Here is a 107,773-nt window from a genome sequence, read left to right as displayed (position 1 = left end):
ACAGCACTGAGCTCTAATTTTTAGAGATTCCTTCTTGGTTTACTTTTATACACTCACTAATCTGCACTTTTCCATAAGCATAAATTCTCAAGCTAAGATCATTAAGGCTTAGTGCTTTATAAAATATTGTCACCAAATGCTTTTCCTATTCTGAGATAAATCTAAACAGAAAAGGTAACAGATTCATATATTAATACCAGGCATTAATTTGACATTCTCAAGTATTACACTCATTACCTCAAATTCCAGATAAGTGGAATTATTTTCTTAAATTATCAGAATTAGTTTTTGCTTGACAGCAAATTCCTTGTCTGTGAAGCTCGTAGAATAAATCCTGATCTGATCTCTCACTTTTTAGGTTCCTGCCCATAAAACAATGAGATGGGAGGTTTTAAATATATATTTATATAGGAATTGTTGGAACTAGTTCCATGCAAATTTCAAGCACTTTTGAGTTCCAGCCAACTAACAATTCTTTGTAGCATGTAGTAGAATATCATGTTCCAAGTTCTCAAGAACATAAACTTCTTTAAAGAACAGGTTTTTTACACTGCACACATTTATGAGTAATTTAAATTTATTACCAAATGCAGTTATCCCAGTGGCTAAAATATTTCAAAGGAGGAAAAGGCAAAGCTAATAGAGCTGTTAGACTGGCACAATGGCCAGTCTGGATTGACAGGGGCAGCACAGTGAAGCACTTGATACGCCACTATTAGATTTCCTTTGGAAGCATCCACATTTTAAGTGATTTAAACTGAAAGGAACTGTTAAGCTCTGCATTTTCACTTTGACTGTAAGTATAAATATGCAAATAAAATAACTTTACCTTTATGATCAATTATATTGTTAGTGTTCACTACCCTGAACTGTATTAAATGACACATCAAACAAACTATCCTTCAGCATTTTGCAAAGACTGTGGTGTGCTAATTCAATCTGCTGCTTCCATAATCAGAAATTCTGACAGTATCACTTCTGGCATTGTCAATTTGACCAGGATTACTGCACAGTTCCTCCTCACCAGAACACGAGTGTATTACCTGAGGAGGTACTGACTGTGGGTTCCAAGAATAGCAGAGCACTTGTCTTACCTTTGCTTTCTGAACTACCTCACTTTCAGCTGTACACACACTGCTTTCAAATGACATAAATTCTATCAATATAAAATAAGCTAAACTAATTAACAGGGTTTCCTTCAATGCTATTCCTTAAGAGTGATTATGCACACAAAAGATACATTTAGTATTTGCATGTTTATCCCTATGCTCCTTTAGTCACTGCACATACTTGTCTCCATCAGCCATCCTCCTGTGGGTTGGAAGTTTAGTCTGGCAACTTATTAGCATCAATTAAAAAAAATCAAGCCTGTTGCCATGTGTGACCAGTGGAACAATCCTTACTACAGCATGCTCAAAGCCAAGTTCTGCAGGAGAGGTGGCAATCACAGACTATCCACATCTGTACAAAACAACCATCTGCAGCACAGCAACATCACTATTTGATTCCAGAGGACCCTATGCTGAACAAGCATGAGACTTAGACTTTTTTACATCTAACACTGCAAGAGCTGAGCCCATCATTATTTGCCTCCAAAAGTAACTGAGCCAAGGTGGCATATTGTGTTGTAATAACTCAATTATATCTACCTTCTAATGCTTTTCCTTTTTATATTTTTAAGGAGAGAGGCAAACCAGTATTCATATCATTTTAGCTCCATGTCTTTGTAGGGAAAGTTAAACCAATCTTACTCAAATGAGGTTCAGCCACATTTTTTGCAAAGTGTTAAACACTAAACCTCACAAGGTAGGTTTTTCTCTCTTCGTATTTAAAAAGCATGAAATAAAAAGCACTGTCAGTGCCTTCACTTGCTAGTAGAAAGATTCAGAGTGACTCCAGCAAAACCATTCCTTTTTGAAAGTGGAAAGCTAAGACTTCATGAGAAGTAACAGATAAATCCACACCCTCCTTTGACTTTATTACCACATAAAGGATTATGTACCTCTGGAAACACATATTTCATTTTCTGTGCTTTCAGACCATCTATTTTAAGCCATGGGTATTTAACATAGGTGGAAGTTTTAACTTAAAACTTTATGAAAATACAACTGCAGTTTATAAAGCTATGCAAAAAAATGGTCTTTTACATACATAATTTACACTAGTATGACTGTGGAGTAAGTGTCTCAGTAGGAACAGCCAGTGGGATATTATTATTTTTTGAACAATGCCAAGAAAACTACAGAAACTAAGGAAAAAGGAAATATTGAAAAGAAGCTCTTCCCTGTCTGAACTATGCAGACACCAAGAGAGACTGATCCTTTTTCTACTGCTTCCCTCTGCTGTGTTTTTTGCAAAGTTCTGTGGATTTCATTAAAGCTCACAAACAATCAGCTCAAAATGTAAAGGGGACTATTAAACTTCAGCAACAGATTTAGGTACGATATACATTTTTTGAAAACTGCAATTCTCTGCCATTCAGAAATGCTTGCAAATATAACAGCCTTTTCTTTAGGGACAAGTCATTGACTAGAGACCTATACAAGGGAAAGCTACTGAAATATTTCATGGCAATGGACTAGAGTGATGGATGAATGGCACACTATTACCTAGAAGGGGTTATTTCAGACCTGGAGAGTCTTTGGTTTAGAACTATGACATATTTTAAGCAGCAACCCACGTGACTTGGATTAGAACAGCTTGAAAATTGTATGGAAGTCAAATGGATCCACTCATTTCCCCACAAACACCTCTTTATGTAAATTTAGCAACAGTGTTGGCATATGACAGAATGTGAACATGTACCAATGTCTATGCCATAAATTTGGGTAACACGTAAGCTAACAAACTTCAGATTGTTCTACTGAGACCAAAACCACTCAAAATCTGTGAAAAGTTGTTATGTACATAATAAATCTATCTGGTAGTTACTAGCAGTCTTTCCTAAGTTCTGGTAAGGTTTATGTCTACACCACTAGAGAATGAGTGGTTTTATTCTGCATTTATTATTCTGCATTTATTAATATTTGCTTTGCTGTAGCACATCTTTGTTCAAACATTACTACCTGCATAAATTCCAGGAGACAGAAACCAATTCATTTGATGTATTGATCCAACTAAGCATAAAATTAACTCTACATGGATTTCAAAGAATTACTATAGTCATAGCTTTAGCATCTCACTTCATTTAAATGTGACTAGATCTATATGATCCATATAGCAATAAATAGTGATTTTTTTTCCTTAGAAGTTGCATTATGGGTAAGTTCATGAGAAGCATTGCAATTACAAGCTGTGTGGTCACAGGTGTCTGCGGGCTGCTTACCCTTACTGTGGGTGAGTCCCCAGATAATGATCCTCATGATAGTTTCAGCTTGAGCACAACTAACACTTTACCACCATGGATGCAAGCAGTCACTCTAACCTGGTTAAAATATGGAAGAAAAACATGCTCATATGATCTTCATGCAACCATCAGGTACTTTGCTTGAGATCAGAAGTCACAGGGCATGCATCAGTTGGCCACTTGTTAACATTTCCCCAAGCTCTGCTAGGTCACCACAGCTGCCAGGGAATATTCATTTACTCCATGTGTTGTTCTCACTAAGTACCATAGTTAACAGTAAGCTGTTCAATTGCTGTAAACCAAGAGTGGCTTGAAGTTCAAACAGAATGTTCCAAAGGCAGGCTGTGCCCTACCTTTAGAGAAGTGGATTTTAAACCACTTTTGCTGAGAGCATATGCGTGGTCAGAGCAAAATTAAAGAGTTACAATTTACCTTAACTGTCAAAATCATAAATGACTCCATATTCTCCACCTATTTCAATGATTTCCTACTTACAGTTTATTTCATCTATGGATGTTCTGGCCAACCTTATTTATCACACCTCTACACAAGGTAACTAACTCACACAGGTTTCTGTTGTTATTCTGGGACTAGTCTAGTTACTGTAGTAGCCACTCCCTTCCATGGGTGGAATGTCCTGCCAGAAGCCTGCTCCTGTGGGAGCTTTCCACAGCCTGCAGCTTCCCTCAAAGTAGATCCACCTGCACCCCACGTGGAGTCCTTCACTGGCTGCAGAGCTAATACCTGTTCCTCTGCAGTCCTCCATGGGGTAGAGGAATGAGCTGAGTTACCATGGTCTTTTCCACAGGTTGCAGGGGAATCTCTGTTCCCACATCTGGGACCTCCTGCCCCTAACCCTCTGTGTCTGCAGGGCTGTTTCTCTCACGTTTTTGTCACTCTTCTCTCACAGCTGCTACATAAGTGTTTTTCACAGTCTCTTAAATGTTCAGTCTCTCCTCACAGAGCTTCCTCCCTCTGGATGGTAAAATTAGCAAATCTGGGATCATTAAAGTTTCACCTGAAGATCAAAAGGACAGTAGATAAGTCAGATTGCCAATCATACAGCTTTTGTAAATGTGTTTTGTTTTGGTTTTCATTAAAAAGAAGCACTTGCTTATCTACATGCAGGAGATTTCATTTGAATGAAATATGGAAACTGAGTTTTCTATTTACTTCACAAGTTCTCCTAACAACCATTAATCAACACTGTTTATACATTAAAAAAACCCCTTATCACTGAGGATTTTTGCAGTTCTTGGTGTGGGTCTTTTTCTTGGTTGGTTTAGTTCTAACCTTTAATATAAAGACTTCTGTGTATACCCAAGAGGCCATCTGCTGAAAAATATGATTACAAGTTACAACTCAATTTAACTGATGTCAAAGATGCAGATCACTTTGATAGAGTCTGTTTTATCACAAAATATGGAAGCAATTTTTGTTGTATGCAATCCCATCTACTCAGTAGTCCTCCTGCATTGTTAATTCAAGAATATCCTACCCATCTGTATATTAAAAAACACATGCCCAGTGCTGTACCTTATAAGCATCTTGCTTGTAAGTCAAGCCACCTTGCTTAGGCAACACAGCATCCAGTCATCCCTTCCTCTTCAAATACACAATGACGTGGAACTCTGGACAGCTGATGCTCATAAACAGCTGTCACGGTTCATAGCACGAGTACTTTACCTTAACCAAGGTTCAAAGCTCTCTAAGCAGCACACATTTCCTGTTTGCTGCAAAGGCCTCCGGAATCACAGGTGGAACACAACTATATAATTAAAATACTAAAGAGAAAACAATATTCAGAAGATTACACACCACATAACAATCAAACATTAACACTTCTGAACAAAGTCCAGTGCAGGTTCATACCAGGTCATTGATTGTTCATTTGTTAACCAGTCACATAATCAGATTAGTTTTGTCCTGCAGCCTACCCCTGTGCTATGAATACTAATGCCAACCCAACTTTCGTTTTACTAGCACAATTGCCTCCATTTAAATCACAATAAACTTGAGAGTAGCTCTCCTGTTACATACTTGAAAACATAGGTTAGGTTAGAAAAAAGTAGAAAACATAGATTAGGTGAGAAAAAAGTCAAATGTTAAATGAAAAGCATATAGCAATCTATTTTTTCTGTTCCTTTCTTTAACATCTTGTAAAATTCTTGGCTCAATATGACATTATGATATTATGAAACTGAAACAACTTTGTGAAGTCATTTCATCTTTTCCTACTACTGTTTTCCTGCAGCTCATTCATTTTATGATTTAGATAATTATCTAAATGTCAGCCCAGTTTAGGATGAAACTAAGAACCAGAACACTGAAATATCCTCAAGGCAAAAATCACATTTTCCTGATCCACTGTACAAATCTAGCCCCAATGAAACTCTAGCTTTCCTGTATTTTGCAGTAAAACTCTGTATGTTTTTTTTTCCTACTACTTGAGGAGGCTGCAAGGAGGCTGTATATCTACTGCTGCATGTATCACAGAATTTAGTCTGTCAAAATGGCAGAGGTGTGGATTTTTGCCATCATAGTGCATCTTATGATGATTAATAATGTTGTCTTGACCACCAGGTTACTAGCAAGCTATACTGAATGCTAACAGTCTTACTCCTTGCATTTCCTAACACATTTTTGGTCTCTTTTTCTGGCAAATATCAATAAAAACAAAGCAGATGGATCCTCTGTCTCTGAAGGATCTTACTTCTCTATTATTCTTACCAAATACTGCCTCTAACACCACCAGCATGTAGAATCCACATCAAATACATACCTTGCATTCAGTAGTGAGGACTGCATTCAACTTAACTAATATTTGATTCAGGAATACAAGCAGTGCTTGGGGACAGTTTACAATTAAAGCACAAGTAGCAGCAGAATAACTCCTGCTATTATGGAAAAACTGATAAATGGCTCCTGAAACACAGCTGCAGTTAGTCAAGTCAAACTCCCAGCATTCTCACACAGTCTCTCAGAAGAGTCTGTATATGCTGGGACTCAATGCCCGAGTTATTCTTTCTCTTCATTCAGTTTTCCTCTCCAGTTTGGATTATTGCTTAAATATTCACTACATGCCAAAAAGTCACAGTGTGAGACTCCCATTCTTCAACTTCTGCTTTACATGCCATAACTTTTTATTAATCCTATCTGATTACTACTTTTTTCTCAGTGCAGTAAACAAAAAGGTTCTGCTCATCTGAAGATGATCAAAGCCGTCTGAACAGACATTCTGATGAAAGGAATTTAAATCTGATATTACAGCAGGCATTGAACTGTCCACTGAACTTAAATCTCCTTTTAGAAAATTACATGCAGCACAGAAGTTTAAGCACAGAAGTTTAGCAGTAGTAATGTCAGAAAAGCAACTTAAAACATACAGGCAAACCCCCTACAATACTTTAAGCATCAAGAAAGTTAAAGAAAAATATTTCCTTACACAGCAGAATATCTAATCCAGTTATGGAGAGAGAAAACCAAAATGTGGTCTGTCTAGAAAGTTAAATAGGCACAACTTTTAAGATTCATCTCAGTGCAGTATGGGTACCCCTTTTATTTGTAAAGACTATTAGTATGCCAGTATTAGCAAATGTCAGGGCAAAACATCAATTTCTGAGCAGTCTTCTATTTTAACAATGTTTTATATTTTGCCATTCCATAAGCAGTCTGAAATACAACCATTATCGAAACACCCTAAATTTTGTTTCTGTACTATTCTAACCAACAACTTTCTAGAAGAAGCTTTACTCACAAAATAACACACTGAACAATGTTCTTTGCAAACCAGCAGTACATCATGTTGATCAGATAATCTTTGCACTTTATTCAGAAAAATCAGTTAGAACAAACCTACAAGCTACAATGTGCCTTCGATGTCATGTAGTCAAATCTTTAACTATGGAAGGGAATCTATGCTGCATAATAGACCAAAGCAATGGAAATGGGCAGACAATCTGAAAATGAATGACCAATCTTCATATTGAAATGTGTATAAATATTAATAATTTCAAAATTATGCAATGCTTGAATGTTTGCAAATAGTTTACCGTATGTAACTTTAGTTTTGGAGTACTTACTGGATTCCTACAGGCAGACACTGAGCACCATGCTTGAACACCCAAAGGCTGGGGATGAGCTTTAAAGAAAATACACTCATACTAAAAGAGAAACTCCAAAAGTTTTATTAAGATTTCAACAGACATTGAAAAAAATATTGCATAATGATTGAAAACATAACATCTTAAACAAAGTAGCAATGTGGTATCAAGTAAAAGAAAGACTGGAACAGCTGTCTATATATGCTGTACGGAACATGTACCAGGAAAGGGATATGACATTTTTAAAATTCAAGGGCAAATGTGAACAGGTCACATTTTGATAGACTGACTATACACCATAGATGTTTTACAAACTGCATAGCAGTGTAAAAAAAAAGTTTTATCCTAAGTATACTGTATTTCTGCATTTGGAGCAGTTTACAAGGCAGATATGTCGTTTACAACATTGATATTTTAATAGCTCTGGATTCTCATAAAAAATAAACTAATTTAACAAAAAAGCCTGTATCTACATTTGAAAATAAAAGTGCATGTATTGAGAAATAGTGTTATTTCTTAAAAAGAGTACTTTAGAAATTCATTTTAATAGATCAACAACTGATGATACTTCAAATGCAGTTCTGCACTGTGCTACAAGCGAGTTCCTCTAACTCCTTTCCATAAGCACCAAGACACGTGCCTGCCTACTGTACTTATCAGGGTTCTGGAGAGTTACAAAGAATGCAGAGTACCAAGACCACCACACTGCTCACTAAAAAAATACCAGTAACCCAAGACAGATGTTTTGAAGTAAATTTAGCCATAAATGCGAGCATTATCTCCTCAACTTTCATGATCCTTCCAGTCACACAACTACTTTTAAACACTGGAGAGCAGCAGCAAGGAGCCATTAGAGCTGAAAGACAAGAACTGATGAAAGTCATCTCCTGCCTTGTACTGAAGAATTTGTGGGTAATGAGCATTTCAATATATTCAAGGAACCAGGCTGGGGGTGTAAGATTCCTACCTAAAACCCAGTTGGTATAGTCAGATCTTGACTTGAATCTAGATCCTCCTTTCCAGATAACTGTGGTAACAGCTAAGAATTACTGCAAATGTTGCTAACTTCTGTAGAGGGTTTACTCCTTTCTTCTCTTTACACAACAAAGAAGAGAAGTTGTGGAATGAGAACATGCAGTTTGAAGATACAGGCAAAGCTTCTATTTGAGTTCTTATAATTTCAACTCATGGCACTGTTTTTTTTGGGGTTTTTTTCTGAGCACCTGTAGCACTCTGAATAGAAAAAAAGGCAGTGAATGTTTAGCTGGACTGAATCCAGAATGGGAAATGCAGAGATCCCAAAGCTGTGAACTGCAGCCAGATTAGCCATAAACAAGTGTCCTGTACAGAAATTGCAAGTAATAAATTTAGCCATTTTTGTAAACATCTTCTCCTTACTAAACTCTTTTTTTTTTTCCTATAATGGAAATACACACTGTATTTCATTGTTCCGAGCTCTGGTCTGTTTCTGTTTTAGTTTTGTGGCACAGTTGCTAAGTGCAACAGGCTAGAGACACCGACAGTAATACAAACAAGTTGGAAAGTCAGTTCAAGTTATTAAAGTTTTGCTATACCAGGCCATTTTTCATAGCATGTATTCTCTGTTCACAAACACTTTGTAAGATCTTTTCTTATGGAAGACGGGGAGCAAATTTGACTTATTGGTTTAACAAATGTGGATTAACACAACATTTCTGATATGCCTTACACAATTAACAAATCATGTCTCATCTTATGAAGATGATACATTTGCTATACACACCAGTAATTTAAAATGCTCCTTATAAAAGTAGCATTTTTATAGACAAATTAACAGAAAAGGAGACAATACATGTCACAATACCACAGAACAAGTAAAGCCCTTTCATTAGCTGCACTATAAATTCATAACTGTTCATCACATACTTTGAATTTCTGACTGCTCAAGCAATTTAACCCTCAGCCAACTGCAGGACAAGGAAAAATTTTCTGAACATTTGACATTGATATCGTTGTAGGTGTGAGAGTAAAAACTAGTATTCCATGGCTTTAGCTCTAAAAGTTTTGCTCCCAGAAGTAAAACAACTTGTTAAGAGTTCAGAAGAAGAAATAGCAATTGTTGACATGTCAAAACAAAGTTGTACTAAAAATTAAGCTGCTGTAAATCTGAGTTCACTTACATCATTCCTAAAAAACCTTTAAAACCTTTCTTTAAAAAAAAAGCTGATCCTAGATCACCTGTTAACTAGGAAAAGCATTAGAACGCCAATTTAATGAGAAAAGATGTGCTTAAAAGCTGTGTTTGAGACATCTATTATAAAGTTTTGAATTCTTCCTTATCTTTCAAATATTTGGATTATAATTTGTTAAAAAAAAAAAAAAAAGACCAGACACAGAAGGTACAGGATTTGGAGAGGACTTTTCTCTCACTACAATTCAGTGTTTCCTATCCAAATGTGGATACCATTTAGAGGCCATTTTTGAAATGTTTTCAGTCAACAGACACATGGGCACCAGTGAATCAGAAAACACACCTTAGGATTTTGTTTTTAAATTACATAAGTTAGATAAAACTACCCTGTCCAGCAAGTTCCGAATTTTTCAAACGTTAAGGCAACTTTCATTACTTTCCAGCTAAACAGTATTATAAAAAATAAATGTCACTTCAAACCTTATATACACAGTGACAGAGTAGATTTAGCTAGAAAGTATCTTTAGTACATTAATAAAGTGTCTCGTAATATTACCGAGGTTATATCAGGTGCTTGAGTGTATGTGCAATTGGAGTGGCTGCAGTGCTTAAAGTACTGGCTTCAAAACAGAGCGCAGCGAGCGTCCCTCCTTGGTGAGCTCTCGCGTCACACACATGCATGGCAGCGGCACGGCCTCCTCTCTCCTCTCCACGGCGTTGTAGCTACACTTCTTCAAGTGGTCAGCCATGCTCACAATGTCAGCAAACTTCCACTCATTCACAGTACAAAAGGCTGTACTGAAGCGCCAGACCTAGGAAATAAACTGCACTTAGGCTCAGAGTGTTTCAAGATACCTGAACTCAGAGCAGCAAATCACATGCTTGTGCTACAGAACTTTCACGTAATGCTGCCAATAACTCATACTAAAAATCAACATGACAAAAATACACTATACAGAACTTAGTACTGTTTGTCCCAGGCTGATTGAGACTCCAAGACAACTCTGAACACTGGAAAGAAACAAAGGCAATATTTTTTGTGTCCATAAAATAGATACAATCGAAAGATAAATTACAAGGTATTTTAAGACCAGCCACAATAGTTCGTTTCTTATCAACTTGTGCAATTCCAAATGAGTGCTGCAAATATTTTGCAGTTTGGAGTGGGGAGAACGGTAAAAACTACATTACACAAAGGTCATCCAAAGGTTTTAAAGTATTTCAATATTTAAGGCATTCAGTACCAAGGCAATAGATATGATCTCAACAGGCTTGAAAATAGAAATTGCTGTAAACACTACACAGGCAAGGAAAGCAAACTTTTGTAGGCAGCTTTCCTACTTCTATGAAATACTGATCTTAAAGCAAATCAAGAAGTAATCTTTTAACATTTGAAAATATTGGGAAAAAAAAGAAGCTAATTTACTTACATCCAGCAAAAACTATACAGACTCTACTTCTGTTTCTCCAAGTGTGGAGAAGACTGACACAACCCACAGCAATTTTCACTTTTTCTATACAAAGATCTCTTTCCTGAAAGGTTATTATACCAAAATCCAGTAGTAACAGACATAATGTTAAGAAAAAAACCAGAAACAGAACCAATATAATACTTTCACCTTCAAAATAAAAAAACAGTAACTTACCTTTTCTTTTACCTGCCAAGAACTTCCTTCTGGGCACTTTCTCTTCTCCCAAAGCAGTATCACCATTCCACGTGCTTGAAGCAAGCTTCCACACACATCTCTCATTAAACGTGACACTCTTGAGAGCTGACATAAACTAAAGCCATCTAGAAAACTAGCAATGTGCTGCAGCACCTCAAAAGGTAGACTACTCAGATGGTCATTGTGTAGTCCAATTAAGCAGCTTTTTGCTGGTTCTACTAATACTGTGGATATACAAGGCTGAACTCCAAATGACCGTAAGTGGCGGTCATGAATAATTTTTGCCCCTTGCGTTGAAGGGCAAAACCTTCGTTGAGAATACGTGCACCCATAATATGCCAAAGGGCACCTCTGCTCCATCCAGCCATTAAGGCCAGCATGAATGTCTCCATGCACATTCTTAAAATGCGACGAAAATTCATTCCTTCTAAACAACTGTCCACAAACAAATGTAAACATTGAACGCTGTTTTGTTTGGTATCTAGCCACATATTCCAGTACCAAATCCAATCCAAGGGTTTGGAATGGACTTGGATTTGAGAGCTGTGGGTTGGCATGATCACATGCAGAAGCTGAAGCTATTTCCCCCACCATTGTATTTGTGGCCAATATAGCAGATGGGAGAGAAAATGTCTGGGTCCCAAAGTCAACGTGATATACATCAACAGCGCGACTTTCCGAAATCCCCCTACCTCCGGGAGAATCTCCTAGGCAAAACAACAGAGCTGCAGTGATTAGATCAATTCCCTGAAGACCCATAGGATCTTCTGTTATCTCCAAATCTGATGTATCAACAGCCTTGTCTTCTTTTGGTGTTGACCAATAATGGTTAACAAGGAATCTGTACGATCGATGCCGTAAAAGTGAAAACGCATCTATGTTTCTCAATCTTTCTTGCTCCACTTGTCTCTCTAATATTTCTTCTTCATTAGCATTATGGGGAAGTAGCACATGATTAGCATTGCCATTAACTAAGTGATCAGCTGGTATTACTTCAACTTGTGCTGTTACAGGGCAGGAGCTGCAAGACTCTAATGCTTCATCATCATGAGATGCAGTACATTCACCATTTGCTACACTGGACGGTTTTGAGTTAGATACACCAAGATCTTCACTGTGGTCCAACACCTTTGAACATTCATTTTCTACATTTTCTACATGAAAACCATTACACAAAAGTGAGGAGTTACTGAGGTTTAGATTTAAATCATGGTTTTGCACTACATCATAACAAATATCACAAGAACCATTTTGTTCCATTTGTGAATTTTGACTCAGGCTATCAAAGTTAATTCCCCCAACTGCTCCTACATTATCTTCATCTGGATTTTCAGAGTCAGACTTCTTATCCTGAATAATGCCACTAGAAGCTTGTTCTTTAATCTTGGGATCTTCTTTCATTTCATGTGGTGAAATGCAGAGGTTTGAACTTAACATGCCAATGTCCCTTGTAGCAGTGTTCAGGATATCCAGAGCAGCAGCTAAACTTCTCGTTGTTTCTACAGTAGCTTGATAAAGTGCACCATAGGACTCTTCATCTACAGGCATCAAACCGTTGGTATGCACTGTATCGGGGGCACTTGATTTGACAGAGGTTTGCTCTCTGGATTCTGCTATTTGATCACCTGCTTTTGACATCATAGTTGCTACTTTAAGTGATTCTAATAACATGCGCTGGTCTTGAAGAGCTAAAGCCATATCTAGCTGCTCCACTTCATCGACATCTTTACTCAGGTTTTCGTAAGATTTTCGGTCAGCGTAACTGACTGGCCATCTATTCCACTCCATGGTACAACACACCACGCTTGCAGGACAAACTTCTAGATGATCAGCAATTTTGTTTCGGGCTACTATGAAGGGACATCCAAAGCCACTATTCAAACAAGGCACTCTTTCAAGTGGACATAGCATGCGATGTTCCTCAGCTTTGCATGAGTGAAAAACTGCCCCACAAACCAAGGGGCAGCCAATGAGATCACAGGAAATGCCCGGCTCTGGTCTGGTCATACAACGACGGCTGACGCAGTTCACACAGTGTAAGTGCTGCTGATGTTCCTCCATGACTGTAAATCCAATTCTGAGGAAAGAGAAAGGAGACAACAGCACAGAATGTTAACTCAATATTGTTAATATTTACAAGCTGCTATTTGCAGTTTTGCATGCTTGATCAGCAGACATTTTAAGAAAACAAGTATATAACACCTTATTTCAAAGAACTGGTGCTTAAAAGTTAAGCTGAAAATTAAAAATAGACATTTGTATCAGAGCCCAGAACATAGTCTATGCATTTATTTACCAGGTCTAATATATGCAACTTCAGTAAAGATGTTGTGTAATCCTTCACTGTGGAGCACCCCCTTTTCCCCACTCATTGCAAAAAGATCATTCCATGAGAAACAAAGCATGACCTTTGACTATATAGCCAACAACAATTATAATTTATAACATTGCACAGAGTACAGAGACAAAATAAAGGAAACCAGATTCATCCTCATGTCCAATTCTCTAAATTAAACAGAGGCAACCTGTTCCCCAGGCTGCCTGCTACCACCTAAGCCGCTGACACTCTCTTCTTGCAATTCTGTTTAAAGCAATCTGCAGCCTTCAGCAAGCATCTCAATTCCATGCCATGTCCCATTCTCTCCCCACTCCCTGCTTCTGACAGACTGCAGTCCTTTACAACAGCTCTTCACTCTTTTTCTTCATCTAAAGCCTATAGCCCCTCCCTTTATTTTCTACAGTAGTTGTTGTACAAGGGTAGTAAATAATACTACATAATTACACTACATTTAAATAAGTCCTTTTATTTCACTGCAAACATTTACATAAAATTTTAGTTGCCTACATGGTCCTATCTATATGTCCACTTCAACCCACAAAAGGTAATTTTTAATGCATCCCATGGCCACCCTGATTATAATACCAGCAATTCAAAGTGTCAGGATATCAATAACTCTGCATAACAAGGCCAAACAGCAATAAAAACCAAAATACATATACATCCATGGTGCAATCTACAACAACACACTGACACCAACAAAAAATTCAATTCTTTGTTGTAGAAAAATAAACAAAAAACAAAGAAAAAAAATAAGAGTAAACTTTATGTCTTTGTTTCATACTTTGAGAAAGTCTGGAACTGCTCTCCCACTGGAGTGCAGGCCCACACAAGTTACCAAGCTCTTCCCTATGCTCTTACAAACTCCCTCTCACAAGTGGTATCAGTAGGGATTAAAGTTCAGAGGTATCAGTGAATGATTTGCACATAGCCAAATCTCAAAAATACATTGTTCATTCCGTCTTTTCCTTACTCCTCTCCCTCTAGCAATTTTCTTGGGAAATAAAATGCTCAAAGAATTTAAGATTAATAAAAATGGTTCCTTATTCTGCTAACAAGTGCTCTCATGCATTGTCTTTAGACTAAACACTTCAGGTTTAATGCATTAAACCTTCCTAAATTACAATTACTCTAAACTATAAAAGCAAAACTGCTTCCGTGGAAACTGAAGTCAAAAGGAAACAAAAGTGCCTTTTAGACACTCCACCTTAAATAATTTAAAGCATTTAAACAGAAATATATGTGACACCTCACTCACTTGTATTCTTTTATAATGCTTTGAAATTCATGCCAACTTTAAGTAGCTATCAGTCCTCAACCCCCCATGCTTCGTAATCTGGATAATTTAAATATTTTAGCCACCCACTCTCCTGAGCACTTTTAACAAAAAGGCATATGTGTTACACTTAGCAGCCAAAACACAGCTGAATTTCCCCCACCATACCTTAGCATTTATATACTTAGTAACACTAAGTTTCAAATAAATTGTCAAGCGTATCAGTCACTGGACTCAGTGACTGACTTGTTCAACATTTTTGCAAACATCTCCTGCACACAACCTGCTTTTGACTTGCAAATTAAATCAGATAGCACCTTCTACAAAGAGATTAAAAACATGCTCAGTAAAGAATGAAAAAATTGACTTCTCCAAAGATAATTTTAGTTCTTCCAGCAAAGCCCTCTCTGAGTAATTCTTGCCAAATACCGTGGCCTGTTGCTAGACCCAAGAAAATCTCAGAAATTTCCATCAATACTGAAACCAAACAACTTCTCCTCAAGTCAACAGGTGAACAGAGATCAAAAGGAAGCTCTCAGGTTATGTGTGTATTTTAAAGTGAGTAAGACAAAATGGAAATAGCACTGAAAAAGACAATTCCTAGTTTATAATGCCAGGGCCTTTAGAGAGCCCAGCCCCTACTTCATCTATTCTAAACAGGGTCCTGCTCCCACAAAGCAACAGCCTGCTCACTTCAAGCTGGCCAGAAGTGAGCCCCTGGGAGAGCAGCATGTGGGTGTGTTCAGGGCAGGAGTACCAATGACTCTTAGGATGGGACAGTGTATTGCTAACTGGGCTCAGCTGCACAGGTCTCACCTGCCCGTGAGGGCAGCCGAGATGACCCCTGCCTCACTGTGGGGGCTATGGGTGCTCTCACCCTACTGAGCAGCTTCACCATCCACTTGACAGCGCCCCAGGTGAAAAGAGGGCACTCGTGTCATGAGCTGCCAATGCCCTTTCCCACGGGGTGGAAAAGCTGGGTACAGTGTGACAACAGCCCAGGGGCAGTGCTGTCAAGACTCACAGGACACCCACAGGAGCAGGAATGTTCCCCCACAGCAGCGAGTGGGTGCTGCTGCCACATGGCTCCATGCTGGGCACATCCTGGCTCCATGCTGGGCACATCCTGGCGTGTGGGGCAGGGCAGGACACACGTTCTTTCCAGAGCCTCAGGGCTGCCTGCAGCCCATTCCACACTGACTGTGACACTTCAGTGGGAATTTCACATCAGCACCATCAGATCACGTCAGGATGTGTTCCATGACAGCAATTTGGGCCAAAATGTTACGGATTTTGGGCAAGGCAGATGAGCCACCTCCACTCAACCCAGAGAGGGGACATATATGAATTATGTTGGAAAAACAGCACACACTGCAAAGCCAGCACTATTGGCTTCTAGGCCAAAGCTGGCCCACATGCAGCAGCTCAGAACAGTCAAACTGAGCTCATGTTTGCCTGCACCGTTTCTGGAGACATACCCTAAATTAGTCAACCATCATTAAATAGTATCTTTAAATAGCCTGAGCTTACACAGAACATTCTATTAAGACAGTAAAACATCCTCCTCCCCAGCACACTATCTTGGTCTTTACAAGTCGGATTGTGAAACTTGAGTTGCACAATGATACAGGCTTTTCTCAGGCTCCTGAACTCCTTTCACTCATAAGCTAATATTCATCAAAACTTAATTATTTCATATAAGCAAAGGACCTTTCAAAGGAAGAAGGAAACAATCTGGTGAAAACATCAAATATCACTAACAGACAGTGTGTGAAAGCCAAAGCTGACACTAAAATCCCAAGTCTTATCAATAGCTAGATGCTAATTTGTTCTATTACAGATGCTTCAGATTGGTTTTATCAAGAAACAGTTATGCACAAAATCCATTAAATAGCTGAAGTAACTTATTCTCTCAGTTTCTATAAATCAGAATTTTACTGGTCACCAAGAAGCTTGATATTAATTATAATTTATCTTAAAATTCAAATCCTTTGGCTCATTTTCTAAACATATAATTTAAAATATCTTCAGACATCAGTAAACCATCAGAACATTTGCTAAAATTCTGCGTTCTGCTTACAAGCCTTAACTCCTCAGTACCTCCTGCAAAACTTCAATTTAGTCAGAATGCTGTATTTTATTTGTAAGTTACTACAAAGTCTCTTTAAATATATTAGATGTCCTTTTGTGCATTTTTAATACTTGAGCTTCAAACTTAACAGCTGTTTTGGGCAGTCATGAGTTCCTGGACTGCTTGAACTACTTTAGGCTTCTGATATAATTCAATTCTTAAATTGCAAATTAAGTCCAAGGGAAAAAAACAAATAACCCTATCAAACTGGTAAAATAAGTAGATAAAACCTCAAGAATTAGCACACTGATTAATCAGCAAATGGCCATGACTCACTCTATTTTGTAAGCTAACTTTGTAAATCGCAGAACTTAGCACCTCTTTCATTCATAGATTAGGAGTATTCACATATGAATAATTTCCTATTAAAGAACCAGGACCAATATATCATTAGTACTGTACTGAGAACAAGAACCACCCTCTTCCCAAATAATGCTTTGTAAAGAAAAGACCTCTTGGGTAAAGGGGAGATAAAGAAAATTCTTGCTGGAGGTAACAAGTCCTTTTATTTCCTCTAATACAGCAAATTGAAAGGGCTAACAAAGAATGTCATTACTGACATAAAAAAAATACCTGTTGTTAAAACACCAATAATATTGACAGAGTTTATATCCCACTGTGTTCCTTGTCACAATATGGTCAGAAGACAGTGTCAGATCAATGACTATAGCAAGAACGAACAGCTGTCCTTTTCTGATAGTGTAGTGTCAGCAACCAGCTTCAGTTCCTTCAGTTCAGGGTGCTGAAGTACATACACTTGACTGTTACTAGCAGAGAAACCTAAAAATACATCCCGTTCCAGTGAGGTGACCACTGCTCTCAGAATTTGTGCCATCACTTGATGTTATTGTACATACTACACAGTCAGCTGACTAAATCAGCCAGAACATGCTTTGAAAATCTGTCATAATTAAAAGGATTAAAATTCCAGCTGCTACAGCCACGTGATTTCCAGTTGCTGTTGTAACACAAACATTTAAATAGCATAATAAGGGTTTCAGACACGCACAATGCTTCAGCTGCAAGTGTGAGCTCTTACTTTCTTCTATACCACAAAAAATGTACTTAGCAGTATCAAGCCCAAAGCCTGCTTGCTCACTCACTCCTATATGAATACTTTGGGGCCAATAAGACAGGAAATCACAGCAACCATTACTGCTATTGGAGCCCTCCATTACACAGCCCCCTATTATTCATCAAACCTATAAAGCTCAACTACCTTTAAGACTCTTCTATCAGATTCAACTGAATAGACCAACAGGTTCTTAAATTACTGCTTCAAGGAAGTAGAAGACTAGAGACACACAAGCTGTACTACAGGTTTAAACTCCCAGGAGCATCCAAATCCACCCACAAGCAAATACATGCAAACCATACTAAAAAATTCCCTTTTGTTTTGGACACTGCAGAATAATGCCTTAAGTTTTAGCTTTTATATTTTTCACATCCTGTACTGCATTAGTGTATAACTCTGAACTCCACACAGAGTGTTAGTTAGTCCTCATCACAGTTTGGCCTGACAAAACAATCCTTCCAGGCCTGAGAACCAAGGTGATCATAACAGCCTCAGGCCGAAAAGTATAAACAAAAGTAAATTGTAGGGGAGCAAACTAGGGGAGTGTGACTTCATTACCTGAAGCTGCAATTGGACAATTAATCCCTGATATGGAAATAGACTACACTTGTATCTGCCCAAAAAACTCAGGACCATCATCCATCTTGGGTATAGCCTCTGTGAGGCTCCTGCACTGTCCAAGGTGTATCTGTTAAAGGCCTTTGACAAATGCTCACTTTATTCTCTAACTCTGTCTAGCCTCTGTTCAAGCTAGCTAGTCCAAGGCATCAGAAGAGACAGCTGTATATCTTCCATCTTTTTCCCAGGTTTCTGTTAGGAGCTTCTCTTTCAGATGCCAAACTTAAATTCTCAACCTTACACAATACTAATTATCACCCCCTACCCCTAAGTTCATCAGGACAACCCTGATTTCTGTTACAAAAAGGTAGACCAGGGAAGCTAAAACCATATTCAAAACAGTTGGATGGATGAGTGTTCATTGCATCCTCAAACATAAATTCATCCACAACAAAGACAAGAACATCTTCCCTGGCTGGTAGTGACTGCACATACTGAACATACTAGAACAAGTTTACATTAATTTATTGTTAATCACTGAAAACATGAAAAGAGCTCCTATTACTAAGCCCAAACTACTACGTAAGCAGGACACTACTTCAAGCATTACCATCATAGTCTACAGCTATTATTATGTATTACACAAAAGAGACAGAAAAAGGTTACACTAAAATAGAAAAAGGTTACACTAAAACATGGCTTTTTACTGCAAGAAAAAAAACCCTTGGGGGAACACATACTTCTGGAAAGATTCTAGTTCTCTCAGTGGTCTAACATCGAAGGAATATATACACTAGCTGCTTTTTTGAGCATAAATCAAAGTTACCTATCCACCTCACAAACAAACCAGACCAAAAAAGGGAAATCTGTAACTACAGCAGAAACAATGAGCACTATAGAATTATAAGGAATTGCAACCTTTTTTATGCCAACCTTATAAAGAAGACTTTTCCCTGTCTGCCCCTGCCCCAAATATCCTTTCTTCCTAGTGGCAAACCATCTTCCTACCATTCAGAGAATACAGTGCAATTATTTCCTCCCAAACTGTTGCAGCCAAAAAAAAAAAAAAAAAAAAAAATTCAAGGGGAAAAGAGACGCTTTGACTGAAATGGACTCTCCACTGATGCCCTCCTTGTCTGGCTTTGTTACATTTTAGAACAGAATCTCTGATGAAACGACAGAACACTTTCTATCATTGTTAAACTCAGTTAAAAGAGTGCTAAAAATCAAAAGCCAAACTACTAGGCTTTTCTTTAGAGTACTTTTGTGACAGATCTGCCATGCATTCTTGCTTTCCTGACAGATTTCCCTGAGAAGAAACCCAAAGAGCTCAATGTGCCTTGGGGCACACACGGACACAGGACAACTGCACGAGGAACAGCTACACTTGCTGCATGGCTCAGGCACAAAAGCACTCTACCTGTTGAGATGGTGACAGGGCAGAATCAGCTACAGAGCCAGTAGATTTCATGTGTAAAGCACTTCTGAACTTGAACATAGAGTGACTCCTCGATTGCTGCAGATTCTGCAAGAAATGAGATCAGAAGTAAGGTTTCATTTCAGGTGTAGACATTACTTTATGTATGTGCAATCCCCTGAAAAGGTATGCGCTTACACTGTCTGGGGCTACAAACACTGAAATTTTTTGTAGATTTTATGGGAATATAAACAAATTTTTAATAGACTTCCCAAGTACAACCTAAGTTCTGTCATTTTAGCTTATTGCTAGCTGTTAGTCACACTGGATGGTAACCTAATTATATTTAGGGCTGTAAGACATTATTAAAAGTTATTATTCTGAGCTACTGCACTTAATTCACTGTTCTGACCATTTCAGGAAAAAAACCCCTAAACTCATAGGAAAGAATGCAATAGCTAGAGAACTAAAAGAAATAAAGTTAGATTCTTTTACAAACTGCATTTTAGTCTAGTTAAAATTTGTCCATCTTCAGTCTTCATACACGGGAACTTATTGAGCAAGTTGCTTACTATTAAAAAGCTTTTTATTGTAACAAGATGCTTCTTCCATTGCTTCATTCCCAAGGATTACCACTAAAACTTGAGAGAGGTGAAACTGAGGGGATATGCCCAAAGGAACAATGATATTCTTATCCCCATACCAACTTGCAAATCCTCCAGAAAAGCAGGAAAGAAAATAAGCCATTTCTCAGTAACCAGAAACAGAACTCCTGGAAAAAATAATGCATTCTGTATTACAGTAGGTAGTTTGAACCATCCAAAAGAAACCAAAAATAAATCCTTCTTACGTAAGATTTTAATTCATACATGCTGCTGCCGAAGGATTCCTGACCTCTGCATACTTAGAGAAATCAGGCCAAACATCTCATTAATACATTGTTTCAGGTCTTACTACACAAGTTTAACCAGGTCCCATAGCAAAATGACAAAACAACTCTAAGTAAATAGACTACGAAAGCAAATTTTCTCCAACATCCTACGTTGAAGTGCAATGTCATGTATTCTGTCCACATTATGTTTTCTGTTAAAAATATACCCTTGGTAGTAGACAATGGCCTGGCTAATATGTAGCAAAACAAACAGTATGCAAAAAATTTAACAGACATACTCACAAGGATACCTTATCAGATTACACTGAAGTAGATATGATGGGAGTTTGTCTCGAAATATTTTGAAAAATTTGAAGTAAAACAAAAATATTCAATATTATAAGACAAAGTTTTGCCAACTTTATTCTATTTTCAGGTATTTCTTATCAAATGAAAGACACTTTTTTCAGCAACTGTCAGGCTTTTCCCCCTTCCAAGCTGCTTGGTTTTAAAACCAACAAAACAGTAAAAAAAAAAAAAAGATAGTTCTAAATAAAAACATTTTCTAAACCAAAGCTCACCTATCTCAAACATGATCACAGAAAGCTGGGAATATATCTCATAGTCAGCATGTCATACCAGCTCTTTCAATATGTTTCTAACATGAATGAAGAACTGGAAAACACAAACATCTTCACTACAAGTTCGTACAGGGTTTTAGGACATCTGATTATTCATCAATTTGTTATCTCTAATATCATTTAGACCACCTTTTCCAAATGTCAACAGGCTTGATGCTATTTCTTTTTGCCTAAGGACTCCAGCTGAACGATCCTATCCAAACACATTCCTTATCTGGTGACAACAGTGACTCAGACAAAACAAGGTTTTGTAAGAGCATTAAAACTTTGCCAATAAAGCACACTCCTATAAAGATCCTGTTTGCAATGAATCTATCAACAAATTTCTCTGTCAAACAGGACTTTTGGAAAACTACAGTTTGTACTAGAGATGTTTCTAAATAGACAAATAAAAGACTGAACTTCAACAAAACACCACCCATCTTCCAGCACCTCTGCAGCAAAGCCTGAACCAGGTATCACACTCAGCCTGAACCACTGCCTAAAGTTTTACATGAACAGCTGTAACTATATCACTCAGAAGCTCACCTCACCATGCCTCTCATTCTCAAGTCTTAAGTTTAGACCTATCATTTTTTCATTGTGATCTCACATTGAGAGCTCAGATCAATGCTGGACATTTGGTAAGAAACAGCACAATCTACTCAATCGGATATTGTATTGACTGTAGGGGTTTGCAGGCTCCTGAAGCTTCAAATAGCATTAAAAGATTACTGAAAGATTATAGTAAGACACCAAGTGTCGCACCAGAAACTTTTAAAAACAGTAGCTTGCAAAGTAAGTCAGAATATAGAGCTCCCCTGCCATTTTAACTCTCTTGGCCTGTTTCAGAGCAGTTTATATTACAAGACTTTTCAGTCTTTTTCCTTCATTCAATATTGAGACTAGAGAGTGCCCTGACACTTAGGACAGCTTACACAGATTTCTCAGTAACCATCAATAATGTAAATATTCGTTTCTTTGTGGTCTCTTCCGGAATACTTAACACCCCTTATACAATCTAACCATCTCACCAATAGATACATTATCTTTATTCTCATTATGCAGATACGGAAACTGAAGGGAAACTGTCACCAGTACAATGATGACTATACATCATTCCCTACTCCCGTCTTTATTCCACTGGATCTCATTGCCAGAGGCAAACAGCATATGCCTCCTTTTAGACAGAGCCCACCAAAGCAATAGGTCTATGGATATGAGGAAAATTTTGCTCCTTTTAGCTCAAATGGACTGAAGGCAAACCAGGGGTTTCTTACATAGCTGAATCCTGCAGCAGCCACAGGAATTCATTTGAAGACTAATAACCATATGCTTTCTTCTTCACAAAGTTGAGGACTACACCCTCTGCTGTAGACACTCCTCACGACCTAAAAACCTAGCTGTACAAAAAGAAGCAGAAATCTTGTCCAGAAGTTTTCCAACCAGATATTGCTTGTTAAACACAGCACTTATTTTGCCCATCAGACTTCTAACTTTGAAGTAGGAAGCAAGGGAAATATAACCCGAATTTAAGAAGTTAATTGTGTAAATGCAGAATTTAGTGCAAAAAGAAAGAATATTTAGGCAGCAGAGTAAGTAAAAACACTGTTTTTGCATAGCTTTTGCCCATTCTGCTGGGATTCTCCTGTTCTCCAACACCTTCCAACTTTGGAAGCAAATGAGAGAAGAGACCCCACAAAAAGTCTCAGCTTGCAATACAATCCCAATTCACCTTCTCTAATCTATTTCTTCTCTTGACGAAACTTGACCACCATGGAGAAAGTCCACATAGATATTTACATGCCTACAGAGTAAAGCTGCCAGTGCATTTTTCAGTATTCCAGGTACTCGACTTGCTTACCAACAAAGTTCTTCTAATATTTTCTGTACTTCTGGGAGAAGGGAGCAGGGAAGAAGGCCACAGATAACTGACATCCTCCTCAAACCGGATGCATGCACCTGAACCCCCCAAACCACAGCACCAGGGAAGGTGTAGCACACCAAGGTGAAGCAGAAGGCAGCAGGTTTCCAGGTGAAGGACTTAACCATCCACACCAATTCTAGGGAAAGCAGAGGAGATGTCTCGCCTAAAGTGCTAGCACAAGCAAGGTGAGGCTGTTACTTCAGGGGCACTGGGTTTGGACTAGTATGTTAACAAACACTTCTCTGGCATTATTAACAACACAATCAGGGAAAGGGAAACAAGGATTATGAAAAGCTCCTCAACCAAATCCGAGTAGAGTTTTACAGAACAAAAGAAAGCCACCTCTCCAGCCCACGGGTTATTTCCCTTAAGAATTTGGAAGACCTGCTGCGAACAACAGCGACGCTGGAACTTTTGGAAGTGAGGCCACACAACCGTTCCAAGACGCGAGCCGTTCAACAAGCCGCTGTCATCTCCCTGTATGCTTCTGATGGCCGACCCGCGGGGTTACAGGAGTACAAGCACACAGCCCTCGTTACCTTCTTCAAGGAGGGAAACAAAGGCTCCACCGCACGTCAAAAAACTGCCATTAAAAAAGGGACCGAGAGAAGAGAGAAAACACCACCTCTTGCACGGTCTGAGCACATCTACTCGAAATAACACACACACGGGAGATTAGAGAGAGATTTCAGCAATACCTCTGCACTATTTGCTCTCTTCTCCCTCCTTTCACGCCGAAAGGCGACTCTCCGACTGCGGTCTCACAGCCCCAGGCAGACCCCGGCCCTACGCCCTTCCCACGTGCAATCGCGACACCCCGACAGCGCTGGCAGCACGGCGGGGTCAGAGGGAGCGGCCGCGGCGCACCTCGGTCCGCCGCCACCCGCGGGCCCGGCGGCAGCGGCACCCGGCCCGGCCCGGCCGGCACACAGCCGGCGCTGCGGGCCCGCGGGGCAGGGGGGCGCGAGGAGGAGGCGACGCCGGCGGAGCCGCACACGGAGCCGCTCGCGGCCTCTGCCAACGGCGACCTGTCAGGGCTGGCGCCGGGGAGGCGCCCCCGGGCGCTCGGGCCCCCGCCGGGCCGCCATTTGTTTACCGCCCGGCTGCCGGGCAGCGGGCGCGGCCCCAGGCGGGCGCAGGGCCCGGCTCTCCCCGCCACTCGCGGACAGCAGCGGCGGCGGCTCACCCGTCCCCGTCGCTCCGCAGGCAGGCGAGCAGGCGCGGGAGCCTGCGTTGCGCCTCACGCTTTCCCCCCGCCGGGCTCCGACCGCCGCCGCACTCGGTCCGCTTCTCTTCTCTTCTTCTCGCTTCGCTTCGCTCCGCCTCTCCCGGCCCGGCCTCGCCGCCCGCGGGGCTCCCGGCGCGGCCCCGCTCCGGCCGCGCCCCCGCCGGCCGCGCGCGCGCGTGCTAGGGACAGGGACAGGGAGCGCGCGGGGCGGGGCGGGGCCGCCGGGGGGCGGGGCCGAAGCCCGGGAGCGCGCGGGCGCCGGCGCAGCCCCGTTCGCCCTCGGCGCAGGAGGCGGGGCGCCCGGGTGCCGCGCGCTCTCCCCTCTTCCCCCCGCGCGCGTGCGCGGTGGCGGCCGCGGTCGGGAGTGGTGTGAGGGGCCGGGAGCGCGCCGCCGCCCCGGGGCTGTGGGTCCGGCCCGGCCCGGCCCGGCCCGGCCCGGCGGGAGCCCCTGCCCTGCCCCTGGGGTCACTGCCCCGGCAGCGCTCCCGAGCCCTCCTGTGCAGGCGGTGGCGCAGGCTGAGGGCACGGTGAGCACGGCTGCTGCCTTGAGTCCAGACAGCCCCGCTCCGCTCTCGTGGGGCCAAATCACCAGCCTTGGTTCCAGCGTAGACCCACCACCAACACAATCCATCCCGTTAACCAAAGTCACCTTTTCGGGGCCTCTACCGGCACTGGGCCTTGCTAAAGCTGTCGCCTCAACAAAAACTTTCCTGGCAGCCATCAGTAGCACTGCAGTATGCCTTTCGGTGTTAACGACAATGCTTCTCTAACACCTTTCTTGGAGTGTGTTAGACTTCTGGTCCAGGTCTTTATTCCCAGAAACTTGGCCGTGCACCCACAGGTGCTGATTAGTGAGCCTTCCTTGGCAGGTGCTGCCCTTCGGCCTATGAAAGCCTGTCCTTTAAGAGGCTGTAGCTAGGTACGAATTATACAGGGTGTTACCCCTGTAAGGGTTCTTACTCTTCTTATGCATGCCGTGTTTTAAGGGGCTGCAGTGCGTCTTAAGAGTCCTGAGAAAAAAAAAAAAAAAACAGTTTAACTGGACCATACCCGTTTTTCAGAGGTAGAATATTAAATGTACAGCTAGATATGTGTGGCCGCAGAAGATACAGAGCAAGGAGATTAGTTAACTGACAAGAAAAAATATTTTTTCTATAGCTTCCAGGAAAACCTTGTTGGTCTGCACCCAGCTTTTGAAGACCTTGTTTCCATGCTATTTGTGTAGATTTTTGTTGGAGAGAGGTTATATGTGTTGAGGAGCTGGCCAAATAGATCCTCTCAATCTCTCAGCACCTAACCCAGGTGTGGGGAGTAAGTAAAAATGTGACTATTGACATTTATCATCTTAGAAGAGTCTTACTTAGAGAGCCCGACGGAAAGGCTCATTTCAATAAGAAATCATTTCCACATTACCTATGTAAGACAAAGTGTAAGATGACCTTAATATTGAGGCCTCATTGCTAACACTTCCTATAATAAGTACTCTCAGGGTTGCCCCACCCTTACATGACAGCCTTGATCTTCCTTGATCCTGAGGACAGGCCCTTTTTTCCCCTCATAGGTTTGATTATAGGATCTGTATATATTAATCTAGCCAAGTGAGCTCCAGAAGATGGTAGGGATTGGCATCATGACTCAGAGAAGCCAAGCAGAATCGTTTCATCTGCTCATCAGACAATTATATAAATTGCTGGGCAGAATCCATGCAGACAGTCACTGGTTTCCCAAATGCCTCTCGCTGGCAATGCCTGCTGTGGGACAGGTGAGGTTACTGAGCTGCTCACTCTCACCTCAGTGGAGTGTGCTCGCTGCCTGGCTGAGGTGTTCATTACACAGGCTGTGGCAGGGCTTTTGTGTCCAGCTAGCTCTGTGCTGGAGTGAGCTTCTATGACAGAAGTGAGGCTTTTTATTTTAATTGCTTCTTTTGAGTGAGGAGAATGAATTTCTGTGGCTTGGACTTCCTTTCTCATACTTCATCTGGGACTTGTCTGCTTGTTCAGTCATTCAGGGGACAACCTGTTTCTTCTCTAATGCTTTGGTGAATATGCTTGCTCATGGTCCCGTAGCCCGTAGTGCCCCCACCTGACAATCATCATCATTCTCATGAACTGCTTTTATAAGGTAAACAGGTGAGTTTTAATCATACAGTTTGGCTAGTACCACTGACCTACAAACCAGAGGTCTTTGAGAATTCACTGGGTGAACCACTGGAGGGGTTATTTTCTACTGGCTTAAATCCAAAATGACTGAAACTTCATTCTGGTTACTCATAAATGGAAAATGAATATCCATGTCTGGTCCACTATTGTTCTGTACATGACACCGTCACTGGGGCCAACAGGAGAGTGAAGTGTAAATTCTTGAGGCACTGTGATTTTTGTCTCTCCCTTCATCTGAAGTAAAGTCTGCATCAAATGCCAGGGCACTTGCTGAGATGTGCAAACAATCTCCTGTAAGCGAGTAGCTGTATGTGAAATAAACCACATTTATTCCTAAGGTTGTGGCTAGTGCAATTTGTTTGCTGTCACTTTCTACAAAATGTGAATTATTTAAGCCCTTTCTAATTTCAAATTTGAACTATCACAGTCGCTTTTTCCTGATGGGTATTAATGTCTGGAAATTCTTTCAACATGGAGATACAGAGCGGGAAAACAAATTTCAAGTGTTTCCGAAATGCATTTGCAAGTAGGTTTACTAATGCGCGAGCGTTCATATTTAGCAGTGTGTAAAAATAAACAGCTGAGATCTGCCCACAAAGCCACACATGCAATTTGCACTGCACAGCTTTGACAGCAGGATGTTTCCAAACAACAGAGACCTCAAAAGAAGTTTTTTGCAGCTCTTGAGCTTGTATTTTCAACCTAAGCCCATTAAAAGGTCTGATACTTACTTTAATGCCTTTATGGTTATACCTTTTCAAGCAAACCTCTTTAACAAGGTGTTTTGTCATTAAAAAAAAAGCTATTAAGTAGCCTAGAGACTTGAAGTAGCACAGTAATCATAGTAATACCTTTTTTAAAGCTTTTTGAGTTGATATTTTAAAACATCTGGAACATTGATTATAAAAGAAGCTGCCTGATAAGCTAATGAATTTAGGGATTTTCTGTTGTTTCATCCTGCTCTGTCTTTAGCATAAGAAGGGTTTTTTGGTAGAAAGATCTGCCCTGTGGGGGTCCGATGTTTCAATGTCAGCATAATTGCCCACCTACCTAGTTACAACCATTAAAGCTGCAGTGGGTGGTTGCTCCAGTTGTTTTGTGGGAATTCTTGGTCCTCTGGCTCAGGTTCTGGGATATAAATACCTTCATAATCACAGAAGGGTTGGGGTTGGAAGGGTCCTCTGGAGGCCATCTGGTCCAGCCCCCTGCCACAGGAGATTCACACAGAGTAGGTTACACTGGATTGCATCCAAGCAGGTTTTGAGTATTTCCAGAGAAGGAGATTCCACAACCTAAAAAAGTCAATGAAATTTTAATCCTGCCAAATTGGACTGCCTTGGTTGATTGTAGACCCAGGAGGAAGAGTGTGATACTAAGCATCACAGTGGTGGTCTTCTAAACAAATGGAACTCAAAATGATCCAGTGCCATACACATGTGCAGGATACGATTTTCTGGGATATGATATTGACTCTTCAACTCAGGGATTGCTTTCATGGGGAAGAGCTGTTTTCAGCCATGTGGGTCTCTCCTGGGGGTTCACAGGGGCTTCATCCTGTATGATCCATCCTCTATGAGAGGATGAATCAGACTCCAGTCTAAAGGGAAAACTGTCCATGATGTGGAGTTACATCTTCCATTATGGATGACAGCTAGGTTAGACAGGACTTAAGGACTGAATTGTTCCTAAAGTTGTCTGAGTACAGCACAAGCATAGATAACCTGATGGAGCTGTGTCTGATTTGGAGTAGTGGAAAGAGGGAAAGAGGGCCTCTGACACCACATTTGAGAGGAGCTGTGTGAGTGGCTGAGTTTTACACAGCAGCATCAGGAGACCTCTCTGAGTTCATGGCAGGTTTGACTTGGAAGCTGCAGTGCTCAGGAGGATCATTGCATCTCCTGAACTTAATGGCCCAAAACTGGGTTTTAGCAGAACTAGAGTGCCCCATTAAACAAATAAAAACCAGTGACATAACACCTTCACTGGATGTAATTCTCTTTGGCACTGGTAAGTTCTTTGTATAGCTACACTTCAGCAATTTTTATCTGTTAGTATTTTTATTTTTTCCATATGTTTGGGAATGTTCTTTCTAGCGAACCTTGCCACACTGTGACCTCTAGTTTTAGTGATTCCAAGCTACATCATTTGTTTTAGAAGTAATAGCAAAAAGCTAGCTAGCATTGTCGTGGGTGATTAATTCAGAAGGCTTAGAAAGATTCAGTCACTCACTAGTGCTTTTCATTTCTTTTCATTTTTCCCTTACAAAACTGAACTGGTGATGTGACAAATGTCACTTCAGTGTTTTATCTGGGGGGAAGAGGAGCTGAAGGTCAAGTCATGGAACCACTGAAATGTTTGAACTTGTCATTCAGGGCTGCAAGGGGAAGCAAGGGTGAAAATACCATATACATGCTACTGCCTGCTGCGCAACACCAAGGCTTATTTCTGGCATTGGCAGTATCATGATAGGTGAGAAGAAGAGTCAGGACTAACAGGAGTGCACTTAGAGCTCATTCATCAGCCAGCAAACTTGAAACCATTTGTGCCTCAAAATGTCTGGCTTTAGTTTTCACCACAGGTTACTGTCAAGGAGGCATGGTAGCTCCCAGCCCTTCGGACTGATCAGGAGCCAGTGTGTTCATCAGCCATACAGGAACATCTGCTTGGGTTGTGCACACATGTGCTCATCCAAAAGAGTACAGTGGCAAGGAAAGCAAGCTACATCATGATGTGTGCATGAAGATATTTCAGGTTTTTTGGGTTACAGAAGACTTCCGTTTTAATCTCAAGAGAGTGATAAGAATTCAACTTCAAACCAGCGTCACAGTTTTTACTTTAAAAGCATGATGATGATTTTCAGTAGGCTACATAGAATTTTCTTGTTTCTAGTGAACCCCTTAGTTGGAGTTGCTTCCCTGTTGGCTGTTAGCTGCTGCTTAATAGGACCATAAGAGACTGTGTGAGCGGGAAATGAATTTATTATTCTTGGTCATTCTGCCATAATTAGTACAATTCTGATAAAAAAATGGCAAATTATAAGGTGTGTGTATGCTTCTTAAAATGAAAAGTCAATTAATGCACAGAACTGCTTGCTGAGGAGCAAAAGCTGAACAAGAAGAGGAAGGAGCAGCACTACCAGCTCTATGAGGCCGTGTATAGGAGCTATCTCCTTTCAAGAGAGGGCTCTGACACCTATATATACAAACCAATATATCATGTATTCCAGAGGCACAGGACAGCTTGTCCTGCAGCCAAAGCAGGACTATCTGCTACTTAGAGGACTTGTTGTGGAACACTGACTTTTTTTGCAGACACTCATTTGAAGTCGTTTGAGGTCAGCAGTGGCCTGAACCTGCCCACAAAGACATGGGGCTACAGATGGCCCAGGGCAGCTTGCACAAGTGTGGCTGTACTGACCTCATTTTCCACCACTGCAAATCCATGCACTTCTTGCAATAGCTGTGGGGGTTTTTTGCAGAAGTATTGTTCACAAAGACATACTAACAGTCTCTGAGAATTCATTCCTAATCAAATATGATTTTAGTCATAGAAGGAATACACCCAGCAACAAGAACAATGAAAGTAAGTCAGTGGGGCTTTATTGACTCTCCCAATTGTCCTTATGGTTCAGAGCTGTTATCAGCAATGCTGTTCACATCCAAACTGGGGAAGTTTATTTGTTCATATTAGTGTGAATTACTAGGATGGTAAAGGACATACTGGAACATATGTTAGGATTTGAGCTCAGGTTGAAAGATGTATTTTTACTTAGTGAGCTTGAAAGATTTCTGTTTCTTTGTCCCTAGTATTTGCCCATTTGACAAAAAGAAATACCAATATTTACTTATATTTCTGTCTATAATATATAGACTAGTATATATTCACATGGAATACCTTTAAACATTATATTTCTCTATTATACATAATTATAGGTAATTTCTATATATTATATAAAAATAAATTATTTTCTTGCAAATAAGAAATTATTTTCCTACTCTTACATGGAACAAAATTCCGTGTATGCCAGAAAGTCTAAGTTTTAGTGACCAGATGCAAACCACTGGTCACTGTGGCTGTTTCAAATAGCTAATACACTGTTTACCTCTTCATGACAGAACTGACAGATGTATCACAAGGAGATAAATCAGAGGCATTTTTGGCATGACAATGAAAGACAGAGGGCTGTCAATGTGATCCTAAAAGGAAGAATTCTAGTAGAATTTAACCAAGAGAGCAATATTACAATGAATTCTCATATTTGAAAGTATATGAGCAAAATGATGCACAGTAGCCATTTATTTTTATCTTATTTGTACAATTTGCCTTTTACAGTAATGTCCTCGATTCAATTTTTTTTTCTACGGAGGCTGATTCAGCTGAGAATCTGCACAGAGAAGATAGGTTATTCCTTCATATTAATTGCCTGTGCCTGCAATGACAGGTTAAATCTGGCATCCTGCACACTCCCTTTTTCCAAGGACAAAGCCTTCCCTCTGCCTGGGCCCTATATATAGAGATCAAGGAATGATGCTGGGGAACTCCAGTGAGCAATGCTAGTGAATCTCTCAGCATCGTGGTTGGAATGGCAAAGGGAATTCCCCAAGTGCTCAGTCATCTGGGGAAAGATCTTGATATGCATGTCATTGTCTTGATTCAGTTCTGCAAAAATAGTCAATTTCAAAAACAAGACTGCAAATTAAGGAAGAACTTTCACCATCCATAATAAAACAGATCGGGATTCAGAAATTCTACCCCTTTCACACCCTTGCAACATACCCAGAACTGAACATACAGGTCAGCTGCACAGACGAAAATAAAACCTTGCTTCACTGATTGGGCTCTCAGCCCATAACTGCCTCCCATCACAGCTGTGCATAGAAGTTACTGGGGCTGTAGCTATCTCTCCTGCTTCATAAACACACGTGCTGGAGGCTTGCAGTGTCCCACTTAAAGATCTTCTGCAATACCAAAGAAAGAGGTCTGCAGAAAGATTAATTAGGCAGAACTTCAGTTTCTTGTCTAGAAGCTGGAGACTAAATCTTGTCAGGTTTATGAACCTTAGACCTCATAACAGCTAACAACTGCAAAAGGCTGAGGAAGGCCACTTGCTGTATGATAGGCTAAGAAATCATTGTCACTTTGTTCCAAAACGCAAAAAATTGCATGGCAAAGATCTACCCTATTCCACAAAGGGAAGATGAAGTCAGCCACTGCAAATAGATGCTGATGTTATAAGGATGCACATTTTGAAGATAAAAGGTCAGCAATACATTTTTAAGGGTTTCTTATCGTCCCCCATCAGTTTTATTTATATGGATTAATAAATGTAACCAGCTATAGTTTATAATAGTAGACACAAAAGGAAATTCAGGTCCCTTTAAGACAACCACTACTGGATAACCCCCTGTGATGAAGTCAAAACTCACTCTGCTGCTACATCTTGAGGAGTCTGTTTCTTACATGAGCAATAATCAATGTTGAATATGGCTTGCCCCTTATGGTACCATGATCCCCCTTTCTTCATAATTAGATGAGGCTATATTAGGTCCTCATAGGAAAAATAAAATAAATCAGATGCAATGGTAAATTACTTATTTATGCCCTTTAAAAGTATTTTGTGATGACATTGGTTTGCCAAGGTTTTGAATCACAAGGTGAACTAAGGACTGGTTTAACAGGATCACATGTTCCTAAAGTTTTGGGGATTTTGTCTTTTTAAAGGAAGTCATGCTGTTGTGTGGACAACTTACATAACAAGGTCTGAAGCAATAACTGACATTTATATCTGGAAGCAGAAGCAACCCTAGTACTGTTTTTCTCAGACTTTGTTTGTTGAGTGCATTTACAATCTTGTGACTTTCAGACTTAGCATCTGTTTTGGAATCCATTTCCAAATGTCACAGTGTCTTCTGCTTTGATTTCTTCACATGTTTAATGTCAGTGTGGTGAGTTTCAGATATATCTTTAAAGAGATAAACTAGTTCATAAAACCTTGTTGCCATGAGGCAGCTGCCATTAATGACTAAACCTCTACCACCTGACACCTATCAGGTAGATATTGTATTTTGTGTCATGGTATCTCATAAGCACTAGGAATACGATATAATATTTTCTCCTCTGATCTACAAGGTATTCTCCCTCTGGGCTTTGAATAATAAATCTTCTTGCTATTATCATCACTATAGGATGCCCCAGCATAAAACAATCTGTTCTTCTGGGATATTATAGTGCTCCCATTAGACAACTCCTGTTTCAAGACCCCATAATTCATCGGCTGAATGCTTGTAAATGTCACCTAGTTATAACTCCTGTAGGAGCAAGTACTGTCGTGTGCTTCTGGCTCTGCATACCTTGTCTGATGAGACAGAGACAGATTCTTTGCTGCTTGTTTTCCTTTGGGACTACAAGTGTGTCATTTAAGCTATAAACTACCATCACTACGGAACTTTTCTTTTTCTGTGCACATCACTGGACAGGCTGCTCTAGAAATAATAAAAAGTATCAGCCCAAATAATGTAGACAGAACAAATTGATTTTAATGGGATTTTTGCCTCTTTAATAATGGTTAAATAATTTGCCACCTAGCTGCAATAGTATAGCTAAAAACGTGTGTGCTGATTGCTCCTTACTTTCATTTTTGCCAAGTCATTGCACAGGCTTGCTGCAAGAGTTATTATTCTTGTAAAGGGGATGCTAAAACCCCATGGTTGAGCACTGCTCTGGGCTATGTATCAGCTAAATGATGGCAGCTGGGATTCGGAAACTGCCATGTAAGAAATTTGGCCCAGAGGTAATGTAATTTCATCTTTATCCTCACATCACACATGCAGAACTTACGGGCTTGCAAGCAGCTGCTGGGACACATCTGAATTCTGCAAAAATCTGAACAGCTGGATTGTAAACACTCCATTCTTCAGTATACACAGGGTTCCATCCTTGGCAACTTTTGGATAGCTATATAAAATAAAAGCTATGATGCAGTTTGATCCACTAAACTTTTAGACTATGGAACGGGTTTTATTGGACATTGAAGTGATTTAAATAAACAGCAGAATCCAGTGACTAGATTTGATATTCACGCATCCCACAAAATAACCTAACTGTGAACAGAAGGAATCAAAGTCAGATTGAGAAAAGAAGTGAGAATTTGCTAAATTTCAATAATAAAGTGGTTACTTATTCAGAAGGCTCTTTAGAAAAAGGTACTAGCTCCTATTAGAAGTCCCAATTTCCACTTCATTTTCAAATAAAAATTTTAAATTTTCACACTAGTTTTTAAACATTTTTAATTTTTCCAGATTTGCCAGAGGATAGAAAAAGTGAAAGATTGCAGGGGAAAAATAATTGTTCTTTTGTCTGCATTTTCTTCTGTGAGAGTCTGAACAAAATCAAAAATCCAAAGCCAAAAATTCCTCGGGCGGAGTCACAACAACTTTTTCTAAAACAAGGCGTTGTCTAAACAAGAGTGTTGGCCACTGTGTTGGATGCCATACAACCCCTTGTCTCAGGTATGTTTTTACAACATTTCTTGCCTCCCCTTGCCCATGCCTGTTGTTTGCCTGGTGCTCAGAGATCCCTCCCAGGCCTTCCCTTTGCGGCTGGGGCTGGCTCAGGGCTGGAGCAGGTCACCTCTCTGCTTCCATTCCTGAGATGGATGTGATTTAATGCTAGGAGTGAACAACGACCTCAAAATTGTTTCAATGCTTGTTCAAAAAGCAGGGAAATGCTGAGTTAATTTCATCTGCAGTCAGTCTTTGTGTGCGACTTCTTGCAAACATTTGACTGTAGAGGAAGGCATGTTTTACACCATTGCATATGTTTATTGTATTTTAGAGAAGAATCAATATTGTAAGTTGTCAATATTAATGAAAAAAGGGTTTTTTTCTTGTTGGGTCAATTTGATGGTTGCAAAAGAAAATGGATTCCTAATAGGAGGTGTTGATCCAGCACCTTATAATCTGGATATTCTGGAGACATTATAGATTTTATTATAATCTTCCATATTTTAAAAAATTAAATTAAAAAAAAAATCTTATCTAGGAAAGCTTTTCTGTAGAGGAGAATTGGATCAGAAAGTGAACTCGGACTTCAGGGAACATGGTGCCATCCTGAATCTACATGGTTTGGATTTGAGTTTTTAATGAAATATGCATCAGGTAATATCCTTGGAGTAGGACAGGGAAGAGTGACTCAGTTATTGTAAATAAATTTGCCTCAATGAAGGTTTTCACTGGCTGAAATGTTCAGTGACACTTATTTGTTTTATTTATTTCAAATCTTTACGCATGTTAGTTTGCACACTGTAAAATTTAAAATTGTCCCTTAGAGTGAAAGCTGTGATGATTTTATCAGAAGATTTAACTTGAAATTGCAAGACAGACTAAAATTACTGGCATGCCTGTTTTGGATTAATTCCAGAAATATTTGATTGCTTCCACCAAAAATTGCATGATGAGTTAGTTACATGCACCCAGCTGCGGGCCCTGAGGGAAGGGGCACACATTGTAAGGAATCCTGCTGGGGGGCAGCTCCTGCTAACTTGCCCCTTTGGCTCACAGTCAGTAACCTGCCTCTGCACAGTGGTCCACATTAACACCTGATGCTACAAGAAATACTTGCTTCCCTTGGTCAGCCAGAGCTCCTGGCTGAGCTGGTAAATGAGCAGAGATGAGGGTTTAGAGAGGAAGATGTGATGGGCAGCTGGGAGAGAGCAGTTCAGTGATGTCTTAGCCTGGGTCAAGAGCAGCTGATGGTTTGTCAGAGCAAAGCCCACGCACCTGTCCCTGCAGTCTGCAGCACCAGCTATTGCTCATCCCTGGCTTGTCATTCCATTTATTGCTGGCAGATAAACACATTAGCTTGGTGTTTCTGCTCAGATTATCATCAGCAGAAAGGTAATATATTGAAATTATTGTCAGTCTTCATTTTAGTAATGCACAGAGATGGACTGCAAACTCCTCACAGAAGGATGTGTTTTGTGCAGGTTTACAGAGGTACCACAATGCAAATCTACATTTACTTAACAAATTTTCTTTTCCACCTACATTGGCTAGTGACTATTTTAATGCTTTCTTAAATTCTGGAGTAAAATTACTTGGGAATGTGTACAAATATGAAAATATTTGTATTTCTTTATGGTTAGACTGTACATGTTGTTCAGCTAAAGATACTGCAATAGGATTGGTCAATATAGAGAATTTATACTCTGTGGTAGATTTCTGCTTTGACTTTTCCGTTTGACCTGAATTTAAAGGATGACTCAATTTTTTTTTTGTTGCCCATGAAGTAAGAATTCAAGAAATTATTATTTTAAAATGTCAAGCAGCTCTTTTTCAATTGTTTAATCTCATAAAGTAAAGATCTTTCTTTGGAATAACTTCAGCTTCATTCATAACCTATTAAGTCCAAATGAAGCACACTGATTTTCTTCAAAGCATTGATTCTTTTCAATATTTTCTTATAAAAGTCAATATATTCCTGTGGAAAACTATTCAATTCAAAAAAATTTCAGTCAATCCTAGATTCAGATTAATGTTTAATTATCACATAGGAATACAAACCTTTCCTCTATAAAGGAACACAGGGGCAGTGTTGGCACTCCATGTCCAGGAAGGGTGGATGAGTGCACCAGGGCAAATACACAGTGAGAAAGTACCAGGTATGGACACAGCAGAGCAAAGGTGAGGTATTCTGTGCAATCTCCTTCTCAAAAGTAGGACAGCCATGCAGAGAGCTCCAGAGACAAGAGAAAAGACAACCCAGAAGAAAATTAACCACAGAAGTACTAAAGGTGCTGTTTGGCCTGACTCTTGTACTGACTCATGGCAGCGAGGATGCCTGTTCCCTTGGTCAGCTACAGCAGGTGTGTCAGCTACAGAGGGTTTGTGTTGCTCAAGCCTCCCATTCTCTGTGATCTCCTCTCTTGACCAAAGCCATGAATTACCCACCAGCTAGGTGAGGACTCAACCTTTCTGGCAACATCCTTTGTGTGTAATGCCCATGAAATGCATTTTTCTTGTGAGTTGTTTACTTTCCATCCCCGTCTGACTGCCTCTGTCATTGTGGGGAAACAACAAAGGGTGCCTTTCCACCAGCTCGGGAAGGGAAAGTCAAAGGCTCAAAACCTGATGCAAGCCACTTCAGTCATCGCTCATTATGCTAATCTAAAGCATGGTCTAACTGCATAATGGAATTTTCTGTGAAAAGAGAAAACTTCAGGAACCCGAATGAAGCATGAAGAGAGAAGCATAAACTTGAGTCAGGAAAAGGACCTGGGGCTTACATCTCGGGGTGATCATAGTGGTGATTGTTACTGTGACAGAAAGGGCACAGAACCCCGTGGCAGAGCTTTGTGAGTCATTATCTTCTCTGCTATCTATTGCCATTTCAGCATTCTGGCCTCAGAGGAAATATGGTAGTCATTGTCCTTCAAAAGTTTGTTTATTTAATTAACTCTTAATGAGAATATTTATATTAAACCCCCCTGTGCTTAACAACTGAAATGATTCCTTTGTTACATAATTAAGCCTCTTCCCTGGATTAAATGTTGATGTTTATGAAGTGCCATGAGAGCTCTCTTCTGTTCACAGTTGGACTTGATGATCTTAAATGTCTTTCTCAACTTAAATGATTCTGTGATTCTGTGCTTGTGAGGCACAGTAGTGGTAGCAGCTTTTTGGCATCAGTCTGTTTTCTAGCCTTCACCTCAGAAGTATTTAGAAAAATAAAATCACTTTGATGGATTTGCCCTAGCTGACATCAGGTGCCCAACAAATCCACTCTATTACTCCCCTACTCAGATGGACAGGAAGAGAAACTGGAACACGAAGCTCATGGGTTGAGATAAGGACAGGCAGAACTTACCCATTACCATCACAAGCAAAACAGACTCAACTTGGGGGAGATTAATTTAATTCATTACCGATTAAAATCAGAATAGAATAGTGATAAATAAACCCAATTCTTAAAATCACCTTTCCCCCCACCCCTCAATGTTCAACTTCACATCTGACTTCCCTACCTCCTCCCCTGTGTTGTGCAGGGAAGAGTGGAGTGAGGGTTTGCAGTGAGTTCATCACAAATTGTCTCTGCCTCTCCTTCCTGCTCTTCTCCTGCTTCAGTGTGAGGTCACTCCCGTGAGAGTGAGTCTTCCATGGACTTCTCCAACCTGAGTTCTCCCCATGGGCTGCAGTTCTTCAGAAACTGTTCCAGCATAGATCCCTCTCTGTCTCTGCACACAGCCACACAGCCAAAATCCTGTTCCAGCATGGGCTTACCACAGGGTCACAGCTTCCTTTGGGCATCCACCTGCTCTGGCCTGGGGCTGCTCCACGGGCTGTGGGTGGATCTCTGCTCCACCGTGGACTTCCATGGGCTGCAGGGACACAGCTGCTTGCCCATGGTCTGCACCAGGGGCTGCAGGGGAATCTCAGTGCTGGTGCCTGGAGCACCTCCTGCCCCTCCTTCTGCACTGACTTTGGTGTCTGCAGAGCTGCTCCTCTCCATTTGCACGCCTCTCTCCAGGCGTGCTTTACAGAAGGGTTTTTCCCCCCTTCTTAAATACGTGATCCCAGATCGGGAGAGGCACAGTGACCAATGGACTTAGTCTTGGCTGCTGTGGGCTTGTCCTGGAGCCAGCTGGCATTGGCTCTGTCAGACATTGAGGAAGCTTCTGGCATCTTCTCACAGAATCCACCTCTGTAGCCCCCCACATAATCAAAAGCTTATCACACAACCAAAATATAAGCATACAACTTACCAAACTGATTTTAACAAAAATTCTGTCCTTCAGAGTTAAAAATGCTGTAACAGTTCATATATAATATATCCTCAAATTTGCATCTATAGAGAGATTATCACCTTCTGTATTTGGTGTAATTGTTCTGTGAACTATTCAGATCAATCACATAGTTACAGTGAAACAGTCCATGAACAGTTCATAAAAAGCATGTCTGAACTGAAAAATCACTCTTTGCATGCTTTGCATCTATCCATATTTTGGTGGTTTTGTTTTTATTTCCCTTCTTGTGTCTTTGAATAAACAGCCTCTTATTTTAAGAAACAAAATTACTGCTTTTGAAATAACATAGGCCAGTATATTTTCCAAACTTTGGTGGTGCCAGACACACCATGCTTCTGAAGCCACTCTCTTTCAGATGATAGATGAAACTGAGTTCAGCAAAGCCAGAAATTAAAACTCAAATCCTACTCAAGTCACTAGGGCACAGGCACAGGAACTGCAGCATGAGCTCAGTGCTCTGCTGAGTTGGGATCCATGGTGTGAAAGGCTACACTGAACTTTTCAGGAATGCTGAAGCTGGCCCAGAGCTGCCCATACTGTCGGGTCAGCCCGGGGTCCATGGAGGAGCGTGTCCCCTCCACGTTGTTGGTGCAGAGTGGTTCTGACATTAATCCAGTGTGAGCCAGAAATTCCTCACTCAAAACCACAGGACACTGGGTTCCCACAAAAAGGAGAATTGGCCAGTCCCATGAATGTTCTTTCCTCAGGGGAGAAGCTGTTTGTAGGTGTTGGTCACAACCCCTGTGGCAAACTAAGGCATTAGTTCAAGAGCTTTCTGACTCTGAGACTTTTATGTGTAGGATCCCAGTAAATGTACTGAAAATTTGCAGGGCTCTGTGGCCTGGGGAGAGGCAGAGCTACAGTTAGTCATTGTATGTATGTAAGTTAATCATGAGATCTTGCAGTTTGAAGCAGACCAGAACCCATTCTGCCAGCCTCATTCTTTATGACACAGGCCATGTGAAAAGGCACTCTTTTAAGGTGAGGAACATCCCTAGACTTTAATTTTTCTCTTACTGCATCTTTAAACAGGACAGTTTATTAGCTTCAGTTAAAGGGAAAAATAGAATTACCTGATGTCAACAGCAGTTTTATTCTACCTGTCAGGCCATTGTGACATATAACTAACAGGATGGGTGTTGGCAAGCAAACACAATTCTGATAAAGGTTCTTGCAGTTATCCTGGAGATGTTGCTCTGTATTGTATTCGTGAAGACAGCATGTGCACCAGCAGAAGTCTGAAGGTTAATGAAGAAATATCAGGAGACAAGGAGGCTTGTCAGCAGCTGCTGTTTGTACAAACCTTCATAAAGGGAACATTTCCATCTTCATGCACACACAGCTCCATTAAAAGCAATCACTGTTAAAAGCAATTATGTTTATTTCATTAGCACTGAGGCATGAGATTGCTCTGCTCCAGAATCTGGCTTTTGGAATAGGGTGGTTTGAGGGGAGCCTTAGGCACATGCTGCAGGCTTGCTTTTGCTGGCACCCTAATATTGCCCTAATATCACCCTAGTGCCTCTGAGGGGCACTTCAGTGCATTGCAGGGAGTTCCCTGAAGCACCACACCTTCTGTTTGCCAGCATGGTCCTGGCAGCTTCCGAGCCTACAGCCCACACTCAACCACATTGGATAGAGTGCAGTTACAGGGACAATGAAGGGCCACATGTGTCACATGCAAAGGAATGCCCAGGAGAGAAGGGAGCCTTTGACAGTACTGAGAGGGAGAAAGGCCACATCTCTCCTTCCCTTTCCTGGGAAGTGAGCTGCTGGCAGCCCCACTGACCCATTGGCTCAATGAACACATTGCTCAGTAGCCCCAGGCTGCCTTCCACCCAGGCACAGACCACTGTGGGGTGGGTGGTGAGCACTTGGAGGTGCTGGTGAGGGCCTAAAAGGGAGGTGAAGGAGAGCTAGAGGCATTAATGTGAAAATGTCTAGGGGAAGGAACACTCCAGGCTTGGGCTGATGAGGTCCTGGATGAACACCAGCTTTCAGCAGAAGATGGGACCACATGGTCCCTGGGTCCCTTCCAGCCCAGGGCTCTGGAACAGATTCTTTGAATGCTTGGCAGAAGTAGATGCTGTAGAAAACCTGAAAGGAAGCAAAACTTTGTGGTGGAGGGGTTGACAGAGGCTGGTGCCATGGCAGCAGGGTGGAGGTGGGAGGTGACATGCAAATTCATAAGGAGACAGCCTTTGTTAGCTCTCAAAGCAGAGCAGCTTAAGAGGAGAAAATGAACATTCATTAGTCTAATTTCAAACTAACAGCTGGTGCCAGACGTGATTAAACTCACACTGTGTAAGGCAGTGAAGGCAAAAGTACACATTTTCTGCAATAGGTGTTCAAAACCTGGAATTCAGGCAGTCTCACTCACATGTCCCCTCCTTCCACATGCAGAGTACCCTGGCTTCTGGGAAACTGCTGTTCTTCTCAGTTCCCCAAACTGCACATCTATTTGTCATGATTTTTTGCACATTTTAATAATTCACACTGCAAATTATAATTATGGCTATTAATCCAAGGAACGTAAATGTAGAAAGCTGCTGTGCCTTGTTGGATTTTTTCCTCTCAAATTATAATAGATATAAAAAAATCTTCTGCAACAGTAAATAGTAAACCTTAAATAGTAAATAGTAAATCTTCTGAATTTGACCTTTCTTTATAGTTGTAAGATTCTTTCTTTAATGTATGTTCTGAAACTGCACGCATAGCAGGTTTTTGTTCTTGTCTATCTAAAGATCTATTCCCATGGATTTTGAGCAACATCAGCTTCTTGCTTAGTGTCTGTCCATCTTTCAAAGAAAATTTACAGTTTTGCAGAATAGGCATACTTGCTCTCATTGCCTCATGTTACTCATATCTTACTACTGATATTAGTTATTCAAATGGTGCATTAAATTTACACAAGTTCTTCGCAGTCGTAAAATTTTCTGGAAACATCAGGAGGCTTCACAGATGTTCAAATGAATAAAAAGAAACCAGGAGAGGTCAATAGTGTGAAGAAAAGACAGAGAAGGCACAGAACTGTGTGCCGAATCCTCAAACATGTGCTATTCTACAGTTTATGCCATCCCATCTGCAGCACAAGAAGAAATAAACACAACATTTAGGGAAAAATAGGTTTCTTTCTGAGAGCAGACCGTGGCACATATTGCCACTCTTCTTCCTCATTTGGCCAAATTGTTTGTAATGCTGAACATAAACATTTCCCTTTTCAAAACCTTGACATTTGTCATTTAGGTGTAATCTGGATCTGGAATGAAATAAGAACTTTTAGCAGCTTGTTATGTATTAACATCAGGTGATTTTGTAGCTACATTATCTACACATACTCTAGACCCTGAAAGAGAAACATTTAATTTCTAAAGAATAAAATAAACAAGGAGCTATTAATTATAGCTGTGCTATACAGCAGAAAGACCATAGGTTCAAAATACTGAAATAGGGGCTTGGGTATTTTCTTAGAGTCAAGCTTTCAGCCATGGCATGGGGAACTCTGAACTGCACTCCCACAGGATGCCCAGTGGATATCCAGGAGCTACACTGATGGAAGATGCTGCGTTGCAGGAGATTTATATCCTCATTTACCCAGAATTTATTTGGCAGCTGAGTAGAGCTCCCATTTTGGCTCCATAGACAACCCTGAAATAATACAGGCAGAAGCACTGGGCTTTTTCTTGCAGAGTTTTGCTGTTAAATTGGAAGGGGCCAATCTCCTGTGTCTGATCTTCTGCCTGGATCATCTGAATTGGAAAGCAGCTATTATAAAATCCTCTGAGCTTGATTAAGGGAGCTCCAGTATAAGTCTTGTTCCACTTTTACTGCTTGATTTTTGCTGCAAAACATTTTCTTACTCTGATGGTTTTGGCTTGGATAGAATTAATTTTCTTCACAGAAGCTGGTGCAGGGTTTGGATTTTTGCTGTAAATGGTGTTGGTATCTCAGAGATGTTTTCATTACTGCTGAGCAGGGTTTGCACAGAGCCAAAGCCTTTTCTGCCTCTCACCCCCCTTCACCAGCCAGGGGCTGGGAGTGCACATGGAGCCAGGAGGGGACACAGCTGGGACAGCCGACCCCAGCTGACCCCAGGGATATTCCAAACCATATGGGGTCATGCTCAGCATGCAGAGCTGGAGGAAGAAGGAGCAGGGAGGGGACATCTGAAGTGATGGTTTTTGTTTTCTGAAGTAATCTACCCATGTGATGGAGCCCTGCTTTGCTGGGATGGCTGAACACCTGCCTGCCCAGGGGAAGCAGGGAATGAATTCCTTGTTTTGCTTTGCTCATGCACGCAGCTTTTGTTTTCCCCTTCAGCTGGGTGTGTCCCAAGCCAGGAGTTTTGTCACTGCCCTGATTCCTGATTCTGTCCCCCTGCTGTGTGGCAGCTGGGGTTAAACCACACACCTACATAACAGGTGACATTTCCCAGGGCTTCAATCTCAGCACATTTTATGAATCAGCTGCCAAACTCGAGAAAGAAAGCAACAACAAAAAAATTGTCTGGATGGAAATCAAATGGATGTTTATCTCTGATAAAACAAGCAGACCAACAAACAGGAACATTTTGAACCAATTCAAATGTTCAGCTTTTCCCAGAGGTTAATTGCAAAATGAGAAATTATTTTAAAGCCATATAAATATATTTCTTTCTGAAGGCACTGAAATAATTTATTTATTTTTCCGACATGAAACAATTAATTAAAATATCAAATATTTCAGTATTCTTATAATTCTGTCCTCTTTGGTTTAACTGGAGCATATTGCCAAATTCACCTTCAAATTATATGTTTCTGCCCCTAACCCTGCCTTCTTACCACACAAAAAGTAATTTTTCGACTAGGTTTGATTAATGGTCTGAGAGAATAATAAATTGCTCAGCATTCTGTAAGAAGTCAAAGCACAACAGTAAACACCATGTAGGTGCTTCCTATCCATTTCCAGCAGATGCAAGCAAAGAACAGCTGGATTCTCTTGTGTTCATGCTGTTTTCCACATTATCTGTTCACCTGAAATGCAAGTCACTGTGCACCACTGACTGTAGGCAGGAAACAAACAGGAATGCAAGTCTCTCACAGCTCAGCAAAATACATGGTAAAGTGAGAAAATAGAAGATTTTTAACCATCAACACATTTTAATTTGACTCAAATAGACAGGATCAAAAAAGGATTTTCACATGATAAACTGAGCCAAATGTAATTTTATGTCACTTGTGATAAGGGATGTAAAGATTGTAATTTGTTCATGTGAAAGTAAGAAAAAAGAGACAGATAAAATATTCCAGACTGGGAATTGCAAAGCAAACCTTTACTCTTGTAGAAATATTAATAGAATATTAATACAATAAGACCAAGGCTTCATTGCAAACTCTCTTGTACTTAAAGACTCCTGATATTTTTTTAACATGCTATCCATCAAAATTCACAGTGAATGAGGCAAGATTCCCAGCTGCTGCTGGAGGGGACAGTGACAGAGGCCTGATGATTCCTTGTCAATGCTTCAGAAGCCCATGACTGAGTGACAGGAATAACCTCTCATCATCTCAGGAAAGAGCCTTTAGGAAAGATCTTCCTCATCTGACTTCCCTGAGGCTCTGCTGATTTATGCCTGATGGGAAACAGGTCTTGTGTCATGTGAAGTCCTTGCAATGATCAGAAGAGGTTTGCAGATGCATTTACAAAAGGAATGGGATAGATGTTTTTGGGGTTTTTTTTCCCCTAGCATTCTGATCTTTCACTACAGTGATGGCCTGGAGTTGTCTCCTTGAGCTACCACCACTATTTCTAATTTCCAAAAAGAAAAATTCTATTTTCTTTAGTACTGAAAGAATTATAAAGAAATAAAGAGAAAATGGTTTGTCATTTCTGCTCTTTCCTCTGACACAAGGATGTCTAGTGAGTCATCTAAATTCAGATTAAAGTCTAGAGAGCTCAATGTACTGCAGGAGCTGTCTCTCCACAGCATTCACAGTCTAACATTATCTGGCTGTCCAAATTTGGTAAGTTTTACCTTATTCAGTGAGTCTCACTACAGGAATATGTAATTGTCACTGAGATAAAATGAAATTACACAGATTACAAGGGAAAAAGCCCATCAAATGAAGGCATAAAAATACTCTATTTATTTCATGTGGATGAATACTTCCAAGAATCTGAGGATTCATTTCAAAAGAAAGGTACTTGGAATCTCCACCTCAGTAAGGTCCTTGGCACAGACAAGGGTTTCAATGATTTCTATATAAACATTAAAGTTAAGCACTTGGGTTCATACAGCTGAGGCCAGTTTGATTCTTCATCCTATTCATCCTAATTCAGATTTACCATAACCTTCTTACCTAAAGATCTACAAAAGATTGCAGGATTGAAATTTATGTGGAAATACAGCTGTTCTGAGGCTCAGTCACAAAAAGTACGATGAAATAAGTACAGCAAAGGCAGAAAAGTTAGAATGTCTATTTAATTAATGTCTGTGTCTATTAATTTCCTATTACTTTGAGCATTATATACATCCTGAATAGAAAATATATTCTCCATGAAACAGATTTTTGAAAACGCTGATTCAAAAATGTAAAAAAAATTTAAATATTTTGACATTTTAGAATGAATAGTTCTTATTTTAAGTCAATAGGACAAAGAATTGTGAGATTCTTGCTCAAACCCTTCATGTTTCCACTCCATCTTGTAGGCTGTTTTCTTCCCTGTGACCTACCTCTTGCCACTCACTGCAGCTTTCCCATAAATCCCAACAGTGCACCTTGGACCCTGGGATATGTGAGGCATTTAGACTGGCAGTGTCCAAGGAACATGACTCAGGGAAAACTTTTACAGGAGCTGAATATTGTATTTAAGGTGTATTTTGTAGAAATCCCAGGTTAGCAGAGCAACCTGAGCAGAGTGACAACTTTGCACTCCACTTGCTGGCATTGCCTGCTGAGCCCATAATTAGTGTGATGCTGTCTGCAGTACAGAGCTAGTCCAGCTCATGAACAGGTCTAAGTTTTAGGAAAATATTTCTTCTCTTTGACTTGTGTTCAGATCAGTCTTTTACCCCAAGCATGGGCTTTAATGAAGAGCTCTGCACTGTTCTGCAGAGGCCGGAGGTAAATTTGTGTGTGCCTGGCTCTCAGTGCAACAGGCTCCCCTCGAGAGAGCCGTCAGCAGCTCTGAGGGACATTTCCCTGGGTCTGCTGGCCTGCCTGCCTGCTTGGCAGCCCTTTCCTTTAGGAAACTGATGCAGTGGGGATGGACATCTCAGGAGACAGAACTTAGTCTGGAAACTCATCCCTGATTGTGTGAGGGGATGACTCAGAGCCCCTTCATGAAATCTTATCATGCTCTAATCGAATTTAGCAGTTCCCTGACTCAGAGATTGCTGGAACAATATTTCAGAAAAACAGTAATTACTGCCCCACACCTTGTCACACAGGGTGGTTAATGATCACTGAAATTAGGAACCAGCCCAACACCTTTTCCACTGGTAGCAATAGAGACTCAATAAATCTTTCATGCATGATAGCAAACAACCTCCATCATTAAAACCATTCTGTTACTTTTTTTTTCTTTTTCTTAGGCCAATTCTTCAGTTGTGAAATACATTGCAATCTTTAAAAACTTCCTTTGGGAAATAATCTAAGCAACTATTTGGGCCTGACCCCTTCTTTTTTCTTACACAAGCCACCCACCCACAATTTTCTTAATAGAGGACAGCACATGAATTCATAGAAATACAAACATTTCCTATGCCAGTGTCTTCTTAAAAAGAGCAACAAAAGTCTTCTGAGTAAAAACTAAACAAGAAACCAAGCCTACCCTATGCTCCAGTATTAGTAATACCACAGGTTCCCCTTTTGGAGTTTTACCAAGGGGCCTTACAGCCATAGCATAGAGTTGAGACCAGCACTGGATCAAGGCATGGCTCAGTTGTCAAGTGGCTCTGGAATTCCAATTTGGAAACCAGTACAGCAACCTGGAGGATGGTTAAGGGATTAAGGAAAAAAACCCAAAAAACCAAAAAAAAACCCCACCCCAATTTCGTAAATGCAATCCAAGGTGTTTATTTTAAATTTCATTAATGCTGCTAAACATAGATTCTGGGGATTGGCTGGTGGAGATCCAGAATATTTATGTGTTGTGTGCAAGAGCTGAAGCACCTCTTCCCTCACCTCTGTGCCTAGCACACTGTGTCTCCAGAAAAAAAGGGCAGGAATGGAAAAGAACATCCTTTGTTTTTCCTGTCAGATGCTCAGACCTCAGCAATCAGTGCAAGGAACAAATCCTAATGTGGAGTTTGCATTACAGCATGTGTAGCTTGCTTTTCAGGTTCTTGTTTGCAATGACCCTCTTGGTGCTGCTTACACAGCAGCTTCCAAAGGCTGACCTGGGTACAATTATAGACACTCAGAGACTGGGAGGTACTGACACCTTTGGATGGGGTAGGGAAGAGTGGAATGTTTACCCCAGACTGTGTACCAAAGAGGCTTTCCTGTCCCTCAGTGTGAAAAGGGAATTTTGATGAACTGCCCAGTAAGGGTGCTGGAACCAGAAGGCTTTGGAGGTGCCTACTCTGACACCAAATGATGGCCTGACAGGACTCCACACCAGTGTGCATCAGGCCTGAACATTCCCTTTTTCCATGCACAGCTCACTCTGATTTACAGCTGCACTGGCAGCAGAGCAACCGCAGCTGAGTGCCAGAGGAGCTGATCTGAAAAACACCTGAAGCACCAGAGCAGTGACCCACAGACACTCCCACAGACGACTGCAGCAATCTCCTCCCATTGGCCGTGGAGAGAGCAGAGCTCAAGCTGAAAAATGATCTGATAGAGGAAGGTCCACATGTGTGTTTCCCTTTCCTTAGTGTATATATGAACTCTCTGGGAAAAGTAACAAGGAAATACTGGGTATTGCAGTAATAGTGGAGAGGCAATATTCAGCTTCATTTTGCTATAACAGCAAATCCAGTTGGTGATGTGGAAGAGAAGATCTCCAGCCACAAGAGCCGTTAATTCGAGTGTGACATCCTCTGGGGCTCAGCTCCTGACCAAGTGAAGCTGTGCTGGTAGAGTTGCTGAAAAAGCACCAACAAGAAGTACTGAACTTCCCCCTCTGGTAAATGAGGGACAGAAACCTAGCAACATCTCTGGTTCAAGGCTGGGGCTAAGATCCCAAGAAGGTGATCATGCCAGGCAGCATTTTCACAGTGAAAAAAACGTGACACCTTCTATCCAACCTTTCCAATTATTTGTACAACCTCTGGTATTTTGCACAATGAAGAGAAGATTATTTCTTGTGTTTGCAGAGTTTGCACAGGGAGAGCTCCAGCTCTCTGTTTACCACTGAGTCACCAGCTTAACATCAACTTGACCAATGCATGGGAAGCTGCAGCCAATTACTTCCACCTCAGTGGCAGCAGCAGCTCCCTCTCACTGCCAGCTAACCCCTGGCACAGAGCTCTGCAAATGCTCTTCCCACACTGCAGACAAAGTTCCTGCTGGTTTAGGACCAGCTCTTACTGTAATTGAAGCAGCTTATGATGGTTTTTATGCACAAATTGTGATCCAAATTGCCTCAGTGGCTATCTGTTTTAACTTTACTTGCTGGAGTGGCTTGTGAGCTGCAGGATGTAGGAAAAAAGGCTAAATCAATTTCTGCTTTGAATGGATGATTTGTATTTAAGAAGGGGTTCAACTGAGAAACAAAAATGCAACCATATGTTGTATCTAACTCAGAAAGTCGGATGCACAAGGGAAGTGCATCCAAAATACAGCTTTTCCATACTAAATATTCATCATCTTCATCCTCAATTTTCATAGTAGTTCACTTACTGTTCTCTTGGAGCAGAGGCTGAGCCTGTAATTATCAAATGATGCATACCCTGGCTCAGGGTAGACTGAGGCTGGAACTCCCAAGGGATGGGAGACAATTGCTCAGCACCCATTACAATTTCACTGACACTTAGAAGAATTAGTGCAATTAGAAATTGCAAGACACAAGAAATTCTCAAGCTGACTCCAGGAATCCATGGAGGCTAATTTTAATCTTCTTGAATGTAGGTTTTCCTGCAGAACAGAAACTGGGGAGCAGATGCTGCCCTAGAGAGCTCAAATATTTTTCTTGGAAGAAACCCTATGCTCCTGTGAAATAGTTAGCAGAGGTCTGATCTGTCTCTTCTTTCTGTAAACATTCTAGTGTTTACAGCAACATCACAATGTTAAGTATTTCTGTACCAAATCCACACGTCCCAAGTCATGAAAAACTTCTATGAAGGCAACAGGAATTCGTCTCTGGATAAGGCAAGCTGCAGCTTGTTCTAGATGGATGTAACCAGAGCCAAGTTTACTCTCAGTTGCACTGGCACGAGCACGACAAAACTCCATAAAGCTCCAGATTTACAGTGGACTGACTGACAGCAAGACATGTCCCTAGATACTGAAACATATCCAAAGGAACCAACTTGTTTGAACATCTCATTGGAAATGGTCAGTGGCACACCTTGCCTTTTGATCTTCCACTCCAGCTGTCACTTCTGTTTGGCTTTTAACTGTTGGAGGTCCAGATTTCCCCTTTCCCTTTGCCACATGCACGCCTAAAAATTTTTGTTCTATTAACACACTTGTCTTCCTTATTCAGAATACCATGGATAGTTAAGCAAAGGAAAACTAGATGTAGCAATAATTTCTTATTGTGTGTGCTAGAAAGAAAAAATTTCTCCCCCCAGGCATTACCCATGCACTCCCACTTTGCTTATTGCAGTTCTACTTCGCACATCCCCATTCCCATCCTTCCTGGATGAGGATTACAGGTCCCAGTCATCCACTCAGAGTTCCTTAAGACAGGGGATCTCTGCAGGGGCTTGTGGAATTGACACAGGGACCATCCTGTGCAACATCAGCCTGGAGGGATTCAGAAGCCAGATTCAGACTCAGCCTTCAGTCACATGCCAGGGGTAATAGATCCCCACCTGCCCAAAGCCAGAGGGGCTTTCCTGCTCCTTCCCAGCCAAACTTCAACATGAAATGGATGTTTTCAGGGTGATTCCACTGAAATCCCACCTTTCCTTTCTGACCCTGTACATCACATGACACTATTTGGAGCAGAAGGGATATCTCTCTCTCCAGCAAGGTGTAAGAGTGCTTCATTAGTGCGAGGGCTGGTACAGGTGATGCCATGAGGTGCTCCCCCCATAACACACTGTCATGGAAGCCTGCATCTCACCCACACCAGCTACTGAATCAACCAGACTCCACTGTGGACTTTCTGTGCAATCATCTTTTAACAACTGCACCCCAAAGAGCCTTGGTGCCTTCCTCTTACACTCTTCACACTTTGCAGTTTGTTCCAAAGTGTAACAGATGTATAAAAGCCTTGATCAATGGCTGCAGTGGTTTTGATGGATGCACTGCCTTTTTGATAGGAAAAATTTATCACCTGCCTATTTACACCTAAGTACTTCAGTATATCAGGTCATAACATGTTCTGTTAATAGCTGTGTTGGTGTTTTCCCCAAGGTCACACTTTTTTCCACATTATTGCTAGAACTGACACCTCTTGAAGAAGACTGCCTGGCTGCTCAGTGCAGGACAGCTGTCCAAAGCTGTCAGCTGAGTGTGGGGGACATGGAAGACAATCCTGCTCTGCCTGCACACAACACTCAGCAGCAGGGAGTGCTGCAAGGAGCCCAGCAATTCACAAGAGCCTCTGTGGAGCTGCAGCAATAGACAATAAACACCACAGAAAGAGCAGGAACAGGATCCCCTTGTATGCCAGCAGGCACCGTGTGTGACAGCTTGTGCTGCATGGCTCCAGGAGCAGCGTGCCAGCAGCCCTGGGTGTGCAGGCAGCCCAGGAGCAGCCTTGTGCCTGTGCTGGCTGCCCCTGGCCCAGGTGGGCAAGCCTGCTCCCCCCATGCATTGGGACAGGCTGCAGCTCCATCTCCACTCCGCGGCCATCTGGCTTTGAGCACGTCCCTTCACCACCCTCACGTCCTCTGCAGCTTCTGTGCAGTGTGGTGGCAGGTTGTCCCTCCCTGTATAACTGCTCCACAGACCATTTAACTCCACAGAAAATATCCTATCATCATTTGTACCTTGGGTTATATCCCACTTGTGCAGTGCCAGGAAAAATAAGGCCCTGCTGCAGCGCTGTCTTAGAACTCAGTTAAGATACCTTTTTTCAATATAATTTCTCATGCTTTGTCAAGAAGTTTGGTTTTATGAGATGTATCAGCTATTTTCTTCATTCTTTAGGTTCTATCTAGGTAAAAGTAAGTGCACATTTTTTATATTTTATTAAATTCTAAAAATATTAAAAGAAATTATAAACAGTAACACATGAACTGCAATATACCCAAGGGCCCAAGAGGTCTCCTAATTATACCACTCTTTTAAAAATAGTTTGTATATATTGGGATTGACCAGGACTGATTTACAGTTCTAGGAAGGAAAATATGATACAACTGATCCAACAGATAACTTTATCAAGGAGATGTCACAGGCTTGGTCTCCATGGAGCAGGAGACTGTAATGAAGAACTGCTGTAGGGAACAGTGAGCTGTTTCCAGAAGTCAGCAGTTTTGGAGCTGGCTTCAACCAACCACAGTGGAAAGAATAATTATGGACCCCTGTGCTTCTACACATATTGTAATTGCAGTTTTGAATAACCATTATTTACATATTTGCAGAGCATTCCTATCAACTGATACTATTTAACAGGTAACATCTATCAGACAACTCAGTCACGTACTGAAGAATAGGAACACAAATGATTAAGCCCTGTCTCTCAGAAGGGGCACCAGCTATTCTTTCACAAACCAGGAAGATGGAAAGAAAAGGTAATGAATATTACATCAGTCAGTAGCAGGTGATTATTATTTCAGTAGCAGGTTAATTTAAAACAAAAATTTATGTTCACAAAGGCTTTGAAATAGCTGCAAAGCTCAAGAGACACTATGATGTAATTTTGAGAGCAAACTCTGAGTGCAAAAGGAAGGCTATTGACAGGAATGTTAACTCAGAGACCAAGAGAACACAAACTTGTACATTTATCCATATCTGATAATTTTCAAATAAAAATTTAGCTTTGCTACTTTCTAAATAAATAATTTCATTGAAATTACAATAGCTGTATAAAGCAAGCAAACACAGAGGTAATCAAAATACTCTTTGCTTGGCTTATCATCCAGGAATTTCACTTTTGGAACATAACTGAACACTCTCCTGTGGGCTGATTTCTGAAAGTCACTAATTTGCTGCTGCAAAAGCTGATAAGTTTCAGTTACTTGAACAATTAAATTACAGGACATGAAATCACCTGCAAATTCCTGACAAAATATCTGTTAATATGTAGTTATATGAAAAAAACATTTTCTATCAAAATGTGTGTAATTATAGATTTAAGTCCAGGGTTGAGACTTTGGACTTTAAAACTTCTCCATAGAATCAAGGGCCCCAAAAAATGGCCAAAAGGTGTCCTGTGCCTGAAGAGTGGAGTGAGTGGAAACTTAAATACTCTTCAGAAAACCTTTCCTCTCTATTTTAGAATCAAATCCCCCAGGACAGGGCTGGACACCCCTCTCTACCATTCCCCCACTCTCACATTTGTCCTCTGTGTTACAGCAGCAGCAGCTGTAGGTAAGCAGAGGTACAACCTCCCTCACCTCATTTGCTTGGATGCTTCATGTCCTCTAATTCTATTCTAGAGGCTTTTAGTAAGAGCTGCAAATGATTCAGGGTCACTCACCTTTGTTAAGAACAAGTAATAGAAAAGAAATACACACTCCACAGGGAAAAAAGAAAAGCCCTACCGAACAGCAGTAGCTTGTTGATGAACGTAGCGTATGTTAAGAATTCTAGAAACTTTAGAGGAAATCTATGCTTACAAGATGTTTGAAGATTACAGTACACAAAAGGAGATTCCCCAGAAATATCCATGGCATGTCCTTCATTTGACACAGCTGGCTCAAACCTTTGGCAAGATTTCTCAGCCCTCGTTTCCCTGCACAAGAGGACTGGGCTGGGCTTACTGCCTCTCATCCCCACAGCAAACATTCTCAAGGGGCAGAATTTCCCAAGTGGCAATTACAAAGTTCATTGTCTTGCCCCTTCAGAGACACTTGGTAATTTACAGAGAAGTGATTAATTATCTTGCCTCTATTAAACAAAACTTGCCTGTTTGGTTCAGGAAGGGTAATCTATAAAAGTATATATTACAAGTTTGAACCACTATCCTTCACAAATCCATAGCAAACTTTTGACTGGGGAATCCTATGACTTAGGTGCACATTAAAACATGTATCCCAGGGGCTAAAACTTTTTAATACTAACATTTGTTCAAGCACTGCAAAGACCTGTGTGCTCAGAGCCCAACAACTTTCAGTAAGAAAGTGACTAATATCTCAAATCTGAAACACAGAAATGTGCCACTGCATTTAGATGAATATTTAGCTCCAATGAATAGGCTATACTTGCAATCTTTCACCCTTTGTTTATTCATTGCTCGTATCAGTGACTCATTCCTCCCACAGAAAAATCAGCAGAAGGGCACTCAGAGGAACATTTTACAACTATTCCTCATTTGTCCCCCTCAACCTCCTCCAGCTCCATCTAGTACAGATTCCACCTCCCCTGCAGCACGTGCAACAGCAGCAAATATGAATGGATCACCTGGTCTCAGAGATATCCCCTCCATCTCTTTTCTGGTTGGTGGTGAAGTGCTCTGAGCTTTCTACCTCTGTGGCAGGAATTGTAGGGTAGAATGTCTTTTAACCAGATCTGCTTACAAGATCTAACAACGGGGGCAGCAGTTACCTGGTATAATCATGTCCACAACTCCTACCTTACTGCATTAAGATTTTGTAGAAGGCTAGAAGAGAAACAACACATTTCAATAATACAGGTATAATGAATATAATTGAGGTTAGTCTAGAAGTCTGTAGTTTCCATGAGGGTCTTCCCTCATGTCCTTCTTGTAAACTGGAAGAACATTAGCTGGCTTCCAGTCAGCAGGGACCTCCCCAGACCCTTGGTAGATGATTAAAAAGAGTTCTTCCATATCATACACCAGCTGCTTCAGAATGCTGGGATGAATCCCATCAGGCTCCACACTTGTGAATACTCAGCCAGTACAGGTAGTCCCTTACAATTTCAGCATTCATAAACGGAAAGTCACTGTTCTCACACTTGTGAGCCTCCATCTCAGGAGACTCCAAGAGTGACGAGCCAAAATTCCATCAAGGTAACAAGAAAGGCAGTCTAGATTTTCTTCCTTAAACAAATGACATAGTCAAGAGAAAGTCTGACAAATGAAGATCATCTGTTAGCATAAAGAAGTGACAATTCATAGCAACAGAATATGAATCCCATTAGCTCACTTGCTCCCACAGGATAGAAGGAAAAGCAGCATAAAACTCCCCACAACTATCTAAGCCAGCCTACACCAACAATTTACATTTTGAGACACCCTACAAGCAGTCAGACCTTACACTTGGTAGAATTTGGAAAGGTAGTTTCTACCCGATGTGAAGGTTACTATCAAACCAAGAGACGTTATATCATGGAAACAATGACACCTGTTCCTCAACTGATAAAATTTGGTTGGTGTCCAGTTCAATGAATGGGGCTGGGCACTTGCTTGTGTAAGCTCTATAAATACACAAAGCAAGGAACTTGGAAGGGAGCCCTGGAAGGCTGATATCTTGTACACAGAAAAAAGCCAAAGCAGAGGTTTACAAGTATCTCACAATCCAATTGTCCAAGAATTACTCTAGTACTTAGAAACCCTATGTCATCTACACCAGGTGACTTAATTCCTTAACAATATTTGAAAGCTCCAATTTCAACTACCTGTCCTCTTTACACATTGTATGACTGTAGAATACAGAGTGCCTACTTGGGGTTTGAATCCAATACTACAGTGAATCAGTCATTGCCTATTCCTTCCTCCTTCTCTAAAGAAGGGAAGTCAGTGGATACACTGTAATTTGTGACAGTGGCTCAGGTGTACTTTATGAACTCCAAAACCATAGACTTGGCAAGTAAAAACTTGTAAGCCTCATTTCTTACTCAGCAAGTAGATTACTGGGGGGCTTTTTGTGTGCCAGTTGCACAATATAAAATCAGATATACAGAAGTTAAAAGACTGAAATTCAGTATCTGATTCTACAGTGGTGAAAAAGATGGGTAAATGAAAATATTATAAGTACAAAAAAGAACTTATACCAGGCCACTGCTGCAACATAAGCCACAGCACATATTGGAGTTGAGGTGGCTACAATACACAGAATACCATCATACAGTTCTAGAAGGCTTCCCCATACAGAGTAAGACCTTATCACGTCAGAAGCCTTCAAGCACCTGCTCATACAGAGGAACCCCACATCACTTCAGAAGGCTGCAAGCATTGACTCATCTTGTTGTTTAGCCCAACCTTTGATACCCTCATGTTGATGCACTGCACCTGTGTGCCTCTGTTCCCTTTGGTGGTTGGTCAGTGCCCCTGGGCACTCCAGCTCTCATTGCCTTCAGTGCTGCTCACCTGCTGCTCACAGCTGGGGCCCATTGGGGATGAGGCTCCGTGCAGCCCCACTCCCAGTCACCACAAACTCCGTGCCTGCAGGCTACAATTCTCTCTACCTCAGATACTTTTCCTGTGATACAGTAAACTAGTTTGACTGTAGCCATTTTATGGATTATAACTCTTTTACTCTACTTCCACTGACCAAACACAAACATTCTTTGTAACAAACTGAGCAAGCTGGGGGTGGGTGGAGGGTGGGATGAGATGACCAACACAGTAAAAAACACAGGCAGAGGGAGAGACAGATGTCTTGCGCCTTATTTTTTTCTCCATTATGAAATCCATTTAATCTACATTTATAGCATATAATCTTGTAAAGATCTCACTTGTTTCAGGCAACCAAAAAAGGAAGAAAAAAAGCACAGGCGCAGTGGCTTTGTAGCTCGCCTTTCAGTCTACAGAAAAGCACAGCATAAAGATTTTAAGCAGTAAGTCTTTAGATTATGCTTCAGAAATGGGCTTTATTTACAGCTAGACAAAGCCCTAGATTTCTAGGTTTTCCTTAGAAACTCATCTGATTGCTTACCTTGAGAGAGCAATAAATTTCAAGGTTAATTTTTTCTTATACCAGTCAATGCAAGATTGACCAATACAGACCTTTTCTCTCCAAATTAACCGAAGCACAGTTTCAACTGAACAAATAAATCTGTGACTCCTGAAAGGGGTAATGTAGTCATAAGGACTGTAAAAATGGATGGAAAGAGGAAAGAAGAGACAATTGTAGCAAGCTGTTAGCTGATCCCCAGCTAGAGTCCAGACAGAATTTTACAAGAGGAGTTATGTCTAATTATGAGTTTAACCAGACACAATTATTTTTTATCTCTGTAGGATCCCACTCACAGATAACTCTAATACACCTGCACACACTGGCAGATGTGTGGTTTGGAAGGCCCATCTCACAAAAAGCATCATCAACTCTGTCCAGTTCTAAATATGAAACTTGAATATGCAAGAGAAGACTGAGGTAAATATTCTTCTATGGTACCTGACCTGAAATATACTACAATGAAAATTGTCATATATCCAAGACTTTCATTAGAATGTTAAAAAGTTAATTCACAGGTTAAGATGTAAACTTATTCCTGGCACAGGCTGATTTAGAGAGCAAGAGGGAATCTTAAATAACAAATTCTCTTAAAGATCCACAGTGACATTCACAGAGCTCAATTTAACAACACAAGTTTAACACCTCAGTTTCCAAGATGATCATATTGTGTGGTTCAAGGAAGTTCACTATTTGCATCAAGCTTTTACAGATACCAAAATGACAGCTCTGTTTTACAAGGCACTGAACTTTATATACAGTGAGAAAACCTGTCCCAAAATCCTCACCAACTACAATTAAAAAACCTCTTGACATTCTTTGTTATGGAAATGAAAGAGATTAAAAGTCAGCACTGAGGTCTTTGGAAACAGGTGAAGCCTCATTTTTCAAGGGAATGACTTCACCAGGTATGTAATACTGTTAACCTGGATCATATTTACATGTTTTAGCAGGAGAACACACGAGAATCTGGTACATACCTCTGGTAGGTCCACACAAATGTTATGCAAACACTGCAGTCGGTATTTATAGGTTTGTGTCTTCTGTTGAAAATCCCATTTCTATGAGTATACTGGAAGTCCTAGGAAAGGGCAGACTTTGTTCTCAGCTAAGATACTGTCTTTCAAAAGTGTTTTGATAGAAGGCAAAACCATGACAGTACTATGAAAACAAGCTTATTGTGCTTTGATAAGAGAAAAGCACTGCAGATGTACAAGCTACACCCTCACCACGAAAAAAAAAGAAAAAAAATTTCATTTAATGAGAAGTCTCTTAAAACGTCTGAAAGAAAAACCTTTGTCAGATACTAAATATTGCAAAAAAATGGAAAAAAGCATTAAATTTAGTCTCTGTGTTTGATATTATGTAAAAAACTTGAAGAGTCCATTTTACTACTGACACTGACTATATAGTCTGATGGTTCAACCCTCCAATTTCAAGAGGTGCTTTAACATGACTCATGCCAGATTTTAATGTAATATATCCAGGGCTCTAGGTGCTGTTGCTCCAGGGCAGTCAGGAGAGCACCTAGAACCAGATTTTCTGGCATCCTATGCTGTTATATGAGTATAACACAAGGTAAACCAGGACTAAAGACTCATTCAGTGGTTGATAAGAAGCTATGCTTTTGGTTAGGAATGCAAAAGCCACATATTTATAAATAAACAATGAAACCATCATATTTATATAAATAAGCCTGATGCCTTAAGATTTTAGCCTTTCTATTTTTCCAAGCATGTACTGCATTAGTGCATAACTCTAAACTCCATATAAAGTGTTAACTACTGTCTTCACATTTTGGTCAGACAAAGCAGTTCCTCTAGGCCTAAAACTCAAGGACACCCTACAGCCTTGGGCCTGAAAAGTATAAAGAAAAGTGAATTGGGAGTGTGTGGACTGGGGGAATACGACTTCATTACCTGAAGCTGTAATTGGAGCATTAATCCCCTGAATTGCAAGTAGACCAAACTTGTATCAGTAAAATTTGTGACCATCATCCCTAGCCTTGGGGAGGCTTCGTCTGCCCTCAGTGTACCTGAAGGCCCTTCATTAAATATATCCACTTTTATCCTTTTAACTTTGTTGGGCCTCTTTTTCTAGGTAAGCCTGAAAAAGGCATCAACCCAAGAACATGAAGAGGCTGGGAAACCTCTCATAACTGACCTTTTTCAGTTTGCCTTTCTGTCTTCACATTAATTGACAACGATTCTTCCCACGTCTAGTTAATTAAAATGGGAGCTATGAATGTAAACACTATGTGCTTCCACAGTTTGTAGCACAAATACATCATTTATCAGAGTGAATAGCAGCTTCTTGTGCAGTCACATTGTGTCATATAATATCAAAATTATCTGAAGCTGATGAGGAAATTGGAATGTTGCTGTCCTCAGAGTTCCTGGAGTGACTGTACAGCATGATCTCCAGCACACTGTAAAATAATTTAGGCTGGAAGGGATCCATGGAGGCCATCTGGTCCAACACACCACACATAGCAGGACCAGCTTCGAAGGTGGATCAGGTTGCTTAGCGTTATTTGAGTTCCCAGTATGTTCAAGGATGGAGATGTCACAGTTTCTGTGTAAACTGCTTGATCAATCTTATCTAAAGAAGACCCCACCATCTATTCCATTTCTCTTGCTGCAAACTGAGGGAAGTAGCCTGTTGCTCACGCATACACATTTGCCCACTTGTTAAACACAAAATTGTGTTTAACACCAACCGCACAACTGAAGTTGCTTTTGTAATACCTTCAGAAATTAATGTTATATAAAAGCACATCCATACCCAATGCCAAAAGGCTTAAAATTTATCTTGCCTACCTTCAGCACTCTGAAAGTTAGCCTAGATGTCTTTTCCAAACTATCAACTGTCAAAAAGGCAGGGTAGAGTGTTCTTGCATATCTAAAGATGAAGCTTCACAAAAGTTCCATTTCTCTCCACACTTTTTCTAACTCAGACCAGGCACCTAATAACTAGCCTGCCTACCACAATTTAATGTATTTTGTATATTTAAATTGATGCATCTTTAAGGAGAAGAACTAGAAAAAAGATCAGGGTGAGACAATGCATAGACACACCAAATAATTACGAAGTGATCAGCAGTGTAACCAATTAAGTTTTGAAAATTCTGTAGCAAATGCTTTTCTTGTTTTTTCAAACAGAGCACTTAGTCACAGCTTCAAGTGAAAAAATGTACAGCAAGTTTGACTCTTTAACTGATCACCAGACCAACACACATACAAAAAGCATAATTTAATTATCATCTTTTTGCCATGAGTAAGCATTAACAATGAAATATTTAACTGTCAAAAGTCTTTATGAATATCTAAAGGCCTAATACAAATATCCAAACTATTAGTAAACATTTGTAATTTGAAGTGTTAACAATAAGACATTTAATAACTCTGCATTAAATCTAACAAGCCTTTTCTAGAAGAATATTAATTTACAATCATTCTTTCTAACAACTCTTTGTACAATAAAAAAAATTAGATTTGTATTTTTTTGCTTCCCTTTCCCACCCAACCACCCACATAGTTTTGTTCTCAGACTGAGCTAATAGCCGTTCAAGCCTCATGGTAAAAGTCCTCTCAACCAAGGGTTCAAGATCTCGGTTTCAGCATCCAGCTCAAATTCTCTTTGGGAAAAAAAAATCCATATTTTATAATGTGCAAAGTGCAACTTTTATCCAGTGCCATCAGAAGTGTGTGCTGCTATGAATATTACCAAAGAAGAAATCAGTAAAAATTAAGACTTCTCAATTTCCGATTGCTCTCTTATGGACAAATGTTAGATGATGTCTATAGGAATGACAGATCAAGTGGATTTTATCCTGGTGCTTACTGGGTGAGGTACTTTCCAATTTCATTAGGTCAAACCAATCTTTTTACTCAAGTTCTTCAGTTTCCTCTGTGAAAAGGTCAGCCAAATCTGCCACTGTCAACACTGAGGCTTCTGACTGTTTCATGGAAGAGCTCGTGTGGCTGTGGGAAAAAATTGCATGTGGGAATCAGAGAAATAATCAGTGTAAGAAATGAACTGAGTGCACTGAAGACAGAGCACACAGTTCAGTGTCAATACCTGCCCAGCTTTGAAGCTCAGCAGGAAAGCACACCTTCTGTCCAGGAAGCATGTACACTCATCAGCTACTGCTCCTGCACATTCTAAGTAAGATAAAAAGTCCATCTACTGTCCCCAGTGTGGTCAACACCAAACACTGCAAAGGCAGCAGAACATGGGATAACCCACCTTGACCTCTTAACATTTAAGGGATTTGCCTGAGCTTCCAAGCATGAGGTTTAACATCACTTTCAAAACATTAGCCCTCATGGGATCATTCAACCACTGTACGTTTATCCAAATTTTATGTGCAAAAGTAATGCTAATTCACGGATAAGGAGAATAAATCATTCTTGAAGAGCTAAAACTGAAATCTTCCATAACTACAGCTAAAGATGTGCATGTAATTTTTAGTTTCATTATCTGTAACAGGGAAAATTTCCTTAAACAAAGGCCTCCTCCTAGATCTGTCATGTGTATACCATCTGGTTAAAAGGTACAAGCCTCTTACACTGTCTGCATAAGGAATGTAAATAGCATTTTTGGTCCCGCTCCAATCCATCACTGCTTATAGATTTTGGAAAGATAAACCACAGTGAGAACTGCTTTCTGTGTCTGCACATCTGCCTCATGTATGACTGACTTAGCATCTGGGCAATGCTTGCATGGACTGTGAAACCAAGAAGTATGACACAGCACCATCAGATGAGATTTGTAGGATTAAAAAAATAAAATAACATAAGAAAGAACCCATGTCCTGTGTTAGAGTTTATAACATATTGTTGCTCTAGTGGCAGGCTTAGTGCTACTCCATCAATTGCAATGTTTTTATACCAATGAACATAGGTAAACTGAAAAGATAAATCATACCATAATACATAATTTATTACTTGGGCTTTTATGAAATAAAAGACACAAAACATAACCAACATATTTCCCAGAGAATTAAAATACCTTAAGCTGCAAGTTGCTGGAGCCAAGTTAAAACTTTTGAAGTTTTAAAACTGTTTTGCAATCAAAATAGTTTGAAGAACAGTTAAAATTTATATATAAGATGTACATTCCTAACCATAATAAAAGTATGGTGGAGAACCACCTTTTCATTTTCAGTGCAATAATGACATTTAAAAAAAAAAATCAACACATACCTTCTATCTACAGTTTTCAGCATAGTCTGCATTCTCTCTTCTATTGTTGCTTTTATCAGGAACCTATGAACAATCGTAGATCTGAATGTGTTTGAAAAAAAGAAAATGTCACCATAAGTGAGCAGAAGTTTTACTGTTACTGCCAAAGTTTATAACTATATTTTGTCTCATACTAATTCTATTAAAAGTGTTGAAAATATGCCTCTGGTTTTTAATAAATGAATGTTAGAAGTGATTAGCAACTTCCATTGACATTTCAGAGTGCTTAGTGCTTCCCTGGAAACACACTTTCACTTTACGGATCACACACTAAATGAATGTAAGCTGTATTAACTAAAATCCTAATGTAGATACAAGGCAAAGTTCTGCTCTGTGTGTCCTTAACAGAAACATTCCTGCAGAGCCAAAAGAAAAAAGAGTTTTGCCCACTGGTTATATACAATGTTTATACTTCATTGTCACAAATTATTCCAAGAGACAAGAGCTCAATGTGATGGAAAATTAAACCTAATACCCTGAGTTTTAATAATACTATTTTTGAAGACAGCAAAATATAACAATTTTTTTTTAAAGAAGTCAGTAACTGTAGTCAGGTAAACACTGGTAAAATATAAAACCCAAAATGTCAATAAATGCACCACAAAATGAAAATTCCATTTATGAAATAAATTTTCATTTCATTTATAAAATAAAATTCCAAAAAGAAAGCAGTAATTTAGAAAAGCGACAGGCACCAGAAAGTGAAATAGAAAACAGTCAGATCCAAAGATAAAAATGAAAAAGCACCCCATGCTCTCCAGTATAAACATTTTTCAAGGTAAGAACCCTTGAAAATGCTTAGATGATTTTCAGGTCTTAGGTTGAAACTTTGGCAGGCAACACTTCACAGAAGAATAAAGGAGGAATGCTTTTGGATTCACAGGCAAAGGTCTACCCCCAAAAAAGAGAAGTAAATAAGAACTGAACTGGTAATAGTTGCATCAGTGACACTAAACAAGAATATTCCCTAATGTTCAGTGCACTTGGAACACAGCCCTTCTTAAAAATAAGCCTAGCTGAAATCTTAATTCTTAAAAAGTACAATGTACCTTGGTGGTTTTATTGCAAGGTTTTTGCAGCACCTTTCGTCCCAGCATCATGTAGAATTGCACTGTGGGGTGCTGCAATCAATCTTTCCCTCACAGTTATAATTCTATGCCCTCACAGTTAATTCAAAATCTTTACCAACACACAAATATCCACCTGTTCATAAACATTCTCTCATATACATGCTCCTTCATGTCCACCTCTCTCTTTGCTTTCATTTCCAGAACACAACCCCCACTATTATTCTACAGTATTGTTATTCCAGAATTGACTGCAGTTATTTTTCTTCTCCATGTACTGGGCTTTAAATTTTTTTTTTATAAAGTCACGAGACCTTAGAAAAAACACATACATCTCATAGTTGAGAACAAACTTTCTAAAACCTTTTTCAAGTGTTCAGTACCACCTATGTCAGAGCAACAACACTGAAACAAACAAGAGACATACAAATTCATTAATTTCTTCAAAAAGAGAGGTGTGAGAGCAGAACTGCCCTTAAGATTTATAAACTTGTCAGTTCTAACGAGAATGTGCTATAACTTTCTTTTTGGAAAAAAACTCAACTAAAAAAAGCTCCAGAAGAAGGAAATAAAAAAGCCCCAACAATTTATGGAGCTGAGAAATGACCAGTTAGAAAGAGCCTCTCAAGGAATCTCAGAAAGGCCATGCCTGAACGTAGCCATATATGACATAAATGATGAGTTGCTCAGACCTGCAAAGCTAAGATATTTCTGGACATTTTTGCAAGCAGAAGTCCAAAGTTAAAAACTAAGGCATCAATAGCACACATAAAATAGGGCAGCAGCTGAACAAGGTTTTTTCAGATCTATTCTGGACCACATCTAAAGCCTTGAACACAACTGCACATCTTACTTTGTTTGGCCAATACGATGCACTCTGCCAATAGCCTGTAGCTCGTGTGCTGGATTCAGAATGGGCTCCACGAGCAGAACATGAGTTGCTTCGATGATGTTCAGTCCATTGGAACCAGTGTGAAGAGGCAGCAGCAAAATATTGATGTTGGGATCATATTTAAATGCAGACAGGTTTTCCTAAAAGGCAAACATCACAGCAGTGTGACAGAAGCTCCAATGCAGTGCGTGGGGGACAAGATTGTATTTTCAACAAATTATAGCAGCTAATACAGGCTCCAGATCGACCATCTTTGCAGGTCTGTCATCCCAGAACAGATACATGACAGTCTCTGGAAGGCATGAACTTCTTGCACCACTGATCAGTGTGCCACATCCTTAACTTCCATGCCAATCCATCTTTCTCAAAAGTGAATGTACTGTTTATCTCCAAATGCCTTAAACTAGGACTTTTGAGATTATAATTTTTAGAATTAATAAATTGGAGATCAAAATTTCCGCCGTACAAATTTGCTGCTCTTTTAGTTTCTGAAATGAAGCAATGAAGTAAAAAGGATCAGATTAACTTTTATGAACTATGATTTTCCCACTGAAAATAATTTAAGAAAAATATCCTTTATGTACCTGAAATTTACTAATTCCATTGATCTGAGAAAAAACCATGTTGTTGTCATACAAAGCTTTTGAAATTATATCCAACACATCTTGCCACTGTGAAAAAAAAACAAAACAAAACCACACAACACAATAAAAGTAACTCAACATTACAAACAGCAATGACAACTAAAAAATAATAATTAGCTTCCCTAACAAAAAGTAGATTTAAAAACTTTTCAAACTGCTAGGATTTGCAATTCTTTTAAAAAAATTGTGTGCTAGAAAGTAAATCTTTCATAAAACTAAGTAAGACAGGTTATTAGAAGATAACTTGAAGGAAAAAAATTGGTAGCCATTGAAAAAACAGTTTTACAATGTATCAAAAACATCTGGACATCACATTTAAAATTATCTAGAATTTCTACTGCTTCCATACAAATCTAAGTGTTTGCCCTTTAAAGAAACAAGCTTTCACATCTGCTGACTATGACCATTATTCTTGTTCCAGTTACAAGACTTGCCCTACAAATCCTAAAAACAATCAAGCGGTTGTACCGAGTGATTCAACATTTTGGTAGCTAAACTAGCTCCTGAAAAGATTATGAATGCTTTAAACTCAAAAGACACATGCAAAGACAAGACAGAAAATGGTGATTAATACCGTTGAGAAAACTAAGGACTTAGCCCCTGGATCTTTAAATTGAATTTTCTTCAGTGTTCGGACCACAGCTTCCACTTTGGTGGAGTGACTTCCCTTTGAAAAGTCAAAGAAGCACATTAGTAAAGCAGGATAGTAAAAAACTCCTTCCACATTCATTGCTTTATTAAATGATGTTATATTAGGTCTCTTACACATCTTACATAAAGTTAACAATGATCAGCCTTGAGGAAGGGCAGGTGAAGTAGCACTGAACTACTTTTACCTCTCCCTTATAACACACTGCATTAGGATCAGCAGAGTGTACCAGCATGAGCAGCACATGGAGAATGAAGTGCCATACAGACACACCCTCTGGTTCTGCACGAGGCAAAGCAGATGGCCCAGGCAGTGCAGTGGCACCAAACGTGCCCATTAGGCCTCCTGCAGTTTAACTTTGTGGCACAGTCTTTAGTGAGTCTTTCAAATGCACATTAAAATACCCCCTACATTCACACCTTTTGAAAATGGACCAAGGGAAAAAAACTACCAGAATGTTATATTTATGTTGCTTTTGTTTCTCATTCTGGCAAAATCAAACTTAAGTTCAGTACTATGAAAGCTTGTTAATTATATTTAAAACAGTATGAAAATTGTAAATACAATTGATTATTGAATGATGGTGAGCTGCAATGAAAACATCTTCCTGCATTCAGAACTATTTCAGTGCTTAATGAATCCAATACTTTATTCTACATCTTGTCCATTTTGATTTGTGTACTCTTCCCTATCCCCTTAGGTCACCAAGAGGATACAATGAGATGCAATTCTTTTTCCATCTCCTTCAATATGTACTTTCTATTTCAGCAATTTTACCTCATGTCTTTTTTAAAGAAGCCTTTACTTTCTTACTACACACAAAGTCATTTCAAACTGTGCTAGATTCAGCAGGACAAATACTGTTTTATTTCTGTCTGCACCTGTCTTTTGAACATTGAATTAACTATGTTGGCTCACTACAATGACAGATCAAATTTACTGAAGTCATGCTGTGTGCAGAATTGGCTGGGAAGGATGTCAGCAGTCTCAGCACAAACTGGGAACCAGTGCTGGGCTCCTTGATCACTCACACATTAGGCAGCTAACATGTGAAAGACTTTCTGCAGACTATTTTACCAAAGGCTGCAGTAAGCTGTGCCATTTTATTACTCAGGGTCCTCCACAGAGATTCCAACTCTATGTCACAGACACAGAAACTAACCAGCTTTCTTCCATGTCATTTCTGTTGCACCTGGTAGACACTGACTGTCCATCAGCAAAGTCACATGGACAATTAGAAATGCTTATGTTGGCAGGTCTGAAAGGATGGCACATTTGCAGCCCCGTGGCTACTGCCTGCTAATCATAAACACCTACAGTTAGGAGATCTGAGCCCAGCCTTTAGGACTTCCTACAGAATTCCAGGGTCATTTATGGCTTTTCCAATACTGTTCATCTCTGATTCAGTGATGACAATCCTGGCTAATATGGTCTAGAAGTCTTTTCCTCAGAAATTGTTTTTACACCTTGTGACAAGTTCTATTTTCCCCTGATATAGCAGATACCAGCTTTAGCCACTGTTGTTGATTTTTCCACCCTTCAGATTCCTGCAACTCAGGTGTCACAAAGGTGACTTCATACAGATCAGTATGCAGAAAAGAACAGCACAATGCTCAAAGTGGGCACAGTCTTTCTCCTCTATTTTTTAAACAAAATAACTGTATAAAGTTCTTGATCCCTTTGTCTACATTATGTTAAACCATATTATACTTATTGAACTTACAAGTGACTAAAACTTTGGCTCACAGCACACACAAAGATCTCAGTTATATTCTCTATGGAGAGATGAAACTGACAGAAACACTCTTGTTTTTCAGTCTGTCTTAAAAAATGGTATACTACTCATTACCCTTACACCATGAGGTTGTCATTTTGTTAAATATTCAGATGACTATTTATAAAGAAATTGGCTAGATCAAATGAATTATGGAACAGTTAAGATTAGAAGCAAATCTAACAAACAATTACCCTCTAACAAACAATTTCTGTCTTAGATGACAGGCTGGCAACACCCACTGTAATACTGACCAGACACAGGAAGCTTTTACAAAACCAAAACATGCAGGGATGCCAGCAATCTCTCTCTCAGTATAAAATGCTTCCATTTACAGTAGTCCTTCTGCATCTAAGGCATTACCTTAAAATGGTTAGTGTCAGTAAAATAAAGTATTAGAAAGAAAGGCAGGTAGTGAATACTTTAAGAGGGATTGAGAAAGATCTGATTAAAATATGAACACTGAAAAAAATCAAACAATTTTCATATCTATCCTGAAAGATACTGATCTTAACCTCAGTATTCTATAGAAACCATAGTAAGCTTGTAATTCTTTGTAAACTGTCCTTTAAAGGAATATGAGGTAGAATTTTTTATTTTTAACAATATTGCTTGTTTACATAGTAAGTACAGTGAAGCTACGGTGTAGATTTTTAATTTTTTGTTAACTAAGAATGATCTTTGGTCAAGCAAATTTACACAGAATTCATATTTTTGGTTTGTTCAAAGTTTTTGATGCAGAAATACTTCAAGAAAACACTACAGCTCTTTACACAGGATAGCAGATGATGTGTTCTTTGTGTCTTATTTATGAAGTTTGGTTATTCTGGTTATTTTTTAATGTAATTTATGAAACATATTTGAAATTTTGTTAGAAACAGAGTGATATCTCTAAACTGTATATGGAATTACTATGTAAAAATCCTTGCATGAAGCTGTGTTCTATGAAGTAGCACTTGAAAAATACAGTCTATTTACTCCCCCTGGTGCCACATACTGTCAACTACTTTAATAATTCGAGTTAGGAATCATATCCTCATAAAATGGAATTCCATTTGTCCAGGGAGGTTGAAATAGCTATTGTGAGTGTGGTGGCATTGTCCTCAATACAGGGTAGCAACCCTAGAAATTGTGCAAGGTTCAAGGAGACTCACACAGATATCATGGCAGTCTGTCAGCACAATTAGTTATGATCTTTAACTACACTAATCAGATTAAAATTATGACAAGCATTACAATCATATTTTAGTCCAGCTGTATCATAATATTTTTATTAAAAGACAGCAGTATCATCTAAACCAAAATATTATCAAATTTTATCTTTGCATTTTAGCCCAGAATCCTCTATTTTTTCCACAACTGCACTAAACACAGGCTTTTGGTTTCTAAATGATAATTCTACAAGACATTCATGCAGTGCAAACATGAACTTATGTACTACCTATATGTCAGCATTGCTAAAGACTCTTGGAGATGCTGTCTCTTCAACCCAATGTAAACTTTCCTTTAGTAAAAAATGCAGATACAACAGTGCAATCAGGATTGAATTCCTATATGTTTGTGTCTAGAGGTTTTGTCATTAGGAAAAACTATTTATAAAACTATATAGTACACTTGTCTGCCTAAATGCAGTATGCTACAAAACACAACAAGTATGCACTGCTGGAAGTTTGGGCCCACAGAGCTCCTGCTCAAACAACTCACCTTTACAGGAATATCATCCTCCTGATTTGCAGCTTCTGCAGTGAAGACATAAGATATTTCTTTATGAGAAGTGGTCTGCCTGCAAATGGCACATTTAATGGAGCTGCGGCGGGTGCCCACGCTGTACTGCTGGATGATGATTGCAATGCACTCATTACAGAAACAGTGTCCACATGTCAGCACTGCCCACTGTGCAGGAAACAAAAAACCAAACACAACACAGCTTCAGCTTGGGGCCAGTGCAAAAGAAAAACAGTGTACTAATCTATGATAAATTATATTTTCATAGAGAAATTACATTTTTTTCATGATATTCATCAGATTAAAGAATAATTTTACAATTGTTGCACTCTAGCTAATAAAAAGCCTGAATTTTAAAGTTTTCCAGCATAGACATTCATGATCTAAAGGAAGTCTCTGAATTTGTTGTTCATTGTTCGCATTTTCTCAGTTTTGAACTTCAGAAAAGACATTACAATCTTTCATTTCTATGAAAGATGATTCTTAATGCCATATATGTAAACACAGATTAAGTATTTACATACTTTTTAAAAATTACAAAAATGTTTTGATTTGCCTTTTCTATAATTCTTTATCTGTGAATTCATACTAGATTGGTCTTATTTAATAAGTGATAGAAAAAATGCTTTAATTTTTCCCTACTGGTAAGTCCAAGGCAGCATCTTTAGACTTAACAAAAAGATTTTATACAGTGTCTTAATCTCTTTTTGACAGAATGTATGTGAAACAAGACAGCATTGCAGAAGCTGTTCTCCCCTTGTGAGCCTAGAGCATCTGAATGTCAGCTGGAACCTTCCATAATATAGAAACAATTTGTAGACCAGTAGTTTTGAAATTCAAAATAACATCTTTTGCTGTACTAGCCTGTTCTTTAGGCCATTCCAAAGGGAATAACTAGAAGTTTCGTGGGACCAAATAGCAAAGGGATTGACTAAACCACTGATATTAAGCAGATCTTTTAGACTTTGTTAATTTTTTTCAATTGTGCAGAAACAGAATGAGAAGTATTTTAAAAGTTCTTTGCAACATGAAAACTGCTATCATCTAAAGAAACAGTCTTGCTGTTAAGAAAAGATAAAGAAAATTAAGAGATTATTTTCCCTTTCAGTGAGCTCTTCCAGCTCTGAGATAAAGAATAATGGCAGTTAACAGGACTAACAGTTGTTCTCTGTAAAAACTTGTATTACCCTGGGCAGAAGAACACAGAGGGGACTTTGGAAACATGGCAGGACAGCAGTTCATGCTTACACATGTCTAAAATGCAAAGAGAAGCTAAATCTCCTTATAACAGCTGCCCTAAAAGGAAGAGACAATTTAGTTTTACCATAACGAGTCCTTTTATGTTCTTCCCTAATGCATGGTAAGTCAAGTTTAAACTATGGCTTTGTACTTTATGATATAGATTAAGTCTCTCTTGAATTTCCACTCCTGCACTTCAGCAGGGAAAGAAATCCACACTGCCAGTATTTATTCTGTTGGATTTTGCTATTGTTTGCATATGCAATATCCTTTTCTTTAGAAGAAAAAATACTACCAATAAGAACGATTGCAATAAAATACAATAGTATACAATAGAAGTTTACCTACTTCCTCTTTCTGTTGGCTTATAAATGGGAAATAAATCTTTCTGCCAGAAGTATAACTTCAGATTTATAAAACAATAATGAACTCACATTGTTGGAACACTTAAGCAGATGTCAAAAGCTACAAGAAGTAGAGGTGCTTGCATCTGAGAAAGATGTTATTTCAGGGGAGAGGCTGGTTGGTACATTACAGAAACAGCTCATTTTCCCTGTTTCAATACAACATCCATTTAAAAACAGATCTTGACAATTTGACACACAACTGGCTCAGCTCCAGCTAAAGATGTTCTAAAAGTAAAACCTGCTGAATAAGTATCTTACCTGTCTTCCCAGTTGGCGTGCACAGATTGGACATGGTTCTGGGTTAACTCCTCCAGTAGTTTTGTCCTGAGACTATAAATTAGAAAAAAAAACCAACTTTGTGTTTTGTTATTCTATATTTAAAATAAGCTTCTAGAAAAAATGAATAATGAAACCCTTAAAAGAAACCACATCAAACCAAAACACCGTCTGAGCAAATTTAAAACATATCCATGTACTCAAGTCCACCTTGAGGAGTTAAAAAACATGTAACTTATGGTAAGCAAAAGGAACACTTTTCATTCTGCAGTCCTTCTGATGGCATCAGCAGCTCTGTAACAGCTCTGAAAAATCCTCATAAAATACAAGTGTCAAACAAGAAACTCCACATATTTTCTATCAGCTTCACATGGTTGCAAAACCACCTAAATTTTGCTTAACTATGCTTACTTTAACATAAATGCACTTACTTAAACACTATGATCAAAATAACATACAATACATGGAGGTTGTCTGTTTTGCTTTCTTTTAATGCTCACTTTAACTCCAAAAGTGATTATCCTTCTGTTTCAGGTAAGCTCTCAGTAAAATACCAAAGGTATGCAGAGACATACATAATTTTATAAGGCTTCTACTAAACATGGCCCAGTTAGTTTTAATGAAAACTTTACACATCTAAAACTATTTTATAGTTTAATAAGTATATAATTAAACAAGTAACTAAAATATATAATGCAATAAATAATTTTATGAGCACACAGTAACACAAAGAACAGCACACTGGATTTCAAAATGTGATCAATCTTCTCAGAAAATACAACTTCTTTAAGATGGAATTTTAAATAAAAATAATGGTAGGCTTCTTCCCTTCCACAGGGAAAGGTAAAGACCAGGGAACCATTAATCTTACTTTTTCCAGATTAGTGAGGTACAGAAGTTGTCCTAATTTCTTTTGAAGTTGTGATTTGGCAACTGCCTTGTCATTCAGAAGTTTCACTCGATTTTGCTCTACCTAAGAAAACAACATTAAATATGTGTTAAAAAGTGGGGGGGAAAAGTTAAGTTTTACAATAAGGCTTAAATTAATTTTTTTTGTGAAATTCAGAATATCTATTCATTTCCTGTACCCAGTATGAACACAGCACCATGAATGGGCTGAGATGCAGAATGCACATAAAATTGCTTTTTATTGTTTTACTTACATTATTAGTTCTTTAGACAAACAAAATTAAATTAAAATAACCCAAATTTTCAGAAGTTTCTTTTGAAGTTCCTTCAATGTATCATCTCTTTTCTTACAATTGTGTATACATATACCAGAATTAACTGCTGGTTGAAAAAACAATGTGTAAGAGACAATTATTTTCTTTATATTTCTTAGAAATGCCCACTTTTGATTTAACCTATACAAAGACAGAAACATCAAGTTGACTTTTTTTTAGATTAATTACAGCTGATAGTGAAGAAGTTCAGTACTGCAGAAGAGGCAGGCACCTGAAGGATGAAGGCCAAAGAAATCAGCGTTTCTTTGATGGCTGCACATACATGTATAAATCTTAAGACTTTACTAGGCATTTGTTAAGCAAAGTGCTCCTTTTTAAAAATTGTTTTAATACAGAGAAAAAATTTATTTCCTTATAAAAAGAAGCAATTTTATCTAACTCAATCTCACAGAAAAAAAGCACAAAATGTGTCTATAGAAAACACACTTCTGTTGGTGCAAAAAAAATTAAAAGTTTAAATCAACCCAAGATTTTTTCTATCATCATAAACAGAGTCAGGGGTAGCTCAGAAATTTCAAAATACTGAAAAAAAGATTTTTCTTTGATGTGCTTATTTCTGTTTTATACAGGTATTTGTGAAAAGTATCAATATGGGTAAGGAATCAGGTCAACCTAATTTTCCACCCAGCTTGGAAAACTGGGCAACTGTAGAGAAAGGAAGTTGCTACTCCTGAAAGGGCAGCAGTCTCTTGGAAACATGCCACTCTGTCAGAAGGCTAACAAAATATATCAGAGTAACAGTTTCAAGCTCAAAATGGCCCATGTACTCAACCTAGCAAAATTCTATACTCCACCAAGCCTGTCTGAAATGAAAACAGAGACACATTATAGACATTATACATCGAACCAGATATAGATTTTAATTTTGTAGGAGGTAGGTTCCTTCAAAAAGAAGCCACTCCTTCCTGCCCAGTACTCTACCTCATGTGGCTCTATGATGTGGAGCACTGGTGGGTTTGGTTTTGGCTCATCAGGGTGACGCACTCTCAGCCGCTCTGTCGCCATGGCCAGCTCATCAATGGCAGACACGTGATCCCTGAGCACCATCCAGTACTCATGAAGTAACTGCAGGAAAACCCCAACAAGTGAGCAGCAGTACTGAATTGAGTTACACTTACATGACTCTGCCATACAATGTAAGATGAAATGTGAGAATCTTTTGGAAGAACAGATAATATTTCTTTACAGCATTCAGCCATAACAACAACTAATTATAATGGAAAACAAGCAGTATAGACATACAGACATTTTGCCCGCTCTCTTCTCCAGCCTCTATGGATAAACAAGTAGAAATAGCTGTCGCTCGTTTCTTCTACAACAATTAGTGTTACAATAATTAATGCAACTAAAAATTCAGATACAAAATGCCTTGCAAAACAAACAAAAAAAAACCCTTGATGAATGAAAAAAAAATAGTTATTTCACAGAGTATCATTCTTGTAGCTCAGTGTATATAGGAGTAGTACAGACCACTGAATCCGTATTTCCAAGTTACAACAGACGGAATCATAACACTGTCTTCATTCTCATTGGTATAGTAGGTGCATCTTTTGTTTCCTAACATAAAGGCACATGAAAAAACTGTGTTCCCTCTTCACAAGACTGAGGGTAACCTGAATTACAGAATGGACCAGTGCTGGATTTTCTGAGTCTTGCTATATTCTGATTCAAGTAAACAGATGAACACATTTAATTATACCTTTATGCTGTCTTAATAGATGCAATTACATTGCTTAGTAATTTGATTAGTAGCCAGTATAGCTTTTAGAAACTATTAGCTCACATATAAATCATTTAAAATCAAATCCTGTAATAAGCACTGTGGAAAAGGTTGGTAGGCAAACCCTAATTTCAGGAATACAACTTAGATGTGCTAATATTCAGCTGCAATTTGTTTTTAATAAATTAAACGGACCACACAACTGTTTGATCAGCATGTAATTTACTGTACCTTATATTCCTTTTTCCATGCTTCAAAGAGCTCCAGGAATACACTCCCTTCTTCAGTTACCCTAGCATCCATTCTGTGAGCTTTGGCAAAGGAAAGAAGAGCTTTCAAAGCACGCTCCGTTTCACTGGTTGCCCAGAGCCCTCTGCTTGTGGTGGGCAAACGGTCATCGACAAGCCCCTCTTGGTCTTCTATCATCTCCTCGAATATTGCCATCTGGCCTTTAACACTTCAAAACAAACCAAGCACAGCACTTAGCACTGATCTGGTACTTCCACATCCATCTGTACTTATTCAGCCTTCTTATATATGATTAAAGGATAATGCAAACCAAGGAAATATAAACAGCTGTTTTATTACCTAATCAAAAGCTTGCTTTGAACACAGTGACCTCGGTACCAATCCTCAGGCCATTCTGTCAGCCCCAAGTCATCTATAGCTTTTGTAAAGGCTTACACATCTAAATCATCTTTGAGGAGTTATTAATGTCACATCCATTAAAAAAAATAAATTCTGACTTTTTATATAAGCAAGAATTACAGTTAAACTCGGATGGAAAACTTGCTGTGTATTACACTGTAAAAAACAGTACAGCTTTCCAGTTCTCTCCTTGACAAATAATGCTAATTTTAAAATAATCCATTCTTCCTGATTCCAGCAGTCATGAAGCAACAGAACTCCCACTGGTAAAGACTTCTTGAAATGTTTTCTCAGTAATCTCAAGACTTTTCAATCCAATTTTGACATTGTGAGGGATATGAGAGAGAGAAGTCCAAAAGAAAGCATGCAGAGAACTGTAATCTATGTCTTTCAGTACCACCCACTTTGCATACTTCTCTGACACCCCATGATGGTGTCACTTCTTTCAGCTTCATCCTGTCTGAGATCTCACATTGTAACACTGAATGAGGGTGGTATTACACCACTTGCAGCTGGACTGCAAATAAATATTTGCACAAATAGGAGTATGTGTTAAATTAGCATACTTGTATCTATACACATGCTTTCTGAACATGCCACCACTTCATTTCAGATGTATGGTCATATTGTAGTGGCTTGAGAGAAAGTGGCATGTATTCATTCCTTGGACACCATTTCTTCAAATGAAATTTACATAGAAAATGAAAACTAATAGAACTACTATCAAAGCCATCAGCAAGAAATCTCTGTCATTGGGTCATATACTTATTTCAAACAACATAAACTAATCCAACTTTCACTTTTTCTAACAGTGAGGTATTTATAAAGCTATGAACTTACCTATGCATAAAGAGCTTTGACTCGTATTCTGTGAACAATTCATCAGCCTTACAAAAGACACAGCTGCAATACAGAAAATTGAAAACAGAGGCACTCAATTTCATCAGAAACAAAATTATCATAAGCCCCTATTCCAACATAAAAAAACTACACAAAATTCTTAAAAATAACAAAATAACAGTCATATGTACACTAATATAGCTAACACCAGAAGATTTTATAAAAGTAAAACCAAAGGTCATGATGCTAACAAATAGATCTGTGATATCTGTGTGCATACAGCTCCTGAGTACATAATAAAGGCTTCAGTATGTTATTTTAAATAAAGGAAAATTAAGTAATACACATCTAAAGTATATTTTCTTTTTTCAAGACCTACTTGTTAAGTGGCAGTCTAACAGGTCGCAAATGGCAGATAGTGGCAGCCTCGATGACTTGCTTAGAAGGAGGCCCTTCTAAGTTTTTCACTGCTTCTCTTACAATCTTCTGGAACTTCTTCACTTCATCCAGCTGGGTTGTGAGTAGGTATTGAAGGCCTCTGCAGTCACGGAATCTGATTTAAAGAAAAAGGGAAATTACTGTACACCAAGACACAAAATCCAAACTTGACTCAGTATTCTAAAGCAGAAGATAAGTAGCTAAATAGCAATCTAGGACAACATAAAAAATTTTAATAAAAAGGAAGCAAATGCTTATTCCTGCTACATGCAATGCTGTCAGAAATCACTCCAGTGTATCCCCAGAGCTGATGCCTGGTATCTTTAGAAAGACTCTTTCCAAGACTTGAGAGGTGTGGCCAAATACTAGTAGTGAACACCAATCTGCAACATTCTGGTCCACAATGCAGATCTACTAAATGGAAACCACTGCACATACAGTCTTACTTGTGTCTTCTGGCCAACAAAATTATTTTCAATGCACCTGTGCAATTCACAACAGACACACGCACACATCACAAAAATACACTTCATTCAGCAAGTTAGCTTTAAAGTTAAATTTATTAGATGGACATAACAGTAAACTATTCTTCTGAAACCTAGCTACCTAGCTGTCTTCTGTGATTGGAGGGGTGGTGCAGTAATGAACACAAACACGAACAAAAGTTAAGCACTTCTCACATTGCATTTTTCCTGAGAGCAGAGGTCTCTTGCTGAAAGAAAGTGCATCATTCCTACAAGGTCTGACGTTGATGTACAAGACTTTGGCTCTATGCAATATGGAAAGTCTGATCCAAAACATAAATTTTGTACAGTGCAGAGAGCAAAACACATGTTTAACACTACAAAAGCTTGGCATTCAATAAAACCTACTTCAGTAACATGCATTTTAAAAATAACATAGACCAAGTTTGCCTAACTAGGTAGTCTGAAAATAAATGTAAATTGCAACCACAAGTCTGCTGTTATTATAATCAATTGCCAAATAATATCAGCTTTTATAAAAATTTCCATCACTATACCATGGATTAATTATATCCAGTACTCAATTCAGAGTACTTGTTGCTTCCACCATTGACCAGTAGAACTTGATACAACACTGCTTTTAAAGTTTTATCTCATATGCTAAAATAAATTGAATAAGAATTTTTATCCCTGTGTTATAGAAGAAAGTTTAGTCACAGATAGCTTTTCCAAAGTTATACCATCTGTAAGCAGCAATTTAAGAAGATACTTTATAAATATCTAATTTCAAAGAAAAAAAAAAGAGGGTGACACAAGCCAACATACAGATGGAAGGCATAATAGTTTTGCATGAACACGCAAACAATCCTTTCCTCATATTTGTTTTGATCAGAATGGGATGCTCTCAAAGAACCATGAGATGTTCATATCCAGACTAAGAGTGGCTGAGGTTGGAAGGGGCCTCAGGGTGTTGTCTTGCTCAAAAGCTCTCCTCAGGCAGAGTCACCCTAGAGCTGGTTGCCCAAGACCATGCCCAGACAACTTTTGAGTATTTCAAGGATGGAGACCTCACAACGTCTCTGAGCTACCTGTTCCAGTGCTCAGTCACCCTCACAGAAAAGAGCATCCCCTCATGTTCAGAGGGAACATCTTGTGTTTCAGTTTGTGCCCATTGCCTCTCGTGCTGAAGAAAAAAGAGGTTTTGTATTTTTATTTAGATTATTCAATAGAATTATGTTAAGTACTGAATATAAAAGATATATTTTCTTCAATCAGGAAGAAATTTCAACCTTTTGGAATCGTGATGGCAGAATAGTCAGAGTGGAGGATACATCTTTACATACGCGATTAAAATATGTGTATCTTGATTATTTAAATTTATACACACATTGTATAAACTTGTACACAGATGTATATACATACATTCATATATTTCATAAAGATAATAAAAATGTATTTGACTAAAACATGATTCAGAAAGATTGTATTTAAAAGCGTAAGTTCATGTATCTGAGAAAATTGCCTGAATTTAGACCACCAGAGCACTGTCCTTCCTATGTCTCCCTTTTCTGTGATGAACTCACAGAACTTCATCCAGAATGTACAAGAGGGGCTTAGGAGAAAAAGGTCTATTCAATCCTAAAATTAAGGGGAGACCTTATTGCTTTCTGTATTTATCTAATGGGAACATACAGAGAAGACTGAGTCAAACTTTGTCAAAGGCACCTGGCAAAAGAAAAAGAGACAATGTACACATGACGCAACACAGGAAATATTAACTAGGTAAAATAATTTTAATGCCTATTTTATCCACCAAGTAGGCCAAATACTGGAACAGACTTCACACAGAGACTATTGCATCTCCCTCCTTGGAGATGCTAAACAGGTCAAATCATTGTGCAGCTTTACTGGATTGAACAACCATGGGTCTGGATCTTAAGATGGGGGTTGATTTAAGCAACTTCTGAATGTCCCTTCTGAATTCATTACTCTGTAATTGAATGGTATACCGTTGTCTTGAAGATGAAACCAACTTCAAATTCTTTGCTCAGAAAAAGAGTGATGCTATTTCATGGTGTTACACAAGGATGTTCTGATATTATCTGTCTACTTTCCATTTAAGCAAGCCAATTTCTTTTACAGTTTACTCAATTTTAATGTAATAAACTTTGAATTCTTCTTACTCAGCAGTTTCATGAGTATAGAAGACTATAAAACCACAGTAAATAATACAGAAGAACACTTCAAAGAACGCTTATCTAAGAGAATACAGTTATTTTCCTGCTTTTCTTTCCAAGTCTTCTATCTAGTTGTGCTTTTCTCAGGGACTGGTTTTGAAACATAATTGCAGTTTAGATGCTCTGAAGCAAAAATGTGTGCTATCTAATTGCAACAGTTAGCACAAACTAGTAAGAAGACCTGAGTAGATTTATCTGTATTTAACAAACAGCCTAATTCAGTAATTTTCTTACTTCTCTGCCATGGAGAGTTTACTTGTCTCCTGTTTGTAGTTGCAGGTAATTTCATTTTGCACACGTTGAACAAGCTCCTCATCGATGGCATACTGTATTGCTGTCTGGATGACATCCAACCACCAAGGAGAACCTGAATGTATCTGTATGAAAAACAAGAGATTTATCCTTGAACTTACAACAGAAAACCAATCTACTCATTGCAACAGAGGCATATACTGATCTTTAGGCCACAGTCTAACACAGACTGGCTAATTCCATGAAAAGTGGAGGATGAGAGTTTCATTAAAAAATATCCCATCTTCAGCTGACGTGTAGAAACATGACTAAGCAACTGTCTACATTCTCCACACATTTATATTCCTTCAGTAGAATCAGATTCATCAAGGCTATCTATACAGAACAGTCACACAGAGATACTGTGATCTCAAAGTTTCTTCCATCTCTCTCAAAAGGAGATAAGAGATCATTTAAGCAGAAAAAGCAAAGGTCCTCGTGAAATTAAGAGAGCAACACTGAAGTGACCGTGTAATTTTAACGGGTGAAAGAAGATAAACAGCTAGAGTTATGGACAAAAAGATGAAAAAAATATTCTTTAAAAATGCCAGAAGTCAGAGACAAAACTTTAAGAGGTACCTGCCTTTCTCTGAAGTTCCCGAATGGTTTGAAGAACTGGCTGTAAGGCCTGATGGGCTTCTGCAACTTCTGCGTTGGATTTACTCATATAATGCTGTCGGAGTTGTTCTGCCTGTGTGGAAATAAGAGATTAAACTATGCACAAATCATACCTGTGAGGAATACTGCAAACATAAAAACTCCCCAACTACCATAGTAGTTTTAAGTGGTCACCTATCTATGTGCTACCCATCCTCATTTGTAAGCAATATTTAGCAATATTTTTTTTTCCTCTAGAATCCAGCATTTATTAGTAAGCCACAAAAAACACATGAGAAGACAAATCACTATAAAGATGCTAACTGTGCAACTTTGCTTTTGGGTAAGCCAAAACAACACAATAGGAATACAATGTATACAAAAGGGAACTGGAATATAACTCAGTATTTCTACTTATCTGTGTTGAATAAGCAAACAATAAAAAGACCCCAGAACAGTCTGAGAACAGGACAATTGAACTTACTCATAAAATATACTCATAATATAAAACTTATAAAATAACAAGAAAGGCTTATGTATGTAGTTAACTCAAAAAAGCTATTTCTTTTGAAAGGAAAAGAATTGTTTCTTTTGTTAGGGAAAATGCTGAGGGTACAAAAATAAAAACGTGCTCTACATATTCATGTAAAAACAAAAGATGTTTACCTCTTCTGCAAGTCGGCTGTCACGCAAAGTTGGGGGAATTCCTGGGTGCTTTGCCAACAATTCCATCAAATTATGTGTAGAATGAAGTCTCTAAATATACACAAAGTCAAGAGCAATCATGAAAAAATCCATTAGAACATCCATGACAGGAAAGAGCAATGAAAGCTCTGAAGAGTAATGAAAGCTTACAGCAAGAAATTAGCATGAATTTAAAATCAGTTTTGCTTTCTCTGCTAATCTGGAAGCATCTTATAAAGAAAAGAAAGATTCCTTTCCACATTTTACTGAGATAGGAAATGATAGGAAATTAAATATTAAACAGACCTTCTTTAACATCTCAAAAGCGAATCAGCAGGCAAGTGTGACACCAGGTCATCAGATCCTATGCCATATTCACCCTCCTAATTAAAATAGCCCTTGACTATTATGAAAAACAAATTATCTCAGGGGACTTTCTTTGGTGTCTTTTGGAATATTCTGAGTATTCATTTAGCCTATCTAAAGCAAAATAAAGTGCAAGGAAAAGACCAGATACCAAGAGCTATAATAATTTTTCATATTCTTCATTTCTCTGAAATAAAAGATATTGAAAAACACATGACCTTTAGGTAGACTTTTAGGGAAAATAAATTTGATTATTAATATAAGGAAACTCTGTTCCTCTTCTCTGGCTTCACTCTTTGTTTCTCAAACCAGACCAAAAATATTATGCTTCCTGCACAGCTCCCACAAACTCATAGTAATAACCTCCACTATCATAAACTTGTGCCCTTCTCACATCCTGGATTCTCTTCACCTCTGCCCTATTACTATTTCAGTCACTCAAGAGGACTGGCCAGTAGTGATTTGCCTTTATCCCAAAGAGCTAATCCTACACAATTGAGAAGACTTAACAGAAGCAAAATTTTAGTACACTAAGGCATCATTAATCAGCATATATTTCAAGGGGGAAAAAATTAACTGGACTGTACAATCCAGTAGAGCAATTAATAACCTATGAGCAGCTTAACAAGTTTAGGCTAACACCTCTATGATAGGCCAAAAAAGCCACCAGGAAGTCACAAAGGAAAAAGAAGAATCAAAGAAGCACAGCAGAGGCATCAGGCGACCACATGCAACTCAATCAAACAATAATTTGCTCATAGAAGCAAGTAAAGAAACAGACAACTGATCACTTATCTATGTATCACTAACATTTTAAATCTCTTATTATGCTGAAGAAAATTTTGGTCAATTAATAACTGATAGTTCTGGACGAACTGTAAATATGTTACTTAGAGAACCATGACTTTTCTACCAGGAAAATATATTCATATTTTTAAATAGTATTCAAAAGGCTAATCGTATTCAAAAGTCAAATGCCCAAAGAGAAAAGGCACTTCAATTCTTTTCCATGTTTTGATGCCCTCTTATCTTCTGCAGTGCAAGTACTTTATTATTCTCTATCATTTGGCACATTAATATCACTCTCAGTGCAAACTCTGCATTCTGTAATTGCAGGATATAACACTTAATGTGAGCAGTCACAATCACATGAACCAGACTAGGAATTCAGCTTGTTAACTGTAGTGCAGAACAGCAGGTGGAGATCATACACTGCTTCAGGGACATCAAGAAAACTCACAAGTAGATTTTTATAAACACAGTAGCTTTTTTTTTTTGTTGTTCAAAAAAAAAGGGAAACATAAAGGTCATGGGACAGATTCCTATCTGAAGATTATGATCAAAGATTGTTATCAAAGATTGTTATCATTACAGCAGGCTGAAAGAGTAATTCAGCATACCACTGGGATGAAGAAAAAACTGACCTGTTAAATTAAAGTATTTTAAAGTATTCCAGTTCTTAACTATGCTTCTTTACATTTCAATGCTCACTCACTTGCAAGGAATCTGTTTTGAGCTTTTCTTTGTGCTCTTCGGATGATCTCAGTACTTCTCTGTACAGCTCCGCAGCCAATGCATATTCTCCTGAATTAAAAAAGAGTAGCAAAAACACAGACACATTGTGTTGGATTTTAAATATACAAACATCTACGACCTTACAAGTGTTACATTACTTGTAACATACTAAGATGTTCTCAGAGAGTCTCTATATTAAATGCCTGTCTTCAAGAAATTCTTTCCTAGTCATTCCTCCCCTCCCAAAAATTGGTAAAAAATAGAATATGATATTCTACAAAGACTTATACAGTTTTCAAATTAAATATCTTTTGTCACGGTAAGATCTGTAAACCTCTTAAAATATGTATTCATGGTTGCATAAATCAAAAAAAATATCATGTTGCACTTAAAAAAATCATCCACAACTCACTGCAGTGATGCATTGCTAAATTTGCACTGTAAATGCATTATTCACTCTCCCAGTGAAAGCCATCAAAGTTGTGTCATACTTCAGAAATGCAGAAATGATTAGGTACATGCAGGAAGCATAACTACTGATGTAAGCTGCCAGCATCACAATCACTCCTCAGAAAATAGCTGATATCAATTAAAAAGAAATACAAAATTGAAGTTGTGTATGGAAAAGCAGTGAAAAAATAAATCCATCTTAATTTGCTTTTCTCAACTGATGGAAATTTACTTAGCCAGTAATACTCTTAGAGACTCTTAAAACATGGAGAAGCAGAGAGAAAAGAAATGCATAAAGACAGATAAGAGAGTAAAACAAAAACCATCATCCTATCTATATGGAAGTATAACAATTTTATGGCAACAAGATTTGTTGTTTCTTACATTGAAAGAGTTGCATTTGTAAGGGTGTAGTCCCACCATACAGGATGGCAATTACCAGAAACGGCCAAAAGTTATGTGCTGAATTTGCTAGTTTGAAGCTTGTCAGGCCTCCCCTGAATTTTTCCTTCCCTGCCTGAACCTTTTACTTGGCTTAGCTGTGATAGCAATTTCTGTAATTCACTAGGTGTCTATGGCAAATTTTTAGTATATTTTTAAACTTCTGTTTATCTTTGTGTGGTACAAACACAGCTTTCTATAGACAGCAGTAACAAGCAGTTATTCCATGTAGAATGAGATATTTACAACTACCACAATGATGTAGTGTAGGGAAATAGGCCTAGTAAAAATAGCAGAGGCTATTGACAAGTAAAGATATAGGATGCAGTGTAGAGTACAGCCATGGGATGCTAAGAGATGGTGCACAGGCTTGGCAGTGAATAAGAAAGCCATGGCTATAAACAACTCACCCACAGTCAAAGAAATGCAGACTTAGAGCTGGACAAAACTGGTTTTAGGGGCAACAAAGAGAACAAAGAAAGAGTATGTAACATTCATAAAAGGCATCATGTCCACTAAATTCAGCGTTTTCATGGAGCTGCAGACCAATGAAGAAAGAGAAAGATGCAAACATGCTAGCAAACATAAAAATGACCCTCACTGGACTCTTGTGTGAGGAAGAAACCATCAACACAAACATCTTATTCCTACTGATGAAGGTAGTGACAACTGGCAATTGCACTGCCACCACATCTACGAAACCATTGACCTCAGGGTCCAGATGAACTTAAGTAGAAAGGTAAGCAGAAAAGCAGGACAAGTAGAAACAAGTAAGTGTGATTATTACTCTTTTCTTTGCCTGTAGCAATAAATTTGGACTAATAATAGACCTATAGATTTTCAATTATACTAGATTAAATTCATGGCCTCACTTTTATGTAAGGTGTGCTTCCTCCTTCCTGATAAAGAAGACTGAGTGTAAGGGTAATACTGGGGGAGGAGTTACAGACCAGAATTCTGCCTCTTTTGTCCTGCTTTTGTTTCTCATCAGATGAAATTTTTATCAATCTGGTTTTCAAAATAGGCCAAACATAATTTTTGCTACTAGTGCATTTTAGAAGCATTACATCTGTATGTAACTCTTTTTAAGCACTTAACTGTATCAGAAGCACTTATCTCCATGCTGCAATTGTAACAAAGTATTTCAAACCCACTAACTACAGATTAAAGAATCTGAATATAGTCCTTCTGTGAGGCAAGTAAGAGAAAAGGCAGTTTGCCTGTTCTCTTTGAAGGAAGACTTGGACATGAGCTGGAAAAATTCAAACAGCCTGTCAACTTTAGAAGAACTTGGAAAAGTGGCATTTTTACACATTCATAATAATTTATTTTGTGGGACACTCAAGATTCATATAATTATTTTTGTTTCTCATTCAAAGTTTTTTGCCTCATAATTTAGACAAAATCGATATTGACAGAGCTGTCTAGCAGGAGCAGCAAAAGGAATCTTAGCAGTCAGCATGGCTGGGGGCACAAGGGAAGCCCAGAAAGCAGTACTGATAAACAAAAGCAGGTTAAGTACAACTACACAAGTATGACTTCTTTTAACTTCCCAGTACACAGAGATGGAGCATATCCTTTACTCCTGTACTGAAAGGACTAGAGGATATGCTATAGCCCTTTGGTCTTACCTTTAATGATATGGATACCAGCTAAGCCATTGAGAGCACACACCAACTGCCGGTGAGCTTCCTCACACTCTGTTCGACACTTCTTTTGCAGAGAGGCCAACAGTTCCTCCATGGTCATGGTGCTGAAAAGGAGACCAAATGGCTTGAATTAGAAACAAAATCACAGTAGAGAAAAGTAAGGGGGTCATGCTGAGCAGCATAGCAGATCATTACATGCATCCATGGTTTTTTTTGAGATTTCTTGACTTATTAAAAAACCTCTAGCTGTCAGATTTTCTTCCTGCTAGAGCTTTACCCTAACTTGAATGCGTCCAGAGGTTGCCATCTCCTGGAACACCAAGAAAAAAGGAGCAAGAAGAAAATTTGAACTTGATAAAATAATCCTTCATGGGGCAAAATATTGTTCTCCTTTTGTTAGCGGTGAACTGCAAACAAGCAACATAGACCTCATTTTGTCAAAAGCTGTTCAGATGAAAACAGCTATGACAGACCACACTTCTACCCTCTGCTACCAATCTAAACACAAAACACATGAAGTGTCAATATAAAGAAGAAAATGTGTGAAATGAGAACAGAGAAGACTAGCAAAAATCATTCTAAACTTCCTTTTCTACATTTGTCATATCTGCAGATTATGACAGGAATTTTACCAGAAGAGAATTAGCTTCACGTAAAAATACCAGAAATGAAAAGAGTGAAGTGGGAACAGAAATGAGGAGGATGCAAGAAGGAAGCTTGAAGGGTACCTTGGAGTAAAGCCACAGGTTAAAGAATCAGAGAACTGGTATGAAGAGACAGGAGAGTAAACAATAGCAACAGCCTACAAGAGATGACCTGAGGCTGCTCCAAATACCAATTGCTGCTGTTACACCAGACACCACTCCCCTCCACTGAAACCCTGCTCCTCAGCCTCATTCACCTTCAGGAGAAGCATTCACTATTTGATGTTCAGCACCGTGGAACAGAGTACTAAACTCTTGCACAGACTGGGCTCCAATTATGCTGGAAGGATGCCCTTCCCTAGGCCTTTATTTTACCTTCCTTGCAACATTATTCCAGTTGCAGAAACTGATTCTTGGCTTTATAGTACAGTGTTACACCAGAATCAGCTTTAAATCAATATAATCACTATTCAAAATTACTGAATTCTGCAAAGGAAATACTAAATACACATAACATATGCTGATACTTCCACCATTGCTACTTACCTTTTATTTTCAAAACCATCAGGAGTTCCAACAAAAATTGTTACAGCAGAAGGATGTACATATAAAACATGCAATTAGATACACAGCCTGAGACTACCAACTAAGGCAAACAGAAGTGGTTTTTACTCAAGCTAATTAGGAAAACCTAGAAAAATCTCTTTTGAGAGCTTTTTTTTTCCTGAGTAGATCTCATTTACTGCCTTCACTACACAGGTCGGAGAAAAAGGTCATCTATCATAGAACAGAATATGCTCCAAACTCAGGTTTTTAATCCAGGCCCATGTTATCTATATGCTCCAGCATCAACTTTCTTATTTCAGGAAATTTCTGTTATTCATCAAAGGTCCTAGCAGAGAATTTCTTCATTATTCTCCTACACATAACCAAAGACAGGAACTAAATCTTCTCTCTATCCTGGGAATGTTCACTGCTGTAGTCAAGTTTGGGTCACAAAAAAAAGGTATGTAAACAGTGCTGAAAATTGACTTTTCTCTGGACAGGTGATTTTAAGAAAGATTTAATTTTCATTGCTGGCTTTTCCATCAGTTACTACGCAGCTGTCACCGTGCAACCATTCCACCAAAATCAACACAAAATGAAGCTGTTCCCACCATGCTCTGCTCAGTTTACATATATTTCATTTATACTACACTGGCTCATTTTAATGCAGATAATCTTGTATGATGGGTGGGAATATTGATTTGAGTCCCTTGCTTCCACATTAGCAGACTGCCACAGTAAGTGCTACAGCACAGTGGCTAACTATTGGTTTCTGTTCAAGTAGAAGCAAAGTCAGCTTCAGCTGCTTAGGCACTGCAGGTGCCCTGTAGAACAAAGAGCAAGGAGTAGGACACAAAACTTCTAACAACGATTGAAAGAGACTGAATAGAATGGATGGAATAGGAAACAGTAGCAATAACACTGGCAGCGCTAAAAGTGGAAGTTCTTCCCTATATGTAGTTTAAGAAAGAAACACAGATGTCCCTCTGAGAGGCTGGGATGGAAACAGCCTGCTCTTTCACAAACTCCTTCTAACTGACTGAAAAGATAGCAGCTACATTTCACAACAGGACTGGCAATATGGGGTTTTTTTGGTCTAACAAAAGCTGAGACCACACTGGTAGTTGCAGAGCACTTATGGGGGAAGATGATCTTGAAAGCATGCAAATGAAAGAGCGTTTGTACAGCTTTCAAGTTTGGATCTATATTTACAAATTCTGCAACCTCAAATTAACATTTTCTTTGAACTAAAGAATTATTCCATACTGTTGATTAAATTCTTTCATTGTTCTCATTCATGAATGTGAACTTTGTACAAGACAAAAAAAAAAGCAGTGTGCTTATTTTAAAACAAAAAAAGAATCTAGTTTGTTTCATACTCAATCTGTTACCTGCAACACTCTAGTCATAGTAAGGTTAGAATGCCACTGGAGAATCAAATGCCTTCAGTACTATGTTCTTTAACACAACAATTACACTAATGAACCCACTGTGCCTGTTCAGCTTCTGAGGTCATATTACCCTGGTGTGCCACAATCACACATTTAACTAAAGAAGCTTAAATTAGGCTTATTTGAGGACTGTACAAGAACTTGCACTGCTGGAGACAATCAGAGTTTTGCTTTGGATAAAGTAGGCCATTTAAGAAATTAGAGAAATTCACCTTTTCTGTAGCGGCAAGAACTCTCCCCGAACAGCTTGTGGGTGACAGCAGGCCTGCCTGAGCCGTAGCAAAGGGTATAGAATAGAAGTCACAGTCCTTCTATCTAGGCTGCTAAGCTTAAGAGTCCAGTCTGAAATCTTCCTGAGTTTTGCCAATGCATCCTGGCAGCACACCTCGTGCTGGCGATGATAGAAGTGTCTCTCCACAGGAGAGAAGTGAAGCCAGTGTATATTTTCTGTCTGAGGGGGAATTTGAATCTGAAATTAAAAAAAGAAAGTAAGTAATTTGCAAATAAAACTATTGATAAATGATGTTCAGGAATTCTAAAACTCAAAACTTTGATTTACTTGGTCAAGCACATCCTTCTTTGCTGATCTCCACATGATCTTTGCAATTAGACTGTAGAGAGGTCGGGGATTTTTCCTGCAATAAGGCCGATATAGTAGCTGGTCCCACCAATGCTTGACCCAGTAAGGATCAACTCCAAGAAAAAGGACTAATCCATACAAATCTGCCAAGAAAAGAAAGTGTTTGTGTTTTAATACTTTGCAATACATCTCAAAAAAATTTAACTGTCATACAAAGTCTATGAAGCATAAACCACCTCCATTCTGGCCTTTATCTTTTGCACTTGTTTTCCAGTCATTCCCTCAGCAAAATATTTAATTTGAGGCAGGGGACTGGGTGGTGGAAGGTGGGCGTTCTCTCCTTCAGCTCGTTTTTGTTTTCCACACAACTTGAGAGAATTTAGCTGTTTGTGAGACACTTTCCTAATTTCAAGCTTAGCAGAAGAAAGCAAAGAATTTAAGCCTATTCAGAGCAGAGACAAGAGGCAGAAATTACATGATTGCATATATTTAACTGGGTTTGCCAGGTTTTTCTAAACCAATATTGCTCAGCATCATTACTCCAGAGCCTGCTGTGCACCAACTGTCTGCTGCCCACAATCCTAGAAGGGGCTGCAATTCAGAAGAATTTTCACTTCTCTACTAATGCATAAGAAATTAACAAAAGACACTTCAATTGTTTTCTTGCTAATTGAGAGAATACATCTTGCTAATTCTGCCTAATTCAGAAACCCGTCACTTTTTGGAATGAAATTTAAGGATGTCCTGACTTTAAATGTCTGTCTTAATTTTACTGGAAAAACACAGAAGCACACATTTAAATGCTGCATGGGGATACTGCAGAAACAGAGATATGTGATGATATCTCCTAGTTCTTGAAAATCTGGTAGCTACATTCCTTATTCTGTTAGCTTTATCATAATTCAGTATTCAGCTGAAAACATCAAGATATTCACCAAATACAACACAGACCAGAAGAAGAAAAATCCAGGGAATCATTTCTGTGCAAGAAGCAATTGTTTACCCAGAGCTCCTATCCCACCGCATTACAGCAGCAGTGGCACAGATTGAAATGAGTCAGCAGTTTTCATCCCTGAAGTGATGGGGCTGCCTTAGAGTCTGTCAACATGTATTATGAACTGTGTGATATTTCAGATATGTATTAAATCAACACAATCACACACAGGGCCTTGAAGGAGTTCATCACGACACTAAAATCAATCATTTCTTTCTGCAGCTTTGCTTTATTAATGCTGTATTCTCGCAACTATTACATGTATTTATAAATTTAATTCAAAATTCCATTATGAATTAATCTGAAATATCAATTTTTACAACTTCGTATCCAAACAACAGTCCACAAATGCTTACACTGATTTATCCACTTTTAAACACATTGCCCCAATGTGTACCATATATTCCAAAATCCATCAGAGAACACAGGGAGACAAAGCAGTTAGTCAGCTCCCTTTCTTTTATTCTATCTCTGTCTGAAGCCTGTCTACAGAAACTGAGCACAACACAAAAAAAGACAAGATAAATGTCACCTGCTAACATACAGCTACCTACTCCACACATCTCAAGTCATTAAGTCCTTACATAAGGACTGGAGATGGTTTCATAAGGTTTAGTATGATTTTTAGAATTTATATTCATAGCAGCAGATGCCCACAGTAGTTCATACAGAGCTATGCAAAAAGCAAATACAGCTTTGCTTGCTGTATTTGACAGTTCACAGGATTCTGTAACACGAGCAGACTATCTGCTGTAAAGAAGGGTTAATATTTATCCACTCCACTAAGTGAAAACTGAAGAACACACTTGAGTCAGCTATTAGACACATAGCTTCTCTGCTCCCCAAAGTATTTGTCTAACTCAGGGAGACAAAAAGATTTCAGCTCTTCGATTTGTATATTGATACATGTATTGATGGCTTTATTATTATGCTTAAAGTTTATGGCTTACAAAGTTAGAGTACCTAGTGAATTCAGAACAAAGCTAGCAGACATTTTAATTCCTTCAAAGCCCCACCTAGTTATCAGCATAGGGAAAGCCCTGAGATTACACCACTACATAAAATCTCACCTTCTAATCCTCGCTGCACAGGAGTGCCACTGACACACCAGCGATTGATTCCACTCAAACGGAGTGCCATCTCAGCAGCCTAATGAAAGGACACAGAGCCAATGGTAGGAAAGGAAAAACAGAGCGGAACACAGTCTGACAACACCTGGATCTTATTTCTGAGAAGTCTGAACATCTTTTCAGCATGTACCCTTAGACCTAGAAGCAGCATTGGTGCAATATATTATAAAAACATATATAACATTTTTTATCTTTTTAGAAGGTAACTGAAAGCTGACAAAAGCCATGTCCTCTTCCAAGCAATTGAGTGCAATTAAGGGCTCACAGAAGGCAAACAAATAGCAAAATAAACTATATGCTTAAAAAATTCTAAACATTAAAGCCTGTAAGGCATTATGTAAGTAGCATTTTTGTCTTCCTGTATTGGGCTAAAAAACTGAACAAAGACTAATTAAAATAATCCCCCCTGCAGACTGTATCCCTTGAGTTTGCAGACAGACTGCTGACTATTTTAGTTTCTAGACCCAAAGGACACATCTATGCCTCTGAGCCACATCACTGAACAAGGCTAGTGTCTTGTTGAAAACTATCAAACACCATATACAACATGATGACCTAGTTCTTTAAACTGTCAGTATAGATTAAGTTAAGTATGTTTTGAGCTGGATATACTTCACAATCTTCCAAAATTCCAACAGGAGAACCATTCAATGGTAAGTATCTCCAACAGAAAATTCACTTCTGAAGAACAAGGGACAAGGACAAACACATGAGTGTACTCTGAACATTAAGAGGGGGGAAGAAGAGACTCTCTTATTTTTTCAAGTTAAATGAATGCATGACCAGGAATGTCCTACCTTTGCAGTGGTGCATTCAACCATTTGTGCCTCATCGAGGCAGATCCTCCACCACTCCACTGCCACCAAGGGGCTGGGGATGGCCATGTAGCGCTTCTGGTTCCGGAAGCGGCGCCCGTCCTCGCTGTTGCTGTGGGGGATGTCCACGTAGTTGAGCTCGGAGCGCAGCACGTCGTAGGTGGTGATAACCACCTCCTGCTCTGCCAGCATGTGCGGCTGCAAAAAGCCGTGCTTCTTCACGCCTTGGTACACCTACAGGGATTCACAGGCAGCAGCACGAGAGCAAAACAGGGAGGTAAGAATGATAAAAATGCTAATATATCAGTACAGCTTAATTTGTGCAAGCTTTTAGCAGTGTTGCTCATATAAAAAGAAACTATTCATAAAATGTGTAATCATCTAATAGTGGGAAATTCATCTAAGTAACCTAATAATAAATACAATAGAGTCATGGATGCAAAATTTGTCAATTTTTTTATGACTTTGCAAAATATTTATTTCCTCCTTTGAAGGAGAGAGGACTTCATTATTTTCTACAAATAGTTATTTGTTATAACAGTTGTTAGAAGATTAAGTATTCCGTAACATTGTATGGAACAACATTATACAAATTACTGTTACGTGTTCAGTCTTCTCCTTTCCTTTGCTGTAGAACATTACCTTTCTTCTGAAAACTTTACTCACTAAAATTTAATAGGTGATTAGGCAAAGACAGAAATATGCAACAAAATATATAAAAACCAGAAATTTCACTCTGAGTAAAGTTTTACCTACAGAGATTTAAGAGATGAAAAAAAGTACCCTAGGTAAAATACAGTCTCTGTGCACTAGCAGAAACCCTTCATATTGACATTTGTTCTACTATCAGGAGTACTTTTCTTATCTCCCTCATAATGTTAAGCCAAATCCCTTTAGAAATGTACAGAAGTTAAAATAACTGCTCTTTACCCCTTGATGATCAGCACCTGATTTCACTGTTAATTTCAGTCTTAACCCTACTTTTTCTCCCAGTAATAATCTTCCTCCACGTTTGTGCATACGGCAACAGTGTTTCTGTCAACTGAAAGAAACATCTGCAGATAATTTCTTTCTATTGAGCCCCAGAGTGGGACAACAGAGTAACTCAGCTCACTGCACATGAAACAAAAGAGAGAAGGGGAGCTTGGAAGGGGAAGACAAAAAGAAACAAATTAACCAAAAAGAGCACGCTCCCTGAAGAAACCACGAAGAAACAAACTGCCAAAGTCTAATGATTTCTTCAAGTACTTATGAATAGATTTTCTGGAGATTTATAACTTGGCCAAGTTTTGATTATTTTCACAGCAGCAGGAAGACAATCTGTCACAAAGCAAGACTTACTGATAAATTTTAATTTCTCATTCTATTACATAAAACCATTAGAATTTCCCATGGGTTGTAAGCAGTTGAAGAGTAAAAAACACATTTCACATGCAATTCAAAAATTGTTAACATGGGAAACTGATTCTTTGAAACACCTCCATTACTTTCATTTTACCTCACAGAAAATAAAACACCAAATTTTCATTTTGAAGCAACACTGAAAACAAGTCTCACAGTTAAAAGAAAATGAAAACAATCTTGCAGAATGGAAGATGCCACACAGTTTAAAGTACTGACATTCAGTATTTAAACTATTTTCTTGTGACCATGTACATCTATTTCTGCTAATTTTCTTTAAAGCTGGTATTAAACATGGACTGGGCCCTAAGAAAACCATGTGAGTTTTACACATTTGTTAATTCCTGCATTAAATCTAATTGGACTACTCACACAAATAGCACTGGAGGCCTAGAATTCATTTATATGTTGGGCAACTATGTGTAATAGCCAAAGGTACCAGATATATCTCTGAATACAAAGTTATATCAATCTGCTACTACTTTGTTCAAAATACAAGTGATTGATGGTTTTCAAAGCTCTTGATCATTGCAGAGGCTCCTGACTGCTAAAAATATGAAGGAAAAAACTTGGCTGCATTGGTAATAAAAGACTCTTGAATACTGTGATATCAGTATTTTCTAAAAACCTGCATGGTGATCATTACCCTAAGTATAATTAGGGTAATTAGATTTGTTCTAGTGACAGGGTTATTAGAAATCAAGTAAAAGGACAATACATGGTCTCCAAATAAGCAACATCCTAATAAATTTGGTAGATGTTATAGACACAACAGCCAGGTTGTAACAGTACTGTTTTCAGTAAACACCAATGCCAAAGACTTCTCTTATAAAGCCTGAGAACCAGAAATGCAAAGCTACAGGCTTTACCTACAGAAACTTTTTTTATCTAGAACAGAAGGAGGAGCAACAGTCTGAGAATTGCTTAAGTGCACGTGTACAATGAGACAACACTCAAAACACCCATAGGCTTTTCAAGTTCCTTGGTAGTCTTCCAAACAGCCTTCCCTCTCAGAAGCCACATGTTGCTGCAACCACACAAAAATTTGCTTTCAGCCACTATACAATCTACTCCACTGGTTTATCCCCCAGAGACCAACTAAAACAGAAAAAAAAAAGGACTAATTGCAGACTGTCTTTCTGGGACAGCAATGCACCACATAATGCCAAAGGATTGGTCTAGCAGCAAGAAACAGAGAGCTCTGGCAGAGAGGACAAAGACCTCTGAACTTTGAGTGACACAAGCCCCAAGCCTTGATAAAATAACTCTCCAGAATATGAAGCTCTATAATCTTACCAGAACTCGAAGAGATGATGATCTTACATGCCTGTTGATCTCATCTACCCACTGGTGGCAAATAGAACTTGGAGAAATTATCAGAGTCGCTCTTGTGGGAACTGGTTTCATTGCCACAAGGCAGTGGGGACAGTAGAAGGGCCTGCTCTTCAGGTTCTCCTCTTTGTAGTTTACACATTCTGCATGCTGCCACAGGTAACATTTCAGGCACTGCACACGAGCTTTGTAGTCAGCCAATCCAAGCTCACCACAGATGCATTCAAAACGATATTCAGAGGTATTAAATGGAAATACAGAACTGGTATGTTGTACGCTACTGCCAGCACGTTCTTGGGAATGTGAGGACTGGACCTTTGGGACTTCCTGCTGGATAACAGCTGTGGTTTTAGAAACATTAACATCAGGATGACTGCTCATGTCACTGGAGACAAGAAAGTTGCCAGGAAAATCAGGAGATTTTGGGACCTCAGTTTCTTGCTTAACATTTTTCTCTTCTACAGAGTTCTCATGATCTGCTTCAGATTTCCTGTTATTTTTACCAGTTGTACAGTAATCATGTTCTTCCATGGCGATATTCTCACGTGAAGCAGTTTCAAAGACATTTTCAGATGTTTCATCACTGTTTCTTGATTCTTTGGTTTGAGTTTTAGCATCAATCAATTGCTTCTTCTGAATGTTTTCTGAAGTCCTTGCTACCTACAAAGTAAAATTAACCAAGAATGTCAGACTTTACATTCTAACTTGTCCAGTGACATTTAACAGCTACCAGCGCTACTTAATGTCTTCATTAATGACATAGCCAGAGGGATTGAGTGCATCCTCAGCAAATTTGCAGATGACACCAAGTTGAGCAATACAGCTGACACACCTGAAGGACGGGATGCCGTCCAGAGGGACCTGGACAAACTTGAGGAGTGGGCCCGTGGGAATCTCATGCAGTTTAACAAGAGCAAGTGCAACGTGCTGCACATGGCTTGGATGAACAGATTGAGAGCAGCCCTGCTGAGAAGGATTTGGGAGTACTGGTGGGTGAGAGGCTGGACACGATGCAGCAATGTGCACTTGCAGCCCAGAAAGACAATTGTGTCCTGGACGGTATCCAAAGCAGCGTGGGCAGTGGGGCCAGGGAGGGATCCTGCCTAGCTATTCATTCTTGTGAGACCCCATCTGGAGTACTGCAATCCAGCTTTGAGACACCCAACATAAGGAGGATGTGCAACTGTTGGAGTAAGTCTAGAGGAGGGCCACAAAGATGATCAGAGGGCTGGAGCACCTCCCCTGTGAGGAAAGGCTAAGAGAGTTGGAATTTTTCAGCCTGGAGAAGAGAAGGCTTCAGGCTAAATTATGGCCTTCCAGTACCTGACCAAAAGCTATGAGAAGCTTTAAATGGACTATTTATAAGCGCACGTAGTGACAGGGCAAGGGGGGGATAGTTTTTAATGAAAGATAATATGTTTAGATATTAGGAAGAAATTCTTCTCTGTGAGGTGGTGAGACACTGGAAGAGGTTGCCCAGAGCCAATGAGGCCCCAACCCTGGAAGTGTTCAAGGCCAGGACGGATGGGGCTTTGAGAAACGTAGTCTAGTGGAAGGTGTCCCCACGGCAAGGGGGTTTGGAATTAGATGAGTTTTAAAGTCCCTTCCAACCCAAATGACTTTCTCCCCACTCTTTTTTTTTAATGCACATATAAACACATCAGTACACAGATATTAAGGATTTATATTAATTTCCAGTTTGAGGATTTGGCTAATGTTTACCAGTGTTTAAAAAACAACTTCACAGTAAGAACAATACAACTCCCAGTAACACTAGTTTAGAAGACTTGTGACAGATGTAATCAATATTTTGGCCCCAGATTTTATCTACTTATGATTTCAGCTTCTTTATTTGTAAGTGTTGAAGCAATTGCTGCAGTTTTCTTCATTTTTACCACTGAATCAGTGTCACTGAGCTTGTGTACATAGACAGTACAGCTGAGAGTAGCATGCAATTGGCAGAAAAAAGAACAGCCTTTGCAACATTCTTTGAAATAACTACAGCAGCATGTTTTACCTGCTCTTTGGCTCTTTCTCGCTTCTTCTGTTCCTTGTAATTCTTCCCCAGCTTGAAGGACCCAGCCAGACCATGTCCTTTAACTTGTTCTACCACCTGTTCTGCAATGAGTTTTTCTAGAGTTCTTTTGAGAAGCCGTCTATTTCTCTGTGTGTCGTATCTATATATAGAACTGATGTACTTAAATATTGCAATTATGGATGCTCCTTTCTTCACATTCATTTCCTTTACAGCGGCTAGTATCATTACTCGTAAGCCTGTACGAAGAATCAAAACAAAAAATTAAGTTACCTCACAGAATGTGTATTAAGGTAACTCTAAACATAGTGCTCATCTAAAAAATGCAGATAGGCAGCAATTTTGACAAGCTTTTACTTGACACAGCTCTACAGATTGCTGTTTTGCAATGATTCTAAAACAACTTTGAATAACGATAGAAATAAATCACCCAATTTTCTTACTGAGGCATAAAAAAGACAGCTTATTTCATTTAAATGCATAAACACTTTGTTACAAAGATCTCTAGTTGCATGGAGCTCTGTAGCAGAGTTCTGAGTTAGTAGCTTTACTTTTAACCGTGGATCACTTGTTTGTAGCATGCAATCCTACATGACAGAGCTCAGCAAAAGAATAACTTCATTCTGAAGAAGACAAGAGTAGCCTTGAACTCATAGTCAGTGGCCAATATAACACAACACTAAGAGCAAAACGTATTTTAAAATTCATCAGAAATACTTACTGGGATACTGTATTTTTTCCTTTAATTTAGGCTCCATTTCCTTTGGTTTTTTCTTTTTATTTCCCTCTAAAGGTTGAGGTGGAACAAAGAAGTTCACAAGCTTACCCTAATGCAGACAACAATAAATAGTTATTAGCTCATGTCTCTTCACAGTCACTCTGACCTTCATTAATCTCCTCATATTTGCAAGTAAGCATGAGCTGCTACAAATATATGTTCTAATCTTACCAATTTGCTCAAATAGCTCTTTTTTAATGTACAGAGTGACACATCATTTAGTTCAGTTTCTTGGCAAACAGTGTTCAGCACCCTAACTGAAACACAAAAAGCAGCTCTGAAAGCCTCTTGGGTCCTCCACTGCTTCAGCATTAAGTTGCAGGAACCTACAGATGAAAGTGATCTAGGTTCCTGATGGGGGAGGAAAATATATATTTAACATATAGCTAGAAACACAAAAGGAAGTAAGCAATATAGAGGAAGACCTCTAGAAAGCTGTATAAAAAGCATGTTTCTCCTTTTAGGGATTGCCTCCCAAAATTTTACTCATATATTAGCTGACATCTGTCCCAACTACTTACATCATGAAACAGTTTCAGTAACTCCAGCCCTCCAAAAGCTCTGGTTTCTACCTATTGTTATCAGTTGGTGTCCAGGCACTTTAGTGCTTTTACTCTTCTGTCTGCACTACTTGGTGCTGACCCTCTTATATATTTAAGAATCATCTTATTCTCTCTCAGAATTGAGTCCTTTTAATGGCTAAAATGACAAGCAGGCAGGAGATCACTATGATAAATGTGCAATGAAACTGGCTGCCATGATTTCCAAGGGATGAAACTCACAAAGTGGTAAGAGTTTACTTAAGAATAATGGTCCTTTCCCTTCAGAAAAAATTTTTGGGTTTAGTGGATGTGCCAAGTTTTCACAGTATGCATGATGAGGAAAGTGAAAAGATGGAAAACTGTTCCTAAATAAGCTCATTTATTATATGAAACAGAGGGAGAGCAGAAATCTTTACCCAGAATGTAAACTGTCCCTATTTTAGCACAGAACATGTGACTAATGGATGTTTGACACCCATCAATACAATGAAGTGAAGGAGCCTGTCCAAACTCCTGAAGCCTGTACAAACTATATTAACAGTACAAGTGCCAGATAAAGCCATTGAACAATGGCAAAGGATCAACAGCTTCTCATGCAAACTGTTCCACCATTAATGCTGCCATGTATCATGTCCTATTAAGGGAAAAACTTTCACAATAATAGAGCATTGAATATGGACTTCTAAAGCAATAAAAAGTGTACTTGCATTCATTCTGAAAAGCATTTTCTTCATAATAACTCTCAACCTGGTTTCCTTACCTCAGGTAATGCCAGATCATCTTGTTTAATCTCTGGTCCAGTATGATTCAGAATAAGAGCCAACACTTCCACTGTTTTTCCAAGACCCATCTCATCTGCCAAAATACCTCCAGGCCACTGGGGTCCAGCAGTGGGATACTCACGGATAATGCTAAAATTCAAGTACATTCCCAGCGAAAGTCAGTTACCACAGAATGCTGTCACAGTGAAGGGTGTGTTCAGGGACACACAGCACAGCTTCAGCAAGGCAAAGTTTGTAAGGTGAGGCATTATCTTTTATTAGTTAAGCTGAGATAAACAAAAACTAGCAAGCTTTTTGGGTGTATGAATCTGATCAAGACAAATACACATGCCAGAATTTTCAGAATTTTTTCACCTCCTAATAGGCCTTGCCTTGCTAACCTTAGCATATCATAGCATTAGCCTCAAAAAATTTGAAATATTTTTATATTCACATGTGGAGAAGATCTGAAAGTTACATAGGGAAAAATAAAAAGCAAACTAGCAATTAAGAGGTTCTATTCTGACCAAGTTAACAATAAAAGAGAAACAGGCTTAGTAATGCAATACCTAGCATTAATAAAAAGCTTTATACTGCTGCCTTCCTTTGGACTTTGAAAACACTGAAGAAGAAGAGCAAAGCCTCCAACACTCTAAATTAAAAAAAGTTAATATTAAACCATTAAATTATTGTCTTTTTTTAAGAAAAGCTTTAATAATAATATCTTCAACTTGAGATCTACATATTTATCTGTGCATTACATATTTGAGTTTGTTCATTTTTTTCAAATTAAAGATATCACTGTTCTAATTCCTTAGTTGCTAACTGAAAAACAAGTTATGGAATATCTTATATCCTGCAGGACAAAGCTACCAACATGGTTTTCACAAAGCACAACCCTGAGATGTCCTCCGAAAGAGTAACTATAAAAACTTACCAGCCAGTAAATGGATTATAGTAGATTTTTTTTCCATCCAGAGTGATCACCTCCCGCCATAAGAAGTGCAGCGCGTTCTCTACGGAGAAAGTGTTCATTTTACTATGATGAAGTTTCTCTATCAACAGCACACCCCTTAGAATTATTCAGCCTTTTTGTGACATTAAGAGAAAAAAAGCTGAAGTCCACCTCAACAGAGCTTCATGACCAACATGATACATCAATGGCTGCTCAGCAAAACCTAGCTTATTATTTAGTGTACGACCCAAACAGCAGCTTTTATAAAAATGCTAATGAAATAACTCACAAAACTTCTAATCAAACAGCAAGGAAACATTACTGCTGACAATGCAATTACACTTTCCACAATTATGCAAGTTTTTCAGATCCATATACTTGCCACTAGTTGGAGTACTGGTGTGGTTCTCTCGGTGAAGCATCCAGTTCACAGCCTCACTTTGGTATGGCCTCAGGATGGGAATCAATGCAGGATGCTGCACATCCTTTCTCAGGGACTGGATATCCTGCTGATGGGTGTGCCGAACGAAGTCATAAAGCTCTTCAATATTTTGTCGCTCTAGTTCCGTGTCGGATTCTTCCTCATCTTCCTCCAGCTCGTCTGCATACACAAATAATTCAAGACATGCATCATCAATCAACTTGGGACAACATTTCGGTAAATTTTGCAGCAACATATTTAGTTTACATACATAAAAATAAGCAAAGCAAAGTGTCATTTAAACATATGCCCATGACTGCATCTGACTCAGCTAGCAGCAGTAGCAAACAATGAGCAGCTTAATAAGTGAAATAAAAAAAACATTGCAACAATAACAACAGTAATAATAATAGTAATAGAAATGAAAAGGAAAAAATAGAGAGATTAGAAGAACCGAAGAAACAAGTGATGCACAATACAATTGCTCACCTCTCACTGATCAATTCCCAGCCCATTCCCAAGTAGCAACTGGTGGCTCCCAGCCAACTCCCACTAGTTTATAAACTGAGGATGTTGTTCCACAGTGTGGAATGTCCCTTTGGCTGTCCTAGCCATGCTCCCTCCCTTCTTGTGCACTGCAGAGCAAGGACTGAAAAGTCTTTGACTTGGGGCAAGCACCACTCAGCCAGAAGTAACAAATCATTGCATTACAAACATTATTGTCACAGTGAACCCAAACACACGGCACTCATCAGCTACTAAGAAGAAAATGAACTCTGCCCCAGCTGGAACGAGAACACCCAAAAGTTAACATGCTATGGTGAGCACAGATGTATACATAATCAGCAAAGCTCTTTAGAATATAGGTATAGAATGACCAGAACTTATTTATTTAATAGAGACTTTCCACTAAAAAATTCCAATTGTTACAGAATCACAATTATCTCATGCTTCTGATTTAAATATTAATAAATGACCTTATTGAAATGAAAAAGTTAACCTTAACCTATTCATCTGGTTAAGAAAATTGTAGCAGCAGGATAAAAATATAACTCTCACCACTTGCATCACTGCAAAAATTAAGACAAGGCATACTTTCAAAATTAAAAACCCACCTCAAGAGAAGTAATCACCCTTTGGGACAGAAGGCCTACCCTTCTTTTCTACCCTATAAGAAAGAAGGCCTTGTGTTTATGTATTTTTCACATAATTTGGATATATGGGCATACACAGAACTTAAACAATGTAGAACAAAAATTCATGAAAACTTCAAGGGTTGGTGTTCTAAAAAACAGGTATGAGAGAATGAAAGACTTGCAGGCCAAGTTTTAACAGTGTTTTAGGCCTAAAATTACAACACCAGTATAAAAAAAATACAGACCGGTTCTAACCTTAGCTAGCACTGGAGATAAACTCACGCTGCAGAATTTTTGTCTTAAAAACAAACAAACAAACAACAACAACAACAAAAAAAAGCCACCATCAAAATTGGAAGCAAGTCAAGGCTATCATTTGCAGCACGAAGTAACCTTAAAGTATATTTAACATTTTAATAAAGCAGCGAACGGCTGACACACTTAAACCAGATTTTAATTCTGATGCCTTGGGCTAACAAGGAAGAGATGTACCTGGCAAAAACCAGAAAGCTTAATCTTATCATAAGGTTCAGAAGCTGGTATTAGGACTCCTTCTGGAAAAGCAAAAGCTTTCCTTCATTCAAATGGGTGATGAAGGTGAAGAATGATTTCCAAAACAAAAGGAGGAAATTATACGCCTATATATGGCAGCCATCAGTGCCTTCCCCTAATCCTTTCAAATCAAGGAACAATCCCAGAGCTTGTCAAGGGAAATGAGAATACTGAAAGACATTAAGTTTCTACATATTCATGAAAACCATACATATGACTTGTAACATAAAGAAGGCAATCAGAGTGCACATGTGGGGTTATTAATGATCCAGCCAAACAAAAAGCACCAAGAAAGCATTCAGCTTTATATATTAAAGAAAACATTTGAAGGGATCCTCTAACATATACCCCCTCACTTTAGGAAAAGAACGGAAAATTAGAGTATTTGCAAAGTATAACTTTGATCAAAGAATTTGATATATAATGACACCTATCATTATACTTGCTAAAATAACAGTCTTCAAATCTCACATTTTTAAGTGTACTAAATTGACTGCTACAAAAACGAAGTCTATCCAGAATTGTACATGAGAGGAAAGATTGCAATATAATTTAAAGCAAATTTTTTTAAATGCAATTGGATTTTTGTGTACACACCTTTCTTGTTTTGTTGATTCTTTCAGAGATTTCTTTTTCAATATTAAATGGTTCTACATACCACGGGGATTTTGAAAAGGATGCTAGGGAAGTTTATCCCTCTCAGTTACTTATTAAACAGTGAATATTTAATTATGCTTTCAACCATTTCAAAATGTAATTCAGTTACAGAGGTCTCATCTTAATCTTTTTTACATTTGAGAAACAGATGCCATTGTACTATCTAAAAATTCAGTTTCTCTGATGCTTTTCAAGTACTCTATTTAATTCCTTCAATGACTGAACTACAGTTCTGCTACTGCATCTGCAGTAGGATCTTTCCTTCTCCAGACTGCAGTATAACAATATCTGCTCTAATGAAACAGCCTAGATTAATGGAAAACTTGTTGCCTCACATATGGCGGTAAATAAACAAATACCAAAACCATCTTTGTACAAAGAATTTATTCTTCTTAAGAAAACTGAGGATAAATGGTAAATGATGAAAAGGTAAGATGGCAGACAACATCTGCCTGAGCAGGCAGATTTGGCTGAGACTCAGGGAAAACAGAGAGTTTATGACCTTTGGAAGAAAGGGCTGGCAGTTCAGGACGACTACAAGGATGTTGTGAGGTTACTGTATTAAATTTTGGGTCCCTCACTCCATGACAAGAAAGACATGGAAGTGCTGGAGCACATCCAGAGCAGAGCAGTAAAGCTGTTAATGGATCTGGAACACAACTCTTATGAGGAGCAGCTGAGGGAGTTGGGGTCGTTTGGACAAAAATAGATGAGGGGGAGACCTTAGTCCTCTCTACAACAACCTGAACGGAGGTCATAGTGAGATGGGGGCTGGTCTCTTCTCCCAGGTAACTGAACAAGAAGAAATGGCCTCAAGTTGCACCAGGGGAAGGTTAGATTGGGTAACAGGGAAAAATTTCTTCCCATAAAGGATTGTCAAGCATAAGAACGGGCTGGCCAGGGAGGTGGTTGAGTCACATCACTGGAAATATTTAAAAGACTTGTAAATGTGGCACTTAGGGACATGGTTGAGTAATTGACTTGGCAGTGCTGGGTTAAAACCTAAATGATTCAAGGATTCCACACTAAACATTTTATCATGTTTTTTTCAGATTATTTAATGCACCTATGGCTATGCTTGCCATAACACAGACGAACTTCCTGCCACAAAGTCTCAAAACCAGATGGATATCACCAGAATTAACAGAGTACAGTGAGGAAAAATACATTAAAATTAAATGTAGCAGTAGAGAGGTCATATCCATTATTTGTGTAAATCCTTGAGCACAACACCATCAGCATGAGAATTTGCTCATCAGTGGGGGGAACAAGAAGCTTCATCTTGGAATGTTATTGTATAGATTTCACTTTAGATGGATATTGATAAATGTTAAAATATATACTTAGGTGTAATTTTACAAAACCTCAACTAATTCTGTTTAAAAAATGGGTGGAATTTAAACTAAGTTGTTAGAAACATTTAAGAGAAATGCATTAATCAGCACAGAATCAAGGGTATATTATTTTATGCCACATCAGTAAGTTCATGTTCAAAAACTCTTAGGAAATGAAACTACTTTCCCATTGCATAATCACCTGGGGTCCTGCTTCACAATTATTTTTCATTTCTGTGACATGCTTTTTCTGAATTCAGAGCAGAGCATAATGCACACTAAGGACTTACATTAGTGGTTTAGTGATCATGTTTTGTTCTCTAACACCTTCAGAATAATTCTTTACGATTGATTTGGTTTCACTAACACTGAACATTAAATTGATGCATTTACTGAGCTATACACCTATCTACTGAACTGCAACCCTGCTTGCAACAGTTAGCAAAGAGGCCATAATTTTTTCCTTCTGCATTGTTTTCCATTCATCTATTGAATTACTACTGAAACTCCATGGCCTAGTCTGCTTGAAAGCTTTCAGTTGCTCTTCATCTCTGTTACGCTGAATAATACATTTAAACATTGTTGATATCACTTCACCAATCATTCTTTTTCTCAAAGCATTAGTAATATATTAAGCTGCACATGCCTTTGAAGGACTTGACTGGTGATTTGCAATCATTTATTTCTGTTCTCCGTGCCAGCTATTTTGCTTTGTCACTTACATGGCATTCACTGGGGTGAAATCAAGACTCCATTATTATTTTACAGCACATAAAAACGTACATGCTCAAAAACAGTCCAAATCTTTACCAGCTGGCAACACAGCTCCTTTACAAACCTGAGCTGCTTGCATTGCTCATGAAAAGTTAAGGCATGACAATCCAACTTCTCATGACCACATTCCTGCCCCAGAAACTTTGAGGGGCATGTCTTCCCTTTCAGAAAGTGACTCTTCACCTGTAAGCTACACTGAACCAGGTACTCTCTATAAACACATCCTTTGGTGTACTGAGGACAAATGTCCCAGGTTCCAGCAGAAAATTAGTTTGGATCTTAAAGTAAGTCACCAGTAATTTTCTTCACAAATCTCTTTCCCCAACTCTTCCACAATGAGAAAATATGCAGAGAAGAAAATTGTGCTTTCTGTTATAGCATTACATTTATTTCAGCACTCTATCATATACCTTAGAGATTTCAAGTCTATGAATTCCCTGGCAACTGTTCTGCTTCTAATGCATTTATGATAATGTGTTTCTCCTAACATATTTAAAATCACTACTATTCATTTCTAGACCTTAAACTATTTATTCTAGAGACCTCTTCTTGGTTCTGATTTGTCATGCTTTCAAACCTAAACTGCCATATTTGTGTCAGTCAGATTCAGTTTTTGGAAGGATGATTTCTTATGTGCAGTACCTTCCCCACTTACTGAGTTATATTGGCCCCTCCCTTGGTACACCTCAAGTTGTTCCTTGCAGCTGCACGTTCGTTCTTCACAGCAGGTAAGGATGTTCAAATTTTATTCTGTTAGCTTTTCCTTTTAGCTTCTCTTTAGCCTGAGTTGCCTGATTTTTATACAACTCTGCCTCTTCTAATTAAGTGCAGTGCTATTTGGGGAGGATGCTAGGCTTTTGCCACAACACAAACTCTGTATACTAGTCACTGAATCAGTCTTCAGTCAAAATTTTGAATCAGCTCTACACTCAGGAACGAGACAAAGGTTGGTTGGGTTGGTTGGTTGTTTTTTCCAAAAGTTTCCTAAGACACCACAACACAAAGCCATTGTTTATCATCCTATAAATCTGTATTACTAGTAAGTGTAATCTGGCAAATATACCTTTAATTCTAAAATGATAGAGAGGCCTATGTTTCTCAATCTGCAGTGGTATATTCTCAAAACTGTTGTAAAGCTGCATTTTGTAGTATTTTATATTGTAACTGCTTTACAATATAAACCAAACCAAAATCTATTGCCCATTGTGATAGGCCCCAACCTGGGAACAAGTTTTCCAAATTTAATTCCTGGCTCTTTTACACTGTTCCTGTATGATTCGGAGAAGATACTGTAGATCTGTTCAAACTGCCCCATGAAACAGTGGCAACTGTATTTACTTCCAAAAAAGTAAGGACTCAAAACATCTCTATGCTTCAGCATCTGTAGAGAAGAATTATCACCTCTGATTTCAGCATAAACAAATTAGCATATGATTAATGGCCAGATAATAGTATTGGGTGAATTACCTAATAATGCTGCCTGCAAAAGAAGAGTTGCTCCAGATGGCAGGAATAACTACTATTTTCCCTTACATTTACAACTACTACAGAGGACAAAACTGTTTCTGTTCATCAACAATCAACTTTATTGCATTACCTGGAATTAAAAAACTGTAGAACTTCTCCATTAGTTTTTGAATAATCTGATTAGCTTTTTTGGGTCTTCCACCTCCATCACTGAGAAATTCTGGTTTACTTAGCCCAGCTTCAAGAAGATAAATTCCAATCTGTGAAAAGGTTACACAGTTAACAATTTAATTAACAATTAAATTAAATTAACAAATAATTTAATTGACAAGAATATTATAAACAGAAGAGCACAAAAAATAATAACAGTGGCTTGAAAATTAGCAGGCACAGACAGATATAGTAAATCTACTAAAAACACCATGTAGAGGAAACACAACTAAAATCTTCTGTGATTCCTTCAGGTAATACATTATACATTGCTAATGGTGAAAAAGTAAAAATATATTTACAGGAAAAACCACACTGAAAACATTACAAAAGCATGTAGAAATGATACATTTTCATCACATTATAAATACATAGTAGCTGCCAGACTTTGTTCAGATATTTTTATTTTATATTTCAAACAAAAAAAGAACCTCCAAAATGCAAAACGAGTATAATGAATGCATACCTTTAAAGCCTGAGCCTCTCCAGGTCTTTGATAAAGTCCAATTATCTTTTTCTTTTGCAACCATCTCAAACCTTCCAATATTTCACCACTTAAAGTTGCTTCCACCAGAATACGTTGTTCATAAGCGCCCAGGTATTCTTTTGTTTCATTACTGTGCTCTTCTTCACTTCTTTCATGAACACAGACCTGCAGCTCATCATCAGAGTCTCCTCTCATTAGAGTAAAGCTCCTGTCGTGGAATTCATCAGTTAGAATTTGCTCAGAAGGCAGACGAAGAGCAAATTCTCCCAACAAAGCCTTCCAGGACCCATCTGCACGGTATGGCAAGACTATAATATTTAGCTGTACAGAGACAGGAGTCAAGATGGAATAAGAGTCCTCTTCATCATTAACTGTCAAAAACTTAACAGATTTTGAGCCACTGCCATCTTTCTGTACAAGATCTTCATCAGTGCTGTCATCGTTTATAACAATGAAGGATGCAGAAGTGCTTGGAACAGGAATATGGTCCTCATTAGTTACTTCATCATCTAAAGCCACCATCTCATTTCTCCGGTCTTCGTGCATGTTCCAGCAGAGCTTTTTCTTCTTCTCCTCATCCACTTTGGATGGAGGCGCACGTTTCCGACGACCGCTCATTTTGCCGTTTTCTCAACGGTGCTTTCAGTATCTGCAAAGTGAAGTGAATCAGTCAACAACAGACATTACAAAATCAAATGGCCACACTAGAATTTCACTGTGCAAAATTCTGGGACACAAATACATGCACTGTGCAGTCAAACTGTTCAGAAGGATTAGCTTTAGAGGGCCTCCTATTCCTGTGCCATCGCACAAAGCTGGACATGAAGCACGGTCTCGTACCAGATCTTACAAGTTTGCCAGACAGCTACAGACAAAGATCAAGAAGACTGCTTCATTTCAGAGCTCTTACTCAGAATCTTGTGGGATAGATATAAACCAAGAAGCAGGGGAATGCTTTAAAGATGGGGGTGGAGGAAGACAGCAAAAAAAACCAAAACAAACCTCCACAAACAAAAGTGCAGAAGTACAGGAGATCTGGGGGCGGGAGTGGGGTAAATACACATAAAATTCCTCTTTTCTTTTAAAGTCTACATAGAGCTGAAACTTAAACTTGACACAGGGCTAGTCTGAAGATGCCACTACATAAAATATGGTTTAGAGCCCAAGCTATTAAGTTCTGTCCTTCAAAGTCCCCAATGACCTTGTTACTAGTATTGAATAATTTTCCCAGGAAACTATGCATCCTGGGCCCTGGATATACAAACTGCTTGCAGAAGAGCCCTTAGTTAGTTATTGTGCATTTCAGGGGGACCAGTCAGCAAACTAAATGTAGAGTCTTACTGATACTGACTAACTGCAAACCTAAGTCAAGACAGACATCCAACTCCTCAACTGACCCAGGCACAGAACAGACTATGTGGATAAAATACAAGAAAATAAAGTACAACTGCTAAATGATATATATGAAGAAGCAAAATATAGAATATTAGATCCATCTGGGAAACTAATAACTACAAAGGCAAAACCACATGCTCATAATTAAATACTCAAGCAAGTAGGAACTTTTTTCAAAAGATTTTTTACAAGGAGCCTGAACGTAGCAATAGGTCTGTGACATTATATTACACTTTGTGAGTATGGATATTTATGTCAATTCAGCTTGTGCATACAACTTTTAAAGGAATGTAGGAAGATAAGAGGAAAATATTGTAAACTACTAAATCCAGTACAACATACCTTAATATTAAAGAGGTTTATGCTGGAACATAACAGAATTCCTGTTACTGAATAATTTTGTAAGGGTCTTGGAAAAAACAAAAAAAAACCCCAAACTAATAATTCACCGCTAACTAATAAATCATGAAAGCCAAAGGAAATATCATGGAACATACAAATTTTTCTCTGTTTGAATCTCAAACACAAAATCACAGACTCGGTTAGGTTGGAAAAGACTGCTAAGATCATCGAGTCCAACCTGTGGCTGAACACGGCCCTGTCAACTAGACCACAGCACACAGTGCCACATCCAATCTTGCCTTAAACACCTTCAGGGATGGTGACTCTACCACCTCCCTGGGCAGCCCATTCCAATGCCTAATCACTCCTTCTGTGAAGAAATTCTTCCAAAGGTTCAATCGAAACATTCCCTGGCGCAGTCCAAGGCCATCCTGTCACAGCTGTTGGGGAGAAGAGGCCGACTCCCACCTGGCTACAGCCTCCTTTCAGGCACTCGTAGAGAATGATAGTCTATAGTCTCTCACAATTACACAACAGACTTCATGGAAGGAAGGGCGAGTTTTTCAAAACAATGCTCATGCACACGGAGCGATGCTGACAGCACTTGAAGCAAATCCCTACGGCGAGCACACACCGCACTCAACCCCGAGGCAGAAGGCTCCCAGCGGCACCCCGGCCTGCTCGAGCCCGCCAGCGTGGGCATCGCACCCTGAGGGACAAGCGGGAGGGAACCGATCGGTGCGAGCGGGCTCTGCCCACAGCTCCAGCGGCCACAAAACGCCCGCGCCTATGAGGGGCAGCGGCAGCCACGCCCGGGGCAGGGGAAGCGGCGGGGGCCGTCTGCAGAGGAGCCCCGCGGACCGCGGCTCCACCGCCGCCCCGAACACCCCGCCGACCCCAGGGCCAGGGCCGGGGCCTCCCGCACCGCGCTCCGCCGCAGGGACGCGGACAGCTCTCGCAGTCTCGAACGAGGAAAGCGACAGGAAGCTCGGGAAGGCGAGTCCAGCAGCGGAATGCGAAACCCTCGGCAGCCGGCACTGCACCACCGCGATGCCGGCCACCGGCGGGCTCTGCGCGGCTGCGGTGACCTACCGCCGCCCTCCGGTCACTGTGCAGCGGGCCCGCGGCATCCCCCGCTACCCGTGGCCATTCGCACAGGCCTCGGGCTGCCCGGCCCCGTCGCCGCCGCCGAGGCACGGCCGCCGCGCACCTAAGGACTATCGCGGCGGGAGGAGCGGCCGCTCACGGCCGTAGTGGAGGCCGGGGGGCAGCCCCGGGGGCAGGGTGAGGGGAGCGGGGCGAGGAGCCGCGGACGTACCGGAGCGGTGACGCTGCTGCCCCGGCGGCCGCGGCTCCTCCCGGCTCGGGCGAGGCCCCCGCGGCGGGGGGGCGGGTCCGGGGGGCGCGAGACAGCACCGCCCCTGGCAGTGCCGGACGGAGCCCCCGGGCAGGGGGGGTGGAGGGGCAGCCGGGTACGCGGGAGCGCGAGCACCCGCGCTGGCCCGAGCGGCAGCCAATGGGCTTCAAGAACCGTGACGTTTGCCCCGCCCCTCCCTGATGTCAGCGGAACACAGCGAAGGGAAGGCCGGGGAACCGCGCAGGCGCAGTTGTGTGCACCTCGGGCGAGGGGGCGGGGCTAAAGCGACGGTGCCCTCAGTGGGGCGCGGCTGAGGGCGGGGCGAGCGCTGTGTTGTGGCGTCACGCGGGTAGGCGTGGCCGTGCAGGG

The 107,773-nt window shown here is 39.4% G+C and overlaps 2 protein-coding genes across 3 annotated transcripts; both read right to left on the bottom strand.

Annotated features, from left to right (window-relative positions):
- Positions 1-7,517: 7,517 nt before the first annotated feature.
- Positions 7,518-24,823, bottom strand: FBXO30 (F-box protein 30). Of its 2 annotated transcripts, XM_058801185.1 has the most exons (4): positions 24,686-24,823; positions 20,085-20,189; positions 11,266-13,363; positions 7,518-10,431 (listed from the first exon to the last, which is right to left on the bottom strand). In XM_058801185.1, the coding sequence occupies exons 3-4, from the start codon at positions 13,345-13,347 to the stop codon at positions 10,228-10,230; spliced, it is 2,286 nt and encodes a 761-aa protein (XP_058657168.1). In that variant the 5' UTR covers positions 13,348-13,363; positions 20,085-20,189; positions 24,686-24,823; the 3' UTR covers positions 7,518-10,227. The 2 variants fall into 2 exon arrangements, with proteins under 2 accessions (XP_058657168.1, XP_058657169.1); XM_058801186.1 differs by lacking the exon at positions 20,085-20,189 and having other exon boundaries at positions 24,686-24,794.
- Positions 24,824-59,079: 34,256 nt separating this feature from the next.
- Positions 59,080-107,510, bottom strand: SHPRH (SNF2 histone linker PHD RING helicase). Its single transcript, XM_058800908.1, has 30 exons — positions 107,366-107,510; positions 104,290-104,959; positions 103,744-103,873; positions 97,655-97,873; positions 97,255-97,333; positions 96,317-96,467; positions 94,958-95,063; positions 94,219-94,475; positions 92,166-92,861; positions 89,451-89,702; positions 88,594-88,672; positions 86,509-86,672; positions 86,162-86,418; positions 83,291-83,412; positions 80,749-80,837; positions 78,870-78,959; positions 78,190-78,297; positions 77,550-77,692; positions 74,556-74,729; positions 74,177-74,239; positions 72,920-73,145; positions 71,890-72,033; positions 70,596-70,697; positions 69,707-69,778; positions 67,782-67,970; positions 64,229-64,321; positions 63,595-63,681; positions 62,972-63,150; positions 61,013-61,093; positions 59,080-59,788 (listed from the first exon to the last, which is right to left on the bottom strand). Exons 2-30 carry the CDS (start codon positions 104,926-104,928, stop codon positions 59,692-59,694), a joined length of 5,088 nt encoding a protein of 1,695 aa, XP_058656891.1. The 5' UTR covers positions 104,929-104,959; positions 107,366-107,510; the 3' UTR covers positions 59,080-59,691.
- Positions 107,511-107,773: the final 263 nt, after the last annotated feature.

This window comes from Ammospiza caudacuta, chromosome 3, assembly GCF_027887145.1.
Source record: "Ammospiza caudacuta isolate bAmmCau1 chromosome 3, bAmmCau1.pri, whole genome shotgun sequence".
Taxonomy (NCBI): Eukaryota; Metazoa; Chordata; class Aves; order Passeriformes; family Passerellidae; genus Ammospiza; species Ammospiza caudacuta.
This window is presented reverse-complemented; position numbering and strand designations above follow the sequence as displayed.

Bases quoted from the DNA above. Each gene is read 5' to 3' on its own strand.
- FBXO30 (XM_058801185.1), bottom strand. From the start codon at position 13,347: ATGGAGGAACATCAGCAGCACTTACACTGTGTGAACTGCGTCAGCCGT. The intron at 10,432-11,265 runs GTAAGTTACTGT...TTTATTTCCTAG, and splicing joins CTTGGCAGGTAAAAGAAAAG to GTCTGGCGCTTCAGTACAGC.
- SHPRH (XM_058800908.1), bottom strand. From the start codon at position 104,928: ATGAGCGGTCGTCGGAAACGTGCGCCTCCATCCAAAGTGGATGAGGAG. The intron at 63,151-63,594 runs GTACATAAAGGA...TTTGCCTTTTAG, and splicing joins ATGGAATTAGTAAATTTCAG to GAAAACCTGTCTGCATTTAA. The intron at 59,789-61,012 runs GTATGTGTTGAT...TTTTTCCCACAG, and splicing joins CTGAAAACTGTAGATAGAAG to CCACACGAGCTCTTCCATGA.